A 128,791-nucleotide genomic window follows, 5' to 3' on the forward strand; every position below is an offset into this window, starting at 1 on the left:
CGGGGATTAGAACCAGCGACCTTTCGGTTACTGGCACAACGCTCTTAACCACTAAGCTACCTGCCGCCAGACAGTTACATTGATGGAAGCTACAATCTATCTGCAATATTAAAGCTGGTCTACCCCCTTAAAGAAAAGATAGGGAGGGTGTTGAACCATCTGATTTGTTTAACAGACGTCTGGATACTGTGTATCAGGATTTTGTGGCCATTTACACAGATGGTTCAAAAGATCCAAGGACAGGACGTACTGGGTCAGCATTTGTAGTGCAGGAATGTGGGGTGGAAGTCAGGAAACGTATTACAGATCATCTGGCTGTATATACGGTGGAGCTGATGGCCATACTGTTGGCCTTGCAGTGGGTGGAAGAAGTCAAGCCAAACAGAGTAGTTATTTGCTCCGATTCATGTGCAGTGTTGATGAGTCTACAGTCATTTACCTCACGTAGCAGACAAGACCTGCTTTATGATGTACTACAACCCATGGCAGGATTAGACAGATGGAAATACAGATAAGATTTACTTGGGTCCCAGTCCATGTGGGGGTGGAGGGGAACGAGTCAGTTGATGTACTGGCTAAACAAGCACTTAGTAGTGGGCATGTTCATGTTGTAGTTTCAATGAGCAAGGCAGAGGCAAAAAGCCTGATATGGACAGTGATGGTGCAGCAATGTCAGGAGCAGTGGAATAGAGATACCAAGGGCAGGCATTTATTTCAAGTACAGAGGAAAGTCAGGGAGGGGAGGACGGCAGTAAGGGACAGAAAAGAGGAGGCTATTGTTACAAGATTAAGGGTGGGACACAGCCAGTTCAATAATACTTTAAATGTAATAGGAAAGCATCTGACAGGAAAGTGTGATTTTTGCCAGGAAACAGAGACAGTGGAGCTTGTATTGATACAGTGTGTGCAGTATGAGAGGGAAAGAGACAGGCTGAGATTTAGTATGAGGGAGAATGGGATACAGCAAATTAGTTTAAAGAGTATATTGAGTAGAACGTCATTAGATACAGTCTCAAATATTTTGTTATATTTTTTAAGAGAAACGGGGCTGGCAGTTAGGATTTAGTTATTTTTTTCTCTCTCTGGCCCACACTCCAGTACAGTAGGTGGTAATGTTGGCTGCCATCTGTCGATAAACCCCACCAAAGAAGAAGAAGACAACGAAGAAGAACGTTGTGTGGATTTTAATAATTTGAACCGGACTTTACGGAAACTGGTACATCATTTGAGATAGATTCCTGCCGTTGAGGTTGCATTCCATCGCCTACAATCTCTTATCAAAAAGTTTGCTTAGCAGTATAATTAGTGTTGAGATCCAAACGGATATTTCTTTACACCTCATGATTTTGTAGCCTCTACTTGTGAGAGGGAGTAAAACGTTACTCACGCTGGCATAATTTCCAGAGGGTGGATCGAAGAAGAATAAGAACATTCACCCAGGGTTGGAGAGCCTCGTAAATGGCGTCCATTGAGAAGGCAGGAACGAGATGTATGTTAGAAGTGCAGTATTATAATAAGGAGACGTATACTTGGAATACGGAGGAGGAATGGAGGGAAAGGGAGAGACGGAGGAGGTCTAAGAGAGAGGGCGAGGAAGATTGTGAGCTTGAGTCGGTTAAAAATGGTGGGGAAAAAGAAGAATGTTAGAAAATGTAAGCAGAGTGAGCTGAACACAGGAGGAGAAATGGAAGTGAATGAGGGTGAAGTATCAGAGGTGGTAGGTGTGGTGAAGTACTCGGAGCCCGAGGCTTGCAACGATGGTCAGGAAAAAGATGAGTCTGTGACAGTAGGAGTGAAGTTTTTGGAAAAAGTGGACCCTTGCCTTTTGGCTGATCCTTTGTGGTTTCAGGGTGGGTGAAAAAATAGTTGGGTATAGTGGAATCGGTGAGGGTAACAAGAAGTGGTCTAGTGATAATTGTTTGTGTTTCTGCTGGTCAGAGGGAGAAGGCGCTCGGAGTTAAACAAATGGGGGCAAGAAATGTGAATTGTTTTGCTCTCAAGAAAAGGGCGCCATTGAAAGGAGTGATTACTGGTGTAGCAGTAAATGTAAAAGTTGACCAACTGAAGGGGAAGATTCCCGGTGTTTGAGATGCTCGTGGTTTGGTGAGACGCAAACAGGGTGGCGAGAGTGGGAAACAGAAGAGTCATTGTCTGTTCTTTTGAGTTTTGAAGTTGAGTCTTTGCCCGAAAAAAGTGAAGTTAGGATATATGTTGTCCTGTATGAGTTTATGTGCCGAATACATTACGATGTTACAAGTGTCAAACTTATGGGCATGTGCAGCAGTGTGTAGGAGGAAGGTTCCAAGGTGTGAGAAGTGTGCAGAAGCTCATGAGACAAAGGAATGTGTAGCTTTGGGGAAAGTAGTGGTATGTGCTAATTGTTGGGGTGCACATGGGGCTGGGGATCAGAAATGTCCTGTGCGAGAGAGGCAGGTTGAGGTTTCCAGGGTAAGAGTAGTGAAGAAGTTGCCATACGCTGAGGCAGTGAAGAAAGTAGAGGGAGATGGGTCAAGGGGGAGGAGTGGTGAGAGTAGTAGATATGTAGCAGTACAGAGGGATAGGCCAAGAAGTTATATATGTTTCAGTGGGATTGGATTTTTTTTACATTTATAGCAATGGTTATTAATTGTACTGCAGGGATGGAACGTAAGTCGGAGAAAATTGAGGTTGTGGTGGCAGCTGCAGAGAGGTATTTGGGTGTGCGAGACTTGACATCAGAAGAGTTACAGGGTGTGCTAAGTGGTGATGTCCCATCCTTTCAGGTTGAGGGCATGAGGTAGGAATAAATCGATTTAAATAGTGGAGTGGAGTAGGGTGGTGTTAATATTTTTTATTTTTTATTTTTAATGTAATTGAATTTGTGAGTGTAGTGTTAGATGGTAGGGTATTTCTTTGTTTTATTTTTCAAGTAAAATATAAGGTAGTTGTACTCCAGTCTAGTAGGTGGCGGTAATGCAACATATTGGATGTCAACCGCCGTTGAACCTCATCGAAGAATAATAAATATTTTTGAACCCACTCTAGCCAATCAGAGCGCAACATGTAGAAGCCCTGCTGCGGTTTAAAATATCTGCGGAAAAATATTTCAGGGAAACGTAGTCTGCAAGCAATGTAGCTAGCTAGCTAGCTAAGGCGATTCAGATTTATATAAAAACAAGAGAATAGCCACATCTTTTTCGACATAGCTATGTATTCAGGTAAATGCTAGACTATAGATTTAGGCATACGGTAATATACATTTGTTATGGTTAGCTAGCTAGGATAATTTTTATTTAGGTGACGTTAGATGTTAGCGAACGTGGGCTAGCCACACGAGAATGATTGCGCCTAGCTGGGTCGATTCTGCTGGGACTGGATAATTGGCAGTGACCTAGCGGTTGCTTTTGGTCGACCTAGCTAGTTACAGGTTAAATGTAGAAGGATTTGGTATGTCAAGTTAGATTGTTTTGAATGAGAAGGGCCTACGCAAAGAATTGTTGTCGATTAAAAGGAAGGGGAAGTGCGAACGTGGGCTACGATGGCTACTTTAGCTGTTATGCTGACGCGTTAGATTGAAGAGGGATAATAGTAACTAAGCATAGACCTGCAAGTTGGCTAAGTTGGCACAGTATGTGTTGAAAGTTTAAGGCACAGTGAAAGTCATTTGTAAAGTGAAAGATGAAGATAATGGAAAGAAATGTGATGCGTCTGGCTGTTGTGCAACACCTTCGTACTGCTTATGGTATAAAGACGAAGAATTGGAATAAAAACAAAACACGCACCAGCTTTAAATTGACAGCTAACCACTCGGTAAGTCTATTATTGTTTTAGCTTGCAAGCTAGATAAACACTAAAATGCTTAACGTTACTCTTCGACAGAATTGTCAAACTTTGATTGTAAAACAGTGCCTGAATTAGTCAGTTGGTTGGCTAAGTAGCTAGCATTAGCTAGCTAAAGTTCCTTGTTTGCGAATCGAGAAACAGGGTTACGGAAGTGGGTTTTGTTCGTAACAGATTAGGATAATTTACGCAGCAGGTTAGGAGAATGGTTAGGGTTAGCGAAAATGCTCTTATAACGAAAATCGCTTCGTAACGAAGTGGTGTGAAAAGAGTGTCCCTTTGAGAACCATTCTGTCTGACTAGCTCATTTGCATTCAGTCAGATCACTTTTGTTAGCCTGTCATTGTAATTCACGTTCATTGTTGGATTAGTCTGTCCGCCAGAATTGTGTTGGGGTTAACGCCACAACAACTAGCTAGTTAAGTGAATTGTTTGTTGTTGCGAATGAATCAAATGATTGATAATAGTAGACACATTTGGGACACATTCATAAAAATGCATACATAATGGCGCAGTAGACAGTGTTTAATTGGGCTTGGTGATGAGACAGTAGTACAAGGCACATGCTCGCCTTTGGCAGGTAGCCTAATTTGATTTAAGGCAATTGGTTTGGTCCATTAAGCTCGTACTTTCTTTCCATGGGGCAGGTCAAAGTTACTGGCAGGAAATGTACAAAGTAAAAGGCACAGGGCTGTCATTATACTGTAGTAGGCTATAGGCTGTTGTTTTTCAAAAGCACAGCGAGGCATATTTTTTCCAGTCTCTCCCTCTAAAATACTTAGAGGAATGTTTGGCGCTTGGCAGGCACAACATAGAGCTAGCTTGTATTTGATCAGGTGATGAGTTACAAACTACTGCCTTGGGCAGTGGAATCCCTAACCGTTGTAAAACAGCTGTCAGGGCCTTCTGCTGAATAGGGACAAATCCCATGTAAAGACTTGAGTGCCCTTTCACAGATATTTCTATGGAGGGAAGTTTGATAGGATACCAAGTTGAAGGTTATTAGTGAGCTTAGGCCTATGTAGGATAATTAAACCAGCCACCATGCAAAGCCTTCCTTATTGAAATCAAACATGAACTTGAAGTGGAAATAATGACATTTGTTTTAACATGTTTTCCAGGTGAAAGTGTTTGGTGTACCGCTGGAGAGCCTTCCGCAGTACAATGTGGAGAATGGGAGTATACCATGGTAAGATAAACACCTGTCTTAGCTAGAACTTCTTTCTAACAAAATGTTTTGTCGTCCTTTATTTGTGTGTATTAGGCCTATTCTCTGTCCTTTTTTTAGGTCTAATGTTTCTCCCATCCCCTTGCTCTCCCAGCTTTCTCATGGATGCGTGCGCAAGTCTGCTGGAGCATTTGGATACAGAGGGCTTGTTCAGAAAGTCTGGCTCCATTGTTCGTCTGAAAGCTCTCCAGGTGAGTGATGGCTGGAGGTTGACCTTGCTATGAATAGGGAGGCCCTGGCTGCTGGAATAGTTAAACAGAAGGCCGTGTTTGTTTTGTCTGTGCAGGTGAAGTTGGATAAGGGTGAGGAGTGCCTGTCCACTGCCCTGCCGTGTGATGTGGCTGGCCTGGTCAAGCAGTTCTTTAGGGAGCTGCCGGATCCTGTCATGCCCACAGAGCTGCATGATGCCTTCCTCAAGGCCCAGCAGCTGCACACAAAGGAGGACAGGACCTATGCCACCCTGCTGCTGTCCTGTGTACTGCCTGACAGGAACATGAGCATTCTACGTTACTTTTTTGGCTTCCTCAACAAAGTCTCTCAAAGGTGTAATTTCACAAGTTTGTCTAGTCATTAAATCGTATAATTTCACACTGTACCATTTCGGACTTGGTCAATAATTATTTCTCAACCTGGTTTTTCTTTTTCTCTCAGGAGTGCTGTGAATAAGATGGACAGCAGTAACCTGTCTGTGATCCTGGCTCCCAACCTCCTGCACACTGGAGATGGGGCAGACAAGATAAATGCCAGCACAGAGAAACGCCTCAAGCAACAGGCAGCCGTGGTCCACTGCCTTATAGAACACGCTTCAGACTTCGGTAGCAGTTCAAGCCTTGTTATTGTAGTGTCATCAATCAACTGGTGATTGAAAGTTAAAAGGGAATGTCCATAGCAAACAGTGTCTAAATGCGTCTCTGTGTGGTAGGTGTGGTACCTCAGCTAATCATGGAGAAGATTCCAGCCATGCTGGGCTGTGAGGCTGGTGTTCTGTCCCCTACTCTAGACGGACTAGAGGACTTGGACACAAACTCGGGGGCCAAGAGAAGATGCAGGCGCAGTTTAGGGGGTAAGATACCCTGGAAAAACTGGGCAGAACATTGCCTGCAGGAATTGATGTATTCTTTCCAGCATTGGGTCGTCTTTGAAATGATATTAAACAATCCAATGTTATAGGCCTATTCTTCCTCCTCAGTAAAGCACCATTGAATTTCAAGATATGGAATGGTTTTTGCATTGCAGATATGGTCAATGGAGCTCTGAATAAGTTAAAAACAAATAGAACACCCACAAATACGCCACAGTCAGACAGATATGGTAGGTACCGAGGTTAGGTTTTGCCTCCTGCCGTCGAATGAGAGCATCAATGCCCCGTAGCTCTGACACATTCATTTAATCCGTCTTCTAACAAGGAATCAGCTGCTTGTCTTTCATAGAAATGCAACTCTTAATTTATATTTGATCTCAGATTTTCAATTGTGCTTATGTAGTGAATGAGTAGCAACACTGTCTTGTCATTTTCCCCAGCTATTTATTGAATGATTTGATGCCTGCCCAAATTGTCTTGCCTACTCTTTGACTGTGTGCTTGTCTTTGGCTTTAATCTTCTCAATCAATGCTAATCAAAAATCTTTGAAATATTTCAGCTGTTCAGTTATGAATAATTTTCAGTGGGAGACTTGGACCTAATAGTAAATTCACTCTTGTGATTTTTCCCAGTCTTTTCCTCTGCAACTCATGTGATAATTACTCCCATCTCCAAGAGAGAAATTCCTTTGGAATCTGGTCATAGTTATGGATTCTCCAACAAACGGCGATCCATCAAAAATGACCTTGCTTTAGAGTTACTGCCTAATGCTCTGTTCGGTGGAAGCTCCACTCCTGGATCAGGTAACTCCCACAAGGACTCACCGCCGTATTTAATTAAAACTGTTATTTATTTTTTACTAAAAAGAGTGTTCATGTGCATTTGTGTGTTGCTCCTGTTTTTCAGGATACCTGGATCCCAGTGCCTCAGAATCCCTCGTTTCCTCCCAGAATGCTTTGTCCTCAGTTGGGAGGTCCAGCAGGCAATCTGCCAGCTCTGCAAGGAGAAAGAGCAAACGACTGAGTCACCGGCATTTTGTCAACAGGTACATACAGTGAGGGGAAAAGGGTATTTGATCCGCTGCTGATTTTGTATGTTTGCCCACTGACAAAGACATGATCAGTCTATAATTTTAATGGTATGTTTATTTGAACAGTGAGAGACAGAATAACAACAACAAAAATCCAGAAAAACACATGTCAAATGTTATAAATTGATTTGATTTTAATGAGGGAAATAAGTATTTGACCCCTCTGCAAAACATGATTTAGTACTTGGTGGCAAAACCCTTGTTGGCAATCACAGAGGTCAGACGTTTCTTGTAGTTGGCCACCAGGTTTGCACACATCTCAGGAGGGATTTTGTTCCACTCCTCTTTGCAGATCTTCTCCAAGTCATTAAGGTTTCAAGGCTGACGTTTGGCAACTCGAACCTTCAGCTCCCTCCACAGATTTTCTATGGGATTAAGGTCTGGAGACTGGCTAGGCCACTCCAGGACCTTAATGTGCTTCTTCTTGAGCCACTCCTTTGTTGCCTTGGCTGTGTGTTTTGGGTCATTGTCATGCTGGAATACCCATCCACGACCCATTTTCAATCCCCTGGCTGAGGGAAGAAGGTTCTCACCCAAGATTTGACGGTACATGGCCCTGTCCATCGTCCCTTTGATGCAGTGAAGTTGTCCTGTCCCCTTAGCAGAAAAACACCCCCAAAGCATAATGTTTCCACCTCCATGTTTGACGGTGGGGATGGTGTTCTTGGGGTCATAGGCAGCATTCCTCCTCCAAACACGGCGAGTTGTGTTGATGCCAAAGAGCTCGATTTTGGTCTCATCTGATCACAACACTTTCACCCAGTTCTCTGAATCATTCAGATGTTCATTGGCAAACTTCAGACGGCCCTGTATATGTGCTTTCTTGCTTGCGGGCGCTGCAGGATTTCAGTCCTTCACGGCGTAGTGTGTTACCAATTGTTTTCTTGGCGACTATGGTCCCAGCTGCCTTGACCATTGACAAGATCCTCCCGTGTAGTTCTGGGCTGATTCTTCACCGTTCTCATGATAATTGCAACTCCACGAGGTGAGATCTTGCATGGAGCCCTAGGCTGAGGGAGATTGACAATTATTTTGTGTTTCTTCCATTTGCGAATAATCACACCAACTGTTGTCACCTTTTCACCAAGCTGCTTGGCGACGGTCTTGTAGCCAATTCCAGCCTTGTGTAGGTCTACAATCTTGTCCCTGACATCCTTGGAGAGCTCTTTGGTCTTGGCCATGGTGGAGAGTTTGGAATCTGATTGATTGATTGCTTCTGTGGACAGGTGTCTTTTATACAGGTAACAAGCTGAGATTAGGAGCACTCCCTTTAAGAGTGTGCTCCTAATCTCAGCTCGTTACCTGTATAAAAGACACCTGTGGGCCAGATATCGTTCTGATTGAGAGGGGGTCAAATACTTATTTCCCTCATTAAAATGGAAATCAATTGATAACATTTTTGATTTTTTTGTTATTCTGTCTCACTGTTCAAATAAACCTACCTTTAAAATTATAGACTGATCATTTATTTGTCAGTGGGCAAACGTACAAAATCAGCAGGGGATCAAATACTTTTTTCCCTTACTGTACATCATGTGGTTTATCGACGGCTATTTCCTGATCCTATGTGGTAATGAAAATGCATACTGTTCCTGTATTGCTCAAGCAGATGACAACTATGTTCAAGCTGATAACAGTCTCAAACACACCAACCTTTTCCTGTCACTCTTCTCTCTGTTGCATTGGAGGAGAGGCCTTCTCATTAAATGTTTATATTGTATAATATGTATAACTTGACAATGGTTGAAACGGTAGGTTCTTGTCTGTTTTTCAGAGTAGAGTCGGGGAAGGCTGGTTGCTTCTCTCCCAAGGTCACCAAGAAAGAAAACGTTCGCAAGTCCCTGCGCCTTCGCTTCAGCCTGGGAAAGAGCAGCAGAGACCCTGTAAGTGCAGATACCCATGTATGACCTCACACCGATTATCTGCTCCTCAAATGGGAGGAAAAGACTGTTCTCAATCCCAGCCTTGATGAACCCCCCCTTAGCAAATTGACTAATTGTATTAATCAGAATAAATAATCTACATTTATGCATGGGATGCAATTGTAAGGTCCAATTTTGCACAGTAGCACTTTCTAATCTTGCTGTTGATTTTATGGCAATTTGGGCATATGTTTCCTTTCAATAATGCATGCTCAGTTAATAAATTGACCATTTTAGGTTATTGTGAACTTTTACTTTAAATCAAACATTCTTGTTTTCAAGACGGGAATTCCGTTATTTCTGCATGACTGTTATGTAACATTTGATGGAATGTTTATACTGATAAACTAGTGAACCAAGATGTTTATATTCTAGGATATGAAATATTTAATATATTAACCAAATATTATATTGAACTGAACTGTAACTTGGTTTATGTTTAACATGGTTCACTTTATAATGTGCATACTGATGTATATTTGCAATTTAATAAAACAATGTTGACCAACACTCATTTCTTCTGAGTAACTTTTTACCATACACGAAGACCCTTAAATTACGATCCATCAGATTTTCACATAACTAAACAAGGTTTTAGTGTAAGGCAACATTTTATATGCTTGACAAAAAAGTATATGCCTCCATCCCAACAATGTCATTTCTCATTCCATGCTGGCGATTCAGAGAAAGGGTTCAGAGTCCATTGGTTGGCGACTTGCCACTCAAGAGCGCACCACCAGTTTTTGCTTCACCAAAGAAGCCAAATTTAGCCCTGCTGTTTTGCGAAACAAGAGCGCCTCAAAGGGTGAGTCCCTTTTTTAAAACCTAACGTTTTTCATAATGTACTTTCATAATTTGTGCTAAGAGCTAAAGTAATGCATGAAATGGATCAGTGTTTGTTGTCCCTTGAGGGAAGCGATGTCTGCTACTGCCAACTGTGCTCCACAGGCTCCAAGTTCTACAGTAAGTCAGAGGACAACCTGCTAACCCCCCAGTGTGACGGCAGCGCCCTCCGGACGTCCTGGAGTGGGGAGACCCCTGATGAGGGCCACGTCTTCAGCGGAGGCTACTTCACCGACACCCCTATTAACATGTGTCTGAAGAACAACTACTACTCTGAGCCGGCCATCATGGTGGCCAAGCCCCCCATGGTGGCCAGCTTCCCCAAGAAGCTGTGCTGTGCCTCCAGAGCTGAGAGCCTGGAGAGTGAGGGCTCGTTCAGCCAGACCCTGACCGGGCCCACCCTGCTCAAGATCAAAAGAGCCTTCACTGAGTCCGGCAGCGACCTGCAGGGAGTCCTGAGGGACTACAGCTCCCCCTCTGAAGAGGTAAAGGCAACACAGCCTGAGCACACTCAAACAGATTCAACTCCTTCTGAATATTCTACACTCAAAAGTGTGTCACCAAACAAAGAGAGTTCTGGCATGCCAACACCTTGGAGTCATCTGGCTGATGACCAGAACATCACATTTGGTCAGATCGAGTTTGTTCCTCTGTCTCCCTTGTATATAGACAGTGCCCTGTTTGAAGTGGGAGGGTGTGGCAGTCTGTCAGAGAAGGTCTGTGACTGGTCGCTGTGTGCTGGTGACAGGTCTGTGGAGGGAGAGGCAGAGACTGTGGCTGAGCAGGTGAACTGCAGCAGAGTGATTGATGCCCTGGACATCCAGAGCCCTGCTCACTTCACACGCAAGCTCGCTGCTGGGGTCCAGTCCACTCCATATAGAGTTTCAGGGCTGGAGTACTTTCAGGAGCTCAAGACCCCTCTTCCCCCTGTGGGTGCAGTGCCTGTAATGGTACATGATGATGATGATGATGATGCTGTGGCATCTCCAGATCCCAGTACCCACCCCCAGAGGCAGGAACAGCAGCAGGTGGAGAAGCCTTCCCCAGGCACCCTGGAGACCCGCAGGCTAAGGGTGGTAGACCACATCCAGCGCTTCAACAAGCTCACCTTGTATTCACCCAAATCGCAGGCCAAAGCAGTCAGGTCCCCCCTCAAGTTCCAGCGTACTCCCGTGCGCCAGTCTATCCGCAGGATCAACTCCTTGCTGGGGGACAGGAGGCCTGTACCGACTAGGATCACCTCCTCCAGCCAGGGAACCCCAATCCCTGTGGGGAAGGCTGTCAGCCTGGAGAGTGGCCTGTCTGCTGGGGCTCAGTGCCAGCCTCACCAGGGCGAGGCAGACAACCAGGGAGGCCCCACACTTGACAAGGTCCGCTCCACAAATACCCGCCCTCCTCCAGTCCCACCTAAGAAGCCAGCCAGCATTGCCCGCAAACCCAGAAATTGCGCTCTGGGTGACGTGACCAACAAGGTACAACCGAAGGCCAAAGGTGACACACCTGTTAAGAAAGGCCCAGGAGGTAAAGGTCAGCCGTCTGTGGTGCAGCAGGTGGCTGAGAAGGATGTGTGTCGCTACAGAGGCTCCCGCAGGAACCCCCTCAACGAGGGCAGACTGCTGTCAGCCACCAAGCCCATAGACCTCTAGTCTAGTAGAACTCACCCTTCACTTCCCCCTTTTACTATAAAGGTCTCCCTATCTGGATATATATACTGTCTCACTGTATGACTTCAAAACATTCCCTCTATTTCTATGTCTTTAGTTGTTTTCAGGGGTTTAATTTATTTGACTTCCTAGATGCTGTTCTCTGAGTGCTTGGGGTGACTGATCTGTTGCATTGCCTTAAAGTGGTTTACTCTGTTGGTAAAAGAGGAGTTTTGCACATGCATGTCCGTGTAAAGGAATGAGTGTATTTTTAAAGGTGTTTGTAGTCTGTTAGACTAGTGTGAAAGCCAAATGGAAACTGTTAAGGGCAATTTTTTACTATTTTAATTTGCATTTGATTAAACATGTGAACTGCCCAAGACACCTTTTGCAGGGAATTTGAGTAAAACCTGTTGAGCAGTATTGATTTAAATCACCTCTGCATTGCTGTCTTACCATTTCAAAACTCTTCCGAAATGTGTAATGCATTACCATGTGAATTTTTGTTAAATAGAAACATCCAAACATTCTAAAAAATTATTGTGTCTTTTAACTAGGGAACAATTCATAATACTGTCTGCCCACATGCTGCTAAGGACATGTTGTTGTTATTATATAGGGCAGGGTCCCCCAAGTTTTCTGAGACATAAAAGTATGTTAAAAACCCCAGGACATCCGCTCCTAAGTTATTTTAATTTTGGAAATCTGTTCCAAAGTATTCCCATGCATAATAGAGAGATGTGATCATGTAAATAATGAAAGCAAGGTTTGAAATTATTGTTTTAGTCAAATGTTATACCTGTTTGGGCTTCTTGCGAGCAATTTATTTGTTATTATGTTCAGGCCCCCTGACCATCCTTCAAGAAAAAATAGTCCCGAGGCTGAATCTAGCTAATCACCTCTGGTACTTGCAACTTACTTCCAGAAGGGGGCGTACTAAAATCACTTGTTGGGTTAGCTGCAATGTACACTGAACAAAAATATCAATGCAACATGCAACAATTTTCAAAGATTTTACTGAGTTACATTCATATAAGGAAATCAGTCAATTGAAATAAATGAATATGACCCTAATCTATGGATTTCACAAAACTGGGAATACAGATATGCATCTGTTGGTCACTGATACCTTTAAAAATATGGGCCTCAGGATCTCGTCATGGTATCGCTGTGCATTCAAATTGCTATTTATAAAATGCAATTGTGTTCATTGTCCGTAGCTTATGCCTGCCCATACCATAACCCCATCGCCACCATGGGGCACTCTGTTCACAATGTTGACGTCAGCAAGCCGCTCACCCACACGACTTTATACACGTGGTCTGCAGTTATGAGGCAAGTTGGACGTACTGCTAAATTCTCTTAAACGATGTTGGAGGTGGCTTATGGCAGAGAAATTAACATTAAATTATCTGGCAACAGCTCTGGTGAACATTCCTGCAGTCACCATGCCAATGCATGCTCCCTCAAAACATGACTGTTGTTTTGTGTGACAAAACTGCACATTTTAGAGTGGCCTTTTATTGTCCCCAGCACAAAGTGCACCTGTGTAACGATCATGCTGTTTAATCAGCTTCTTGATATGCCACACCTGTCAGGTGGATGGATTATCTTGGCAAAGGAGAAATGCTCACTAACAGGATGTAAACAAATTTGTGCACAACATTTGAGAGAAATATGATTTTTGTGCGTATGGAACATTTCTGGGATCTTTTATTTCAGCTCATGAAACATGGGACCAACACTTTACATGTTGCGTTTATGTTTTTGTTCAGTGTAGCAGCACTACTGTATTTCATATGGGATTTATCTGTGATTTATGTGACTGCTTAATCCAGCAGATGGTGGCCTGTCTGTCTTTTTGAGAATGTCCGTGCCACAGGCTGACACTACTTTCACCTACAAGGGAAAAAAAGAGGCTCATGAAGGCATATCACTATTGATCCAAAGGAGTGTAACAGAATTTGGATAACAACATTTGATCAACATGATATCAATAATTCCTCTGTTAAATCAACATTTGTCTGATAACCTCAGGCAAATGACCTTACCACTGCACACCTTTAGCACTGGTAATGGAGTATTCATGAGGTCATCAGTCATTAAACTATAGGAGTTGTTATGGAGGTGTTTAGACCTCGAACATTATAGACAGGGGAGGGGATATGTGGATAGGGCTTGAATACTGCACAGTGGTCATTATCTGGAATAAAAATCCTGGATGTAGTGCATATGATGTCCCTAATGACCTACTACACACATCAGCCATGTGGTAATGGAGTATGGATGATTGTTTTAATATTTGATAAATGTATAATATGACTAATTTAGGCTATTTAATTATTGGTTCATATAAAGGGGAGACCATTTTTCACCAGAGCTTAGATAGCAGTAGGCTATCAATCCATGATGGCGTGTTAAATCTGTTGAAAATAATAATTGCACACAATGCATCCTGACGAGGTCTGTCAACTAATTGAATTGATTCAGCAATAGGAATAACATCCCTTTGCTGGCACCTCAATTAATTGCCTTCACACCACACTCCTGTGCACAACCGTAATGTGCGCTGCATGTCTTTTTGTTTGAAAGCCCTTATATTATCATGGCTTTGCATTATGTTGGCGTTGCTCTGAGGATTGGCCGCCAACCATGTGTTGCGCAGATGAGGCCAGTAGGCCTACAAATAATCAGGATTGACGAGCAACAGAGTGGAAACACACAGGATTATAACTGCAAACATGGCCAAGGCAACAAATCCACACCTTTCAGATCTCAACATAGCCTGTGCAGACCTTCAGCATAGGCGCTGTGCCAGTCATTTGGCGCACGGGTGAGGATATGTATACCTCAGGAAAAACGCTTGACTACAAAATATGAAGTAAAGTTGCATAAAATAATCAAAGGTGTAGAATACTGTGACTGGTTTATCCGATAGAAAAACACATTTGTTTAATTTTTTTATATTCTAAGATGCATAGTTAGCAGTTTATTTGCCAAGGTGAAATATGGATCGTTCGTTGTCCTCAAAAACGTGTAGGCTATAACCTATAGGTCTACTGAAGCCTGAACATGACACACATTGACGCATTGTCTTTGGCCCATAATCAAAAAAGTACGATAGGCTACTTGGAACGCTTCAAATGGTTTTAAGATTATATCAAATATAGAACTCCTGTTTATTAAACGGTCTTAAAAGGTGTAAATGGACGGGAATCAACTGAAGTGAGATAGAGGAGTCTATAGAAGGAAATGTCAGGAATAAAATTGGACTTGTTTGTGGGGCTTGTGTTTTCATTTCGAAACAGTCACTTTTTGCGGTGGGGTATGGCGGGCTTTTCTCTAATAGATATTCAAATTACATGCTCATTTCTCAGCATTTCTTCCAAGCACAAATGTGTCCTTAACAGATCCCAACGCACTAAGCAAGAGCTATTTTTATTGTTATTCTTTATTAGAGAATTTCACAACTTTAGCCTATTTTCTATAAGGCTAAACATACGTCTAATTAAAATCAAACATTATTTCTCTATTTGGCGAGACGGGTGACATAAACACTTGGGTCAGAACATATTGTGGCTTAATTTAACCTAATGTTTCATGGCTTATTCGTTTCATGGCTTATCGTAAATATTAGTAGGCCTAATTTCTAACAATTTGTGTCTTTGGCCAAGTAATGCATCCAAATAAAAAAGATCCATTTTTTATTTTGTTGTTTTTCTCCTAATCGAAAACAGGTCACTGAAATTATAATTTCAGGATACAGAACATGATACATTTCGCATTAGCAATACCTAGCCTAAAATGCTGCTATTATGAAGCCTATGGATTGGGGAAGTTTTGAATAATTCAGTAAATACATTTATTCTATTGAAAACTTCATTTAACTGCAATTTCGTTTTGTGGAACAATGCCTATGTTATGAAACGTGATCATTTTAATTTAAGTCTACTATTTACATTTGTGGGCTACTTCTCATAAATACAGTGGGGAGAACAAGTATTTGATACAGTGCCGATTTTGCAGGTGTTCCTACTTACAAAGCATGTAGAGGTCTGTAATTTATCATAGGTACACTTCAACTGTGAGAGATGGAATCTAAAAAAAAAATCCAGAAAATCACATTGTATGATTTTTAAGGTATTCATTTGCATTTTATTGCATGACATAAGTATTTGATACAGCAGAAAAGCAGAACTTAATATTTGGTACAGAAACCTTTGTTTGCAATTACAGAGATCATACGTTTCCTGTAGGTCTTGACCAGGTTTGCACACACTGCAGCAGGGATTTTGGCCCACTCCTCCATACAGACCTTCTCCAGATCCTTCAGGTTTCGGGGCTGTCGCTGGGCAATACGGACTTTCAGCTCCCTCCAAAGATTTTCTATTGGGTTCAGGTCTGGAGACTGGCTAGGCCACTCCAGGACCTTGAGATGCTTCTTACGGAGCCACTCCTTAGTTGCCCTGGCTGTGTGTTTCGGGTCGTTGTCATGCTGGAAGACCCATCCACGACCCATCTTCAATGCTCTTACTGAGGGAAGGAGGTTGTTGGCCAAGATCTCGCGATACATGGCCCCATCCATCCTCCCCTCAATACGGTGCAGTCGTCCTGTCCCCTTTGCAGAAAAGCATCCCCAAAGAATGATGTTTCCACCTCCATGCTTCCCGGCTGGGATGGTGTTCTTGGGGTTGTACTCATCCTTCTTCTTCCTCCAAACACAGCGAGTGGAGTTTAGACCAAAAAGCTATATTTTTGTCTCATCAGACCACATGACCTTCTCCCATTCCTCCTCTGGATAATCCAGATGGTCATTGGCAAACTTCAGACGGGCCTGGACATGCGCTGGCTTGAGCAGGGGGATCTTGCGTGCGCTGCAGGATTTTAATCCATGACGGCGTAGTGTGTTATTAATGGTTTTCTTTGAGACTGTGGTCCCAGCTCTCTTCAGGTCATTGACCAGGTCCTGCCTTGTAGTTCTGGGCTGATCCCTCACCTTCCTCATGATCATTGATGCCCCACGAGGTGAGAACTTGCATGGAGCCCCAGACCGAGGGTGATTGACCGTCATCATGAACTTCTTCCATTTTCTAATAATTGCGCCAACAGTTGTTGCCTTCTCACCAAGCTGCTTGCCTATTGTCCTGTAGCCCATCCCAGCCTTGTGCAGGTCTACAATGTTATCCCTGATGTCCTAACACAGCTCTCTGGTCTTGGCCATTGTGGAGAGGTTGGAGTCTGTTTGATTGAGTGTGTGGACAGTTGTCTTTTATACAGGTAACGAGTTCAAACAGGTGCAGTTAATACAGGTAATGAGTGGAGAACAGGAGGGCTTCTTAAAGAAAAACTAACAGGTCTGTGAGAGCCAGAATTCTTACTGGTTGGTAGGTGATCAAATACTTATGTCATGCAATAAAATGCAAATTAATTACTTAAAAATCATACAATGTGATTTTCTGGATTTTTGTTTTAGATTCCGTCTCTCACAGTTGAAGTGTACCTATGATAAAAATTACAGACCTCTACATGCTTTGTAAGTAGGAAAACCTGCAAAATCGGCAGTGTATCAAATACTTGTTCTCCCCACTGTATATTGCCAAAACTAACTCTGTCCTTATAGATTGAATCAATAAATGGTAGCTTGCAATCCAGTTGGGCCACATGCATTGTTAGCCTATTTGTGGTAACACATTCTTATAGCCTACAGTCCTATCACCTGGCACTGTTCCAATTGGCATCCCCAAAAGTAATTAATCAAATCAAAGTTTATTGGTCTCATATACAGATTTGCAGGTGCAGTGAAATGCTTGTGTTTCTAGCTCTAACATTGCAGTAAAACCTAGAAATACAAAACAATACACACATATTCCAAAAAGTAATAAAGAAAGAAATTAAGAGATATCAGAATGAGCAATGTCAGAGTCCGGAAAATATATATACAGTGCATTCGGAAAGTATTCAGACCCCTAAACTTTTCCCACATTTTGTTACATTACAGCCTTATTCTAAAATTGATTAAATTGTTTTTTCCCCTCATCAATTTACACACAATACCCCATAATCACAAAGCAAAAACAGGTTTTTAGAAAACAGAAATATTACATTTACATAAGTATTCAGACTCTTTACTCAGTACTTTGTTGAAGCACCTTTGGCAGCGATTACAGCCTCGAGTCTTCTTGGGTATGACGCTACAAGCTTGGCACACCTCTATTTGGGGATTTTCTCCCATTCTTCTCTGCAGATCCTCTCAAGCTCTGTCAGGTTGTATGGGGAGCGTCGCTGCACAGCTATTTTCAGGTCTCTCCAGAGATGTTTGATCGGGTTCAAGTCCGGGCTCTGGCTGGGCCACTCAAGGACATTCAGAGACTTGTCCTGAAGCTACTCCTGCGGTGTCTTGGCTGTGTGCTTAGGGTCATTGTCATGTTGGAATGTGAACCTTCGCCCCAGTCTGAGGTCTTGAGCGCTCTGGAGCAGGTTTTCATCAAGGATCTCTCTGTACTTTGCTCCACTCATCTTTCCCTCGATCCTGACAAGTCTCCCAGTCCCTGCCGCTGACAAACATCCCCACAGCATGATGCTGCCACCACCATGCTTCACCGTAGGGATGGTGCAAGGTTTCCTCGAGACGTGACGCTTGGCATTTAGGCCAAAGAGTTTAATCTTGGTTTCATCAGACCAGAGAATCTTGTTTCTCATGGTCTGAGAGTCCTTTAGGTGCCTTTTGGCAAACTCCAAGCATGCTATCATGTGCCTTTTACTGAGGAGTGCCTTCCATCTGGCCACTCTACTATAAAGGCCTGATTGGTGGAGGATGTCCCATCTCAACAGAGGAACTCTGGAGCTCTATCAGAGTGACCATCAGGTTCTTGGTCACCTTCCTGACCAAGGCCCTTCTCCCTTGACTGCTCAGTTTGGCCGGGCGGCCAGCTCTAGGAAGAGTCTTGATGGTTCCAAACTTCTTCCAATTTAAGAATGATGGAGGCCACTTGGGGACCTTCAATGCTGCAGCTATTTTTGGTACCCTTCCCCAGATCTGTGCCTCGACACAATTCTGTCTTGGAGCTCTACGGACAATTCCTTTGACCTCATGGCTTGGTTTTTACTCTGACATGCACTGTCAACTGTGGGACCTTATATAGACAGGTGTGTGCCTTTCCAATTAATGTCCAATCAATTGAATTTACCACAGGTGGACTCCAATCAAGTTGTAGAAACATCTCAAGAATGATAAATTGAAACAGGATGCACCTGAGCTCAATTTCGAGTCTCATAGCAAAGGTTCTGAATACTTATGTAAATTTCTGTTTTTTTTATTTGTAATACATTTGCAAACATTTCTAAAAACCTGTTTTTGCTTTGTCATTATGGGGTACTGTGTGTAGATTTATTTTTATTTTTAAATGTAATCAATTTTAGAATAAGGCTGTATCGTAACAAAATGTGGAAAAAGTAAAGGGGTCCGAATACTTTCCGAATGCACTGTATACACAGTACCAGTATAAAGTTTGGACACACCTACTTATTCCAGGGTTTTTCTTTATTTTCTTTACAATTTTCTACATTGTAGAATAATAGTGAAGACATCAAAACTATGAAGTAATATATGGAATCATGTAGTAACCAAAAAACTGTTAAAATATATTTTGTATTTGAGATTCTTCAAATAGCCACCCTTTGCTTTGATGACAGCTTTGCACACTCTTGGCATTCTCTCAACCAGCTTCATGAGGTAGCCACCTGGAATGCATTTAAATTAACAGGTGTGCCTTCTTAAAAGTTAATTTGTGGAATTTCTTTCCTTCTTAATGCGTTTGAGCCAATCAGTTGTGTTGTGACAAGGTAGGGGGGTATAGAGAAGATAGCCCTATCTGGTAAAAGACCAAGTCCATATTATGGCAAGTACAGCTCAAATAGGCAAAGAGAAACGACAGTCCATCATTATTTAAAGACATGAATGTCAGTCAATACGGAACATTTCAAGAACTTTGAACGTTTCTTCAAGTGCAGTCACAAAAACCATCAAGCACTATGATGAAACTGGCTCTCATGAGGACCGCCACAGGAATGGAAGACCCAGAGTTACCTCTGCTGCAGAGGATAAATTCATTAGAGTTATCAGCCTCAGAATTTGCAGTCCAAACAAATCCTTCACAGAGTTCAAGTCACAGACACATCTCAACATCAACTGTTCAGAGGGGACTGTGTGAATCAGGCCTTCATGGTCGAATTGCTGCAAAGAAACCACTACTAAAGGACACCAATAATAAGAAGAGACCTGCTTGGGCCAATAAACACGAGCAATTGACATTAGACCTGTGGTAATTTGTCCTTTGGTCTGGAGTCCAAATTGGAGATTTTTGGTTCCAACCTCCGTGTCTTTGTGAGACGTGGTGTGGGTGAACGGATGAGCTCCGCATGTGTAGTTCCCACTGTAATGCATGGAGGAGGAGGTGTTATGGTGTGAGGGTGCTTTGCTGGTGACACTGTCTGTGATTTATTTAGAATTCAAGGCACACTTAACCAGCATGGCTACCACAGCATTCTGCAGCGATACGCCATCCCATCTGGTTTGGGCTTAGCGGGACTATCATTTGTTTTTCAACAGGACAATGACCCAACACACCTCCAGGCTGTGTAAGGGCTATTTTACCAAGAAGCAGAGTGATGGAGTGCTGCATCAGATGACCTGGCCTCCACAATCCCCCGACCTCAACCCAATTGAGATGGTTTGGGATGAGTCGGACGGCAGAGTGAAGTAAAAGCAGCCAACAAGTGCTCAGCATATGTGGCAACTCCTTCAAGACTGTTGGAAAAGCATTCCAGGTGAAGCTGGTTGAGAGAATGCCAAGAGTGTGCAAAGCTGTCATCAAGGCAAAGGGTGGCTACAGTTGAAGTCAAAAGTTTACATACACCTTAGCCAAATACATTTAAACTCAGTTTTTCACAATTCCTGACATTTAATCCTATTAAAAATTCTCTGTTTTAGGTCAGTTAGGATCACCACTTTATTTTAAGAATGTGAAATGTCAGAATAATAGTAGAGAGAATTATTTATTTAAGCTTTTATTTCTTTCATCACATTCCCAGTGGGTCAGAAGTTTGCATACACTCAATTAGTATTTGATAGCATTGCCTTTAAATTGTTTAACTTTGGTCAAACGTTTCAGGTAGCTTTCCACAAGCTTCCCACAATAAGTTGGGTGAATTTTGGCCCATTCCTCCTGACAGAGCTGGTGTAACTGAGTCAGGTTTGTAGGCCTCCTTGCTCGCACACGCTTTTTCGGTTCTGCCCACACATTTTTTATAGGATTGAGGTCAGGGCTTTGTGATGGCCATACCAATACCTTGACTTTGTTGTCCTTAAGCCATTTTGCCACAACTTTGGAAGTATGCTTGGGGTCATTGTCCATTTGGAAGACCCATTTGCGACCAAGCTTTAACTTCCTTACTGATGTCTTGAGATGTTGCTTCAATATATCCACATAATTTTCCGTCCTCATGATGCCATCTATTTTGTGAAGTGCACCAGTCCCTCCTGCAGCAAAGCACCCCCACAGCATGGTGCTGCCATCCCCGTTCTTCACGGTTGGGATACAGTTAGGTTGACATAACCTGAAAAGCCGCTCAGCAAGGAAGAAGCCACTGCTCCAAAACCGCCATAAAAAAGCCAGACTACGGTTTGCAACTGAACATGGGGACAAAGATCGTACTTTTTGGAGAAATGTCCTCTGGTCTGATGAAACAAAAATAGAACTGTTTGGCCATATTGACCATCGTTAAGTTTGGAGGAAAAAGGGGGTTGCTTGCAAGCCGAAGAACACCATCCAAACGTGAAGCACGGGGTGGCAGCATCATGCTGTTGGGGTGCTTTGCTGCAGGACGGACTGTTGCACTTCACAAAATAGATGGCATCATGAGGACGGAATATTATGTGGATATATTGAAGCAACATCTCAAGACATCAGTCAGGAAGTTAAAGCTTGGTCGCAAATGGGTCTTCCAAATGGACAACTACCCCAAGCATACTTCCAAAGTTGTGGCAAAATGGCTTAAGGACAACAAAGTCAAGGTATTGGAGTGGCGGCCATCACAAAACCCTGACTTCAAACCTATAGAAAATGTGTGGGCAGAACTGAAAAAGTGTGTGCGAGCAAGGAGGCCTACAAACTTGGCTCAGTTAAACCAGCTCTGTCAGGAGGAATGGGACAAAATTCACTCAACTTATTGTGGGAAGCTTGTGGAAGGCTACCCGAAACGTTTGACCCAAGTTAAACAATTTAAAGGCAATGCTACCGAATACTTATTGAGTGTATGTAAACCTCTGACCCACTGGGAATGTGATGAAAGAAATAAAAGCTGAAATAAATAATTCTCTCTACTATTATTCTGACATTTCACATTTTTATCATAAAGTGGTGATCCTAACTGACCTAAAACAGGGAATTTGTACTAGGATTAAATGTCAGGAATTGTGAAAAACTGAATATAAATGTATTTGGCTAAGGTGTATGTAAACTTCAGACTTCAACTGTATATAATTGTATGTATAGACAGTATGGACAGTATGTATACATTAAGCTTGATTTGATTTGAATAAATGAATATAAATGGTGTGTAGAGCAGTAGTTATATAGGATGAGCCATGACTAGAATACAGTATGTACATATAAAGTGGGTAAAACAGTGTGTAAACATTATTAAAGTGACCAGTGTTCAGTGACTCTATGTACATAGGGCAGCAGTCTCTAAGGTGCAGGGTAAGAGTACCGGGTGGTAGCCGGCTAGTAACAATGACTAAGGTTCAGAGGCCGGCTAGTGGTGACTGTTTAACAGTCTGATGGCCTGGAGATAGAAGCTGTTTATCTCTCGGTCCCAGCTTTGATGCACCTGTACTGTCTTCGCCTTCTAGATGGTAGCGGGGTGAACATGCCATGGCTCAGGTGGCTGAGGCCTTTGTTGTTCTTGGCCTTCCTGTGACACTGGGTACTGTAGATGTCCTGGAAGGCAGGCAGTGTGCCCCCAGTGATACGTTAGGCTGGTTGGGCTGGAGAGCCCTAAAGTTGCGGACAGTGCAGTTGCCATACCAGGCGGTGATACAGCCCAACAGAATGCTCTCGATGGTGCATCTGTAGAGGCTTGTGAGGGTCTTAGGGGCCAAGCCGAATTTCATTAGCCTCTTGAGGTTGAAGAGGCGCACCATTCTGTTGGTGTGGAGGTACCATTTCAGGTCCTCCATGTGCACGCCGAGGAACTTGCAGCTTTTGACCCTCTCGACTGCAGCCCTGTCGATGTGGATGGGGGCGTGCTCTCTCTGCTGTCTCCTGTAGTTCACGATCAGCTCCTTCATTTTGTTGACGTTGAGGGAGTTTATTTTCCTGGCACCACTCCGCCATGGCTTTCACCTCCTCCCTGTAGGCTGTCTCGTCGTTGTTAGTAATCAGGCCTACCACTGTTGTGTCATCAGAAAACTTGATGATTGAGTTGGAGACGTGCGTGACCACGCAGTTATGGGTGAACAGGGAGTACAGGAGGGGGCTGAGCATGCACCCCTGTGGGGCCCCTGTATTGAGGATCAGCGTGGCAGAGGTGTTGTTGTCTACCTTCACCACCTGGGGTCGGCCTGTCAGGAAGTCTAGGACCCAGTTGCACAGGGCAGTGTTCAGACACAGGGCCCTGTGCTTAGTGATGAGCTTGGACTAATATGTAATTATCATTATCATGTAATTTCTATCATGTAAAAAGCAGAATGTAAAATAAACCATAACTGCCCCCTCTCCCCCTCTGTAAACATAGCCTAGAGAAAATTAGAGATATTAGAGATAACATGCAGTTGAGTAAAATAGGCTAGACTTACTTATTATTTATGACATGCATAACATTCCCAAATTTGTGCCCAGTTCAGTACTGAAGTCTGCATGGTTTCCATGAAATTCGTGCCAAAGTTCTCCTACACCCCCTCCCCCCTGGTATTCCTTGGTTGTCTGTTTTCTTAAAGTGGATTCGGGTAAGTGTTGAGGGGGCGGATAGTTTTGATTTCCCTTGCATCGTGCTTAGCCAATAATGTGGAGGGAGCTGTTGTGCACATCTCAGCTGGCAGACATTTAAAAAGGAGACAGTCCGGCGCTGCTGCAATTTGTATTGAAACTCCAGCCGCTTTCTATGGAATCGTTAACGACTCCAGACTCCCACCAACGAGCGCCCCTTCTGCAGTACTACAGTCTCCACCATTAGCTGCCTCTTGCCTCAAGAGATTTGATAAAGAACACCCACTACAGATAATTTCATTTGTGGCTACTTGGAGCTTTTGACAGGTGAGTTAAGTGAAGTTCAACGCTTAACATCTGAGAAAGTATGTGCGTTAAACATGGGCATGCTATTAAATTCGGTTCCTTATCATGTCGCAGGTGGTCTTTACGCGTAATCTCCGCTTGAATGTATACATATTCTGTAGTTAGAATACATGTCTCAATGATTATTGTAGACTATAGTAAATATACATTTGAAATTAAATGATTACTCTCATGCATAAAGATTGTTTTACTCAATGGCTTTCGCCCTATACCGCAATATCCATAAAATATACATTCTGATAGCTTTTATCTTCTTTCTGCATTGACGATTGAGTTGGGTAATGTGGAATATATTGTAAATATAAAAACAAGAAAATCGATATGGTCATTAAAGGCCATGTTTAATGTTTCTATTCCTCTTAAATCGTAAGTTGTGTGTAATGTTTCGTGAGGACAAAAAAACAAGCGAGAAAGCCCATGCGTTAATTACGCAGCGTAGATCTGGGTTGTCGTTTACAAGAAGTGTAAAATGATAGGCTATGGATGATGATTCAACCTTCACGTATCTTTCCTCTTCAAGCATGGCCAGATCGGTGCGTATCCTCTGTGGCATGGTTTTCATCCTGGGGCTGCTGTCATCTCCAGTGGATTCCAAAAGGAACAGGGGCTCCCAAGGCGCCATCCCTCATCCTGACAAAAACAACCCAAACGAATCGGAGCAGCAACCACAGACACCGCAGGCGGGCTCTGGTTCCCGAGGGCGGGGAAAGAGCTCTGCTGCACCAGCTGAGGAGGTGCTGGAGTCCAGCCAAGAAGCGTTGCATGTCACGGAGCGCCGCTATCTGAAACGCGACTGGTGCAAGACCCAGCCACTCAAACAGACCATCCACGAGGAGGGCTGCATCAGCCGCACCATCATTAACAGGTTCTGCTACGGACAGTGTAATTCTTTTTACATCCCCAGACATGTCCGCAGGGAAGAGGGAGCCTTCCAGTCTTGTTCATTCTGCAAGCCGAAACGATTTACAACCATGACCTACACTTTGAACTGTCCGGACCAGCAGCCGCCCACCAAGAAGAAGCGCATCCAGCGCGTAAAGCAGTGCCGCTGCATCTCCATAGAATTGGACTAGCCCTGGGATGCAGCCAATTAGTCTCCTCATCAAACAGCAATTGGATTGCTCACATGAAGGAAAAAAACCTTATGACTGACTGGGAGCATATTTCCCTCTTCCAAATATGGGAAAATGTTCAATCTGCAAGGAACGTAATATATTACAAACATGTGCATCCTACATTATAGGCTTCTGTAGATAGGCCTATTGGACATACTATTTTGTAAACAAAGCCTGCTGTACCATATACTTTTATGTGTCACATTTTTTATTAATCAAATTGCAATAGCAGCCTGTGGCAAGCAACGTTACATGGCATAATAACATGGAATGAACACAACAAGCTGCCGAGTGACTTGTAACCAAGCGCACGGCTTTTCCAACCTCCGCAAATAGGACTGCAGAACATTTTCACAGAGGATGTTTACACTCTTTTGGACAGCAACAGCATTAGGCAATCACAACAAATTTCAATGGAGGGGAATATGATGGACAATGCATTTAAATAATGGTTGAAGACTAGATAGTTTCCACTATGTGGAATTTGAAGATAAGTGACGACTATTTAATGTGGCAAGAATGCTCCACTGATTTATGTGACTCCAATGTTCAGTATAGCCTAGTGGAGAAAATAGAGCTTTTGTAAAGTATGCTAGGCCTATACCTATGTTCGATGCTATAAATCGAAACAAACACAATGTTTGTATTAGTTTGACATTGAAATAAAAATGTTCGATTATGAACACCTGCTCTTTCCATGACATAGACTGACCAGGTGAATCAGGTGAAAGCTATGATCCCTTATTGATGTCAATTGTTAAATCCACTTCAATCAGTGTAGATGAAGGGGAGGAGACAGGTTAAAGAATGATTTTTAAGCCTTGAGACAATTGTGTATGTGTGCCATTCAGAGGGTGAATGGATAAGACAAACAATTTAGGTGCCTTTGAACGGGGTGTGGTAGTAGGTGCCAGGTGCACCGGTTTGTGTCAAGAACTGCAAAGCTGCTGGGTTTTTCACGCTCAACAGTTTCCCGTGTGTATCAAGAATGGTCCACCACCCAAAGCACATCCAGCCAACTTGACACAACTGTGGGAAGAATTGGAGGGGGGGTGCAACTCAATATTAGGAAGGTGTTCTTAATGTTTTATACACTCAGTGTACATAATTGTTTATAATGCTATAGATGGAAGCGTTTTTTTCAGTTTTAAAATGTTATTCATACACCAATTGTATATGCAACCGGTTTGATAATTCTATCAAACCGGTTGCAAGTGATCCACAAAACAAAATAAACAGTTATTGACATTGATGCAGTGTTCACTGAACGTTCTTGTTTTTTGCTCACGTTCTTTGTCTGAAAGTTGCAGGGCGCACAGCAGATAGTAAATTAACCCACACCCAAACTGCAAAGACTCTGATTTCATGCAGAACATTTTATGCATCAGGTTAACCCGAAACACAAAATCAAAGCATTTTCTCCAGCGATGGGGTTATTTTCTTCTTGCTTGGAGCCAACCTCTTGCTGGGACTTTTATACGTTCCTTAGACTCTTGGATAGCCTACATTTCGTCGTAAAACGAAGATAATTTATGAGGAAAGACCACAAGAAACGCAATTACATGTCAGGCATAACAACCTTTTCAAGAACTCCATTGAAACGATGTTATCAGTCTACAATAGGCTCTACCTCAGCTCGTAAATCTGTCAAAGCCACAGGCCCATGTCTTTCTGGGGACAATCTGATGCTAACCCGGGATATGACGCATTTGTAAAACCATTGCTGCATTACTGTTTTTTGTTCAGACAGTGTAGATGGCTCTCTACACGGTTCTCTAAAAATAGATACATCAATCAATCAATAGCCCTTCCCCAAAAATGTAATATCGAGCAGTTTTCTTTATCAAATCTTTATCGTCCAATTGTTTAAGCCTCGTGAGCATTTGGCAAATTGCAATTTGCTGCCCCATGCTTAAAAAATACATCCACATGGAAATGCAAGGTTTTAGGCTAAGAACATGTCAGTTGCCTCGCTTTTCTTCGATTTAGTCTTACCGTGCCTTCACTGTACTTACTGTAGTGTGGACATGATCAAGTTTGCGGCCAATTGTAGACTAATACACAAGTCATGATTTTAGGGAAATTGCTTGTTTCTATCCATTTATATCCAATTAACTTATGTCTACTTTCTCCTATTATTATCATGCTTTCTAACATGTTTCAATTATTCATTCATAATGAAAAGGTGCATTTTGAGAGGAATAGGTGCAATTTAATAAATATTGCGCAAAAATTAATAATATGTATTAATGAAACAATTTGGCTACTTGAGTCATTGTAATGCACATATTTTCAACTTTATTTGGCTCCTGCATCATTACTGAGCCTGAATGTTAGGCCTATTAGGGTGTGCTGAAAGGAGAGAAACAATTGAAAAGGAAGGTTAAACGTCCGTTTCCATAGTTGCAAGGCTTCCTCATCTATAGACTCCAGTTAAGACTTTGGTGACTGAATTGTTGTGATGTTTACAATCTATTACTTTGACCTCGCGCAAATTAATTTAACGATAAAACACCTAAAACATGTGGAAACATATAGCGGCCTGTAACTAAATGAACCAATTATAAATAGGCCTTCATCAAATTCAACTTCTAGCCTACTAATTTGGTTTTGAAAAACGTTAAAGTAAACAGAAAATGTGCACTTGTAAGATTATGAAATATCTTCATACAAAAGAATGGCACATTCAATGATTATGAAACAACGATGTTATTTGGACACTCAATGGGTTCTGACAGGGGTAAAGTATACACATGGCTTGATATGAGTAATCGTTTCTATTTTTAAACAAAGTAAAAATTTTCTTGATTTAAATAAATAAAAAGTCAATATATTTAGCCAAATTATACTCTCCCTATCAGTTTAGGTCAGGTATGAAACAAGACCATTTGGGGTAAATGAATAAGGCTCCACATAATATAGGTCATATCCATATGAAACTAAACACATCTTTCGCCTGACTACTGAGCCATTCATGTACCCCCTAAAGCTAAAGGCAGGAATCAAATAATATACGAAATACAGCCTCAAAGAGAAAACAATTAATGTTTTGCCATAAAATAAATATTTCATATCATTTATAGTTTTCCCTATCATGTATAGTTTTCCAAGACAACGTTTAAATCTTCCAGAATTAAAATACAAATTTGTTGTTAAATAAATATAATATAGCTACTAAATACAGCTGATGCAAGCAGGAAAGTGCTTAGAATTGTGACATACATATGTCATGAACAACTAACCATTCTATCATATACACTTCAAAAATGTGTCAGGGCAGCCATACTCAGAATACCTGTTGCTTTCCTCAGCATAGCTTATAGCAGGGTTGTTTGTTCATCTCAGAGCGTGATGTATGACTCAGGGGAAGAGAGCAAGGAATTGCTGCCAAGGTCTGGCATTCTCTGGCTATCACCCAGGAGGGGTCAGTCTGGTGCAGTGAGAAAGTTAACATCGTTACAACATCCAGTTTCCACCTTCTGACCAGGACCCATATCGCTATGCCTTCAACAGGACTCTCAGTCCAATAAAGGCTACTGATTCTCTTCATAATACAACATCAGGTCAAACGTTTCAGTCCCTGCTCATTTGAAAACAAACACCATATGCAATCATTTACAATACACACTTAAAAAATGGGCCACAGCAAATTAATAGCTATTCTTTACTTTAAAGTATTGTATTTTGCTTTCATATTCTAAATCATTGTTAGAATAACAACTCCTCTGAGTGAACATCACCTGGTAGCCATATCTGTTAACATAGCCCAACAACAATGAGGCCTCATCTTAATTTTTATTGTATTTACTGTATTTGCATAACCTAGCTTCAATGCATTTTATTATGTCATCAGGATGTGTGATGCTGTCATGAAAGAAACCCAGACTGAGGAATGAATGCAGGTCCTCAGCTCCAGCAGGCCTAGGAAGCCTAGAGGTCAGGGGTCATCAGTGTAGATATGTCAGCTGGAGTGCTCATTATCCTGATCCCCAGCACCCCTCAGAGCAGGCTCTACAGGCTGGCCATTCAGAGGTCACACCAGTCTGGATGAATGAGGTTGACCTTTGGCCCCTGTGATTCTCATCACGTAAGCTGTTTAGTCAGCCAACGACCCTCTTTGTAGACTTAGCAGCCTGCATAGACTTAGCAGCCGGCAAATCTACAGCAGGGTGTCAGGCAAACAGGTTCCTCTTTCCCACGGTGTAAGTGTTGGTCTGGATGGTGGTCCTAGGGATACACAGTGATAGAAGCCACACAAGGTACCTCTCATCTGGGGACGAGGTTGAGGTGAAAGAGGGGTGCCCCATGGAGAGTAGTGGAGATGGTCCAGTCAGTAGGGACGGTAGAATGGTGCCGTAATAGAGAGGTCCACAGCGTGGGAGCACGGAGGGCTATATGAGGTATGATGTTGGGTAAGAGGCAGGTGGTGAAGGCTAGAAGTGGTGAAGCCAGCAGACTTTCCCATCGGCCATCTCTCTCCACTTCCTCTCTCTCTACTCTGTTCTTCATTGATCATCCTCTTCAGCTGGAGGACACGCTGGCTTCCTTCTGACGCAGTCTCTCTTTCTATTGACAGAGGAGAAAAAGGGATAGCTGAGATTTATAGCATTGTGTTATATGCTATGACCCACCATGATCAACTGTGTTAGTAGCCAAGGTAATAGCAACCATGTTACTGATCAAAATATTTGAGGGGGGTTGAAGGGAGTCCAGTTCTTACCAGACTGTTGGCATTGACCTTCTTGGTTTCCACCCTGTTCTCAGCAGTGATCTTTTTCATGTTCTCCTGCGCTTCCTTCAGCCTGGAAGAAAGGGGAAACAATCATACCAGGACACCACAAACATGTCTCTATCTATCCAGGTTAAAATAACCTTTGATATTAGTACATAAACCCTAACAGCTCTCTCATATTTGTACATTGTGTCACATATCTGACCATGTGGCACAACTCTGTCATGTCTAAGACAGAAAACCTCTTGATGTCTGTTAGTAACATTGGCGCACATGAGTTAGTTAGCTAACAGGGGCCTCAGTCCCTCCAGAAGCTGTTTGTACTGTAATAGCAGCATGTACACACCACAGTATGTATCCCCCACTGGGCACTATTGCATATGGCACAGCCAAGCACCGCCGCAACGTGTTATATTTTACCGCGAACACTGCACGTAAGGATGGCACAGAGTCCTCATCCTCCCTCACAGCCCCACTCTGTTCTGCTGAGCCTTCTGGAGTTCGCAGGTAGTGAAGCCCACCGCTTAAAGCAGGGAGAATGACAGTGGGCCAATGAGATAATGAGCTAGTCTTAAAAACACTTGAGTTTTATGGGTGTGCAAACAGTATTTAAAATAAAGTTAATTGTACATAAGCACAATCAGCTGTGGGTAATACGGGACATGATTGCCTAGTAAACAATTAAGAGAGAGCACATGGATCCATGGAATGGTTAGGAGCGCATTAACTCTGTCCATAACTCACCAGTTCAAAGATAGCTGCCCTGCTGTACTGTATGTATGGTGCGTATGGAGCAAACACACCCAACAACAGCCCAGGGTTCTGTAGAACCTCATCAGTATCAACATTACAGTTACCATTGTCTCTCCCATATTCAATAAGAGCATAGTACAAGGATGCCAAAATACTCTAACGCTCGTTTGGACCGTTACTGTCCCTTCGAAGCAGCCCTGACACCAGACACTCAGCACAGGGTAGGCCAGTGCTGCATGTCTCCATGTGCTGTAAGCCTGAAGCCCTGTGGACTGGTCAGATCATGACAATATTTAACAATCCTCCCAGAACACACAGTCTTTAACGGGCCTCTGTCCCATGCCAGTAAAGCCAGGAGGACTCCAGGAGAGCTGCTGTGCCGCAGTTGGACTCCCCTCCGACACCACGCCTCAGGTCAGCTGAAACACCGTAAATCCAGCCCCAGGCTTTGACTCTGTACCAGGCCCTGGTCCCGGTCTGCCTACCTTCTCTTTGATGCCCCTGAGCTTTAATAATAACTGGTAAAAGCAGCTCCACTCCACACTGTCTACAGAATGTATAATGCCCCGTTTGGGGTGTTTTGTACCACACATAAATGTGAGGGACACCAACAATCTGGTACGTGTTAATAAAGAGGGGTAAGAAAAGAGCGACTAAAGGTGCTGTTCAACATATTTAAAGTGTGAAGGCTGAACTTTGACCCAGTCACAAAAAATCCCCCTTTTATGCCATCAAAAAAAGAACACTCAGGGTTCTAGAAATAGATACAGTTGGAAAAGAGCTGTAGAACTGTCCCCTTCATCACAAGCTGTGTGATTTAATATGAGCTCTGATGCAGGCCTGGCTTCTTCCACTCACCTCTCCTTGGAGATGTTCTTACTCTCCCGCTTCCACGTGTTCTTGAAGTCGCTGCAGAACTCATACCAGAGCATGAAGACGTAACCGGGGGCCACCTCCTTCTCCCCAGACTTTGGCTTGAGCCCAAAGTAGCCCACCATGTCCAGGAAGCTGTGTGGGAGAAACAGAGGGAAGAAGGAAAGAGTGAATTGAGAGATGGGCAGTGAGAGGACATCCTGCTGGGTCACAGGGGAGAGCCGGTAGCGGAGGCTCCATTATCACATTGACCTCTACTACAGCCTGAAGGGGAACAGTGCCAGGGGATCCATTATCACATTGACCTCTACTACAGCCTGAAGGGGAACAGTGCCAGGGGATCCATTATCACATTGACCTCTACTACAGCCTGAAGGGGAACAGTGCCAGGGGATCCATTATCACATTGACCTCTTCTACAGCCTGAAGGGGAACAGTGCCAGGGGATCCATTATCACATTGACCTCTACTACAGCCTGAAGGGGAACAGTCCCAGGGGATCCATTATCACATTGACCTCTACTACAGCCTGAAGGGGAACAGTGCCAGGGGATCCATTATCACATTGACCTCTACTACAGCCTGAAGGGGAACAGTGCCAGGGGATCCATTATCACATTGACCTCTACTACAGCCTGAAGGGGAACAGTGCCAGGGGATCCATTATCACATTGACCTCTACTACAGCCTGAAGGGGAACAGTGCCAGGGGATCCAGCCAAGAGCTGGCAGACACACACACACACACACACACACACACACACACACACACACACACACACACACACACACACACACACACACACACACACACACACACACACACACACACACACACACACACACACACACGTTGTTTCGATCCAGGAACAATGGTTATTGGCAGACAATATGCAAGATGATCACAGGAATGTGTAAATGTTACATCAAAACACAGCATGGTGCTGGCTGAGATCGAACATGCACGCACACACACACACACACACACAAACACACACACACACACACACACACACACACACACACGTTTGTAACGTTCATCCGTCCTGCTCTCTGAGACATGTTTGACTCAAACATGTTGTGGATTAGGTCTTCAAATCCATGAATAGAAGGGACTACTACTTGAAGAGATTCAAGATTCATGAGAAGAGAATCCACAGCCCTGTGCATGGCAGATCCTCAGACTAATTCAATTGTAACCAAATCTAAATTCTTCACAAGTCTTTCAGCAGTGCTCACAGGGCTTGAAAAGCAGCCTGCTGCTCCAGGGTTTTCTCTAACCCAAACATTAAAGGCATTTGCTAGGCCTGTCTGTCACACACTTGATATAGAGGAGTCATGATTCAGGAGATGCTCCCAGATTGACACAGAGGTTTTGACCTCCAGATGGTAGGTGGCTGTTGCGACGCTAATGTAAGACATGTTGGGCGGGGAGTGTTGGGGGACGGGGCAATGTGCGCGGCAGACGGCTACTCCCACAGACTAGCCGATTCCCATTCCTCAGATATCTGTCATGTGCTCCTCCTCCGATAGTGCAGTAGTTCATCCTCGCCTTGCCTCGTTCCACAACCAGACCAGACCAGACCAGACCAGACCAGACCAGACCAGCGGAACCCAGGAGGAACAGAACAGAGAGAGGACAGCCGGGCATCAATTCTGGAAGCCTTTGTAGACCTGACCAGCACGGTCCAGCGTGATTAACTAGGCCGCTTTTGTATTGGCTCCTTCCCTGACCCTGGGTCAGGTGTCAGAGCTCACACAAATCACACACAATCTGTAGTGTGGTGAGCTCTTTCCCTTGCCTTTTCTTACTCTTACTCTTTCTCACACACACACACACACACACACACACACACACACACACACACACACACACACACACACACACACACACACACACACACACACACACACACACACACACACACACACACACACACACACACACGCCCACTCCGAGTCCTACAAACACATACCACGCACTTCTGGAGGGCTATGACGCAACTGCCGTGAGATGGTTTATTACTGTACCTATGTTCAGCATTCCTCACTTATGGCTGTAAAACAGGCCAGTTAAAAAAGCCTGGGCAGCCGGGTATATCAGGAGGATATTTGGACCGCTAAGACATTCCATACAAAACCAGATTAGAACAGTAAACACACTTTTGTGATCAGCTGTTGTTTCTTTAACGGAGATGAGACATCTTCAATATACTATGGATAGTGGATAACGGAAGTTGGGACAGTTCTAATATCCCTCCAGCAAATCACCCTGTAACCACATACGTATGTAAGCAGCACACACGGTGCAGTTGAGCATTGATGAGGGAGGGGAAACTTAATGGTCCATTAACTGTGGACGTATCAGGAAACCTCAGGGAAACTGAAACATAAAAGGAACAAATTAGGATTGCGTGTTCTGGAGAGGACCTCATTACTCACTGCATAGGATACCCAGGAAAACTAAAACAAACCCCCAAAACTGATGTCATAAACTGTGTATGATATCAGCTTCCCATAAAGTAATTTTACCAACCAAGTATCCAAATTTGTGCAAATTTACTACAACCCAAATCAGTCCTATTATGGTGGTTGGCTTGAGGCCACATGGACCATAACAAACAACCACAATCCCACTCGTTGAGGGGTTGGCCCAGTGTTTCAGTAGCTAGCAGTGGTAATGTGATGTCTATGAGTCTTATTAACACGGGGCCCTAATGCGTGGCTGTGTTGGACAGTGTGAATGCCTCTTCCAGGACAGATGTGAGGGTCGGGGCCCACCCAGGGCCCACAGAACACACAGCACACACACACAATATAGCACACACACACCACAGCACACACACACCACGGCCCACCGCCCATATTCATCACCAGCGTGTCACTTTTACGAGGTGCGTCCCTGGGAACCTGAGAGCCACCCCCGCCCCCCAGCGCCAGGCAGCCCCCGGCCCCGTTTAGGTGAAGTTAAAGGCAAACTTCATTAAAGGCTGGGGGCTGTCAGCCGCGGGACCCTTTTGATCAATATCCCCAAGTTCAACATCTTCATTACACTGGTGTCAGTCACACAGCCACGGACAGAGATATCACAATACCACCAGGAGAGCGAAAGGGAGAGAGAGAGGGACAGGGATAGAGTGGAAAGAGAGAGACAGAGAGAGAGGGGAGAGAGCAAGTGAGAAGAGTGAGGGAGACACAGAGAGAGATGGAGAGACCCATGCATGCCCAAGCTGAGTGCTTCTCTTGGCTTGAAATGGAAACATGAAACAGGGACGTTTGGAAACTTTTCCCTTTATGTGCTTTTCATGATTTATTTTGGAATTGGGAGAGCTATGATTTAAAGCAAACAATTCTGGTCTCTATCTAAACAAGGAAAAATAATATTTTGTTTGTTCTTTCTAGTGTGTTTTTCCAATATGACATTTTCCAGATATGGTTTCGCTCGGACACTTGTTACATTTCTGCCAGTTGACCATATCTCCATAAATCAGATGGGCCGCTTCTTACAGTGACTCTTGAAGTTTGCAGTACCACACACGAAAGATAAGGCCTGATAATCACTGGAGTGGAGTGAGCACAGTGTGTGTATGCAAACATGTATCGGTGCTGGAGCAGTGTGTGAATAGGAAGGTAATATGTGTATGTGAGTTTGGTGGGTGTGTGTGAACATGTAAGCGTAGTGTGTGTGTGTGTGTTTGTGTCTCCATAGGCAGCCCTCCCTGTCTCGGGGCTAGTCTACAGTGAGCCAGGTTATGACCTGAGGATCTGCTACATGACTGAAGAGCCTGGATACCGCAAGGTCCCAGGACTTTAGCCTCAGATAAGGATCGTGATAAGACAAATTACTACAGACAGCTTTACAAATGACCAGCATTACTTTTATCTGATGTGAGCCATGTTATGTAAGTGAAACATGCTAAATAACCGTCATGCCCTTATGACATCCACCATCCATTATACTTGGCTGGGTTCCCTTCTGAATGTCGAAAGGTCTTATAAAAGCCAACATTAGAGTATTCCAGAGGTATGCAAACAGCCAGGTCAGCAAATACAGAGCTCTTCTGTTAAACAGATTACATGTTGTTTGGTCTAAGACCTCTAGGTTAATCGTGTTGTGTTATCATATTAGAATGGATAGAGATGATTCATACCTTTTCTGTGCTGCATTGAGCCGGTCATCCTCAGCAGTGTGGTCCTTTTGAGCTGAAAAAGACAAACAACAACATGGATTAGATGAATACACATGGAGTAAACAAACCTATGTGTGAGGCAGTATTCGTAGAGGCATTGAGGTCACAGTACATACAATAGTGGGAATAGATATTTCCAATTGGAGGTAAGCTGAGGTAAAACAATGAGACTCCATACAGTCCCGCTGGTACAGGGTCATACTGTGTGGAGCCCAGGTGGGGGCACTGTGGGCACAGACATATCCTTTCCCAGGGGGAGTGATGAGCATGTGATGGAGGTGTCTGTGGATTTCACTGTGGTGGATTGTAAGAGGTGACATGTTTGTGTATCAGTTGGTAGAGCATGGCGTTTGCAACGGCAGGATAGAAAGTGGGTTCGATTCCCAGGACCACCCATACATAAAATGCATGCAGTATATATATATATATACACAGTGCATTCAGAAAGTATTCAGACCTCTTCCCTTTTTCAACATTTTGCCTTATTCTAAAATGTATTAAATTATTATTTTTCTTCATCAATCTACACACAGTACCTCATAATGACAAAGCTAAAACAGTTTTTTTTAGAGATTTTTGCAAATGTATAAAACATTTAAAACAGAAATATCTTATTTACATAAGAATTCAGACCCTTTGCTATGAGACTCGAAATTGAGCTCAGGTGCATCCTGTTTCCAGTGATCATCCTTGAGATGTTTCTACAACTTGATTGGAGTCCATCTGTTGTAAATTCAATTGGTTAGACATGATTTGGAAAGGCACACACCTATCTATATAAGGTCCCACAGTTGACAGTGCATGTCAGAGCAAAAACCAAGCCATGAGGTCGAAGGAATTGTCCGTAGAGCTCCGAGACAGGATTGTGTCAAGGCACAGATCTGGGGAAGGGTACCAAAACATTTCTCCAGCATTGAAGGTCCCCAAGAACACAGTGGCGTCCATCATTCTTAAATGGAAGAAGTTTGGAACCATCAAGACTCTTCCTAGAGCTGGCTGCCCGTCCAAACTGAGCAATCAGGGGAGAAAGGCCTTGGTCAGGGAGGTGACCATGAACCCGATGGTGACTCTGACAGAGCTCCAGAGTTCCTCTGTGGAGATGGGAGAACCTTCCAGAAGGACAACCATCTCTGCAGCACTACACCAATCAGGCCTTTATGGCAGAGTGGCCAGGCTGAAGCCCCTCCTCAGTAAAAGGCACATGACAGCCCGCTTGGAGTTTGCCAAAAGGCACCTAAAGGACTCTCAGACCATGAGAACCAAGATTCTCTGGTCTGATGAAATCAAGATTGAACTCTTTGGCCTGAATGCCAAGTGTCACGTCTCGAGGAAACCTTGCACCATCCCTACAGTGAAGCATGGTGGTGGCAGCATCATCCTGTGGGGATGTTTTTCAGCGGCAGGGACAGTCCCGAAGCAGGAGTGGCTTTGGGACAAGTCTCTGAATGTCCTTGAGTGGCCCAGCCAGAGCCCGGACTTGAACCCGATCGAACATCTCTGGTGAGACCTGAAAATAGCTGTGCAGCGACGCTCCCCATCCAACCTGACAGAGCTTGAGAGGATCTGCAGAGAAGAATGGGAGAAACTCCCCAAATACAGGTGTGCCAAGCTTGTAGCATCAAGACTCGATGCTGTAATCGCTGCCAAAGGTGCTTCAACAAAGTACTGAGTAAAGGATCTGAATACTTACGTAAATGTGATATTTCCGTTTTTTTTTTTTTTATACATTAGCAAACATTTCTACAAACCTGTTTTTGCTTTGTCATTATGGGGTATTGTGTGTAGATTGATGAGGGAAAAAACTATTTAATCCATTTTAGAATAAGGCTGTAACGTAACAAAATGTGGAAAAAGTAAAGGGGTCTGAATACTTTCCGAATTTTAGACATTTTAGTCATTTAGCAGACGCTCTTATCCAGAGCGACTTACAGGAGCAATTAGGGTTAAGTGCCTTGCTCAAGGGCATATCGACAGATTTTTCACCTAGTCGGCTCGGGGATTAGAACCAGCGACCTTTCGGTTACTGGCACAATGCTCTTAACCACTAAGCTACCTGCCGCTCTAATGCACTGTATAGCTATGCACTACCAGTTAAAAGTTTTAGAACACCTACTCATTCAAGGATTTTTCTTTATTTTTACTATTTTCTACATTGTAGAAAGACATCAAAACTATGAAATAACACATATGGAATCATGTAGTAACCAAAAAAGTGTTAAACAAATCAAAATATATTTTATATTTGAGATTCTTCAAATAACCACCCTTTGCCTTGATGACAGCTATACAGTGTGTTGATGAGGAGTGTGAGTTGGTGATGTCTGGGGTGGGGTTGTAGTAGAAGAGGTCTCAGTGGACTGTGTTGAGGAGGGGATAGGAGCAGAGGCGTGGAGCAGGGGCACAGGCAGCACAGCGCAGGGTTGAGGAGTGAGTGTATGAGGCTCGGGAACTGGAGGCTCCTGTGGACTCCTGCCATGTAAAAGTGTCTAAATGCAAGGCAGATGTGTTTGGCCGGCTAGGGCGAGGTGCAATAATTTATCTAGTGCCTGTGATCTCAGATTTATTGCATTTTTCCAGATTCATCCTTTTTACAATGATGGGGGGACCTTTCCCACTTGAAGATTTAAGAGGGGGAAGTCTCCCCAAAATTGTTCAAAGGCAGGTTTGGGGGTATTTTGGGAGAGGGTGAGCTTAAGCTGCTACCACCCCTTTTTTTTTTTTTACGTAAGCAGGCTGATTGTCTGAGATAAACCTAATGAAGGAAAGGGGTGGCCATGGCTGGGATTGGGGAGGAGGGGGGAGAGCCATGACCAATGGCGTTAGTCCCAGCGGGGGGTCGAGCTGGCGCCTGAGGTCCTCTCTGGTGCGGTTCTGTGTAGAGGTGGCACCAGGCTGGCCGGCGCTCTGAGAGAGAGTGGTCCACAGAGCGAGAGAGAGAGAGAGAGAGAAAGAAAGAGTGAGAGAGAGCGAGAGAGCGAGAGAGAGAGAGAGAGAGAGAGAGAGAGAGAGAGAGAGAGAGAGAGAGAGAGAGAGAGAGAGAGAGAGAGAGAGAGAGAGAGATAGAGAGAGCGAGAGAGAGAGAGAGAGAGAGAGAGAGAGAGAGAGAGAGAGAGAGAGAGAGAGAGAGAGAGAGAGAGAGAAAGAGGATGTGTGAAGTTTCTCTTCCTCCACTACCTGTGTAAACATGAAACCAGTAGTGGCTAACTAGAAAGTTATGAGACGTGCATGCTGAGAGGGACAATAAATTAAGCCTTTAAAACTCTGACACACTTTTCCAAACCACTGGTTTACCAAGCAGTCAGATAACGAAGGGCTAGGGAACTACATATATAAGCTGTGTTAAGGACCTGGACGCTTTCTGTGAAAAAACATTACACAATCTTTACTGCATCGGCGACTACAGCTCCATGCTATAAAAATGTTTTGATGTATGTATGCCATTTCCATACATACTCAATCAAACATCAAAAGGAGCTGTAATGTGTATGTGTGAACGTTAGCGTGTGTGTGTATCTGTGTCGATAAATCTCTCGTTCTCGGAAACGATAAATATACCTTTTTTCGTTGCCAGCCCCAATCTTTGAACTCTGTTAACCTGTGCTGGTTTTCATATTGTTGTCCTATCAAGAGGGAGCCTACAGCCTTCTATTACCATGGCACAAAAAAACACAAAGGTTTTCAAAGCCTCTGCCCAAAACAACATACAAATAATTGACAACATACAAATAATTGATTGCCAACACAGTGAAGACTTCAGGATTGTGGAAATATGACCAACTAGATGATTATGGCCATGATAGTCTGGTGGGGAAAGGTTGGGAACCTAGCCTGGTGGAAACCAGTGTACAATGGGATCTTTAGTGAATGACTGACTGTACCCTTTGCAGGGCAGTGTCTGATATTGACCAATAATACAGATAGAGGTTTGAAACACTGGAATGTTAAAAAGAGTAAACGTTCTAGAATACATTTCCGTTTGCAATGTGTATCTAGGAGACAAACATACTAAGGCAGACTTTGTTTGCAACACATACAGTACAGCCCTGGGGCATTGGGACCAGAGGGAGGACCATCTCCCTGGGCCAGACACCTCTCAGGGGTAAACATAAAGGAAAACACCTCACATCAAATGAGAATGGAGTCAGTCCAACCCATGAACATAACTCAACCTTACTCAGGGTAACTCAGCTGTTAAAGGACTACATGGTATGCCATGTTAAACAGACACTTTCAACTCAACACATAGTTATCTGGAAGAGTGGAACATTAGTACCTCGGTTTTGATTTATATTTGAACAAGACATAAAAGCCCATAGAACATTATACAAAAATAACATTACAGAACTAAAGATTAAAGTGGGAACATTTGTTATAAATTAGTCATGGTGTGTATTCACTACTCAAAATGTTTCTGAAAATGTCCCTGGAGGATTCAAAGAGTTTCTGATAAAGTGAAAACAGAAAGGTGGGTTGGTTCATTGTTTTTGTAGAAACGAACCAACATTCTTTCAACGCTAATAAACAGTTCTGAAGGAGAGGGAAAAATTATTGCTCACAAACTTCTGAAGCATCAAATCAAATCAAACCAAATGTTTGTGTCACATGCTTCGCCACAAACAGGTGTAGACTAACAAGGAAATGCTTACTTACGGGCCCTTCCGAACAATGCAGAGAGAAAGAAAATAGAGAAATAATAGAAAAGTAATAACACGTAATAATAAAAGTAATAATAAATACACAATGAGTAACGATAACTACCGAGTTGACGTGCAGGGGTACGAGGTAATTAAGGTAGATATGGACATATAACTACGAATAAAGTGATTAGGCAACAGGAAAGATAATAAACAGTATCAGCAGCGTCTGTGATGAGTCAAAAAAGTTAGAGCAAAAAGGGTCAATGCAGATAGTCTGGGTAGCTATATGGTTAACTATTTAACTATTTAGCAGTCGTATGGCTTGGGGGAAGAAGCTGTTCAGGGTGCTGTTGGTTCCAGACTTGGTGCATCGGTACCGCTTGCCGTGTGGTAGCAGAGAGAACAGTCTATGACTTGGGTGGCTGGACTCTTTGACAATTTTTAGGGCCTTCCTCTGGCACCGCCTGGTATAGAGGTCCTGGATGGCAAGGAGCTCGGCCTCAGTGATGTGCTGGGCCATACGCACTACCCTCTGTAGCGCCTTGCGGTCAGATGACAAGCAGTTGCCATACCAAGTGGTGATGCAGCCAGTCAAGATGCTCTCAATGGTGCAGCTGTAGAACTTTTTGAGGATCTGAGGGCCCATGCCGAACATTTTCAGCCTCCTGAGGGGGAAGAAGCGTTGTCGTGCCCTCTTCACTACCAATGGTGTAAAGTACTTAAGTAAAAATACTTTAAAGTACTACTTAAGTAGTTTTGGGGGGTATCTATACTTTACTATTTACAGCATACTGAACAAAATATGAACGCAACATGCAACAAATTCAAAGATTTTACTGAGTTACAGTTCATATAAGAAAATTAGTCAATTGAAATAAATTCATTAGGCCCTCATTTATGGATTTCACAAGACTGGGAATACAGATATGCATCTGTTGGTCACAGATACCTTTTTAAAAAGGTAGGGGCGTGAATCATAAAACCAGTCAGTATCTGGTGTGACCACCATTTGCCTCATGCAGCGTGCACATCTCCGTCGCATAGAGTTGATCAGGCTGTTGATTGTGGCCTGTGGAATGTTGTCCCACTCCTCTTCAATGGCTGTGCAAAGTTGCTGGATATTAGCGGGAACTGGAACACTCTGTCGTACACGTCGATCCAGAGCATCCCAAACATGCTCAATGGGTGACATGTTTGGTGAGTATGCAGGCCATGGAAGAACTGGGACATTTTCAGCTTCCAGGATTTCCAGATCCTTGCAACATGGGGCCGTACATTATCATGCTGAAACATGAGGTGATAGCGGCGGATGAATGGCACGAAAATGGGCCTCAGGATCTCATTATGGTATCTCTGTGCATACAAATTGCCATAGATAAAATGCAATTGTTTACGTTGTCTGTAGCTTATGTCTGCCCATACAATAACCCCATCGCCACGATGGGGCATTCTGTTCACAACGTTGACATCAGCAAACCGCTAACCCACATGACGCCATACACATGGTCTGCAGTTGTGAGGCCAGTTGGACGTACTGCCAAATTCTCTGAAACAACGTTGCAGGCGGCTTATGGTAAAGAAATGAGCATTCAATTATCTGGCAACAGCTCTGGTAGATATTCCTGGAGTCAGCATGCCAATTGCGCACTCTCTCAAAACTTGAGACATCTGTGGCATTGTGTTGTGTGACAAAACTGCACATTTTAGAGTGGCCTTTTATAGCTCAAGGTGCACCTGTGTAATGAACATGCTGTTTAATCAGTTTGTTGATATGCCAAACCTGTCAGGTAGATGGATTATCTTGGCAAAGGAGAAAGGCTCACTAACAAGGATGTGAACAAATTTATACACAAAATCTGAGAGAAATAAGCTTTTTGTGCGTATGGAAAATGTCTGGGATCTTTTATTTCAGATCATGAAACATTGGACCAAGACTTTACATGTTGCATTATATTTTTGTTCAGTGTATATTTTTGACAACTTGTACTTTTAACTCACTACATTCCTAAAGAAAATGATGTACTTTTTACTCCATACATTTTCCCTGACACCCAATAGTACTCGTTACATTTTGAATGCTTAGCAGGACAGGAAAATCAAATTCATGCACTTATCAAGAGAACATCGCTGGTCATCCCTACTGCCTCTGATCTGGCGGACTCACTAAACACACATGCTTCATTTGTAAATTATGTCTGAGTGATGGAGTGTGCCCCTGGCAGTGGTGGAAAAAGTAATACATTGTCATACTTGAGTAAAAGTAAAGATACCTTAATAGGAAATGACTAAAGTAAAAGTGAAAGTCACACATTAAAATACTATAGCTGCCACTGATCTACGTTTGTTTTTCCATTTGTTTTGTCTCGATTGTACACACCTGGTTCCCATTACATTATATTATTTCCCTAGTTAACCCTCTGGTTCCCACATGGTTTTGTGCGTGTTTGTTCTTTGTTTTGTGTGTAAGACTTATGTGAGCTGGTGTGTTTTCCCTGCGTGGAAATTAGAGTTGTTTATTTTTCGAGTAAAGTACGTCGTTTACTCAGTTCTGTGTCCTGTGCCTGACTCCGTCCTACCACTGCACATTGACACTTGACAGAAACACGCACCACATATGGAGTCAGCAGGTGCAGCCAGTCCTCCGGTACCAGTGGAGGAGCGCGTCCAGCAGCACGCAACGATGCTCCAGAATCTTGGCACAGCCATGGATTGCGTGTTGCAGACCTCCGTCACCTGGACCCAGTGGGATTCGGCTCTTGCTCCCGAGGGCATATGATGGGACGGCTGCCGGGTGCCAGGGGTTCCTGCTCCAGGTGGAGCTCTACCTGGCGACCATCCACCCGGCTCCCTCGGGATACGAGAGCGTGTCCGCCCTCAGCTCCTGTCTGTCGGGGAGAGCGCTTGAGTGGGCCAACGCCGAATGGGGAGGAATAGACGCAGCGTTGGTTCACTATGAGGATTTCACCCGCCGCTTCCGGGCGGTCTTCGATCATCCACCTGAAGGGAGAGCGGCGGGGGAACGCTTGTTCCACCTCTGACAGGGGAAGAGGAGTGCACAGGACTTCGCACTGGACTTCAGGAGCTTGGCGGCCAGCGCGGGATGGAATGAGAGGGCCCTGATCGACCATAACCGGTGTAGTCTACGTGAGGACGTTCGTCGGGAGCTGGCATGCAGGGACACCATCCTTACCCTCGACCAGCTGGTGGATTTATCTATACGGCTGGATAACCTGTTGGCCACCCGCGGACGTCTCGGTCAGGGTCCGTCCATTCCATCCCCCAGCACCTCCGACCCTACCCCTATGGAGCTCGGAGGTGCTGCTCTAAGGGTGACCGGAGGGGGGGCCGTTTCCTGCACCAACTATGGCCGCAGAGGGCACACTGCTGGTCGGTGCTGGGGAGGTTCCCCAGGGAGTCGAGGTAGCAGGCAGGGCACTGGTGGATCATCCCAGGTGAGTAGGCACCCGACTCACCCAGAGATCCCTGTTGTGCACATGTGTGTATGCTTAGAATTTCCTGAGTTTTCCCCGCATTCCCAGCATAAGGCACTAGTAGATTCAGGCGCAGCTGGGAACTTTATTGACCGTTCATTTGCACGTAGATTAGGGATCCCTATTGTTTCTGTTGATGTGCCCTTCCCTGTACATGCCTTAGATAGTCGTCCTTTAGGGTCGGGCCTGATTAGGGAGGTCACAGCTCCACTATGTATGAAAACGCAGGAGGGTCATGAGGAGAGAATTAGTCTCTTCCTGATCAATTCTCCTGCGTTTCCTGTGGTGTTGGGGCTTCCCTGGTTGGCCTCTCATGACCCCACTATATCATGGCAACAGAGGGCTCTCAAGGGATGGTCACGTCAGTGCTGAGGGAGGTGTGTAGGTGTTTCCATAGGTGCAACTACGGTGGAGAGTCCAAACCAGGTCTCCACTATGCACATTCCCCCCGAATATGCCGATTTGGCTCTCGCCTTCTGTAAAAAGAAGGCGACTCAACTACCACCCCATCGACAGGGGGATTGTGCGATAAATCTCCAGGTAGGTGAAGCACTTCCCAGGAGTCACGTGTATCCTCTGTCTCAGGAGGAGATGGCGGCTATGGAAACATATGTCTCCGAATCTCTGGGACAGGGATACATTTGGCCTTCCACTTCACCTGCCTCCTCGAGTTTCTTTTTTGTGAAGAAGAAGGATGGAGATTTACGCCCATGTGTAGCCAGTGTGACAGCATCATTGCACGGGGCAAATTGGATCTCAGGAGCGCTTACAACCTGGTGCGTATCCGGGAGGGGGATGAGTGGAAGACAGCATTTAGTACCACCTCTGGGCACTATGAGTACCTCGTCATGCCGTACAGGTTGATGAATGCTCCATCAGTCTTCCAATCCTTCGTAGACGAGATTTTCAGGGACCTGCACGGGCAGGGTGTAGTGGTGTATATAGATGACATTCTAATATTCTCCGCTACACGCGGCGAGCATGTGTCCCTGGTGCGCAAGGTGCTTGGTCGACTGTTGGAGAATGACCTGTACGTCAAGGCTGAGAAATGTAATTTCTTCCAACAGTCCGTCTCCTTCCTAGGGTACCGCCTGTCCACGTCAGGGGTAGAGATGGAGAATGACCGCATTTCAGCCGTGCGTAATTGGCCGACTCCAACCACGGTAAAGGAGGTGCAGCGGTTCTTAGGTTTTGCCAACTACTACCGGAGGTTTATCCGGGGCTTTGGTCAGGTAGTGGCTCCCATTACCTCCTTGCTGAAGGGGGGACCGGTGCGACTGCAGTGGTCAGCTAGGGCGGACAGGGCTTTTGGTCACCTGAAGGCTCTCTTTACCTCGGCTCCTGTGCTGGCTCATCCTGATCCCTCCTTGGCATTCATAGTAGAGCTGGACGCGTCCGAGGCTGGGATAGGAGCTGTGCTGTCTCAGCGCTCGGGTACGCCACCAAAGCTCCGCCCCTGTGCTTTCTTTTTGAAGAAGCTCAGCCCGGCGGAGCGAAACTATGATGTGGGGGACCAGGAGCTGTTAGCTGTTGTCAGGGCTCTGGAGGCATTGGCTTGAGGGGGCTAAACACCCTTTCCTCATTTGGACTGACCACCGCAATCTGGAGTACATCCGGGCGGCGAGGCGACTGAACCCTCGCCAGGCAAAGTGGGCCATGTTTTTCACCCGTTTTGTTTTCACCCTATCCTACAGACCAGGTTCCCAGAATGCTAGGGCACACACACTCTCCCGGATGTATGACACAGAGGAGCGGTCCACGGATCCCACTCCCATACTTCCGGCTTCATGCCTGGTGGCACCGGTGGTATGGGAGGTTGACGCGGACATCGAGCAGGCATTACGTACGGAGCCCACTCCCACCCAGTGTCCAGTTGGGCGTCTGTACGTTCCATCTGATGTCCGCGATCGATTGATCTGTTGGGCCCACACGTCACCCTCCTCTGGTCATCCTGGCATCGATCGGACAGTGCGGTGCCTTAGTGGGAAGTACTGGTGGCCCACTTTAGCTAAGGACGTGAGGGTTTATGTTTCCTCCTGCTCGGTGTGCGCCCAGTGCAAGGCACCTAGACACCTGCCCAAAGGGAAATTATAACCCCTACCCGTTCCACAACGGCCGTGGTCACACCTATCGGTGGACTTCGTGACGGCTCTTCCTCCGTCACAAGGTAACACCACGATCCTGGTCGTTGTGGATCGGTTTTCTAAGTCCTGCCGTCTCCTTCCTTTGCCCGGTCTCCCTACGGCCCTACAGACTGCGGAGGCCCTGTTTACCCACGTCTTCCGGCACTACGGGGTGCCTGAGAATATAGTGTCTGATCGGGGTTCCCAGTTCACATTGAGGGTCTGGAGGGCATTCATGGAACGTCTGGGGGTCTCGGTCAGCCTGACCTCAGGTTTTCACCCCGAGAGTAATGGGCAGGTGGAGAGAGTTAACCAGGATGTGGGTAGGTTTCTGCAGTCCTATTGTCAGGACCGGACGGGGAAGTGGGCGGCTTTCATCCCCTGGGCAGAGATGGCCCAAAACTCCCTCCGCCACTCCTCCACTAACATGTCTCCATTTCAGTGTGTACTAGGTTATCAGCTGGTCCTGGCACCGTTGCATCAGAGCCAGATCGAGGCACCTGCGGTGGATGAATGGTTTCGGCGCTCGGAGGAGACATGGGACGCTGCCCATGTGCGCCTGCAATGGGAAATCAGGCGACAGAAGGCGAGCGCCGACCGCCACCGCAGTGAGGCCCCGGTGTATGCACCGGGGGACCGGGTCTCTCTCTCGACCCGAAACCTGCCCCTTCGCCTGCCCTGCCGGAAGCTGGGTCTGCGGTTTGTGGAGCCATTTAAAGTCCTGAGGAGACTGAACGAGGTATGCTATAGGTTACAGCTCCCCCCTGATTACCGTATTAAACCCTCGTTCAATGTGTCTCTCCTCAGGCCGGTGGTGGCAGGTCCGCTCCAGTAGTCTGAGGTGCGGGAGGTTCCTCCGCCCCCTCTGGACATCGAGGGGGTCCCGGCGTATACTGTACGAGCCATCATGGACTCAAGGCGTAGGGCGAGGGGCCTTCAGTACCTCGTGGAGTGGGAGGGGTACGGTCCGGAGGAGAGATGCTGGGTGCCGGTGGAGGACATCCTGGACCCTTCTTTACTGTAGGAATTTCACCGTCTCCACCCGGATCGTCCTGAGCCTCGTCCTCCGGGTCGTCCCTGAGGCCGGTGTCGGCGCGCAGCTGGAGCCGCGCGTCAAGGGGGGGGGGGGGGGGGGGGGGGGGTACTGTCACGACTTCCGCCGAAGTTGGTACTTCTCCTTGTTCGGGCGGCGTTTGGCGGTCGTCGTCACTGGCTTTCTAGCTGCCACCGATCTACGTTTCTTTTTCCATTTGTTTTGTCTTGATTGTACACACCTGGTTCCCATTACATTATATTATTTCCCTATTTAACCCTCTGGTTCCCACATGGTTTTGTGCGTGTTTGTTCTTTGTTTTGTGTCTAAGACTTATGTGAGCTGGTGTGTTTTCCCTGCGTGGAAATTAGAGTTGTTTATTTTCGAGTAAAGTACGTTGTTTACTCAGTTCTGTGTCCTGCGCCTGACTCCGTCCTACCGCTGCACATTGACACTTGACAGCGTTATGTTGATAGGTGCGTGAATTGGACCATATTGCTGTCCTGCCTGAGCATTCAAAATGTAATGAGTACTTTTGGGTGTCAGGGAAAATTTCTGGGAGTAAAAAGTACATACAGTGGGGAAAAAAAGTATTTAGTCAGCCACCAATTGTACAAGTTCTCCCACTTAAAAAGATGAGAGAGGCCTGTAATTTTCATCATAGGTACACGTCAACTATGACAGACAAAATTAGAATTTTTTTCTCCAGAAAATCACATTGTAGGATTTTTAATGCATTTATTTGCAAATTATGGTGGAAAATAAGTATTTGGTCAATAACAAAAGTTTCTCAATACTTTGTTATATACCCTTTGTTGGCAATGACACAGGACAAACGTTTTCTGTAAGTCTTCACAAGGTTTTCACACACTGTTGCTGGTATTTTGGCCCATTCCTCCATGCAGATCTCCTCTAGAGCAGTGATGTTTTGGGGCTGTCGCTGGGCAACATAGACTTTCAACTCCCTCCAAAGATTTTCTATGGGGTTGAGATCTGGAGACTGGCTAGGCCACTCCAGGACCTTGAAAAGCTTCTTACGAAGCCACTCCTTCATTGCCCGGGCGGTGTGTTTGGGATCATTGTCATGCTGAAAGACCCAGCCACGTTTCATCTTCAATGCCCTTGCTGATGGAAGGAGGCTTTCACTCAAAATCTCACGATACATGGCCCCATTCATTCTTTCCTTTACACGGATCAGTCGTCCTGGTCCCTTTGCAGAAAAACTGCCCCAAAGCATGATGTTTCCACCCCCATGCTTCACAGTAGGTATGGTGTTCTTTGGATGCAACTCAGCATTCTTTGTCCTCCAAACATGACGAGTTGAGTTTTTACCAAAAAGTTCTATTTTGGTTTCATCTGACCATATGACATTCTCCCAATCCTCTTCTGGATCATCCAAATGCACTCTAGCAAACTTCAGACGGGCCTGGACATGTACTGGCTTAAGCAGGGGGACACGTCTGGCACTGCAGGATTTGAGTCCCTGGCGGCTTAGTGTGTTACTGATGGTAGGCTTTGTTACTTTGGTCCCAGCTCTCTGCAGGTCATTCACTAGGTCCCCCCGTGTGGTTCTGGGATTTTTGCTCACCGTTCTTGTGATCATTTTGACCCCACAGGGTGAGATCTTGCGTGGAGCCCCAGATCGAGGGAGATTATCAGTGGTCTTGTATGTCTTCCATTTCCTAATAATTGCTCCCACAGTTGATTTCTTCAAACCAAGCTGCTTACCTATTGCAGATTCAGTATTCCCAGCCTGGTGCAGGTCTACAATTTTGTTTCTGGTGTCCTTTGACAGCTCTTTGGTCTTGGCCATAGTGGAGTTTGGAATGTGACTGTTTGAGGTTGTGGACAGGTGTCTTTTATACTGATAACAAGTTCAAACAGGTGCCATTAATACAGGTAATGAGTGGAGGACAGAGGAGCCTCTTAAAGAAGAAGTTACAGGTCTGTGAGAGCCAGATATCTTGCTTGTTTGTAGGTGACCAAATACTTATTTCCACCATAATTTGCAAATAAAATCATAAAAAATCCTACAATGTGATTTTCTGGATTTCTTTTTCTCAATTTGTCTGTCATAGTTGACGTGTACCTATGATGAAAATTACAGGCCTCTCTCATCTTTTTAAGTGGGAGAACTTGCACAATTGGTGGCTGACTAAATACATTTTTTCCCCACTCTATTGTCCTCAGGAATGTAGTGGAGCAAAAGTAAAAGTTGTCAAATATATACATAGTAAAGCCTTGGTTTCTCAAATGACTGCCTCGCCTGGTTCACCAACTACTTCTCAGATAGAGTTCAGTGTGTCAAATCGGAGGGCCTGTTGTCTGGACCTATGGCAGTCTCTATGGGGGTGCCACAGGGTTCAATTCTTGGGCCGACACTTTTCTCTGTGTATATCAATGATGTCGCTCTTGCTGCTGGTGACTCTCAGATCCACCTCTACGCAGACGACACCATTTTGTATACATCTGGCCCTTCATTGGACACTGTGTTAACAAACCTCCAAACGAGCTTCAATGCCATACAACAATCCTTCAGTAGCCTTCAACTGCTCTTAAACACTAGTAAAACTAAATGCATGCTTTTCAATCGAACGCTGCTAGCACCCGCCCACCCGACTAGAATCACCACTCTCGACGGGTCTGACCTAGAGTATGTGGACAACTACAAATATCTAGGTGTCTGGTTAGACTGTAAACTCAACTTCCAGACTCACATAAAGAATCTCCAATCCAAAGTTAAATCTAGAATCGGCTTCCTATTTCGCAACAAAGCCTCCTTCACTCATGCTGCCAAACATGCCCTCGTAAAACTGACTATCCTACCGATCCTTGACTTCGGCGATGTCATTTACAAAATAGCCTCCAACACTCTACTCAGCAAATTGGATGTAGTCTATCACAGTGCCATCCGTTTTGTCTCCAAAGCCCCATACACTACCCACCACTGTGACCTGTACGCTCTTGTTGGCTGGTCCTCACTACATGTTCGTCGTCAAACCCACTGGCTCCAGGCCATCTATAAATCACTGCTAGGCAAATCCCCGCCTTATCTTAGCTCATTGGTCACCATAGCAGCACCCACCCGTAGTCTGCGCTCCAGCAGGTATATCTCTCTGGTCATTCCCAAAGCCAACACCTCCTTTGGCCGCCATTCCTTCCAGTTCTCTGCTGCCAATGACTGGAACGAATTGCAAAAATCTCTGAAGCTGGAGACTCTTATCTCCCTCAATAACTTTATGCATCAGTTGTCAGAGCACCTTACCGATCACTGCACCTGTACACAGCCCATCTGAAATTAGCCCACCCAACTACCTCATCCCTATATTGTTATTTATTTTGCTCTTTTGCACCCCAGTATCTCTATTTGCACATAATCTCTTGCACATCTAGCATTCCAGTGTTAATACTATTGTAATTATTCTGCACTATAGCCTATTTATTGCCTTACCTCCATAACTTGCTACATTTGCACACACTGTATATATATTTTCTGTTGTATTTCTGACTTTATGTTTTTTTTTACCCCATATGTAACTCTGTGTTGTTTTTATTGCACTACTTTGCTTTATCTTGGCCAGGTCGCAGTTGTAAATGAGAACCTGTTCTCAACTGGCTTACCTGGTTAAATAAAGGTGAAATAAAAAAAATTAAAATAAAAAACAGATACCCCAAAAACTACATAAGGAGTACTTATAGGGTGGCAGGTAGCTTAGTGGGTAAGAGCGTTGTGCCAGTAACCGAAAGGTCGCTGGTTCTAATCCCCGAGCCGACTAGGTGAAAAATCTGTCGATGTGCCCTTAAGCAAGGCACTTAACCCTAATTGCTCATGTATGTCGCTCTGGATAAGAGCGTCTGCTAAAATGTACAATTACTTTAAAATATTTTTACTTAAGTATTTTACACCACTGGCCCCTGGTATCCATAAAAAGGAATTTGAAATGATTTATACTTTTACTTTGATACTTAAGTATATTTTAGCAATTACATTTACTTTTAATACTGAAGTATATTTATAACCAAATACTTTTAGACTTTTACTCAAGTAGTATTTTACTGGGAGACTTTCACTTTTACTTGAGTAATTTTTTATTAAGGTATCTTTACTTTTACTCAAGTATGACAATTGGGTACTTTTTCCACCACTGTTGATAGATACTTAGTGATGTGGACACCGATGAACTTGAAGGTCTCGACCCGCTCCTCTTGTCCTCTCGACCCGCTCCTCTTGTGTTCCTCTTGTCTAGGTGGGAGAGGGCAGTGTGGAGTGGAATAGAGATTGCCTCATCTGTGCATCTGTTGGGGCGGTATGCGAATTGGAGAGGATCCAGGGTGTCTGGGATGATGGTTTGATGTGAATAATGACCAGCCTTTGCATTTCATGGCTACAGATGTGAGTGCTACTGGGAAATAGTCATTTATATAGGTTACCATAGCATCCTTGACACAGGGACTATGATGGTCTGCTTGAAACATGTAGGTATTCCAGACTGGGTCAGGGAGAGAATGAAAATGTCAGTTAAGACACTTGCAAGCTTGTCAGCGCTTTCTCTGAGTAAAAGTCCTGGTAATCCGTATGGCCATGCGGCCTTGTGAATGTTAACTTTAAAGGTCTTACTCACATCGGCTACGGAGAACGTGATCACACAGTCATCCGGAACAGCTGGTTCTCTAATGCATGCACAAACCCCCTTGGTTTGTGCTGTGGTGGAGACCTCTGTGGGCTATACTCGGCCTTGTCTCAGGATTGTAAGTTGGTGGTTGGGGATATCCCTCTAGTGGTGCGGGGGCTGTGCTTTGGCGGAGTGGGTGGGGTTATATCCTTCCTGTTTGGCCCTGTCCGGGGGTTTCTTCGGATGGGGCCACAGTGTCTCCGGACCGCTCCTGTCTCAGCCTCCAGTATTTATGCTGCAGTAGTTTATGTGTCGGGGGGCTGGGGTTAGTTGGTTATACCTGGAGTACTTCTCCTGTCTTATCCAGTGTCCTGTGTGAATTTAAGTATGCTCTCTCTAATTCTCTCGTTCTCTCTTTCTCTCTGAGAACCTGAGCCCTAGGACCATACGTCAGGACTACCGGGCATGATGACACCCTGCTGCCCCCAGTCCGCCTGGCCTTGCTGCTATTCCAGTTTCAACTGTTCTGCCTGCGGCTACGAAACCCCTACCTGTCCCAGACCTGCTGTTTTCAACTCTAAATGATCGGCTATGAAAAGCCAACTGAGAGACCTGAGCCCTAGGACCATACGTCGGGACTACCGGCCGTGGTGACTCCTTGCTATCCCCAGTCCGCCTGGCCTTGCTGCTATTCCAGTTTAAACTGTTCTGCCTGCGGTTATGGAACCCCTACCTGTCCCAGACCTGCTGTTTTAAACTCTAATGATCGGCTATGAAAAGCCAACTGAGATTTATTCCTGATTATTATTTGACCATGCTTGTCACTTATGAACATTTTTGAACATCTTGGCATGGTTCTGTTATAATCTCCACCCGGCACAGCCAGAAGAGGACTGGCCACCCCTCATAGCCTGGTTCCTCTCTAGGTTTCTTCCTAGGTTTTGCCTTTCTAGGGAGTTTTTCCTAGCCACCGTGCTTCTACACCTGCATTACTAGCTGTTTGGGGTTTTAGGCTGGGTTTCTGTACAGCACTTCGAGATATTAGCTGATGTAAGAAGGGCTATATAAAATAAAATTGATTGATTGATTGATAGAGCACAGCGCTTGTTACGTCAAGGTAGTGGGTTCGATCCCCGGGACCATCCATACACAAAAATGTATGCACGCATGACTGTAAGTCACTTTAATAAAAGCGTCTGCTAAATGGCTTATTATTATTATTATTATTATTAATGTTGCTTGCCTCAAAGCGAGCATAGAAGGCATTTAGCTCACTGGGCAGCTCGAGTTGGGTTTCCCTTTGTAATCCGTGATAGTTTGCGAGCCCTGACACATCCGACGAGTGTCAGAGCCGGCGTAGTAGGATTCGATCTTAGTCCTGTATTGATGCTTTGCATGTTTGATGGCTCGTTGGAGGTCATATCAGGATTTCTTATTAGCATCCAGATTAGTGTCAGTGCGAATTATACCTGTAATCCATGGCTTCTGGTTGGGATATGTATAGTACATACAGTTGGGAAAAAAAGTATTTAGTCAGCCACCAATTGTGCAAGTTCTCCCACTTAAAAAGATGAGAGAGGCCTGTAATTTTCATCATAGGTACACGTCAACTATGACAGACAAATTGAGGAAAAAAAATCCAGAAAATCACATTGTAGGATTTTTTATGAATTTATTTGCAAATTATGGTGGAAAATAAATATTTGGTCACCTACAAACAAGCAAGATTTCTGGCTCTCACAGACCTGTAACTTCTTCTTTAAGAGGCTCCTCTGTCCTCCACTCGTTACCTGTATTAATGGCACCTGTTTGAACTTGTTATCAGTATAAAGACACCTGTCCACAACCTCAAACAGTCACACTCCAAACTCCACTATGGCCAAGATCAAAGAGCTGTCAAAGGACACCAGAAACAAAATTGTAGACCTGCACCAGGCTGGGAAGACTGAATCTGCAATAGGTAAGCAGCTTGGTTTGAAGAAATCAACTGTGGGAGCAATTATTAGGAAATGGAAGACATACAAGACCACTGATAATCTCCCTCGATCTGGGGCTCCACGCAAGATCTCACCCCGTGGGGTCAAAATGATCACAAGAACGGTGAGCAAAAATCCCAGAACCACACGGGGGGAACTAGTGAATGACCTGCAGAGAGCTGGGACCAAAGTAACAAAGCCTACCATCAGTAACACACTACGCCACCAGGGACCTCAATCCTGCAGTGCCAGACTTGTCCCCCTGCTTAAGCCAGTACATGTCCAGGCCCGTCTGAAGTTTGCTAGAGTGCATTTGGATGATCCAGAAGAGGATTGGGAGAATGTCATATGGTCAGATAAAACCAAAATAGAACTTTTTGGTAAAAACTCAACTCGTCGTGTTTGGAGGACAAAGAATGCTGAGTTGCATCCAAAGAACACCATACCTACTGTGAAGCATGGGGGTGGAAACATCATGCTTTGGGGCTGTTTTTCTGCAAAGGGACCAGGACGACTGATCTGTGTAAAGGAAAGAATTAAGATTTTGAGTGAAAACCTCCTTCCATCAGCAAGGGCATTGAAGATGAAACGTGGCTGGGTCTTTCAGCATGACAATGATCCCAAACACACCGCCCGGGCAACGAAGGAGTGGCTTCGTAAGAAGCATTTCAAGGTCCTGGAGTGGCCTAGCCAGTCTCCAGATCTCAACCCCATAGAAAATCTTTGGAGGGAGTTGAAAGTCCGTGTTGCCCAGCTACAGCCCCAAAACATCACTGCTCTAGAGGAGATCTGCATGGAGGAATGGGCCAAAATACCAGCAACAGTGTGTGAAAACCTTGTGAAGACTTACAGAAAACGTTTGACCTGTGTCATTGCCAACAAAGGGTATATAACAAAGTATTGAGAAACTTTTGTTATTGACCAAATACTTATTTTTCCACCATAATTTGCAAATAAATTCATTAAAAATCCTACAATGTGATTTTCTGGATTTTCTTTTCTCATTTTGTCTGTCATAGTTGACGTGTACCTATGATGAAAATTACAGGCCTCTCTCATCTTTTTAAGTGGGAGAACTTGCACAATTGGTGGCTGACTAAATACTTTTTTTCTCCACTGTACAGTCACTGTGGAGACGACGTTGTCGATGCACTTATTAATAAAGCCAGTGACTGATGTGGTAAACTCCTCAATGCAATCGGATGAATCCCGGAACATATTCCAGTCGGTGCTAGCAAAACAGCATTTTCTTGTTTGCTTATGGCCCTATACAGCTCGTTGAGTGCTGTCTTAGTGCCAGCATCGGTTTGTAGTGGTAAATAGACAGCTAAGATAAATATAGATGAAAACTCTCTTCTTAAATAGTATGGTCTACAGCTTATCATGAGCTGTTCTCGAGCAGAACCTCGAGACTTCCTTAATATTAGAGATTGCGCACCAGCTGTTGTTAACAAAGAGACACACACCTCCCCCTTGACCTTACCTGCGGCTGCCATTCGATCCTGCCAATTCATAGAAAAACCAACTAGATGTACACTACCATTCAAAACTTTGGGGTCACTTAGAAATGTCCTTGTTTTTGAAAGAAAAGCAATTTTTTGGTCCATTAAAATAACATCAAATTGATCAGAAATACAGTGTAGACATTGTTAATGTTGTTAATGGCTATTGTAGCTGGAAACGGCTGATTTTTTATGGAATATCTACATAGGCGTACAGAGGCCCATTATCAGCAACCATCAGTCCTGTGTTCTAATGGCACGTTGTGTTTGCTTATCCAAGTTTATAATTTTAAAAGGCTAATTGATCATTAGAAAACCCTTTTGCAATTATGTTAGCACAGCTGAAAACTGTTGTGCTGATTAAAGAAGCAATAAAACTGTCCTTCTTGAGACTAGTTGAGTATCTGGAGCATCAGCAATTGTGGGTTCAATTACAGGCTCAAAATGGCCAGAAACAAATAACTTTCTTCTGAAACTCATCAGTCTATTCTTGTTCTGAGAAATGAAGGCTATTCCATGTATGAAACTGCCAAGAAACTGAAGATTACATTTTTAGTCATTTAGCAGACTCTCTTATCAGAGCAACTTACAGTGAGTGAGTGCATAATTTTTTTATACAGAACTCGTACAGTGCTGTGTACTACTCCCTTCACAGAACAGCGCAAACTGGCTCTAATCAGAATAGAAAGAGGAGTGGGAGGCCCCGGTGCACAACTGAGCAAGAGGACAAATACATTAGAATGTCTATTTTGAGAAACAGACGCCTCACAGGTCCTCAACTGGCATCTTCATTAAATAGTACCCGCAAAACACCAGTCTCAACATCAACATTGAAGAGGCGACTCCAGGATACTGACCTAGGCAGAGTTGCAAAGAAAAAGTTCAGTGTCTGTGTTCTTTTTCTTTTCTTTTTATTGGCCAGTCTGAGATATGGCTTTTTCTTTGCAACTATTTAATGAAGCTGCCAATTGGCACTCTAATGTATTTGTCCTCTTGCTCAGTTGTGCACCGGGGCCTCCCATTCCTCTTTCTATTCTGATTAGAGCCAGTTTGCGCTGTTCTGTGACGGGAGTAGTACACAGCGTTGTACGAGATCTTCAGTTTCTTGGCAGTTTCTCGCATGGAATAGCCTTCATTTCTCAGAACAAGAATAGACTGACGAGTTTCAGAAGAAAGTTATTTGTTTCTCGCCATTTTGAGCCTGTAATCGAACCCACAATTGCTGATGCTCCAGATACTCAACGTCTCAAGAAGGCCAGTTTTATTGCTTCTTTAATCAACACAATATAAGGGATCGGGGTTTGGCTGGATCTAGACAGAGTCTGACACTTCCCCGATCTACTGAGAGGGGGAGTCATCAGACTCGATCTGTTTCACCTGAGTTCTGAGCACACCTGTCAGTAATTAGAGTAGGATATAAGGTGTGCTCAGAAGTTCAGTCGGTGCGAGGTATTGTTCCTTTGTGACTTGCTAAGCGTTTTGTTCAGAGAGAGAGAGAGAGAGAGAGTTTGTTTTTGATTACCAGTGTACCAGACCTGTGCTTCGTTGTTTGACTCCCCGAATTGCTTAATCTTCTGCTTGTCTATCCCAGTGATTACCGTATTCTGAACCTGTGCCCGTGCCCTCGACTACGACTACGCCCGCTCCCTTGGTACCTCTGCCTGTCTCTGCCTTGCCCGGTTTTGACCACAGCTCGCCAGACCACGATTAAGCTATTCCCTTGTCTGTACTCTAATAAAGCATCGCAATTCTGCGATTGGATCTTACCACTCTGTCCGAGTATTCATTACAGAATACCTCGCCTCAACCATGGATCCAGCGGAATTACAGAGGCGATGGGAGATACAGGAGAAACGGATGGATGAACTCCTGCAACTACTCAACGCTGGTGCGGCTGAAGGCACCACCCCGAGCACGGTCAGTCCTCGTCATGCACCTCCGATTTCTCTACCGACTAAGTACGATGGGGAACCTGGCAAATGTCATTGGTTTCTACTTCAGACGTCCCTGTATATGTCCTACAATCGTACTATGTTTTCCGCTGACCGTAGCAGGGTGGATTTCATGATTTCTCTGCTAACGGGAAGAGCACTGGATTGGGCTACTGCGCTATGGGCAGCTGAGGTCCCCGAGTTGAATGTGGAAGTTCAGTTTAAGAGACTGTTCCGAGAGGTGTTCGACCACCCAGTATCTGGGCGTAGCGTGGGAGACCAACTATGCGAACTTCAGCAGGGCCGTCGCACAGTAGCCTTAGAGTTTCGGACTATAGCAGCTGGTAGCGGCTGGACGAGACTGCTTTGCTCACCGTTTTCCGAAGAGGGCTGCGCAAAGAAGTACAGACTGAGTTGGCCTGTCGGGGAGATATCACTGCGCTACATGAATTTATCAACATAGCCATCTCTATTGATAATTTGATAGTGCAACACAGGGTATCCGCAGTCCGGGAGCCCTCGGTCACAGGTCCTAAGCAATCGACAGAGCGGAGGAGAGAATCTGAGGAGGAACCCATGCAACTGGGACGGTCGCCCTTACAGAGTTTGGTGAGACAACAACGTCGGCAAGACGGACTATGCCTGTATTGTGGTCAGTCGGGTCCTTTCATTCGTCAATGTCCGGTACGACCCAACCGTACCCCAGAATATCGCCTCGGAACTGCCAAACTGGTGAGTGAGACTCAAGTTTTCAACATTACATCTAAACAAATGTATGTGCCAGTTACCTTATCTGTCGGAGAGAAAGTGCGCAGGTTGGAAGGTCTTATTGATTCCGGAGCGGCTGCCAGTTTTATGGATATGGGTCTCGCTGAGGAATTGGGAGTTCAACTTATCCCAATTCAACCTCCCCTGCGAGTCAACGCGCTAGACGGTGAGCCCATGGGCACTGGGTTCATTACGCACCATACAGAGGTAATAAAGTTACAAGTGGGCTCCATACACCATGAGAACATCATTCTGTTCATCATCTCCGCCCCACGGGAGCTGCTAGTTCTCGGCCACCCCTGGCTCGTCACCCATGATCTGGTCATCTCCTGGAAATCTGGCGATATCACTGCTTGGAGTGAGGTATGTAGGACAGAGTGCCTCAATTTACCGTGCAAAACGTCTACTGTGGAGGATGCGCAGGGTGCGGTGTCTACTGTTGTTCGAACAGAATACCAGGATTACGCGCAGGTGTTCTCCAAGGAGAGGGCTACCGTGTTACCACCTCATCGGGCCTGGGACTGCGCGATTGATCTGCTATCCGGGGCTACACCTCCTCGTGGAAGAATCTACCCTTTGTCACAGCCGGAACGAGAATTGATGAGCAAGTATATTGATGAGGCGCTACAGCAAGGGGCCATTCGCCCATCTACGTCTCCCGCCGCATCCAGTTTTTTCTTCGTTAAGAAAAAGATTGGCGGACTGCGTCCTTGTATAGACTATCGAGGTTTGAACGATATTACCATCAAAAATCGTTACCCCCTGCCTTTGATTCCAGCAGCCCTCGAGCAGGTGGGGCAGGCCTCAATCTACAGTAAACTGGACCTCAGGAGTGCGTACAATCTGGTGCGCATTAGAGAAGGGGATGAATGGAAGACCGCCTTCATCACACATTGAGGACACTATGAATATTGTGTCATGCCCTATGGACTTACCAACGCGCCCTCAGTATTCCAGGCGTTCATGAATGACATTTTCAGGGACTTGATTGATCGCTTTGTTATAGTGTACATTGATGACATCCTAATCTATTCAAACTCTCTGAGTGAACATGTGTCCCATGTACGACAGGTTCTGGACCGACTCCTACAACATTCCCTGTTCGTGAAGGCAGAAAAGAGTGAATTCCATGTCACTACGATTTCCTTCCTTGGGGCCATACTCACTCCCGACGGGGTTAAACTGGATGAATCCAAGGTGCAAGCGGTACGAGACTGGCCTCAACCCCAGACGGTGAAAGAGCTCCAGAGATTCTTAGGGTTTGCCAATTACTATAGACGGTTCGTGCGTAATTTCAGCACAACCGCAGCTCCCCTGTCGGCGATGACCAGCTACAAGGGTCGCGGTCTGAACTGGACGGAGGAGGCAGTGCGTGCCTTTGAGACGTTGAAACAACGCTTTACCACCGCTCCTATTTTATGTCAGCCGGACCCTACCTTGCCGTTTATCGTGGAGGTGGACGCCTCGGAGGTTGGAGTTGGAGCCATGTTATCCCAGCGCCAAGGTGAGCCGCCTAAATCACGACCCTGTGCTTTCTTTTCAAGGAAACTGAATTTGGCCGAGCAGAACTACGACGTGGGTAATCGTGAATTACTGGCGGTGAAGTTAGCACTGGAGGAGTGGAGACATTGGCTGGAGGGAGCAGAGCATCCGTTCCAAGTGCTCACGGACCACCGCAACCTGGAGTATCTTCACAGTGCTAAACGACTGAACTCCCGACAGGCTAGGTGGTCTTTATTCTTCAACCGTTTCCGATTCACTGTCTCTTATATCCCCGGGTCCAAGAATGGAAAGGCGGACGCGCTTTCCCGACGGTTCGAGCGCGCGGAAAGACCCGTGGAACCAGAACCTATCCTCCCCATGAGTTGCCGTGCTGGTCCTGTGAGGTGGGCTATTGATGACACCATTCAGGAGAGCCTACAAGCGGAACCAGCCCCTCCAGAAACCCCGGTGTCTAAGGTGTTTGTACCAGCTCCGCTTCGACCGCAACTGTTGGAATGGTGCCACACGTCGCTGGGATCTGGTCATCCCGGAATTACTCGAACTACACGACTCATCAGCCGAAAATACTGGTGGGATTCCCTTACAGATGACGTCCGAGACTATGTCTTATCCTGCCCAGTATGCGCGCAATCCAAGGCGCCTCGTGCACTACCGGAGGGTAAGCTGATGCCATTGCCAACTCCTCAACGACCCTGGTCGCACATTGCTATGGACTTTGTTACAGATCTCCCAGAATCAGAGGGCCATACTGTAATTCTCGTGGTCATCGATCGATTCTCCAAGATGTGCCGGTTAGTACCCATGACCCGTTTGCCTAACGCCACTCAGATGGCTGAGACTATGTTTAACCAGGTGTTCCGGCAGTTTGGTGTTCCGGAGGATATTGTGTCCGACCAGGGACCCCAGTTTGTTTCCCGGGTATGGAAGGCCTTCTGCGAACGCTTGGGCATCTCGGTGAGCCTAACCTCCGGATATCATCCCCATTCACACCTCCCTACGTCTAACGCCCTTCCAGTGTGTTCTAGGGTATCAACCACCTCTGTTCCCGTGGGATACTGCACCAGGGATGGTACCGGCTGTCGACGAGTGGTTCCGTCGGAATGCGCAGGTCTGGGAGACGGCCCATCAACATCTCAGTCAGGCCTCACAACAGCAAAAGACCTACGCCGACCGACGCCGGAGACCTACTCCCACTTATCAACCCGGGCAACGAGTGTGGCTGTCTACCCGGGACCTGCGGTTCCGACGGAGCTGTAAGAAGCTCCAACCCAGGTACATCGGGCCTTTCAAGATACTGAGACGTATTAACCCTGTCACCTACCGTCTGTTACTTCCTCGACACTACAGGATAACCCCTACGTTCCACGTCTCGCTGTTGAAACCTGTCCACTATAGCCCGATGTACCCCCCAATCGCTCAACAACCTACTACACCACCTCTGGAGGATGAACAGGACACCACCTATACAGTCCACGAGATACTGGAGTCAAGACGGAGACGAGGGAGCATCGAATATCTCGTGGACTGGGAGGGATATGGACCTGAGGAACGGTCCTGGATCCCTGCGAAGGACATACTGGATCCCGCTCTCAAGGCCACTTTCCACGCTGAACACCCAGATCATCCAGGACCCCGACCCAGAGGAAGACCACCCGGTAGAGGTAGAAGGCCGTCAGGAGCTGGCCCTGGGGAGGGGGATACTATAAGGGATCGGGGTTTGGCTGGATCTAGACAGAGTCTGACACTTCCCCGATCTACTGAGAGGGGGAGTCATCAGACTCGATCTGTTTCACCTGAGTTCTGAGCACACCTGTCAGTAATTAGAGTAGGATATAAGGTGTGCTCAGAAGTTCAGTCGGTGCGAGGTATTGTTCCTTTGTGACTTGCTAAGCGTTTTGTTCAGAGAGAGAGAGAGAGAGAGTTTGTTTTTGATTACCAGTGTACCAGACCTGTGCTTCGTTGTTTGACTCCCCGAATTGCTTAATCTTCTGCTTGTCTATCCCAGTGATTACCGTATTCTGAACCTGTGCCCGTGCCCTCAACTACGACTACGCCCGCTCCCTTGGTACCTCTGCCTGTCTCTGCCTTGCCCGGTTTTGACCACAGCTCGCCAGACCACGATTAAGCTATTCCCTTGTCTGTACTCTAATAAAGCATCGCAATTCTGCGATTGGATCTTACCACTCTGTCCGAGTATTCATTACACACAACAGTTTTCAGCTGTGCTAACATAATTGCAAAAGTGTTTTCTAATGATCAATTAGCCTTTTAAAATGATAAACTTGGACTAGCAAACACAACGTGCCATTGGAACACAGGACTGATGGTTGCTGATAATGGGCCTCTGTACGCCTATGTAGATATTCCATTAAAAATCAGCCGTTTCCAGCTACAATAGCCATTAACAACATTAACAATGTCTACACTGTATTTCTGATCAATTTGATGTTATTTTAATGGACCAAAATATTGCTTTTCTTTCGAAAACAAGGACATTTCTAAGTGACCCCAAACTTTTGAATGGTAGTGTATATTATCCATATCCTTGTTCAGCCATGACTCTGTGAAACATGTTGATAGGATAGTCTTGAACGGAGCTCGTCCAGTTTGTTCTCCAGTGATTGTACGTTCGCCAATAGAACAGAGGGCAGAGGTGGATTATTTACTTGCCGACGTGGTTTCGTCAGGGTGCCGCCCGTAGGCCTCTCTTACGCCGTCTTTTCCTTTTCAAAGTCTCTGGGATTAGGGCCTGGTCCAGGGTGAGCAGTATGTCCTGCGACGCAAACTTGTTGAAGTACATTTCTTCTGTTCTGATGTCCAGAAGCTATTTTTGGTCATAGGAAACGATGGTGGAAACATTATGTACAAAAAAGTTCAGATCAGCGCAAAAACAACACACAAAATAGCAGAATTGGTCAGGAGCCCGTAAAACGGCAGCTATCTATTGCAGCGCCATTCTCATCTCATAAATAGGCTGAGAGCTGCTGTGAGTTAGGGACTCAACATTTCAGCATTCTATCAAAAATGTCCAAAATCTGAGTAGATCAAATAAGAGGAGGAGCAGTACTGTATGTACGGAAGGGAAGCAGGGGTGGGTCATAGCCCCCACAGCTTCCTCACAGCTTCCTGAAAGCCTCCCAGGCAGTTCTGGGTCAGCGCTCCACAGACACGGTCACATGAGTTGCTCTGCTCCCCTGCCTCGCAAGCATGGAGTGCACTATGACCAACAGACTCTCCCTCCTCCATAAAAAGCATACAGTGTGTATGAGATAATACTGGCTCCCTTCCTACACATGCTTGCTTATGGTTATAGCTGTCCATTAATACCGATGACGATTGCTACAACAAGCACACCGGCACGCATGCACGCCTGGACAACACTGATACTGTTTCCAGTCAATTAAATATTTAGAGCCTTCACAACCCTTGTGTGTGAGAACTATTGCTTTGTTCTGTGTATTGAAGTCATGGAACCATCCTCAGGAGGTGAACAATGGAATGGACCTGTCTTCAGCACTAAACCGCACTGCTTCACATATTAAGGGCAACTGCTGGAGGAGCTTTGTTTATTAAGAATGGTTTATACGTTTCCCACTGGAAAGTTTATGTTCAAGATGTGGTTTTGTTAACCAATAACATTTTGTAGCCAGTGGCAACCATCATGGTTTAAAGACCTTTCAAATATTATGTGATATTGACCAAGAATACAGATAGAGGTTTGACCACTGGAATGTTAAAAAGAGTAAACATTCTAGAATACATTTCCGTTTGCAATGTGTAACTAGGAGACAAACATATCAAGGCAGACTTTGTTTGCAACACATACAGTACATTAATAATTTATATGCTGAAAACACTGCCCTGCCTCCAGTTCTCACTCTGTACCTCCAACAACATATGGATGCAATCTCTCTGTGAGATACCTAATTTGCATAATTTATAGAAAGAGCCTATTGTTTCACAATATTCTCTGTCCGCCGCAAGTAATGTGTGCAATTTGCCCTTTAATGTAGTAAAATGTAGATCGCCTTGCGTGACGCTGACGCTTTTGTCTGTCACTAGTACTTTGTAAAGATAAAAGAGGTTGTTGAGGATGTTGGCCCCAGAGAGAGAGGTGGCTCCACTTTAAGCCAACTCTGATGCTCTGTCAGACCTATAGAGGTCTATAGACCTGCGGCAGTGTGTTTTGTTAATAGCCCGCTCTTTGTTGCTCTTTGTGGCATGGTGAAATGTGTGAAGGCCCTCACCTCGCCTGTGGCAGCTATGTAAAATTGGTGAAGGTGGTGAGATTGCATGCAGGTGGTTGTTGGCTTGCCAAGTTGCTTTGAGTTGGATTCTGTTTGGTTGCACTTATGATGTTTACCCACTGCGAGACTGATGAGAGCTTGATCGTTTAAAACCAGTGAACTGTGTCCAATGTTGTGAGAACATTGGCAGAAGCACACCTACGTACTGTATGGGAGTCCTAGTTGGCAGTCATTCAAATGGGGAAGAGCTTCTGTATGTATTATGGTGCTTTAGCGACACGAGCCTCTGTCTGCAAGCCACATTGTAATGCATGTTAGGAGCAGATGTGTCTCTGCTATGTGAACAATAACTCCTGGGAATATTTACACAGTCATTTCCAGTAAATCAGGGATCACACCGCGTTTCTGTGAACTCCTTCCCTCTGCCTTTCACATCCCTATGATCAATAGTAATCACAGTTGAACATGTTGGTCCTTTGGGTCGTTGGAGGAACGCTCCGAGATGGATGTCCACTTTCTCTCTAGGAACACTATGACCTCTGTGTTTCCTCATGTTGCATACCACAGAAACCTTACAGGAGCCCATGTCTGCATGATGGAAGTGGATAAGCTTTATGTTTTCAATGGAAGCAGCTCTACTGGCTGACTGGCTGACTTTGCAAGGCACTGGAGGGGGCTGTGGGGAGGGGAGGGTCTTGGATGAAGATGTCTAGTGGAGGGGGGAGAGGTGGAAGGGATCAGAGCGTCTCTGTCTCGGTGCAGTGTGTCTCTGGCTGCCACGGTGGTCCCCAAGCTGTCCCACTGAGTCCAGCCAGCCTTTACGAGCCCTCAGCCAGGGATGTCCTGCCAGCTTTATAGCAGCCATGAGTACAGGCAGCATGTTAAGGGCAATGTGATCCTCTCTACAGGGTTAAGCTTTAGACTCCTGTCCCTGTGCTGTCTGACAGGCAGCCCCCTCTCTAACTAACGCTTGGCCTGGGCTCCACCAGCACCCAACTAACGGCCTGACAGGGCAAAAAAATATATTGAAGAGCTAAATTACAGCTTTGGGCTTTAATGGTTCCTCTCTGTGTTTTTGAGAAAGGAAAACTGGACCTCTCTAGTTTATCTCTGAGTTTGGTTTCTTTACATGACATTCTCCTCAGCAGTAAATAATCTATGTGGAGAATATTTCAACTCTGAAGACAGATTTGGAGAACAGTGGATTCATTCTCCATTCAGAGAGATGACAGGCTAGCACAGAGATATTTTTACATTTTACATTTTTAGTCATTTAGCAGACGCTCTTATCCAGAGCGACTTACAGTTAGTGAATACATATATATATATTTTTATACTTGCCCCCCGTGGGAATCGAACCCACAACCCTGGCGTTGCAAACGCCATGCTCTATCAACTGAGCTACATCCCTGCCGGCCATTCCCACCCCTACCCTGGACGACGCTGGGCCAATTGTGCGCCGCCCCATGGGTCTCCCGGTCGCGGCCGGCTGCGACAGAGCCTGGATTCGAACCAGGATCTCTAGTGGCACAGTTTGCACTGCTATGCAGTGCCTTAGACCACTGCGCCACTCAGGATATGACAGAGGGGGTGAATATACATCATAACTATCTACTGGTAGAACTAGGGAGTGTGTCACAGAGCATGATTGAAGGTAATCTCATCACTCAGTCCAGTGGATGGGCTCTGACACAGGCCTCTGCTTGCCTCAGGTGCAGTGAGTGATATCAAACAATCGAGGATCCTCATTTCCAAGAGCTGTCATTACAATCAGTAGAGAATAAGTGGCCTGTGGAGAACAAGGGGAGTGTAAACACATCTAAACACCCAATCAGGCCGGACCCAGTGCAGCCACTCTGGCCCCTGGCTTTATTAGCTCTCACTGGGGATCAAACAGCCTGCGCTGCCCTGCCCTGCCCAGCCTGGCTGCCTGGGTTAGGTGACATGCAATGAGTCTGCTGGAGCAGTATCTACTAAAACAACACATAAAACAACCCATAGCACCCCCTATCAGTCAACACATGGGGTCATGTCTAGGGTTGCAAAGCTACCAGTAATTTACCAAAGTTACCAGAATCTTCAGTAATTTAGGTAATTAACAGAAAATATATGGCAATCTATCGTCATTTATACTTGAATAACTTTTTAAATTTTTTATTCATATATAGTAATAATTTTTCATATCTGTGTCCATATTGTCCATGAGTTTCTAGTAGATGGACCATATGGTTGAAGAGAAAATAGCCTAATTAATGGAAAATGCATCTAATCAACAATGGCATTATTTTCAATTAACTCTAAAACTCAATTGACTTTTCTTCACAACTGCCACCAGTTTTACGCATATAACATTGACAACTAATACATATTGACATAGTACTACATGATTCCATATGTGTTATTTCATAGTTTTTATGTCTTCACTATTATTCTACAATGTAGACAATAGTAAAAATAAAGAAAAACCCTGGAATGAGTAGGTGTGTCCAAACTACTGTATACACTGTATATGATAGATTACATAAAATCCTTGAAAGGTACCAATATTCTGGTAATTTAGTGGTAAACTTTGAAAGTTTCCAGTAATATATTCTCCCTTTCGAACCCAAGTCCAGTGCCGTGTATTCATGGATGCCAAGGGAAGCCAGGCTTCCCCAAAAAATTTACTAATTAAAAAAACAATGTCAAATAATGTATCTTTCATCTCTCATAATTTTCTTTCAATTCGCAAGAGGCTGAATGTATGAGAAAGCATCCGAGAGAGAAACAGCACCCCTCTGTCTGTGTATGTGTAGCCCATATCTCTGATGCTGTCTGGTCAAAAAGAGTATGACATTGTTGCCGCCCATAACATTGAATGCAAGGGAAGCCAGTGAGCATTTGGCCTCCGTTGATTAAAAAAAGTAGAAAATAATAGCAAATCAGCGTTGCGGTAAACTGAGTGCGCTCAACTGTGAATGGTCCTGGCGTACCAAAGAAAAATGTCAAGGGAAGCCAGTTTGGATTTGGCTTCACACCAATCACATTACATCAAAAGCAAAATGTAATTGACAGAAAAAACTTGAATTATTGCATCTCATTGTGTTGTTGTCCTCTGGTGGCTAGCTAGCTCGCTAAAATTGTCCCTTTCCCTAATTAGCCATGGATGGAGATAGGGATTTGGACTTGTGGTTTTACTTAATTCTCCATACTGGCCAATGATTTAACAACGATTCTGATCCAAACATAAATTCATACATTGTGCCCCTGGGCTGAGAGGATGGAAGCTCAATATGTAGCTAGATTTACATTTTTAGTCATTTAGCAGACACTCTTATCCAGAGCGACTTACAGTTAGTGAATACATATTTTTTTATACTGGCCCCCCGTGGGAATTGAACCCACAACCCTGGCGTTGCAAACGCCATGCTCTATCAACTGAGCTACATCCCTGCCGGCCATTCCCTCCCCTACCCTGGACAAAGCTGGGCCAATTGTGCGCCGCCCATGAGTCTCCCGGTCGCGGCCGGCTGCAACAGAGCCTGGATTCGAACCAGGATCTCTAGTGGCACAGTTAGCACTGCGATGCAGTGCCTTAGACCACTGCGCCACTCAGGAGCCCGGTAGTAGTCTAATGTTAACTAGCTGGCTCATCGTTGCCCAAGAAAGGAAGTTAGGCTAGCGAGCAAGCATTTTAGCCAAGTAGTCTAGGACAACAAAAAATAAAAGCATGTACTGTATGACAGAGTCATAGACCATTTCGTCAACATGAAAGAGAGGTGGATGGCATTGGCGTTTCTCTACAGATAGGGTGAGTCAACATATTTTTTCTACTTGTACAAACGCACACACGCATGCAGGCGCGCACACACACACACACACACACACACACACACACACACACACACACACACACACACACACACACACACACACACACACACACACACACACACACACACACACACACACACACACACACACACACACACACACACACACACACACACACACACAGAAATCAGAACCATGGACAGCCACATCATATTTAGCTTACGTTGACTGGACTAAATTGTTTTTGCTATCTTCTAGTTGTCACTGTACTAGACTAGGCATAGGTGATTTAATGATGCTGAAGTTGAAATGGTGCTGGAATAGTGGAGGCAGCTTCTGTTTTCTTTGCGCCTTTCGGTAACTCTCCGTGGTTCTAAATCAATAGTTGTTTAGTAGTCCGAAAATGTCGGAAACATTAACTTGCTTGACCATGCTGTAGGTAATGTAACTTCTATATGCAATATGCTTTGTGGACTTCACCGGACAGAGGTTGCTCTCCGGTTTTGTGATGAAACAAAGGTGTGGTTGAATTTATTCTGCCACTGTGTCTTCTTATTGTCTCGGCCTTAGGCCTATATATCACGGTGGCAAGGCATATGAACTAACAGGTTATAGAGCAAGTAAATGTCCTAGTCATGTCTCCTCTCCTCCCCTCTCTCTGGTTCTGGTTTGTTTTACTCACCGGTCGAGACGAAGGCCTCCATTTTCTCCTTGAAGGGCTGAAGGTTCTTCTCTGAGGAGTTAGCACACACCTTCTGAACAGCCTTTTCACACGCTGGGGGAGAGCGAGAGAGCGGGAAATGTTAAATATCGGAAATTTCTCAGCAGGAATGGATTAAAAAAGCTCTGGCCTGGGGTGGGTGGGGGAGAGAAAGTGTGAGCGAGAGTAGACTGTATACTGCGGTGTACTGTGTGAATTTGGCATTTATTATTGGGCTAAGCTGTAAAACAATAACAAGCGTGCCCAAACAGCAAATGTAGCACATTTCCAGCACTTTCATAAGTGAGTTAACTAATGCCTGCCGAAGGAAAACATTTGAGGGAAAATGTGTGTGAATCTCCTCCAAAACATCCCAAACAGATGGCTATTGAAAAGACCTTGCAATCACTTAAATGAGCTTGGTCTGCATTCAAAATGAGAAATTGATTATAAATCTTCATAAACACATTCAATAGACAGCTGATGGAAATACAGTTCTACTTACATTGTCCAAATACTTTTCTTTGAATGGGAGTAGGGTGTTCAATCTGTTACTCTCAAACAATTTGACGAGATAAAACATGTTGAAGCCACAGATACTGGGCTATGACAGTCATCCAACCAACACCTTGAGTGTTTGGCCCACTAGCTAGATAGGACATGGTGGCAGTAGATGGGCCTGTCCTGTTCTGGCTCTCCCCAGTGGAACTGTACATGTGGGTGACGGCTGAATGTGGAAGCCTTGTTTGTTGTGGATGGGTCTTTGTTGCCCTGCCAAACCACCTAGCTCACACAGGCTCAAAGGAAACAACGATGACTTGGGCAAACATGAGCCAAACTATTTCATTTCCTCCTAAAAATCAGCGTGGGATGCTATATACAGAGCCGCCTGCCAGAATAACTTTTGCAACTTTACACAAACCTGCAAGTCATTAATGAGTGCAGTAAATACCTTGTGTTGGTTATTACTGCATAGCTAAATGTCTTAACAACACAACAGGAACACTTGGCTGGTTAGAGTGTGAGACTGGTTCACTGGTTTCCAGAATAATCCAGAGGGATGTATTAAGAACAGGTGAATTATCCCAGTTACCCACTATCCTTTTCCAGGGTCTCAGGAATAGTTGCTCTTGAAAGGTGCACACTACTTGAGTAAGAAAAGACACTGTTCCAACAACATCATCCACAGCTGAGAGACAACCATGAAACAAACCTGATCAGGTGAGCCAGCTCAAACATGACTGAAAATATCCTACTTTAAAAAAGTATTTGATCCCTCGCTCCTTAAAATCCCCCCGTCTCAAACAGGCACATTAAAGGGTGTTCAAAACAGCAAGACTACAATTAAGAGGCGGATCTCCTCTAAATGTGGTCCAGACAGTGTAGACCACAAGAAGGAAACCCCCAAAACATCAGCAGCTGGATGAAATAAAAACCTAGTGGGCTCTGGTTTAGGACATTGTCTTACAGTGACAATACTTAGGCATGGAGGAGGGGTAGGGGTAGGGGTAGGGGGAGGGGGAGGCAGAGGAGGAGAAGTAGGATCAAGGAAGCCCTTTCTAAAGCAGCTATCTCCTGGGGATATGCAGGCTACAGTATAAAAGTACTACTACAGTGTAAAAGTATTACTACAGTCTAAAAGTATTGTTACAGTGTAAAAGTTTTGCTACAGTGTAAAATTATTACTACAGTGTAAAAGTATTGCTACAGTGTAAAAGTATTACTACTGTGTAAAACTATTGCTACAGTGTAAAAGTATTACTACAGTGTAAAAGTATTACTACAGTGAAACAGTATTACTACAGTGAACCAGGCCAACTGAAGGTTCGCTATGCTCCCAGGGGCCTGCTCCCCTCACAGCCACCTAATCCCATTACTGTAAATATGTCCATGCTGTTCTCTAATTGGCTAGTGAGTGTTAATCTGGGTCCTCTGTGCCCAAACAGCTGTGTCAGTTTCCCTGGGGTAGAGAGAGAGAGGGAGGAAGGGAGACAGAGACTGCAGTTGAGGCTCTTCCTTCACAGAGGAAAAAACTCTGTTGCAAATGACCACCACAAGGGGATTGCTTTCCTATCAATGATCAGTATTAACCAGTTAACTGCTAAGGCACACCAGGAGCTTGGTCCACTCCACACACACCCACACAGTCATCAAGAGGGCACGACAGCGCCTCTTCCTGCTCAGGAGGCTGAAAAGATTTGGCTTGGGCCCTCGGATACTGAATAAGTTCCACAGCTGCACCAACTCTGCATCGTTGGGAAGGGCTCGTAATCAAGCATTTCAAGCAAGTTACACCAGTTGTATTTGACACCCTGTGTTAAGGCGGTTAGACAGAAGCAGGTCATACTGCTACTGTCAGTGCTGTTTTTCCTGTCTGGCTTCCTGTTCAGTCACCAGGTCACAAGGGACCTGTCTCCCCTCCCACCACCACATTCAGGCAGGGCCAGCCTTCATACAGACAGTGGATTCAGCATTATTGTGGAAGGTGACTGATATCTTTGTGTAAATCAAGATAGAAGTAGTGTTATTTCACTGAAGAAGACTGATTTCTAGATGTTACTCATCATAAACTGTAAGCAACACATGAAATGTCCACACAAATTCTGTATCCAAATACATGTAGAGGAATCTATTTAAAAACCTCTACATTTGTGATATCCATGCAGGTTTATTTGGGTTTAGAGTGGAGATATAAGACAAATATGATGGCAGGATGATTTGATGCCCATATTCTCAAGGGTTGCCCAAACAGTATGTGGTTAATACTGTAGTAAGGCATGGATACATGTATACAGGAAGCTCGCCCACTACATGCTGTCTGTAGGGACACTGGGCTAGCTGGTATGCCAGAGGATTGCATCATATAAGGTATGTTACTGTACTGTAACATGGGGAGTGGGCTAACATGAAAAGACAGAGTCTGACTTCTGCTCCGAGACATGGCAAACGCAGTTAGTCAAGCTCACTTTGATGTAATGAATGAACCATGAATTCCCCACAAAGCTACAGGGAAACGTTAGGCCATTGAACAGCGCCGGAAGAAGATGGCTGCCGTTTTACAGCCCTCTAACCAATTGTACTATTATGTGTGTTTTTCCGCGTTATTTGTAATTTATTTTGTACATAATGTTTATGCCATCGTCTCTTATAACCAAAGAGAGCTTCTGGATATCAGGACAGCGATTACTCACCTCGCGTTGGACGAACACTTTTTTTTCAACGAGGCGTTCGCGAAGGATATTCTACAGACTCCAGACAAGGCCCAGATCCCCGTCATTCGCGTGAGGAAGAGACGGAGATACCGTGGACGTAGGTCGGGGTGCCTTGTAAAGATCCGACGGCGAACGAGTAAACTGCCTCTCCCATCAATCCTATTAGCCAACGTTCAAGCTTTGGATAATAAAATGGACGATTTAAGATTACGGTTATCCTACCAACGGGACATTAAAAACTGTAATATCTTATGTTTCACGGAGTCGTGGCTGAATGACAACAATGACAACATTCAGCTAGCAGGCTATACGCTACATCGGCAGGACAGAACGGCAGACTCGGGTAAGACGAGGGGTGGCGGTCTCTGTATTTTTGTAAACAACAGCTGGTGCACAAAATCAAATACTAAGGAAGTCTCAAGGTTTTGCTCGCCTGAGGTAGAGTATCTTATGATAAGCTGTAGACCACACTATTTACCAAGAGAGTTTTCATCTATACTTTTCATAGCTGTCTATTTACCACCACAAACCAATGCTGGCATTAAGATTGCACTGAATGAGTTGTACAAGGCCATTAATCAACAGGAAAACGCTCATCCAGATGCAGCGCTCCTAGTAGCAGGGGACTTTAATGCAGGGAAACTTAAATCCGTTCTACCTCATTTCTACCAGCATGTTAAATGTGCAACCAGAGGGGAAAAAACTCTAGACCACCTTTACTCCACACACAGAGACGCATACAAAGCTCTCCCTCGCCCTCCATTTGGCAAATCTGACCATAACTCTATCCTCCTGATTCCTGCTTATAAGCAAAAACTGAAGCAGGAAGCACCAGTGACTCGGCTAATAAAAAAGTGGTCAGATGACGCAGATGCTAAGCTACAGGACTGTTTTGCTAGCACAGACTGGAACATGTTCAGGGATTCTTCAGACAGCATTGAGGAGTACACCACATCAGTCACTGGCTTCATCAATAAGTGCATCGATGATGTCGTCCCCACAGTGACCGTACGTACATACCCCAACCAGAAGCCATGGATTACAGGAAACATCCGCACTGAGCTAAAGGGTAGAGCTGCCGCTTTCAAGGAACGGGACTCTAACCCGGACGCTTATAAGAAATCCCGCTATGACCTCCGACGAACCATCAAACAGGCAAAGAGTCAATACAGGTCTAAGATTGAATCATACTACACTGGCTCTGACGCTCGTCGGATGTGGCAGGGCTTGAAAACTATTACAGACTACAAAGGGAAGCACAGCCGCGAGCTGCCCAGTGACACAAGCCTACCAGACGAGCTAAACCACTTCTATGCTCGCTTCGAGGCAAGCAACACTGAAGCATGCATGAGAGCACCAGCTGTTCCGGACGACTATGTGATCACGCTCTCCGTAGCCGATGTGAGTAAGACTTTTAAGCAGGTCAACATTCACAAGGCCGCAGGGCCAGACGGATTACCAGGACGTGTACTCCGAGCATGTGCTGACCAACTGGCAAGTGTCTTCACTGACATTTTCAACATGTCCCTGACTGAGTCTGTAATACCAACATGTTTCAAGCAGACCACCATAGTCCCCGTGCCCAAGAACTCTAAGATAACCTGCCTAAATGACTACCGACCCGTGGCACTGACGTCTGTAGCTATGAAGTGCTTTGAAAGACTGGTCATGGCTCACATCAACAGCATAATCCCAGAAACCCTAGACCCACTCCAATTTGCATACCGCCCCAACAGATCCACAGATGATGCAATCTCTATCGCACTCCACACTGCCCTTTCCCACCTGGACAAGAGGAACACCTACGTGAGAATGCTATTCATTGACTACAGCTCAGCATTCAACACCATAGTGCCCTCAAAGCTCATCACTAAGCTAAGGATCCTGGGACTAAACACCTCCCTCTGCAACTGGATCCTGGACTTCCTGACGGGCCGCCCCCAGGTGGTAAGGGTAGGTAACAACACATCTGCCACACTGATCCTCAACACGGGGGCCCCTCAGGGGTGCGTGCTCAGTCCCCTCCTGTACTCTCTGTTCACCCATGACTGCATGGCCAGGCACGACTCCAACACCATCATTAAGTTTGCCGACGACACAACAGTGGTAGGCCTGATCACCGACAACGATGAGACAGCCTATAGGGAGGAGGTCAGAGATCTGGCCGTATGGTGCCAGGACAACAACCTCTCCCTCAACGTGACCAAGACAAAGGAGATGATTGTGGACTACAGGAAAAAAAAGAGGACTGAGCACGCCCCCATTCTCATCGACGGGGCTGTAGTGGAACAGGTTGAGAGCTTCAAGTTCCTTGGTGTCCACATCACCAACGAACTATCATGGTCCAAACACACCAAGACAGTCGTGAAGAGGGCACGACAAAGCCTATTCCCCCTCAGGAGACTAAAAAGATTTGGCATGGGTCCTCAGATCCTCAAAAAATTCTACAGCTGCACCATCGAGAGCATCCTGACTGGTTGCATCACCGCCTGGTATGGCAACTGCTTGGCCTCTGACCGCAAGGCACTACAGAGGGTAGTGCGTACGGCCCAGTACATCACTGGGGCAAAGCTCCCTGCCATCCAGGACCTCTATACCAGGCGGTGTCAGAGGAAGGCCCTCAAAATTGTCAAAGACTCCAGTCACCCTAGTCATAGACTGTTCTCTCTGCTACCGCACGGCAAGCGGTACCGGAGTGCCAAGTCTAGGTCCAAAAGACTTCTCAACAGCTTCTACCCCCAAGCCATAAGACTCCTGAACAGCTAATCATGGCTACCCGGACTATTTGCACTGCCCCCCCACCCCATCCTTTTTACGCTGCTGCTACTCTGTTAAGTATTTATGCATAGTCACTTTAACTCTACCCACATGTACATATTACCTCAACTAGCCGGTGCCCCCGCACATTGACTATGCAACGGTACCCCCCTGTATATATAGCCTCCCTACTGTCACTTTATTCTATTGTATATATAGCCTCCCTACTGTCACTTTATTTTTTACTTCTGCTCTTTTTTTTCTCAACACTTTTTTGTTGTTGTTTTATTCTTACTTTTTTGTTTAAAATAAATGCACTGTTGGTTAAGGGCTGTAAGTAAGCATTTCACTGTAATGTCTGCACCTGTTGTATTCGGCGCATGTGACCAATAAAATTTGATTTGATTTGATTTGATTTGATCAAGACAATGGCACATTATTCTGTAGACCCTGAGATGTTTAGAAAACAAAACATTGTACACTTGGATAATCATTGAGCGCTACATATTTGACTGCCATATAGAGTAGGTTTCTGTTCTCAAAGTTCTACTGCTATAACTCATTAAAGATTCATGTTGATTCTGTTATGCACTCCTTTTTTTTAGTCTTTTTTTTTTTTAGGGGGTAGATCAGCTTTAATATTGCAGATAGATTGTAACTTCCATCAATGTAATTGTCTGCATAACTTCCAATCCCCCATATGTTTTTTATTTTCTTGCAAATATATATATATATATATATACATATACATACATACACATACACATACATACATATAAATACATATACATACATATATATATATATACATATCCTTTAAAAAAAAACTTTCCAACCCCACGCCCCCTTCCCTAATTGGAGTAAACTAGTGAACAACAATGCTTAGGCCTCTACTTCCAGCTAATACATATTATATACATTTTATGGACACAGTCAATTTTACAATAATTATATTTTGTTTGTTTTTACTCCTGAACTTCCTCTACCCTCAACCTCTCCGATCATTTTCATGATGTCCATCCGGTTTGCGTCTATATGCCATATCTTTCTAACTGTGCTCTTTCACAAAAGCTCTCAACCTATAACCTATATACTTATTATGGACACAGTATGCTTTACATTAGTTATCTTGTTGTTATTAGTTGTTGTTAGTTGTTATTAATCCCATCATTCAACTTCATTCAACACCACCCATCTATCTCTTAACACCATCCATATTGGATTTCTATTTGCCATATATTTTTCAACTGTACTGTGATGTTTAAAAAAAGTTCTGAACTCTTCTATTCTCATTGTTTCTACAGATTGTAAATTGAAAATAAACATTTTTGCTAAAAGTATTATAATATTATTGATCGATTGACTATGACTTTTCAGATCACCCAGTAGTGCTATCTGCAGGGTTAGCTCCAGGTAAATATTGCAATCCTTTAGCCATTCCTGGACCTGTATCCAAAAACAGGCTACTAATGGACAGTACCAAAACAAATGATCTAATGATTCTGTCTCTTCGCAGCAAAATCTGCAGAGCTGGGAAGATTGTATCCCCCATATAAATAACATTATATTGGTAGCAAGAATTTTGTATAATAATTTAAATTGAAAAATTCTAAGTTTTGAATCTGGTGTCGTTTTGCGTATCAGTTCATAAACACTATGCCATGGAATCGGTACATCAAAAATTTCTTCCCAACTATTTTGCAATCTATATGGGACAGCTGTCAATCCTTTGGTCCTTAAATGAAACTGGTATACTTTTTTATTTATCACAATTTTCTTTAACCAATTATGTTCTTTAATGCAGGGCCGACAGATAAGTTCCTTACTTTTTCCCCCTTCCAATTATTTGGTTGTAATTTTGGGTTGAGCAGATATCTCTATATGTTTTTGTTAGCTGCATGTGTGACATAACTCCACCAGTCCTACCTATGATATCATTTACAAAGATTATACCTTTTTATTTTATTTTATTCAACAAATAATGTTTTTTTAATCAATTAGTATATTTGAGTTTAACCACAATATTTGTTGCATTATTTGTTCTGTCGTTTCTGGAGGATTAAATTGAAATTGCAACCAACTTTCTATGGCTTGTTTTAGAAATAGTGATATTTGGGAGATTATTTCCTTTTCAAATAACTGAAAGTGAGAGGTTGTAATCTGAATAAAGGGAAAAAGGCCATTCTTGAACATTGGGTGAGACAATCTTACTAATTTGCTAGAGAACCAGTTCGGATTTAAGTATAACTTTTGTATGACTGAAGCTTTTAGTGATAGGTCTAATGCTTTAATATTTAATAATTTCTGTCCTCCGAATTCATATTCATTATATAAATAGGCCAGTTTAATTTTGTCTGGCTTGAAGTTCCAAATACAATTGAATATTTTTTTCTCATATAATTTCAAAAACTGTTCGCTAGGCGTAGGCAAGACCATAAGCAAATAGGTAAACTGGGATAATACTAAAGAGTTAATCAGGGTGATTTTTCTACAAATTGACAGGTATTTACCTTTCCATGGTAGCAAGATCTTATCTATTTTTGCTAACTTTCTATTACATTTATTGGAGTGAGATCATTTATTTCATTTGGGATATGTATTCCGAGTATATCCACATCACCATCAGATCATTTTATTGGTAAACTACATGGTAATGTACATTTAAATTTTTTTAGTGATCCAATACGTAATATAGTACATTTATCATAATTTGGTTGTAATCCAGAGAGGTTAGAAAATGTATCTAGATCCTCTATGAGGCTGTGGAGGGATTCAAGTTGTGGATATAAAAGAAAACATGAATCATCAGCGTACAATGACACCTTTGTTTTTAAGTCCCGGATTTCTAATCCCTTGATATTATTGTTGGATCTGATTTTAATAGCTAACATTTCGATGGCCATAATAAATAGATATGCCGATAGTGTTATGCACTCCTTTACTTCTAACCATCACTGACAATAAAAAACTCACACAGATATACTGACACTACGTATGTTTTCGCCCTTCAAGCATGAATGTTTTCAAAACTCTTTTCTCATCAGAGAGAGAGAGAGAGAGAGAGAGAGAGAGAGAGAGGTTAGTCTTGTCCGTGGTCTGGCCTGGCAGATCAGTGTTATTTACGCCAGGCACTGGATCATTTTCCATCAGCTCTAAAGCACAAGGAATTCTCTCACTAATCCACAATTATATACAACCCACCCCAGTGCACTGTCAGGCTCCCAGCTTCCCCCTCCCTCCCCTCCAGGCTAAAGCCCTGCTATAACCCAGGCTACATTGGGCCAGCCAGGAGGTAACGGTAAGACACCCACACCTCCCTCTTAGATAAATCTATCTCTATCAGCCGGGACCTATCCAGCATTTAACCCTGGCCCACGTCCTACATAGAGCCTGTCTGAGAACACAGTGCCTACATCCTCTGTACGCACAGCTCTGGAAACGATGAATTGCTGTAAGACATGGTACTCCAATGTTCAGGGTTTCAGCTAGAGTGCACCACTAGGCTCTGTTCTGCTGTAAGGGAATGCTTGGGAGATCTTAGTTTGAGGAAATCATAAAATAAATGATATAGATGATAGATTTTGTTTCAATTGGCTCCATATCTAAGAGGAAAACAAGGCACTCATCTTAGGTTGAGGAAATGTATGGACACATCTGTTGAAAAGGCAGTGTCATCATTTAATATATGGCCTGCTACCATGACAAAATAATATAAATAATTGAACATGGTTTAAAATTCCTATGTGAGGGTCTTGAGTTTACAAAGACTATATTATCTACACTGCATGTTCCCTGCATCTTGTGCCTGAAGTTGAGCAAAATGAGTAGCAGCCTATATTTAACAGTTATGTGTGGAGGAGAGGTGGTGGTACTCTACCCTAACGACTCCACACATGGAATTCCAAACTGGAGCCTCTGTCGTAAAACTGGCTTCAGGGTAAAGGCCTTGCCTCGACCTGACATTAAGGGGCATTTATAATAAAGACACTGTCTGATTTGCCATGGTGATGAATGCCGAACCCTGCACAGACCTTCTGTGAAACACTAAACTCCCCTGGGCAGCAAATGAGCTCTGACTGTTCTTTTTTATTTGACACTATTTCATTCAGTAGCGTCCCTGTCTCGCTGTCCGCCCAATTACCCAGCAGTTAAAGAGAGCTTTACGTGGCCGTGGCCTCCGCTGGCCCTGATTGGATGAAAGGTCCTCTCTGTGCCCACATGAGCCCTGGGACTGGGTGAACCAAGGATACTCTCCAGGAACATCTACATGTACCGTAGCCCCCAAAGGGACAGACACCCCTCCTGACACATAGAACTGAAAGCCTCAGAAGACACTAGGGAAAACACAGTGGAATATCCAGGTCTTACTCTATAGTTGCCAGGCTCCTTGGGCAGGAGAGAAGGGATGGATCTTACCCACCCCCATCCCCAGAGAGAGACCCAGAGAGAGGTCATCACCTCCTGCCCAAACAGGAAGGCAGATCAAATGAGGATCATGTTTCTGCACGGCAGAGTGGAGAGAGGGCAGCCGACAGGCCAGGGAGTCTGACCTACTCCTGTGCATCGTCTCAGACCAGACACACACATACATCTGCCTGGCTACTTACTGGAGCCTCACTCTGGGGAAGAGGGATATGGAGGAAGAAATCTATAGCCTGAACACCACTGTACCATAGCAAAGAATCAAAAAGTGGGGCAAAACAGGACTCATGAGGCTCCTGCATGGATAAGGAGAGCTGCTTTCATATTGTTAGCCTCCTTTCAGTTGAGAGTCCTTGTAGCTAAGATCCTGTGTTAGCACCAGCCACACCGAGTTAGACATAATTCAGATGTAAATGGAAGTGATCTGATATAATTAAGATCAGTTGGTTTCTTTAGGGTGCTTTAAATAAATAAATATTTATTCCTGGCGGCTGGCGGGGAGGATAGAAATGGGTGTCATAGGTGGACCTCACCAAACACTGAGAACACTCACCGCTCCCTGCCAATACCTAGAGGACTCCGGGCGAGACTGCTATTTATTTTTCCTGCAGTCGAGATCAAATATGTGGGTCCTTATGTTACATTTATTGTCTTTAAGTGTTCAATTTTCCTAATAAATGACTGACAGCTTGAGGTGGGTCTGGGGCTCTTTTGTAGACTCTTTGTATTTTCCCCCAGGTCAGAGAGGATCAGGGTTTAACAGCAATCTGCACTAGGAGGGGAGAGTGGAGAGCATATCTAATTGCTTTCATATGCTGTATTATTGGTTGATTGAAATAATCACAGACACCAGGGTGCTGGGGGGCAAAACCTTTAACCCCCGGATGGCCCAGCGGACCACTGACTGGCTAGCTGACTGACTAACTGACTGGCTTGGGGGTAACACCTTTAACCCCCGGACGGCCCAGCGGACCACTGACTGGCTAGATGACTGACTCACTGACTAACTGACTGGCTGGGGGGCAACGCCTATAACCCTTGGACGGCCCAGCGGACCACTGTCTGACTTACTGACTAACTGACGTGCTGGCTGACTGACTCACTTACTGACTAACTGACTAACTGACGTGCTGGCTGACTGACTCACTGACTAACTAATTGACTGGCTGGCTGGCTGGCTGGCTGGCTGGCTGGCTGGCTGACTGACTCACTGACCAACTGACTAGCTAGCTGACTGACTCACTGGCTAACTGACTGGCTGGCTGGGTGACAGTCTCACTGGCTAACTCACTGGCTGGCTAGCTGGCTGGCTAGCTGACTGGCTGACTGGCAAACTGGCTGACTGACACACTGGCTAACTGGATGACTGACTGGCTGGCTGACTGACTCACTGGCTAACTGACTGGCTGGCTGGCTGGCTGACTGACTGACTGGCTGGCTAACTGGCGGACCATGCCAGTAAGCACCGAGCTCCTGATACCAGCCATATGGTAACGTTTCTCCTGTGAGTGTTGCTCCTTTATTGCATTTCCATCCAGCTTTCATATCATCTGTAAATGTTTCAGACAGATAGACTTGCTTTGGCTAAAATGAAGACACTGACACTTCTGACATAGGATACTGTAAGTAGAGCATGATTAGGGCAGGGGGAAATGGGGGAGTGATGACATGCCTGTTAAGGCATGACACGATGCCTGGGAACAAGAAAAATGTGCTTCAGAGCGTCTGAGATCCTGAATCTATCCGGAAACACCTCTGACCAGTGGAGGCTCCTCAGAGGAGGAAGGGGAGGACCATCCTCCTCAGTGAATTTCATAAAACTAAAAATTCTAAAACATTAAAAAGTTATCCTTATTAGATAAAACTATACTAAATATAATCATGTCACCAAATAATTGATTAAAACACACTATTTTTCAACAGCACTCTGTAGGGTAGCACCATGGTGTAGCCGGAGGACAGCTAGCTTCCGTCTTCCTCTGGGTACATTGACTTCAATACAAAACCTAGGAGGCTCATGGTTCTCACCCCCTTCCATATACTTACACAGTAATTATGACAACCTCCAGAGGACGTCCTCCAGCCTATCAGAGCTCTTGTAGCATGAACTGACATGTTGTCCACCCAATCAAAGGATCAGATAATGAATCTAGTACTGAAAGCATAAGCTACAGCTAGCTAGCACTGCAGTGTATAACATGTGGTGAGTAGTTGACTCAAAGAGAGAGAAAGACAATAGTTGAACAGTTTTGAACAAATTAATTTCTTCCAAAATGAAGAAGAAGCAAAATAGAAATAGAGAGATAGAGAGATTTCGGCATTTCTTTCCACTTTCAGTTTCACTTACTTAGCTAACAAATGCAGCTAGCTAGTTTAGCCTACTGAAACACCCTGCTCAAACAGAGGGATGCTATGTTAGCTAGCTGGCTATGACTTTCCAAAACTACACTGGAACTCAAGTCAAGGTAAGCTTTTGATATTACTAATTTATTGCCACAGGGGTGTTTTCATTCTGCCGATTCTGTTGAAAAAAAATTATTAAACGGAAGCAAACGGAACAAAACGGGGATAAACATACCTGAATTTGTCCAATAGAAACTCTTGTTTGCAACTGTTGGTCTAATGATTACACCCTACATCAGTTAGATGCAGGGAAGAGTGTGCAAGGCGGTATTGAATGTCACTGTCTGTCCATGTGTCACTGTCTGTCACCTCAAATTTGTCTCTCGAACTGTGTGCACCTACGTTGTAAACTTTCATTCATAGACTAGGTTGTAGCAACCTCATGATGGGTATAGGGAAAATGTGAGTATCATGTAGTAACCTAAACCTATCGCTGTTACATTGAACTGGGTGAATGGAATGTGAATGAAAGTCATCCAATATGCTGTAATAGAAATAAGGCCATGCTCATGAAAAAATAAATAATCCTCCCTAATCTTAAACGGCACTGACCGCCACTGCCTCTGACGGATGACGGAGGAAAGTGTTCTTACAGGATAAGACAGAATGTATAATGTGTATCATACTACATATAGAGCAGTACGCCTCTATGTATGCCTGATGTTATGTGAGTTGCTTAGAAAAGAGTGAAATAAACTGTGTCTCACCAGTCAGGTCTCTCCTCAGCTTCCTCATGTCATTTGTGAGGTCTTCCAACTTGACCTGAGCGGCCAAGAATAAATCCTGTGGCTCAGGCAGTGGGAATATACTCTTGTCTGTTCCTGCGTGCTGCAAACCAACAGACAATCCATCAATGACAAAACATCAGGAAACAACAGAAGAATTGAGCTTTTAGTCCATCGTAGGAAATGTGTTAATTTAATCTGAAATACTGTACCTTGTCAAAATTGCGCAGATAGTATGCAACTACGTAATCGACCAGACTGATACGATTGTCCTAAAAGATACAAAGGGTCAGACAGAAGAAGCCAGTACAACTTCTCGGTAATATACTGTAGATTAATATAACGTAATATGGCTGTGTGTGTGGTGAATGTACCCTGCTCTTGACATCCTTCAGTTTGGGCAGGATCTCCAGGCCAAAGCCATCAGCCTGACCCCGCGTCCTGTTGCCTCCATTCATGTAGTTCCCAAAGGCTAGGACCAGCCCCATCACATCCTTCACACTTCTACAGTCCAGCAGATCCTGACAGACAGACAGACAGACAGACAGACAGACAGACAGACAGACAGACAGACAGACAGACAGACAGACACACACACACAGGGTCAGCATGATAAAAGCTCATACACTGACAAATCAATAAGATTGTAGTCATGTCATGTCTTACTTTGCTCACGGTGGAGACTATTTCTACTTTGCGGTGGATGGAAGATATGCAGTCGAGGAAGACAGACTGGAATATGATGCAGTGGGACCGGCCAGAGAAGTCTGGAATCTGGGAGAGTTCATACAAGAACCTGCACAAGGGGAAATAATGTGTTATGACAAAATTAAACAAAATGTCCAACAGGAAGAACTATTTTTAATCCTTGGCTGCGCTGCTTCCACACACACATGGCTGAGTCAGTATGGCTTTTAACTAGCAGCTGATAGTCATGAGTTGTCCTGCTCTAATAGTTTGATAGGTCCAGGGTCAACTAAAGGAGGGCTGGAGCACTGATTGATCAAAGGTAGCGTCAGGCCGACTCATGTAAACAGGGACATATCCGAGGAGAGCGGTAATATCCTGTGTCATTAGGCTGCTGATGGAGGCAGACACTGAGTGGGTATGAACATGGCCCTCAGCCCCACAGTGACAAGTCATTAACAGGCCAGCTACGTTTAACCCCCATGGGAGGGACTCCTCTCTGAGAGCCAGCAGCCGTCCATCTCTGCCATTCACTCTGAGACACACACACACGCACGTGTATGTCCACCCACACACACGCACACATTCACACATGCACACACACAAGCCCATTCCCTAAGTATGGAAGACATGAAGGTTGCAAAACAGACCAGGAACAAATATTTACTGTCTGAGGAAGACTAAGGAGCTTGGTTTTTTACTTCTTGAAATGATATATAAACACAAAAGTGATGCCACCTTTTCTAAGTGATGTTTATATAAAATATCTCCCTATACTGGTTTGGCTGTAAAGAACCATCAACGTGATGAGTGAGCCTCAGGCTGTCAAAGACCAAAGTGTTTCAAAATCAAACTGTTTGTCTCCGTCTGTACACATTAAAAACCACATGATGTGTTTCTAAAGTACCCTTTGAAATTGACATCTTGAATTCAATGGAGGTGATGGTTTTCTGTGTGTATGAGCTTCTAGTTCTCTGACTCCAGTAGAAGTCAGGGTCCAGTGTCCTACTGCCCTCTCCCTGAACCCTTGGGTGCTGGAGAAACACTCTTACTGTTCAGGCTTGTCCAGTAGCTTCACCTCGTCCTCCTTGGACGTCTCATAGTGTTTTTTAATCTTCTCCAGCTCGTCACTCGTGGCCCTCTGTGATCACACACAAACAAAACAGGTTAGTAGACAACAATAAAGCTGTAGCAATGAACGATATAGACATAGTAATTACAAAACAAGAGGTAGAATAGCAATAGATAAATGTTGAATGTGACATCCTTGAGAAATTAGCTGTAGACTAGCAGATGTTATGGAGCCCTGATGTAGTGTCAGTGGTGTAAAGTACTTACGTAAAAATACTTGAAAGTACTCCTTAAGTAGTTTTTTGGGGTATCTGTACTTTTCAATTTCTATTTGTTACTATTTTTACTCCACTATATTCCTAAAGAAAATAATGTACTTTTTACTCCATACATTTTCCCTGACACCCAAAGTACTCATTACATTTTGCTTAGCAGGACAGGAAAATGGTCAAATTCATGCATTTATCAAGAAAACATCGCTGCTCATCCCTACTGCCTCTGATTTGGCGGACTCACTAAATACACATGCTCTCGTTTGTAAATTATGTCTGAGTGTTGGAGTATGCCCCTGGCTATCCGGAAATTACGAAAACAAGAAAGTCGTGCCGTCTGGTTTGCCTAATATTAGAAATTTGAAATGATTTACTTGAGTCATTTTCTATTTAGGTATCTTTACTTTTGCTCAAGTATGGCAATTGGGTCCTTTTTCCACCACTGTGTAGTGTTAACAAAAGCATACTGAGTGAGAAAAACACTTAAAAAGGAGTTTAGATTCTCACATTTCTCTCATGCTATCGGATGACTTTATAGCACACTTCTGAATACTCACATTTTCATATAAAGCCTCGATGGTCTCCAAGTCCACCACAGAGTTATCCACACTCAAAACAGCTGGAAAAGTAAATTAATGTATTATAAAGATGGAATATGTTGGGTAAGCATGCTGTTTAAATTACCTGCTGCCTGGGTTTGGAGCCTAGGCCTGTTTTCCTGTGAGGGAGATTAAATTCATATAGGCATGCTATGTACAAAAAGAATGGATAGCAGCTAAACACTAGCATCGTTCAGATATTATCATAAACATCATGGAGGCTAATCTAAACTATAATTTACTGAAATAATACCCATGTCTATTATTTTGTCAACTCATTTCAACATTAAACATCTTTTGAGGTCTGAAATGTCTGACAAACTTAGATTTTGTAGTGAACTATCACTTTAAAGTGACTGAATGAGAGTATTAGGGAGTGGTGGGTATCGGGGCGTGTGGTCAGGCAGGCCAGGACAGCCATTGTGTCAGATCAGAGCAGAGCCAAGGGCTCACCTCACACGGGAGCTCTCCTCTCAGGCCGACATGCAGAAGACTAAGTCTATCAGCCCGGGTCACAGGAGAGAGCCTGTAACTGCTTAACCCCAGGACCTGCAGCCAGAACCACCACAGTCTCCAGTAATGATCTCTAAAGTGGGGCCACAGAGAGAGAGGAGGGGAGAGAGAGAGCGAGAGAGCGAGAGCGAGAGAGAGGAGGCTCCACTCATAGAAAAAAAGGTGCTATCTAGAACCCAAATGGGTTCTTCGGCTATCCCCATAGGAGAACCCTTTGAAGAACCCTTAATGGTTCCAGGTAGAACCATTTTGGTTCCAGGTAGAACCCTTTTGAGTTCCATCTAAAACCCTTTGCACAGAGGGTTCTACCTTGAACCAAAAAATAGTTATCCTATGGGGACAGCCAAATAACTTATTTGGAACCCTTTTTCTCAGAGTGTAGAGGAGAGAGAGAGATAGACAGAGCAATAGACTCTTATCAGCAGGGGTGAAAGTAAGCTTGAACGGTCCAGTACGGATAACCGGCAAAATAAATAGTGGGGGTACTCCGTACCGGTAAAATAAGAGCCTATCACAACAATTAAAACATAGATTCCAAGAAAACTATTACACTATTTATCATTACTGCATGTCAGTCGCATGAAAAATGAGCGAATAGACACTGAAATCTTGCTAAGGCAGAGATGAGTGGCCGATAACGAGATGCGTGGGGACAGCAGTGTATGCATACATTGAGGTTACAAGACTTGTTTAGGCCGAATGATGACAATCACTGAATGTCATTCATAATACTTTTGGTGTTTTGTATGTGATGTCTCTTTGCATTTATCAAATGGCACCGTATGGATGCCGGAATTATTTTAGACTGGAGTAGCCTAATACTTGGAATAGTAACTGGAGTCTAGACACTGAATGTAGGCCTCACATATAGCCTAGCCTATTATAATATGAACTCCTGCAGAATTAAGTGTTCCTCATAGTAAAATGATAGGCCAAATGTTCATTTTGTCTCGGGAACAGGAATGGAGAAATATGAATGATTTATTTCAGCATCTTGAGAGAATGCAAATACACAGTTAGGGACCTGTTGTGTAGCCTAAATGTGCAATTTATTTCAGCGACATAAAAGCATTAAAAAAACATAAAATATGCATCCAAGACTAACTTAAATACTATCAGAAACATGTTGGATCTTTTCCCCAGCTTTTCATTTCCTTAAAACCAACCAAACTGATGTCATTTGGAAACCTCTCTGGTCCCTAAATGTTGTCATTCCGTGAAAGAAACAGACAAATTAAAGAGAAAACTTTACAGACGTCAACTAGATTGTTGATGATGCATTGATCATTCTATCGATTTATGACATTATTCTGGTGATCAACGCTTTATTTAGTATTCTAGACGAGCATCAAGTAATGACAGAAGAGAAGCGGCATGTATCGAATTATAGACAAGTTGACCAACAAGTAGCCTACCAAATTAAAATAAAAAACTTTGTGCACCGCCTGTCTTTCCGCCATCCTTGAGTAACGTGCGCAGGTAGCCTACATGAGCCTTTTGAAGTAATTGTTTGACAATCAGATACAAACATCATGACTGGTTGTGTTTATGCCACATTAAAACCTCTAAAAGTCTAAGCCTGGGGTGGAGTTCTACTAAGCTAACATATGGAATTGTTTTAAGATGGTCATACCATGGATCATTAAGCTATTTGATTTATAATTTTTGTATATAAAGAAATTAAATAAACATTATTTGATAAACTATTGAATTTGGCCTTTACTACAATAGCCCATAGAAACTAATTAAATAACACATTCATAAATGGCAAAAAAAGACAGTCACAAAATGTATGAAATGCCTGTTTTTGTTGGCACAAAACTACCTCCATACTTCCATTCATTTGTATGGGTTACTGTCAGACAAATCTTGTGACACTTGTGGGGGACATAGAACAAAACGGAGAGCACCATTGTGTTCGTAAGAGTTTCATCTTTCCATAGTTAGTAGGTCAAACTGTTCGGACGCTCCAGACATTTTCGTGAGAATACCGATTTTCGGGATGTGTCCTGGTCTGACAAACAACGCTGTACCTCAGTCACAGATGCGGAAAGCCCACATAGACGGACGCGGTGGATTGAGATGCAGCCCATGCAAAAAAACAGATATCTCTAGCTTAAACTGACGGAATTTGAGGAGATTCTTTTATCACGTTAATTAGAGTAAAAGTAAATTAGAGTAAAAGTAAATGTAAAACGACAAATCTTTCCTATTAGGCCCATAGAGATCCTATTAAATTAAAAATGATTCTATATGTAATTCTATGATTAGGCCCATAAAAATTACAAAGTGCGTTCACACAATGTTGAGAAGTAAAAGGCCTTGAAATATACCTGTGCATCAGATTGTTTATGTCCTTATTTTGTCTCTCTAAAACTAGATTGCACACAGGAAGACATTTTATCTACTTTCACCCCTGCTTATCAGCAAAAGGAAAAGAGAGAGTGAGAAAGAAAGTGCGAGAGAGAAAGTAAGAGAGGGAGAGCTCTGCTCAGTGTCTCAGAAAGAGGAGTCACAGCTTTATGGCTGGGTGCAGGTCAGGGAGGAGAGAGGAGAGGAGGGGGCAGACTGGGAGGAATGGCTCCTGGTCTCAATGACAATATGGATCTGTGTGCTGTCAGCTGCAGACTAAAGTGCGACGCCTGCTCTCAGAGTGGAAACAAGCCCCTCTCTACACCACTGTGGCTGCGTCAACTCTCAGAGTCGCATGGCTTGCAAAGAACCACCAGTGAAGTCGAGCCAAAAGCACATGACTGTACTGTATACAGCAACACCCCTGGAGTCAATAAGACATGTCACCTTCTATCTCCAAGCAGTGCCTCCAAATAAGAAGAAACAGTTCTGCATCCCAGAATCCAAGCATTCTTCCACTGACGTCCACAGCTTCCCCAAGCCCCTACGACCAGCTGAGGCAGCAGGGCAGCCCTAGAGGATGGATCAAAGTGGAGAGCATGCTGGACGCAGGCTGGAGGTGGAGGGCCATTTCCTACTTCTTATTAGAGTGGATTACTCAAGGCCTCAGCGCGCCCGCCATGCACCCGTCAATCACACACCAAAGGGGGGCCGCAGCGCAGTGCAGCACAGTGCTCTGAGCCAAAGGAGGCCTGGCCCGGATATCTCTCCACACCGGGAGATCAAAGAAACCCTGTCGCCGCCTCACTCCCTCTCCCTACACTTCTCACCCATCGCTCAGGGTGTGTGTGGTGTGTGTGGTGAGGTGTGGGGGAGCCTCCCCTCTGCCTTGAACTGCGGTGGCCCAGGAGGTCCCCCAGCCAGGCTCAGGCCCTCCGTTGGCCCCCGCTCTTCCCTCTCCCTGCCCTGGGCCACCAGAGCCCTGCCTCCCCTCACTCCCCCCTCCCTAGTGGCTTTAATTACATTACATGTCCCATGTCCTTTTAATTTGCCAACAAAGGGCAGGCAAGCAGGCGAGGCCAGGGACCAGGGCCGTTAGAAGTGCTTATTAAGACGCTTTGCTGCATTGTCAGATTCAAATTGTCCATTTCACCTACACCTCCCATTAAGGCTGTAGGAAGCAGGCTCACGCTGAGAGAGAGCAGGCTCTTTTATTGGGGGTTATTTACCTCGACACCGACAGAGGGAGAAGGAGAGAGAAAAAAATATCAAAACCAAAAACGGCAGATTGGCCCAATGTGTTGTTTGGCTTGCATTGGGTAAGCGTTTTTATGTGGCGGTGCGGTGTCTGCTGACTGTGAAGGTGGATTTATACACACTCAGATCATTAGCAGGGTGTCGCTCCCATTAGGCGGTGGAAACCGTCACTGGCAACAATAAACAGATCTGCCGGGTCGGCCGCATGCTCAGACTGCCAGGCGCTCCACTCCCAGTCTCAGTCCCTGTCCCAGTATCAACCCAGTGCACCCTGGCTGTCACCAACGGCCCCAACCCATGTACGCCTAACCGTTGCCTCAGACATCCCCCGCCCCATTCACATACATAAACATGTACAGTCAAATACAGATACAGAACCAAATACTCCATTCCTCTTTAGTTCAAGAAGGAAAATATTGATGTGATTTTGACCAGTGCAGGAACGATTGAATCTGGCGAGACAAAAATTGCTAATTTTATTCCAATGCTGTTGACTCACAACATTATGTACTAGTCTGGGAAACTGGGAGCACTAGTCTGGAAAACTTGGAAATCTTCCACATTCGACATGAATCACAACTTCATCTATAAAAGTGGAACTATTCACACATTAGGGTCTGTCAAGAGGCAGGAAACAATTTGCACCGGGCTTCAACATTTCTACTTTCTAAAAAGTAACTATTTTCATCATTTGTTATGCCATTTAAGCATATTTTCTAATCTAGTGAAAATAGGATTGTAACTCAAGTTTATCACTGTTTAATTGGAAAAATTACTGTTCGACGGAGAGGAAATTACAGGTTGTCAGAAATATAGACAATATCCTCCAGTAATAATCTGCCAAACAGCTTGGTTTTAACACAGTTAAGGAGTTCATATTTCTATGCTCTCACCTTTCTGAATGTCCTTCATTTCAAGGTGCAGACTTGAGATGAGGATGCCTACTGCTTGGGAACGTTTCCCATCCAGCAGTTTGATAATCTGCAGAAAAGACATAAACATCATAATTGAATCACAGGGATTACATCAGAGAGCGAGAATAACACTGGATTATACATCCTCTATTTGATCACCATCTCCATGTGATTGAAGTGGCACAGTTTATACAGTTGGTAAAATGCAGACCAACAGTTAATCTTAAATTCAACTAATAAGATGTATTTTACTAGAATACTAGAATATGATATAATATGATATATTCAGATGAAACAGGGACACAGGTTACCATCATCCACAGTCTTTTTCCCAGAGGCCAGAGGAAAGTATCACTTAGTCACTTCCCAGAGAAAGACCACTTGATGATATATTGACTCTGGGAGAGGACAGAAGAAGTGCTCTAAAGGAGAGTCATTCTAACATCTCTGTGGGGCGTCTGGATTGACCCTAAAGCCACACTAATCTACACAGTGTCATGATAACAGGAAGTGAGAGATGATAGAAACCCACACGCCACAGACAGAGGCCTTATCAAATGACATCACTAAGAATGCAGAGCACAGAGTATAGAGAAAAAGTCCCCCTTTAAAAGTGCATGATATAGTCGAAAACATAAAGCCACAGGAAAGTAAAAAGTAAAAAATGAAACCATAAAAGGACATATATTCAGTCTGGAAGAGCAGGCAAGAGTTTTTTACAACAAACTATAAATTAACAGGATTTTTATTTGTGCCTACACATGGTCACAATTACTTATGACTGAATTACCCATTAAGCTAGAAACAGTTTTGGCAAGGTAAAGCCCAGCTCTAAAATGTAATGTCTCAGCCTTCTTCATTACTGCATCTCAGGTACTGGGCCATCCAGTGGGAACCAAGGAGCAGAAGCCTTAGAAGTGAGTATTGCGTTACATAAGGTAAGAGTACATACTGCTTCCACGTCCATTACTAATATAACTGGGGATCTTCCTATATGGGGACATGAGAAGGGAAGCAGGCAGAGTGAGAGGCTTTCCCAACACCTTTAATGAACTGCGCTGGTCAGGCCACACTAAAAGCCTCCCAGGAACCCTGGCCACTGATCTGGAGGAACAAGCCTGGATGCTTACTCTCAGGCATGCAAGGAAGGAACCTTCCGATGCTGATGCTGAGAGCTCTGTTAGAAACCCATGACGAGTATAACAGCTACCTCCAGTGGACACTGGGAGAACTGCCCACCAGTCCAAGTCAAGGTGAGGTCCTTCCAGCAGACCAAAAAAACACTTGAAATAGAGAGGAGACATTGGTTTGACACTGAAATGAATATTAAAATATCAAAAGAGGAAGTGCTTTGAGTGGGGGGCTCACTGGGTTTCCTCATCTCCTCAACGCAGCGCAGCACCCGGCTCCTGTAGCTCATTATCCTCACTCCCAATATGCAGCGACACGTGCATCCTCTCCTTTCCACTTCAAATGCCCCCACAGGTGTCATCTCCTCTCCTCCAGCCCCACTGTGGAGCCGAGTGGAGCCACATGGCTACAATTACCCCCAGTCTGGTCTGGTGTGTCCTGGGCGGCCATGGACTGTGGAGGCTGACAGAGAGCACATTCCCCTGCATGTCATCTCTGCTGCTTTGATATGATAATCAGTGGTGGGAAAGAAAAGGCCTCCAGAGTAAACAGCAGCTTTCAGTTGTATTGGACACATGATACAGATTAGCACTCCCATGTACAGACTCACCCCTCTAACCCTCCCCTACTGCCCCAACTTCCACTTAGGGTCCTGTATGTAGAGTTGTGCATTAGGAGGGATGTGAGAAAAACGGCTAATCTCCATAATGCCCATACACATTCCATTCATTTTCTCCCCATCACACCCCCGACTAGGCCCACAGGTGTTATCTGATCTGGCAATACTTTCTGAACAAGTAACAAGTGCGTCAGGCATGTATAGGTATTCTGCCATCACACACAACACTGTGTGCTCTACGGCTAACATGCTTAGTACAGTGAAAACCATCATGTGTGAAGAGTATAGCTGCTCTTCATAAAGTTGATGGAGACGACTACAGGGCAGAGATTGAATGACTTGTCTCTGTGTCGTGTCGAACTTTATCGGTGTGGTGGCGAGGCCAGGACAGGACTATTGGCTTGTCAAATCTCTTCGGGGGAAGATATTGCAGAGTAAGGCAAGACAGCGCTCTTGATTGACCCTGTGTCTCCACAGGCCCAGTCTGGCTCTGTCTGTTAGCTAGTTGGATGACAGTCTGCTCCCCCCGCCTGTCTCCATCTCCCCTCTCTCCAGCCCCCCTCTCCTCCTCCCTTCCCTCCCCCTCTTTATCTTCATCTCCTCTACCTTTCCACCCTCATCTACACTCTCCTCTCTTCCCCCCTCTCCATCCCCCTCTCCTCCCCCCTCCTTTGTCCAGTCAGAGCCAGTAGTTCTGGGAACCTATCAACAGAAGATGATTCAGAGAGTTTGAACGTTGGAAGATAAACTTTTAGGGATAAAATATGAAGCAGTAAACAAGTTACTTTTGTTTAGCTGACCCTTCTAAATGTGTTGGAGTGCCAAGGGGCTGTAGCCAACCCTTTCCACAGTTGTGGTAGCGTCTCCAAGTAATCATAGCTGAACACAGGCTGCTGTCTCTGGCCTGAGTATAGTACAGCCCCTAGTACAGCTCACTGCTCATGGACATCTGTACCACATACTGTATCTACCATCTCAAATAAGAACTACCAAGAAAAGTATCCCAATTTCTAGTCGGTTATGTGCATTTGTGTCCGCACAGCTCAGGCCAATGCTCAGGCCCCATGTTGTTGTCAAGTCCAATGCTGCAACTCTGCACTTCTGCAGCCATATGTGTCAGCGCTCCCACTGCCCCCATGGCACTGAGTGTGGCGTCCAGGCTGTTAAAAATCGGCCACTAGCCCAAACTGTCCCCTTCCCAATCCATACACATTGTCATCAATCTGTCAAGGCTCCAGTCTACTGTACAGGCCTCAGTGTGTGTGTATCCATCCAGTCTGGTCATTCTGAACCCACAAACTGGCCCAACATTTGATCCAACTCAGACAGCCACAGAGAGACACCAGGTTGGCAGGTAGCCTTAATGTAGCGGTTAAGAGCATCGGGCCAGTAAACTAAAGGTCGCTGGTTCAAATCCACAAGCCGACTAGGTGAAAAATCTGCCGATGTGCCCTTGAGCAAGGCAGTCGTATGGCTTGGGAGTAGAAGCTGTTAAGGAGCCTTTTGGTCCTAGACTTGGCGCTCCGGTACCGCTTGCTGAGCAGTAGCAGAGAGAACAGTCTATGACTTGGGCGACTGGAGACTTTGACAATTTATTTGGCCTTTCTCTGGCACCGCCTAGTATATAGGTCCTGGATGTCAGGAAGCTTGGCCCCAGTGATGTACTGGGCCGTACGCACTACCCTCTGTAGCACCTTACGGTCAGATGCTGAGCAGTTGCCATACCAGGCAGTGATGCAACCGGTCAGGATGCTCTCGATGGTGCAGCTGTAAAACGTTTTGAGGATCTGGGCATCCATGCCAAATCTTTTCAGTCTCCTGAGGAGGAAAAGGTGTTGTCATGCCCTCTTCACAACTGTCTTGGTGTGTTTGGATCATGATAGTTCGTTGGTGATGTGGACACTAAGGAACTTGAAACTCTCGACCCGCTCCACTTCAGCCCCGTCGATATTAATGGGGGCCTGTTCGGCACTCCTTTTCCTATAGTCCACGATCAGCTCCTTTGTCTTGCTCACATTGAGGGAGAGGTTGTTGTCCTGGCACCACACTGCCAGGTCTCTGATCTCCTCCCTATAGGCTGTCTCATCGTTGTTGGTGATCAGGCCTACCACTGTTGTGTCGTCAGTAAATGTAATGATGGTGTTGGAGTCGTGCTTGGCCACGCAGTCGTGGGTGAACAGGGAGTACAGGAGGGGACTAAGCACGCACCCCTGAGGGGCCCCAGTGTTGAGGATCAGCGTGGCAGATGTGTTGTTGCCTAACCTTACTACCTGGGGGCGGCCCGTCAGGAAGTCCAGGATCCAGTTGCAGAGGGAGGTGTTTAGTCCCAGGGTCCTTAGCTTAGTGATGAGATTTGTTGGCACTATGGTGTTGAACGCTGAGCTGTAGTCAATGAACAGCATTCTCACATTGGTGTTCCTTTTGTCCAGGTGGGAAAGGGCAGTGTGGAGTGCGATTGAGATTGCATTATTTGTGGATCTGTTGGGGCAGTATGCGAATTGGAGTGGGTCTAGGGTCAGCCTCCTAGCTCACGTTGATATCTGATCTAGCTGCATTAGCCCAGGAAAACATTAGTCATTGTGCATGTTCTATAATTTCTCTCAAACGATAACTACGACCAGGTTCTGTAGGAAAATAACTATCAAACTAAGTTGGAAGTACAATCCAAAGAACATTCCAAGCCATGGCATAGAACAGTTTAATCTGCAGCTGATTGTGAAGTGTAAGCAGCAGGTCTTCGAAAGTTGGATTCTACTCAGCTCTGCTTCCATACACAGGGCCAGGAGAAGAGAACTGAACCTGATAGCCTGCTTTGACCTAGTCCAAGAGCTGGCTACACCAATCACCAGGAATTGGACAGTTGGGAGTAAGAGGAGAAAAGGGAGGGGAGTGATTTACTCCTTGCACACTTTGTGTTCTTTCTAGATTAGACTCCATGTAAGGCTGGGATCCTTACTTGGACTAACTCAGCAGAGCTCCTAAAGGAATGTTCCAGAGGTAAGTGGTCTAGGGTTGGAGAATACGGGATAATCTGCTGACACCATTGTACTCATTTAGCAGATGCTCTTACTGGAGTAAAAGTAATAACGTCCTCAAAAATGTGTTTATGTCAATATTTTCTTTCTGACTACCTAATCTCAATCATTCCTGATATTGACGAGGAAACTCTAGTAAAGGAAATATGAATTCAAATGTGCCACTAACGCCCTCGTGTGGTAACAATTAAACACATTATGATGACAAAGCATTTTCTTTAGAGAAGACAGGTGTCTGAGAAATACAACGTGCCATGCCAAATGGAGTGTGTCATCGTTACTGATGACAGCTTTAGAGTTACAGCATATGGGTCCCTGCATGGAAAGTCCAATAGCAGTCATCACTTTCCAAACCCAAGATATTTAAGATGCTCCTCCTGAGAGAGGAAAAACAGCAGTAGCCAACACAATATAACAGCAGCAGCACAGGGGAGAGAAGAGAATGGATGAGTTAAACCAACCTTCTTAGTCTTGGCCTTCTTCTCAAAGGTGTCTGAGAGGGGCTTCTTCTTTGGCTGCAGAGTGGCCTTGGAGAAAAGGTCCTCAAACTCCTTGGTGTCTACGATGTCTGGTTCCTCCAGAGAACCCCACAGTGTATTATTACTGGAAACAAGAGACAGGCTTTTAGTCTGGGGCTGGCGGAGAGATACACTTCCATACGCTGAGGAGCACCACAATTCAACATAAAACCCTCTTTAATGACAGTGTTACTGTGATGACAGAAGAGTGTGTTACAGAGCTGACTTCTTGGGAAAAGTAGAATAGCTAGTGGACTGCTCAGTACAAATTGTCCTGTGCTAGAGATAAACAGATATGAAGCAGTTTATTTGATGTTTACTTGGGCTGTCCAGTGTTTACTTCCATCTTTTGATTTATAGCAGACGTTTGCTGGAGTGAGAATTTGCAGAATGCAGAGAAAACCGATATGAATTTACACTTTTTAATAATGTGACATTTATGACTGAGGCTTCCGAAAATCATGTGACTTAAGTGTCCCTGAGTTTGAGATGTGAGATTTCAGCACGAAAGGAGCATTTCAAATAAACTACCAGGAAGATAGGAGGTATTCTGTTTCCTCTGTTGCTGGGTAACACTGAAAGCAAACAGAGAGGGAGTCTGAAGATGTCTCTGTACAGGAGTCTCCCAGAGTTCAGCCCTGCTCTGCTACCTTTACTTTCCATTCCTCTTTTAACTCACAGAAGACAACTATCCCCTGTGTCAGACAGTGTGGTAGCCTTAGACTCTGCATGATAAGTGATCCAGCCTCCTAGTCTCTGATAACGCAGGGAGAGGAAGATGAAGTCAGCCATAACTCAGCCTGTATATAGGCCAGGTCAGGCAGCTTCACAGGCTGCAGGTTTACTGAGAGGTTCATCAGGACCCACCCATGTGAGGCAGACTTACTGTATGTACACTGAGTATACCAAACATTAGGAACACCTTCCTAATATTGAGTTACACCCCCCCTTTTGCCCTCAGAACAGCCTCAATTCGTCGGGGCATGGACTTTACAACGTGTCGAAAGCGTTCCACAGGGATGCTGGCCCATGTTGACTCCAATGCTTCACACAGTTGTGTCAAGTTGGCTGGATGTCCTTTGGGTGGTGGACCGTTCTTGATACACACGGGAAACTGTTGAGCGTGAAAAACCCAGCAGCGTTGCAGTTCTTGACACAAACCGGTGCGCCTGGCACCTACTACCACACCCCGTTCAAAGGCACTTACATATTTTGTCTTGCCCATTCACCCTCTGAATGGCACACATACACAATCCATATCTCAATTGTCTCAAGGCTTAAAAATCTATCTTTAACCTGTCCCCTCCCCTTCATCTACACTGATTTAAGTGACATGAATAAGGGATCATAGCTTTCACCTGGATTCACCTGGTCAGTCTATGTCATGGAAAGAGCAGGTGTTATTAATGTTTGTATACTCAGTGTATAACACATGTCATGTTGACTTTCAAATTAGAGTTTATCTACTGATACTACTGTGTAATGTTGCATGATTTAGCAACTTTCTATACAGGATCCCTTTGTAAAATGTAAAAGGCCTACTGTTTGACACTTTTTTACACTGCTTCTGTAGATGTACAGTTGAAGTCGGAAGTTTACATACACCTTAGCCAAATACATTTAAACTCAGTTTTTCACAATTCCTGACTTTTAATCCTAGTAAAAATTCCCTGTCTTAGGTCAGTTAGGATCACCACTTCATTTTAAGAATGTGAAATGTCAGAATAATAGTGCTGAGAATAATTTATTTCAGGTTTTATTTATTACATCACATTCCCAGTGGGTCAGAAGTTTACATACACTCAATTAGTATTTGGTAGCATTGCCTTTAAATTGTTTAACTTGGGTCAAATGTTTCGGGTAGCCTTCCACAAGCTTCCCACAATAAGTTGGGTGAATTTTGTCCCATTCCTCCCAACAGAACTGGTGTAACTGAGTCACGTTTGTAGGCCTCCTTGCTCTCACACGCTTTTTCAGTTCTGCCCACAAATGTTCTATAGGATTGAGGTCAGGGCTTTGTAATGGCCACTCCAATACCTTGACTTTGTTGTCCTTAAGCCATTTTGCTACAACTTTGGAAGTATGCTTGGGGTCATTGTTCATTTGGAAGACCCATTTGCGATCAAGCTTTAACTTCCTTACTGATGTCTATAGATGTTGCTTCAATATATCCACATAATTTTCCTTCCTCATGATGCCATCTATTTTGTGAAGTGCACCAGTCCCTCCTGCAGCAAAGCACCCCCACAGCATGATGCTGCCACCCCCGTGCTTCACGATTGGGATGGTGTTCTTCGGCTTGCAAGCACCCCCCTTTTTCCTCCAAACATAACGATGGTCATTATGGCCAAACTGTTCTATTTTTGTTTCATCAGACCAGAGGACATTTCTCCAAAAAGTTCGATCTTTGTCCCCATGTGCAGTTGCAAACCGTAGTCTGGCTTTTTTATGGCGGTTTTGGAGCAGTGGCTTCTTCCTTGCTCAGCGGCCTTTCAGGTTATGTCGATATAGGACTAGTTTTACTGTGGATATAGATACTTTTGTACCTGTTTCCTCCAGCATCTTCACAAGGTCCATTGCTGTTGTTCTGGGATTGATTTACACTTTTCGCACCAAAGTACGTTCATCTCTAGGAGACAGAACGCGTCTCCTTCCTGAGCCGTATGATGGCTGCGTGGTCCCATGGCGTTTATACTTGTGTACTATTGTTTGTACAGATGAACGTGGTACCTTCAGGCGTTTGGAAATTGCTCGCAAGGATGAACCAGACTTGTGGAGGTCTACAATAATTTTTCTGAGGTCTTGGCTGATTTCTTTTGATTTTCCCATGATGTCAAGCAAAGAGGCACTGAGTTTGAAGGTAGGCCTTGAAATACATCCACAGGTACACCTCCAATTGACTCAAATGATGTCAATTAGCCTATCAGAAGCTTCTAAAGCCATGACATAATTTTCTGTAATTTCCCAAGCTGTTTAAAGGCACAGTCAACTTAGTGCATGTAAACTTCTGACCCACTGGAATTGTGATACAGTGAATTATAAGTGAAATAATCTGTCTGTAAACAATTGTTGGAAAAATTACTTGTGTCATGCACAAAGTAGATGTCCTAACCGACTTGCCAAAACTATAGTTTGTTAACAAGAAATATGTGGAGTGGTTGAAAAACTAGTTTTAATGACTCCAACCTAAGTTTATGTAAACTTCCCACTTCAACTGTAGGTTAAAGCACTGTATCCATACTGTATATACTTTAGATATGCCTTAAATGTGTTTGGGTTCATGAGTTTCTTTCTACTGTCCAGTCATTACGTCAGGGTTTGGCCGGCCCGGGCTGTTCCTCCAGAGAGGAGACATTTTATAACTGTGGAGATGAAGTGAACTCAACAAACATTCTAAAAGGTTGGCTGGCTAGTCATGGCTGAAATACCACAGCAATCAACCACATAGCCAGAGACTCAATTAGGGTGACGTGAGTGCAATTGGGTCCTATTTGCTATTGGCTTCCCACAGCAATAGTGAAAGTATCTGTCTGGGACAGCCCAGAAGAGGCTTTAACCAAGAACATAATGATACTCCTGAAAATCCACCCTTTCATTTCATACTGCCTTCATAGGGACTAACTCAAATAACTCCACGCAATGGGCTCTGACTGAGTCCAGCATGCTGCAGTGGAGGAAACATTGTTGGAAAATGTTGGGAAAGTAAATCTACAGAAACTTCACAAAGCCTTTGTAATTCCAAGGTAGACAACATTTATAAATGACCGGACCATGCCTGTATTGTCATTTATGCATTTCCCCTATATGTCATGTATGCAATTCCTCTATATGTCATGTATGCATTTCCCCTATATGTCATGTATGCATTTCCCCTATATGTCATGTATGCAATTCTCCTATGTCATGTATGCAATTCCCCTATATGTCATGTATGCATTTCCCCTATATGCATTTTAGCAGCGGCAAACCGTAGATGTATAGATGCATGCCCCAGGAAGATGTAACCCTGTAGCTCAGTTGGTAGAGCATGGCGCTTGCAACGCCAGGGTTGTGGGTTCGTTTCCCACGGGGGGCCAGTATGAAAAATGTATGCACTCACTAACTGTAAGTCACTCTGGATAAGAGCGTCTGCTAAATGACTAAAATGTAAATGTAAATGTCACCCCCCCTGCAGGAAGACTCCATTAATCCCCTGCTAAATCTGCCACATCTGCTGAAAGAAATCCTAGGGGAAACACTAGTGTTAACTATTCCTTCCCTATTACAGGTTCCTCATAAAGCCTGCTCTGTATACACAGTAAAATTGTGTGTATCTTGACATTTGTTCGTTGACCTGGCATTATTTCAAAGTGTACTGTATTTCCCCTCATAATGTCCATTAGCCCAAAAAGTTGTTACAGTTAAGAGTCCTGTTTAATTCCGTTCTCCTGTAAACTTTATAGCAGACATGAAACCGCTGTGGCCCACTCGACCCTCCACCATTGGCCAGGACCAGAGAGTGTGAACCACAAGTCAACTTCCTCTACTAATCCAGCCTTAGAAATACAAGGCCATAAAGCTGGGAGCCTGGTATCCAGCAGTACAAACCACAGCCACTGGAAATGAGCTGAATAATCTACTGCATCTCACTGGGGCACCTGTCCTCATCCAGAGTACTGGTGCAGGGGAGGTCAACCCAGCCTGATGCTTTACTGAATGAGAGTGTCTCTGTACCTGATGGAAGTGACACACTGGGGAGACAGGGATAATGATAAAGCTTGTGAATGGGCTATAGAAGGAGTACATACTTATTGTCCTGGATCTGTATCCTGGTCCAGTATAGAGGCTTCATGGGAGTAGCAGGTTCCAACGCAGGTTTCCTTGGGGCCTTCTCCGCTGCCTGGCCGAACCCAAACCCAAATCCACCCCCAGGAGGAGGGGGTGGGCCGCACCCAGGTGGAGGGGGAGGAAGGGGAGGGCCAGCTCCAGGTAACCCCGGAGGGGGGGGAGGGGGACTAAAACCTGGGAGGGGGGGTGGAGGCGGTGGCCCCATGTTGCCAGGTAACGGGGGAGGGGGAGGCGGAGGAGGAGGTGGAGGCGGTCCTGATTGGCCAGGGAGGGGAGGAAGGGGAGGAGGGGGAGGGGGTGGGGGAGGTTGGCCGGGGAGTCCTGAGGCTCCTCCATGCAGACTCAGGTTGATGGAGTCCAGATTGAGTTTCTTAGGCATGTTCTGACTGGGGCCGAGACCGGGCCGGCTGGCCTCACCCTCGGGCGTCCTGAGGAAGGTCTCCCTGTCTGTCTGGATGCAGACATTACGAAATGTTTTGGGAGGCAGGTCGTCCTCGGTGGACACGCAGGCCTCACGGAGCTCGCCCCTCTCGTGTCCCAGGCTGAAGGCCTGGTGACAGTCTGTCTGCATCTTGCCGATGACTCCCTCCAGATGGGACATGGAGACAGCATGCTCCATACGCACCTGGAAGATCTGGAGCTCAAACTCTGCCTGTGTTGAGCAGGAGCACATAGATCAGTCAGAAACATCCCACTCAGCCATATGAAACAGAATCACATACTGTGGGGCTCCAAAAAGACCACTGGGTGACTCAATGAGAGCATGTGAGGAAAATGTTCATCATGACCTTCATGAGATGAAATGTAGTAATTTCTAACATCATGCCCACTCATTTTCATTCCAATCTTTCATCCCCAACAGAAAAGTACAATAACTGACAACATAATGAAGAGCAGATAATAATGAAGAAAATGTATTAGGCACGTTTCTATCGTCTCTCATGGTTTAACTACATGTTTATGAGTGTCAATATCATGGCCTAATGCAAGGGATCAGGGACAAATGACAGGGTAACACACAGAGGAAGACAGAGTAACCTATATGTGCTGAATCAGCACTGCTGTAATAATAGTAATTTTCAGACACACTTTCCAGAGACACTTTGCTCCAATAAGCTTGTTCTTCAAAGAAATCGTTCCATAAATAAGGTTAACAGTCTGCTCTATTATCTGGCATGTTTTGACTTGTACTCTTATTAATCTCAGGCTGTTCATGGAAGACAGAGAAATCATAACCAATACATTTGACTACTCCTCTGAGATCTGTGAGAAACTATTTGAAATACTGCTTTCAATTGCACCACCTTGGCACTGGTGGCTCAGTTGAACAAACAATGCATTATAGTGCTTCAGCAACAAAGTGGAACTCAGAACTAGATCTTACAAGAAATAATGGAGACATTTCCAGTTGGAGAGAGACAGTTCAGTAAATTAGATCTCTGGGTGCATCCAGCATCCAGGTTGTAAATGGTGATCTTCTTTCATATGAGGAACTAGCAGGACATCACCGCTTCCCCAATCAATGCTGACCTCACATCAAATGTGAATGTGGTCTGTCCTACTGGAGGTGAGCACTATCATTCAAACAGAGTCAAACACATTTGATCATTTCTGTGCTGACAAAACCTTGGGACTGACAACAGTGCTATGCCATAGAGGTGTGTCAATTACTGAGATGCTTTGGTTGAAATTACCATTTGAAGGAGTCAAAAGACGACACCAGACCCCCTTTGACATAAAGTTTTAACTAAGCCCAACAGATGAGGCCAATAACATTTAGATAGAAACTAAAGGCTGTTCTATGGTGATGAAGAGATGTGTCTAACTACACTATGGGACATCGAGACAAGCTCAGACATCAAGCGTGGAAAGTCCAGTTACTAAAGACACAGGTTGGCTTTGCTTCTGTGGTTGATTGGTGACATCTAGTGCCTCTGAAGAAAACTGCAGTTCCCTGGGTTCACTAACTATCAGTTACTTTGTTATTACATTCCAGGAGGACATGGTGAGGTGACTGCATTTGCGGACCTCTCTCTCTTGATTGAAACAAACCCCAGCGCTGAAACCAGTAGGAATGATATGTAGTGAACTGTTTCAAACAAGGAGGTTAACTTACATGTACTTTCTCCACCTCCTCTTTGCATTCTCTCTTCAGCTGTAAGAGGGCAGCCTGGTGCTCTGGAAGGGAAAAGAGACAGACACTTACTGTAGGACATCATCATGTCATTCATATTTCTACATACAATTACACAGCATAAGACCATCTCAAATGTCACATTAGTTTGAAGGATTGTTTCAATGTCCACTAGAGATGATACTTTCAATAGCAACCAACTTTACTGGCCATTCATGAGATACTTTACTCTGTGATCATACATTAACTAGTACAATAGTGAAATGCTCACAAGATTAACCTGTGATTGCAGGGATAAATAATATGGCAGTGAAACATGATCCTCTCCGCTTCCATATTTTATTAGGCTGATGTGGAGGAACAAAAGAGACATCTGACAACAGTTACTGTAGGGTTGATCAGTTACAGCTATGCCAGTAAAAGAGCCTATTTAGGAAACTAAACCAACATGTTTTTAATGTCCTTGCTCGTACTGTGAAATAATTTGAATACGTTGCCTCATCATCCCACAGTAAACTATAGTATTATATATTCTATAAGGCCAACATACACTGAGTGTACAAAACATTAAGAACATCTTCCTAATATTGAGTTGCACCCCCCTTTTTGCCCTGAGAACAGACTCAATTCATCGGGGCATGGACTTTACAAGATGTCGAAACTGTTACACAGGGATGCTGGCCCATGTTGACCCCTGTGCTTCCCACAGTTGTGTCAAGTTGGCTGGATGTCTTTTGGGTGATGGACCATTCTTGATACACATGGGAAACTGTTGAGCGTGAAAACCCAGCAGCATTGCAGTTCTTGACACAAACCGGTGCACCTGGCACCTACTACCATCCCCCGTTCAAAGGCACTTGAATGTATTCTCTCTTAATGTTTTGTACACTCACGTGTATGTGAGAATAAGAATGTCTTCGATAACCACATCACTTTCTTTTCTTTTTTTTTCAGGTAATTGTGCAATGAACTATATAAAGAGCTTCTGGCAGTATGAACAAGTTAGCAAACTCAGCAGTAAAGCTATTTGAGCTAAGCAATCTGTTTTAGAGGGGATATCACAGTATGCTTGTCTGGTGGTTTAAAGTATGCAAGTGCAGCCATGGCTTTGGAATAAGAAATATATATTTGATACTAAAAAAAAACTTAAATGCAACATGTAAAGTGTTGGTCCCATGTTTCATGAAATTAAATAAAAGATCCCAGAAACTTTCCACATGCACAAAAATATTATTTATTTCACATTTCTTACACAAATCTGTTTAGATCCATGTTAGTGAGCATTTCTCCTTTGCCAAGATAATACATTGACCTGACAGGTGTGGCATATCAAGATGCTGATTACACAGCATGATCATTACACAGGTGCACCTTCTGCTGGGGACAATAAAGGGCCACTCTAAAATGTGCAGTTTTGTCACACAACACAATGCCACAGATGTCTGAAGTTTTGAGGGAGCGTGCAAAATTGGAATGCTGACTGCAGGAATGTCCACCAGAGCTGTTGCCAGAGAATGTAATGTTTATTTCTCTACCAACGTCGTTTTAGAGAATTTGGCAGTACGTCCAACCGGCCTCACAAGCGCAGACCACGTGTAACAACACCAGCCCAGGACCTCCACATCCGGCTTCTTCGCCTGCGGGATCGTCTGAGACCAGCCACCCGGACAGCTGATGAAACTGTGGGTTTGCACAACCGAAGAATTTCTGCACAAACTGTCAGCCACCGTCTCAGGGCAGCTCATCTGAGAGCTCGTCGTTCTCACCAGGGCTTCGTAACTGACTTCAGTGGGCAAATGCTCACCTTCGATGGCCACTGGCACGCTGGAGAAGTGTGCTCTTCATGGATGAATCCCGGTTTCAACTATATCGGGCAGATGGCGTCGTGTGGGCGAGTGGTTTGCTGATGTCAACATTGTGAACAGAGTGCCCCATGGTGGCTGTGGGGCTATGGTACGGACTGGCATAAGCTACGGACAACGAACACAATTGCATTTTATCGATAGCAATTTAAATGCACAGAGATACTGTGATGAGATCCTGAGGCCCATTGTCATGCCATTCATCCGCTGCCATCACCTCATGTTTCAGCATGATAATGCACGGCCCCATGTTGCAAGGATCTGTACACAATTCCTGGAAGCTGAAATGTCCCAGTTCTTCCATGGCCTGCATATTCACCAGACATGTCATCCATTGTGCATGTTAGGGATGCTTTGGGTCGACGTGTACGACAGCGTGTTCCAGTTCCCGTGAACATTCAGCAACTTCGCACAGCCATTGAAGAGGAGTGGAACAACATTCCACAGGCCACAATCAACAGCCTGATGAACTCTATGAGAAGGAGATGTGTCGCGCTGCATGAGGCAAATGGTGGTCACACTAGATACTGAACGGTTTTCTGATCCAAGCCCCTACTTAAAAATATATACAGTGGGAAGAACATGTATTTGATACACTGCCGATTTTGCAGGTTTTCCTACTTACAAAGCATGTAGAGGTCTGTAATTTTTATCATAGGTACACTTCAACTGTGAGAGACGGAATCTAAAACAGAAATCCAGAAAATCACATTGTATGATTTTTAAGTAATTAATTTGCATTCTATTGCATGACATAAGTATTTGATACATCAGAAAAGCAGAACTTAATATTTGGTACAGAAACCTTTGTTTGCATTTACAGAGATCATACGTTTCCTGTAGGTCTTGACCAGGTTTGCACACACTGCAGCAGGGATTTTGGCCCACTCCTCCATACAGACCTTCTCCAGATCCTTCAGGTTTCGGGGCTGTCGCTGGGCAATATGGACTTTCAGCTCCCTCCAAAGATTTTCTATTGGGTTCAGGTCTGGAGACTGGCTAGGCCACTCCAGGACCTTGAGATGCTTCTTACGGAGCCACTCCTTCGTTGCCCTAGCTGTGTGTTTCGGGTCATTGTCATGCTGGAAGACCCAGCCACGACCCATCTTCAATGCTCTTACTGAGGGAAGGAGGTTGTTGGCCAAGATCTCGCGATACATGGCCCCATCCATCCTCCCCTCAATACGGAGCAGTCGTCTTGTCCCCTTTGCAGAAAAGCATCCCCAAAGAATGATGTTTCCATCTCCATGCTTCACGGTTGGGATGGTGTTCTTGGGGTTGTACTCATCCTTCTTCTTCTTCCAAACACGGCGAGTGGAGTTTAGACCAAAAAGCTCTATTTTTGTCTCATCAGACCACATGACCTTCTCCCATTCCTCCTCTGGATCATCCAGATGGTCATTGGCAAACTTCAGATGGGCCTGGACATGCGCTGGCTTGAGCAGGGGGACCTTGCGTGCGCTGCAGGATTTTAATCCATGACGGCGTAGTGTGTTACTAATGGTTTTCTTTGAGACTGTGGTCCCAGCTCTCTTCAGGTCATTGACCAGGTCCTGCCGTGTAGTTCTGGGCTGATCCCTCACCTTCCTCATGAACATTGATGCCCCACGAGGTGAGAACTTGCATGGAGCCCCAGACCGAGGGTGATTGACCGTCATCTTGAACTTCTTCCATTTTCTAATAATTGCGCCAACAGTTGTTGCCTTCTCACCAGGCTGCTTGCCTATTGTCCTGTAGCCCATCCCAGCCTTGTGCAGGTCTACAATTTTATCCCTGATGTCCTTACACAGCTCTCTGGTCTTGGCCATTGTGGAGAGGTTGGAGTCTGTTTGATTGAGTGTGTGGACAGGTGTCTTTTATACAGGTAACGAGTTCAAACAGGTGCAGTTAATACAGGTAATGAGTGGAGAACAGGAGGGCTTCTTAATGAAAAACTAACAGGTCTGTGAGAGCCGGAATTCTTACTGGTTGGTAGGTGATCAAATACTTATGTCATGCAATAAAATGCAAATTAATTACTTAAAAATCATACAATGTGATTTTCTGGATTTCTGTTTTAGATTCCGTCTCTCACAGTTGAAGTGTACCTATGATCAAAATTACAGACCTCTACATGCTTTGTAAGTAGGAAAACCTGCAAAATCGGCAGTGTATCAAATACTTGTTCTCCCCACTGTATATGTCTGTACTCCCAGTCATGTGAAATCCATAAATTAGGGCTTAATGAATTTATTTCAATTGACAGATGTCCTTATATGAACTGTAACTCAGTAAAATCTTTGAAATTGTTGCATGTTGCATTTATATTTTTGTTCAGTATATAATCAGAAATATGTAATGTGTATCTGAGACTTTTATTATGGCATTGCCATACATTTTTATGTTGGGACTCTTATTCTGAAAATATTCTTCCCAGACTCACCTGCATGTGAGGAGGAATTCCCATGAGAGATGTTGTGTGACAGATAAGTGAAGATGTAACCTGTTGTGCCACGAAAGTTTGTGTTGCTGCTACTTGGAAGGATTAAACTATAGAAAATAACTTGATTGTAACCAGACTCTTTATCATCGAGCACTTCGGGGTAAACGATAAATAAATAAGTTAAATAATTAGGGTTACACAAGCAATTTGAACAAACCACCAATGCTGTTCCAAGGCTAATATTCTGAGAGAGTGAAAGCATGAGAGCTAATGGTTAATGGTAATGGTGTGTGTGTTGTTGTGTGTGTGTGTGCTGTGTGAAACAGCATGGGTGTGTTTCACACATAAATGAACTTCGCCCTGTAATGTAATTAGATCAGCCTATTTAGAGTCCTGTGTGCCTTTACCCTATTTGTGTTAGTATTCTTCTTCAAAGGGAGACAGAGAAAGGACAGCCAGGCTGAGAGAATGGCAGGCTGCCCAGCTACAGCCTATCCCCAAACTACCTCCCAAAGCTCCACTATACTGTGTGATTCTACCAGACATCTCAACAGACAGCAGCATTACTGTGGGGGGAAGGTTTCAGTGCATTCCTGCTTTAAATGGATTTAAGAGACATGTTACACCCTGTCTCTGGGATTAGCTGGCTCTGTAGATACCAGCAGGGCTGCACTACATGTTTGTGTCACCTCTCAATTAGACTAACTAGACCGATTAAGTAAGGAGAGCGCCTGCCCTGGATAAAACAGGGTGGAGGTACTCAGTTTCTTTTTGTTAAGCCTATCTTGTCTTGTGAGAATTAGTATAGGCATACAACAGCATACAGGCATTTATTAACAGGACATTGTATGATACTGTAGATGTGGTGTAGAGTAAGTGGAGAGCTCCAGGATGGTGCCAGCCCTTACCTGCCTCGGTGTATCTGAGCCCCACCTTCTCCTCCTCATCCTTGAGCTTGGGCGGGGGCCAGATGGCCTGGAGCCGCCTGGGGGTCCGGTCTTCACTGTCTGTAGGGGAGGTGACCTCAGACTGGGAGGAAAGACAGCAGATCATACCTCAATTAACACAGAACATACAGACTTACAACACAGTTGGTGCCCAAGATAATAGTATCTGCAATCTAACTGAAAAGTCAACAGGTGATAAGACATAAGACCATCTCAAATCAAGATCATGACCAAATCTAATACCCTACTGTCCTGTCTGCCTTGCAGGTGCACAACAAAATACAGCATATACTTAAAATGGCTCTACATTCATACATTTGAAAACCTTGATGATCTGAGAAAAAACGAACAATAAATAGGGTTCTATAAAATACAGAAGGAATAAACCTTTGCGTTAGACACACACAGTACATACTTTAGACTCCGCTGGACCTTTTTGCTCACTGCTGGGAGACTTGGAGGTTCTCTCAAAGATGGATTTCAGCAGGTCCTTCTCACTTTTGTTTTTTTTCTTGACAGCCTCTAAATCCACAGGATCCGCTGTATCCCTTTTAGCAGGTTTGGAGCTGAAGAGACTCTTAAAGGTGTCGAATGTTGTGTCTGAGGCATTCCTGCTGTCTGCTGGTGGGTTGGTGGGGATGGGCTCTGGAACCTTATCTGTCGCCCCCTCCTCCCCCCTCTCAGGCTCCCTGTCTCTGAGCTCTAGCAGTGGGTCCGGCTTGTCCTCTGCCTTGGTCCCGTCTAGGTTGAGCAGCTGGCTGAGCTGCCCCAGGAGATTACTCTTGGTCTCAGACACAGGTTTGGGCTCGGGCCATTTCTTGGGGGTGCTGCTACTGGAGGTGATCTGCTCAGGGAAGTTATTGGCTTTGTTGACGGTCTTCTTCAGTCTCAGTAGGGCCAGATCAGCGTCTCTCTGTTTGATCTCAGACACTGTCTCCCTCTCCTCCCCCACAGCCCCTTTCTTCAGAACCCGCAGTCCACTGAACAGGGCAGGCAGCTGGAAGGAGGGGGCCTGGGAGGAGGCTGTGCCCCTGGAGGGTGAGGAGGAGGGCAAGTCTGTGTCGGGCCTCCTTGTGGCAGGCATGTCACCTTGGCCCCTGGGCGAGACAGAGACAGGAGTGGCACTTGGCTGGCTGTCAGTTGGGGACTCTCCAGGAACACGCGACACGGCCAGACCAGTCCCTAAAATACCTTTTGTCACTTCAGTGTCAGGCTGCTTCTCCAGGCTAGGGGAAGATGTTTCTACTGCTTCAGGTGGCCTTGACTCAGAGAGGGCGGAGGGGGATTCCTGGCAGGGGACATGCTCTGTATGCTCCTCAGTTCCAGTGTTTTCCCCCAACATCTCCTTCCTCTGTCCAGAATCTTGGTCCTCTGGCTGTCCTGACTGCAAGGCAGTGTCATCTGCTGCTGCCTCTGATGTCTGGGGTTCAGAGGTGAGAGACAAGTTAAGAGGTGAAGCCACTGCAGCGTTGTCTCCAGCACACATGTCAGTAAGGCCCAATACCTCCTGGCTGATGCTGACGCCTTTGGCTACTTTGTGGTGATGATGGCTGAACCCCTTGGCACCCATGGCTGCTGCATCCACACCCACCTCCACAGGCCTGGGATCAGTGTCTGTGCCATCTCTAGGCACTTCTGGTTTGGAGACAGAGGAGAGCGGTCCAAGATCCGTCCCACTGTTAGATCTGCCCATAAACCTCGCAGAGTATAGAACAGAGGTGTCTTTGAGGGATCTTTCCACAAGACTGTGTGGCTTAAACACAGGCAGCTTTATGTCTGTCTCAATGGCACCTCTCACTGGGCCAGCGGGTGGCAGCTGACCCTTGTTATCATCGCCCACTGCCACTGTCCACTGGTCATCGTCAGGTGGGAAGGACATTACAGGGGCGGCATGCTTGTCCGATTGGCTGAGGCTGCTGATCCCCTCCTCATCTTCCATCTCTGTGTCGCTACAGATCTCCACCATAGTGACCTGGACCAGACCTGGGTCGGCCGTGGACACAGACACCTGGCCTGGGTTAGGAGGAGAGGTCACAACGCTACTGGACTCATTCTCCCATGATTCAATCCTGTCCTCAGTATAAAGTAAGGTGGCCTCTGAAAGTAAGGTGGCCACACTCATACCCCTCACATCATTGATAACATCCAGGGCATTTTGATCACTGACCCCTGTGAGATAGTGCTCTTCATCAGACAGGGTCCTGAAAGCCGTCAGCACCGCAGTCTCTCCCGCCAGCCTCTGAGGCTCAGTCTTGTCTCCACGAGTAAACATAGTGGAGATCTTATTGCGGAACAAATTGGATTGCTACTTCCCCTCACCCTCAGAGCTATTACTTACACATCTCTCTGGATAAGAGTGTCTGCTAAATGACTAAAATGTAACTACTAGCCAGCCAGGTAGAGAGGCTACCCCAGCACAGTGTGTCCATTCAGAGTGTCACAAAAGGCTCATCTCTACACCTCCAGCACTCCAACCTACCCAGCTGTGTTCCACTTCTACTGGTTCCAGTGAACAAAAGGCCTTTGTGAGGACAAATCCCCTAGCTCTTATTACCCTCTCCAGGAGGGCTCCAGCTATAGCCCCTGCTATCCTGTAATCCTGTTTGGCAACACAAAGCCCTGCTGTGAATAGAAAACTTTCTTAAATCCCAAACAGCCTCTACTGTACGTTAAATGTCACAGACACATTTTCCAGTGTTCCAGAACTTCCAGTGTTGTAGAGCAGAATTCCAATGACGTGCCCGGTCAAGTCAAACTGTTCAGAGGCAGGAAGCATGTCCCGGAATAATCTCCCTGGGAATCCAGGAGGAACAAATGCTCAGTTTCTCAGGAAAACAACGGAACAAAGTTTTAAAATTCAAAGTTATTTGAATTTGGTCCGGAATGTTCCACTTCTCCTCTCCTACCGTATGTGTAGGTACAGAGACCTGAATCAGAGCTACAGTCTGAGTTGCCCTCCTGGCATGGTTATTTCCCCTCTCTCCCTGTGTGTGTATGTGTACAGAATATCTCAGTGTTCCTGAGAAAAGCCTCCAGGTTGGAAAAGAATGCGGCACACTGGTCTATCCGGTCTGGCCCCGCCTCCCCCCGCCTTCCCCTGTGCTGCCTGGGAGGGAACTGTGGCGGAAGGCAGCACAGGTGTCCGGTTACTCCTTCTTACTTCCTCAAAATGGCAGCCATGGGTAGTTGGAGCTCTCTGTGGCTTAGCACTGTGCTCTCTGAGTGCAGTGTAAGAGTAGGGCTGCTAGCTCCTGATGGTCAGGTGGACCGCTGTGGAGATCCAGCCCAGTGTTACTCTGCTTTTTGCTCTCTGTACTATTACAGCATAGGGCTTAAGCTGTAGTGATTAGTCAGTCTGCTGCTGCCCAGCCCTGACCAGAACACCAACACTGCAATATTGTGTCGTAAGTAGCTCCGCTAACGTCAAGGGGCTAACACTGTTACAGTTTGGTGAGATAACCTCTCACTCAACGTCAACAAAACAAAGGAGATGATCGTGGACTTCAGGAAACAGCAGAGGGAGCACCCCCCTATCCACATCAACGGGACTGCAGTGGAGAAGGTGGAAAGTTTCAAGTTCCTCGGCGTACACATCACTGACAAACTTAAATGGTCCACCCACACAAACAGTGTGGTGAAGAAGGCGCAACAGCGCCTCTTCAACCTCAGGAGGCTGAAGAAATTTGGCTTGGCACCTAAAACCCTCACAAACTTTTACAGATGCACAATTGAGAGCATCCTGTCGGGCTGTATCACTGCCTGGTACGGCAACTGCACCGCCCGCAACCGCAGGGCTCTCCAGAGGGTGGTGCGGTCTGCCCAACGCATCACCGGGGGCAAACTACCAGCCCTCCAGGACACCTACAGCACCTGATGTCACAGGAAGGCCAAAAAGATAATCAAGGACAACAACCACCCGAGCCACTGCCTGTTCACCCCGCTATCATCCAGAAGGCGAGGTCAGTACAGGTGCATCAAAGCTGGGACCGAGAGACTGAAAAACAGCTTCTATCTCAAGGCCATCAGACTGTTAAATAGCCTTCACTAGCACATTAGAGGCTGCTGTCTATATACATAGATTAGAAATCACTGGCCACTTTAATACATGGAACACTAGTCACTTTAATAACGTTTACATATCTTTCATTACTCATCTCATATGTATATACTGTATTATATACTATTCTACTGTATCTTAGTCTATGCCGCTCTGACATTGCTAGTCCATATATTTATTTATATATTCTTAATTCCATTGCTTTATTTAGATTTGTGTGTATTGGGTATATGTTGTGAAATTGTTAGATATTACTTGTTAGATATTACTGCACTTTTGGAGCTAGAAACACAAGCATTTCACTACACCCGCAATAACATCTGCTAAACACTTGTATGTGACAAATACATTTGATTTGATTTGAGAGGAAAATAGGTATCGATTCCCTCATCTCAGAGTGTGAATATCGTTAGATAAGATTTGTCTTGGCACTAAATCATAAACTGCAAACATACATATCATCACACAAGTTTTCTAGTACAGTGAGTTTACACAGACAAGTAACATTACAATATGTATAGCCTACAAAACCTTCTGCTTCAAAGAGATACGATGGGTTCAACAATCTATCTAGCACCATGCACCTTTTATTTGAACAATATGTGCACTACCACTTGACAGATTTTTTGCCCAGAACACAGCACAGAGGCCTGAAAAGTACTTGGTGAAATTAGGGCTACTTGTTCATTTAACTTTCAGAGGGTACTCAAAGCCCTACTAAGCCCATAGTTGGCCTTAGCAGCCAATGTTCACTCCTCAATGGTTGTCATTGTGATTTAGAGCCCCATACCAAACCAGACATGCAGTTTGTGTTCAAAGACAAAAACATGACATTAATAACACAGCTCTGTAAACATTAATAATATATTAGATAATAATCTTTATAATGATTTAGAAAATACTATTATTGTACTTAAACATTATTTCTGTAACACTGTTTGTAGGGGTTAATCCCTGATCTTCTGGGGTTTAAAACAAATCCACAGATAGTCAGTCAGGGGATGTCAAGCCTGGAGAGAGGCCCATTATGTAATAGCATTGGTGTTTAATTTCCTCAGTGTAAATCCATCAGCTAGCCACATAGCTAGGCCTCAGCATGACTTACCCTGTACTGAAGGGCTGAGAGGTCACAGTGACCGTAAGACAGTAAGGAGGTTCTTCTTTAAATCTCACACTGACTACAATTAGTGTTTTTAGCAGTATCGAATCACAATCCATATAGAATCGTGAGAATAACAATACATATCGTATCAGGACCTAAGTATGGTGAAAATATTGTATCATGAGGTCGCTGGCAATTCCCATCCCTAACCACAACTACTGTACAATGTTTGAAAAGCAGTCTGTCAATTAAGTAACATGTGACTTGAAAAACAAGTCACCACAATGGATGCCATGGCATTGAAGTCACCACAATGAATGCCATGACTACAATGCCAGCGTAGGCCACACCACAGATGAGTATGTGGGTATCTTTATGTTGAGACAGTTTACCACTAGTCTAGAGGAAAAACCAGAGACCGATTACTTTTGTTATGATATGCTACAACAAAGATCAGGGAGTGTCTGTTGATTACACTATGCTATGCTACTCTGTCTGACACACAACCACACCCGAGGCACACAATCATCTACTCTTTAAATCTAGTCAAATGGCATGATGGAATCTTGACAGACAGACACAGTAATTGTTTAGTTGTTACAACTTATATGACCTTCTCTTGACACTTTACCCAAAAATAATAGATTTGCTAGGCAAGTGTGATGTGTTGTTTAGTACATTTAGTGTAATTTGATGACAGTGTGATACTGGGTCACCATGGTAATAGTAGATGTACCATCCTAGGTAAAACATTGAAACTTGAGAACACTAGTACACTCTTAGAAAAAAAGGTTGCTAAGCAGAACCATATAGGGTTCTTCGGTTTGTCCCCATAGGAGAACCCTTTTTGGTGCTGGGTAGAACCCTTTGCAAAGGGTTCTACCTAGAACCCTCTATGAAAGGTTGTGCCTAGAACACTCTATGAAGGGTTCTACCAAGAACCATCTTATCATCTAAAGGATCTTCCTAGAACCCTCTATGAAGGGTTCTACCGAGAACCATTTTATCACATCAACATTTACATTTTAGTCATTTAGCAGACGCTCTTATCCAGAGCGACTTACAGATAGTCTTTGTAAGGTTCTTCCTAGAACTGTCTCTGAACAGTTCCACCAGCCTTATTAGCCTTTAAAATTGTTATTTCTGGACAATATTTACATATATCATAAGGCCTTTATTTGAGGGCGTAGTTATACTTTAACACAGTGGTGCTAGGAAACTCCTGTTTTATAGGCCACATCAGGCCTGCAAGTCACATTATGCTGACTTGCAAAGTGATATGTAATTCCTATTGGAATCCAGCCAAAGTTAGGATGTCCAAAAAAATGTATCACCCGCAACCTGCATTCAACTATCCCAGTAACCGGTGCAAGTCCAACTTCTAACAGATTGGATTAGTTTAGAAAAATGTATGCTATTTATCTTTGTGTAGCATTAAATTAATCAACCAATCAATATACATGCAAAAACACAGATATTAAAACAAACAATTCTGAAAATCACCCCCGCAATAGAGCATGCTGGGAAATGTGATATATGGCTCTATGTGGAACACTTCTTGCCTTCCAAATAACCCTTCTTGCCTTACAAAGAATCCTTCTTGGCTTCCAAAGAATCATCAAAGAACCCTTTCTTCCAAAAATGGTTCTTAGGATGTTAAAGGTTCTAGGTAGAACCCTTTGCCTTACAAAGAACCCTTGTGGAACCCTTTTTCTAAGAGTGTAGTAGTAGTATTTATTGGGATCCCCAATTAGCCGCTGCCAAGGCCGAGGCTACTCTTCCTGGGGTCCAAACAGGAAACAGAACACATCAAATATGAAAATGTATGCATTCACTAACTGTAAGTCGCTCTGGATAAGAACGTCTGATAAATGACTAAAAAGAAAAAAGAAAAGAAAAGAAAAATGAAAGAAAAAACAGATAAACATTTTTTAAAAATACAATACATAATATACATAATATAATAAGATAATATACATAATATACATAACAATACGTAGTACTACATAATCTCCTGCCGCTGCCTCACGTTTCAGAAACAGGAGATGGCTCCTGCCATATGAGCTGCTCCGGCTCGTGCAAGGCCACCCACCTACAGGGCGTAGGCTGTCCTGTAGCTCAGTTGGTAGAGCATTGCGCTTGCAATGCCAGGGTTGTGGATTCGTTTCCCTCGGGGGGCCAGTATGAAAAATGTATGCACTAACTGTAAGTCGCTCTGGATAAGAGCATCTGCTAAATGACAAAAATGTAAATAATACAATACATAATACAGTGAAAAATACAATACAAAATATATAAACATTTCTGTGCCTCTTCACAGTCCCCGTTGTACCGTAAGGTTTTCTTTTATCTGTTTTTTTTTAAAATCTGGTTTTATTGCTAGCTTGAGTTACCTGGGGTGACAGAGAGTTCCATGTAGTCATGGCTCTATTTAATACGGTGTGTTTCCCAGCCTCTGTTCTGGAACTGGGGACTGTGAAGAGACCTCCAACTGCATGTCTTACAGTATGTTGTACTGATGAGTGTCCAACTGTGTGCCAACTGCTTGAACAGCCAGTCGGTATCTGCAACACATCAAGGCCTCGCTCAAAGACCAATAGTGATGCAGTCAATCGCTCCTCAACTTTGAGCCAGGAGAGACTGACATTCATGTTACTGACATTTGCCCTCCATGTACATCTAAGTGCAATACGTGCCGCTCTGTTCTGGACCAACTGCAATTAACCTATGTCCTTCTGCCACACATGACCACACAACTGGGCAGTAGTCCAGGTGAGACAAAACTAGGGTCTGTATGACCTGTCTGGTTGACTGAGATATCAAGAAAGCAGAGAAACGCCTTATCATGGACAGACCTCCATTTCAGCAACCATTGAGTCTACATAGCATTCGGAAAGTATTCAGACCCCTTGACTTTTTCCACATTTTGTTACGTTACAGCCTTAATCTAAAATTGATTAAATTGTTTTTTTCCCTCATCAATCTACATACAATACCCCATAATGACGAAGCAAAAACCGTATTTTAGACATTTTTGCAAATGTATTAAAAATAAAAAACTGAAATATTACATTTACATAAGTATTCTGACCCTCTACTCAGTACTTTGTTGAAGCACCTTTGGCAGGGATTACAGCCTTGAGTCTTCTTGGGTATGACGCTACAAGCTTGGCACCTGTATTTGGGGAGTTTCTCCCATTCTTCTCTGCAGATCCTCTCAAGCTCTGTCAGGTTGGATGGGGAGCGTCGCTGCACAGCTATTTTCAGGTCTCTCCAGAGAGAGACTGGGCCACTCAAGGATATTCAGAGACTTGTCCTGAAGCCACTCCTGCGTTGTCTTGGCTGTGTGCTTAGGGTCATTGTCCTATTCGAAGGTGAACCTAAGAGTGTACTAGTGTTCTGGAGCAGGTTTTCATCAAGGATCTCTCTGTACTTTGCTCCGTTCATCTTTTCCTCAATCCTGACTAATCTCCCAGTCCCTGACGCTGAAAAACATCCCCACAGCATGATGCTGCCACCACCATGCTTCACCGTAGGGATGGTGCCAGGTTTCCTCCAGACATGACGCTTGGCATTCAGGCCAAAGAGTTCAATCTTGGTTTCATCAGACCAGAGAATCTTGTTTCTCATGGTCTGAGAGTCCTTTAGGTGCCTTTTGGCAAACTCCAAGTGGCTGTCATGTGTCTTCTACTAAGGAGTGGCTTCCGTCTGGCCTCTCTACCATAAAGGCCTGATTGGTGGAGTGCTGCAGAGATGGTTGTCCTTCTGGAAGGTTCTCCCATCTCCACAGAGAAACTCTGGACCTCTGTCAGAGTGAGCATCGGGTTCTTGGTCACCTCCCTGACCAAGGCCCTTCTCCCCCGATTGCTCAGTTTGGCCAGGCGGCCAGCTCTAGGAAGAGTCTTGGTGGTTCCAAACTTCTTCCATTTAAGAATGATGTAGGTCACTGTGTTCTTGGGGACCTTCAATGCTGCAGACATTTTTTGGTACCCTTCCCCAGTCTGTGCCTCGACACAATCCTGTCTCCAAGCTCTACGGACAATTCCTTTGACCTCATGGCTTGGTTTTTGCTCTGGCATGCACAGGTGTGTGCCTTTCCAAATTATGTCCAATCAATTGAATTTACCACAGGTGTACTCCAATCAAGTTGTAGAAACATCTCAGGGATGATCAGTGGAAAAAGGATGCACCTGAGCTCAATTTCAAGTCTCATAGCAAAGGGTCTGAATACTTATGTAAATCGGGTAATTTCAAAAAACCTGTTTTCGCTTTGTCATTATGGGGTATTGTGTGTAGATTGATGAGTAACATTTTTATTTAATCCATTTTAGAATAAGGCTGTAACGTAACAAAATGTGGAAAACGTCAACGGGTCTGAATACTTTCCGAATACACTGTATATGTTTTGACCATGACAGCTTGCTATCTAGGGTTACACCCAGCAGTTTAGACTCCTCAACTTGCTCAATCGCCACATTATGAAATAATAGATCTAGATGAGGTTTAGGGTTGAGCGAGTTACTTGTCCCAAAAAACGATGCTTTTAGTTGTTGAGATATTTAGCACCAGCCTATTGCTAGTTACCCATTCTAAAATTGACTGGAGCTCTATGTTAAGGATGTCAGTTATTAGTTTTGTTGTTGTAGCCGACGTACAGTGAGCTCCAAAAGTATTGGGACAGTGACAATTCTGTTGTTGTTTTGGCTCTGTACTCCACTTTGGATTTGAAATGATACAACGACTATGAAATTAAAGTGCAGACTGTCAGCTTTAATTTTAGGGTATTTTCATCCACGTCAGGTGAACCGTTTAGAAATTACAGTACTTTTTGTATATAGTCCCACCATTTTAGGGACCAAATTTATTGGGACAAATTCACTTATATGTGTAATAAAGTAGTCAAAAGTTTAGTATTTGGTCCCATATTCTTCGCACGCAATGACTACATCAAGCTTGTGACTCTACAAACTCGTTGGATCCATTTGCTGTTTGTTTTAGTTGTGTTTCAGATAATTTTGTGCCCAATAGAAAATAATGGTAAAAAATATATTGTGTAATTTTTATTGTAAATAAGAATAGTATATGTTTGTAAACACTTCTACATTAATGTGGATGCTACCATGATTACGGATAGTCCTGAATTAATCATGAATAATGATGAGTGAGAAAGTTGCAGACGCACAAATATCATACCCCCCCAAAAATGCTAACGTCCCCTGTTATTGTAATGGTGAGAGGTTAGCATGTCTTGTGGGTATGATATTTGTGTGTATGTAACTTTCTCACAATTCATTATTCATGATTCATTGCAGACATCGGTTACAGCTTGAAGCTTCTTTTTGAGTTGACAGCTTGATGACAACCAGTCAATATTTAGGTCACCCATACAATATACTTAGGTATCTGTTGATATCACATATATTATCAAGCATTTCACACAGATAGTCCAAATACATACTTTTAGCACTCGGTGGTCTATAGCAACTTCCTACGAGAATAGACTTTAGGTGAGGCTGGTGAACCTGTAGCCATATTACTTCAACATCATCTGACACTACCCTGCCTGTGACAAACAGCCGGTGTTTGGATGGATGATATAGACTGTTTATTTGTGGGAATTCATCTCAGCTGTAGGGATATTTGGCAAGCTCTGAAGAGTTTGTTTGTTTGGCTTCAGTAGTGAAAACACCTAGTAACACACTGCACCTAGGTGAAGGTGGTAGTAGAGTAGCTAGAGTCAGTCCTGGGCTCTGAACCACCACGGTCCACAGCACCACATCCCAGATCTCTTATAATAATAAAATGCCATTTAGCAGACGCTTTTATCCAAAGCGACTTACAGTCATGCGTGCATACATTTTTGTGTATGGGTGGTCCCGGGGATCGAACCCACTACCCTGGCGTTACAAGCGCCGTGCTCTACCAGCTGAGCTACAGAGGACCAGATCTCTTAATGTTAATGCAACTGGAGGAATTCATGATCAGGTTTAGCGCTTCAGTAGAGTAGAGTACTCGCTGGCCTGGAGCCCTGAGGGAACAGCACTGTCATGCTACACTGCTCTGAAAGTGGTAATGGAGGATGACTAATGCTATTGAGTAGTAGCCTTTATACAGTATCAATTAGTTCCCAGAGGTGTTCCTAACCACGTGACCCACCTGACCAGGGAAAACTCTAAGTCAGGTCACATAACCCTAAGTATGATGTATTGCTGTTATCTCACTGTGTGGGTGCAGCAGCTCTCACCGTGCACTCCAGTTGAGGGTAGTAGGGGGTATCTCCGATGATGTCATCCTCTGGGGGTGTGATCCTGAGGAAGTCCAGGTGGTTGGGACGGGAGACACGGTTCAGGGAGTCCTGGGTCTGGGAAATGGCATCATCACCGTCCAGCATCCAGATGTCGACCTCCTCTACACACACAAACACACACACATGTGCACACACGTACACACACAATAATGAATTGTTATGAATTGTAACATGAGTAATAACAGGTGTATTAGGATAGACTGAAACACACCATCTGTTAGGGAGGGATTTTACAGAGCAACAGAGCCAGCATGTATCCTGAATGGATCAAGTGGGTGGAGGGAGAAAGCAGGCATCGGTACCTTTTAAAAATCAAAGACACAGAGCAAGCACATCTCTGCTACAGGGTACAGATGGTTTTTTATATACTGCCCTTAGCTAGCCTTGTTTCAGCCTGAGGACCGTCAACCATCTTCTGATCTGATAAAGAACAGTGGCCTCTAAAACAAATGCCACTATAAACAATATGGATTTCTGTGTATGAGTCAATGCATTGGCCATCGCAGGACTGTAACAGAGTACATTACCTAGGGAATGGTACTACTCTCTTCTCTAAAACAATTGGCTAAAGAAACCAGACCGACAGCGTCTGTGTTTATGGTTGTGTTCACTCACTGTAATACATCTATTCTGTTGTCATGAATTGGAGAGCAGAGGAGCCGACATCTAGCCCCCTCAGACAGAGACTAAACCTGACTAAATCTGACTGGATAAGGCTATGATCTGCCCAAGCTATGGTGGAACAGAGCTGCTAGAACAGGGCTAATGTGAGTAGTCTCTCATCCATACCCTATTCCTATTCAGAGAACATCCTCAAACACATCCACTCCCTTCAGCCTACAGGGCAGGATGGATTCAGTTTGTTCACTTTCATATGGGCTTTGTGAGTCATAGCTCAGAGACAACCTCATTCATAGTCCATCACCCCTCCAGCCTCTGAGCACAAATAATGTCAAGTGTAGGCTAGAATTGTGCGCTCCCCAAAAACATAACACAACAGTGCATCTCACAAAAAATCCTGTCACATCCACATTGACACGTTCGCTTGTGCACACGTGGTACTCTCACATACAGCAAAAATACTTATTGCATTCTTCCCCTTGGGAATAAACATTTCACTGTTAGTCTACACCTGTTGTTTACCAATCATGTGATGAATACAATTTCATTTGAGAAGCACTGAAGTACGATAAAGACAGAGAGGTGGGGGAGAAAGAGAAACAGAGAAACAGTAAAGCAGCTCACACTGAACACATTGATGCTCAGCGACCTCAATTCAGGGTTTTTTCATGCTGTAATACAACACCTCCCCAGGAGGGTCACACTGCTATCACCTCAACCTGTTGTTTGGATAAAAAATGAAGTTAAACTGAGAGGTATCTCACCTCATGCTACATAAGATGCTCAAGTCTCACAGACTATTATGGTTTTTCGAGTCCTGTGTAGAGCAGAATTAGATCCCTTCTCTTTTGGTGTTTCCTCTCTCTAAAGCTCCTAAACACTATGATGGTGTTTAAAATCCTAACACTGTAAATGGGAGTCCCTCCTCTTATTGTATATTCCCAGATCTTATATGTTGTTAATAAACTGTCATCATTAATCTCTTGTGGACAGACTACGTAAACATAGATGGTACCGTAGATCTGTCATGATACAATGGGATGCGTGAGATAATAAGCAACATTAGTTTCGGTGCTTTGGACAAATCACGATTTCGCAGGTGTTAGCATCTTTCACATTTCGGAACAGGAGGAGACATTTGGCCTATAGACTTGCCCGTAACTTGCAAAGAGAGAGGTTCGAGCTCTTTGTTCCGGTTCTGATCCTCATTCTATCTCTTCTCCTAACGAGTATGAACCCAAAACTTTATCCCGGTTAACCCAGAACTAAAGTATTGTGTAATTGGTGAGATGCTCGATTATGTCATCACACCTTTGAGCCTGGCACACTATAACCTCCTAAACTGCAGCATCCACACTGTTAAGATTAAGCGCTTTGTAACACTTAAACTAGTGGCAACTGAGCTACCTTAAATCAGCAATCAGCAGTTGAAATAATAACTAAGCCAACTCCCCGCCCCTGTTTTGGTCAAAAGCTGAGGGATGGGGCTGGAGAAATGTAACCACTCTCAAATTCATAGACAGAGCTATGGATGCAAGGACTGACCATCCATGATATCAACATTATAGTTTAAAACCATGTTTTGAGGCTATATAGTGTTTGTTTACATTTACTTTGTTTACAAACGTTAGAGTTAAACATGCTTATATTTTGTGTTAGGATGGGGTATGACAGTTGAACTAAGCTCATGAGGCATTTATATTCTTCAAGAATCAATTGGTACATACCATTAAGTCCAACAATGGATTTAGCCACTGCAGATTAGCCCTTTAAAGGAGATTAAACTTTAGCTTTGCTGGAGTATTGAAACACATGGATGTGAGGGTATTGGGACAGATTTAAGGTGTACTGAAACATTCGTCCTGAGGTGTTCTGACACATGATATGGTGTGTTTTAACACCACATAATAAAGAGTTGTGCAACAACTTGCCAGAGACTGGGAGCACTAACCCGGAAAAGGATGAACACACTATTATGGTGTTTCGAGTCCTGTGTAGTGCAGAATTAGATCCCTTCTGTTTTGGAGTTGTTTCCTCTCTCTAAAGCTCCTAAACACTACGATGGTGTTTCGAATCCTAATACTGCAAATCAAATCAAATCAAATCAAATTGTATTTGCCACATGCGCCGAATACAACAGGTGTAGACATTACCTTGAAATGCTTACTTACAGTACAGCCCTTAACCAACAATGCATTAATTTTTTTATAAGAAAGTAAAATAAAACAACAACAACAAAAAAGTGTTGATAAAAAAAGAGCAGAAGTAAAATAAAATCACAGTAGGGAGGCTATATATACAGGGGGGTACCGTTGCAGAGTCAATGTGCGGGGGCACCGGCTAGTTGAAGTAGTTGAGGTAATATGTACATGTGGGTAGAGTTAAAGTGACTATGCATAAATAATTAACAGAGTAGCAGCAGCGTAAAAAGATGGGGTGGGGTTGTCCGGGTAGCCATGATTAGCTGTTCAGGAGTCTTATGGCTTGGGGGTAGAAGCTGTTGAGAAGCCTTTTGGACCTAGACTTGGCGATCCGGTACCGCTTGCCGTGCGGTAGCAGAGAGAACAGTCTATGACTAGGGTGGCTGGAGTCTTTGACAATTTTGAGGGCCTTCCTCTGACACCGCCTGGTACAGTGAGGGAAAAAAGTATTTGATCCCCTGCTGATTTTGTACGTTTGCCCACTGACAAAGACATGATCAGTCTATAATTTTAATGGTAGGTTTATTTGAACAGTGAGAGACAGAATAACAACAAAAAAATCCAGAAAAACGCATGTCAAAAATGTTATAAATTGATTAGCATTTTAATGAGGGAAATAAGTATTTAGTACTTGGTGGCAAAACCCTTGTTGGCAATCACAGAGGTCAGACCTTTCTTGTAGTTGGCCACCAGGTTTGCACACATCTCAGGAGCGATTTTGTCCCACTCCTCTTTGCAGATCTTCTCCAAGTCATTAAGGTTTTGAGCCTGACGTTTGGCAACGCGAACCTTCAGCTCCCTCCACAGATTTTTTATGGGATTAAGGTCTGGAGACTGGCTAGGCCACTCCAGGACCTTAATGTGCTTCTTCTTGAGCCACTCCTTTGTTGCCTTGGCCGTGTGTTTTGGGTCATTGTCATGCTGGAATACCCATCCACGACCCATTTTCAATGCCCTGGCTGAGGGAAGGAGGATCTCACCCAAGATTTGACGGTACATGGCCCCGTCCATCGTCCCTTTGATGCGGTGAAGTTGTCCTGTCCCCTTAGCAGAAAAACACCCCCAAAGCATAATGTTTCCACCTCCATGTTTGATGGTGGGGATGGTGTTCTTGGGGTCATAGGCAGCATTCCTCCTCCTCCAAACATGGTCAGTTGAGTTGATATCAAAGAGCTCGATTTTGGTCTCATCTGACCACAACACTTTCACCCAGTTCTCCTCTGAATCATTCAGATGTTCATTGGCAAACTTCAGACAGGCCTGTATATGTGCTTTCTTGAGCAGGGGGACCTTGCGGGCGCTGCAGGATTTCAGTCCTTCACGGCGTAGAGTGTTACCAATTGTTTTCTTGGTGACTATGGTCCCAGCTGCCTTGAGATCATTGACAAGATCCTCCCGTGTAGTTCTGGGCTGATTCCTCACTGTTCCCACAATCATTGCAACTCCACGATGTGAGATCTTGCATGGAGCCCCAGGCCGAGGGAGATTGTCAGTCTTTTGTGTTTCTTCCATTTGCGAATAATCGCACCAACTGTTGTCACCTTCTCACCAAGCTGTCCCTGACATCCTTGGAGAGCTCTTTGGTCTTGGCCATGGCGGAGAGTTTGGAATCTGATTGATTGATTGCTTCTGTGGACAGGTGTCTTTTATACAGGTAACAAGCTGAGATTATGAGCACTCCCTTTAAGAGTGTGCTCCTAATCTCAGCTCGTTACCTGTATAAAAGACACCTGGGAGCCAGAAATCTTTCTGATTGAGAGGGGGTCAAATACTTATTTCCCTCATTTAAATGCAAATCAATTTATAACATTTTTGACATGAGTTTTTCTGGATTTTGTTGTTGTTATTCTGTCTCTCACTGTTCAAATAAACCTACCATTAAAATTATAGACTGATCATTTCTTTGTCAGTGGGCAAACTTACAAATTCAGCAGGGGATCAAATACTTTTTCCCTCACTGTAATTGTTGTGTTTCAAAGCTGCCTTTTACATGCACTGAAACACCAAAAAGTGTTTTCACAACATTCTCTTATAAAGAACCACTTTGGGTGTTTCAGAGTACTTCCATTCTGTTTTGAAATACATTCAGTGTATCATAACACTTACATTGGGTTTAAAGACCAGATCTCATCTTAGGTGCACTATTTTTCATGATTTTATTACACAATTAGTTTTTTCTATTTTAACAGCGCAGCAACCCAGTAAAATATCTCAAATACTGTCTATCATAGAATGACCTCAATCCACTACCAGTTTGGGTCTGAGACAAATAGGCCCCGTGTAGCTCAGTTGGTAGAGCATGGCGTTTGCAACGCTAGGGTTGTGGGTTCGATTCCCACGGGGGGCCAGTATGAAAAATGTATGCACTCACTAACTGTAAGTCACTCTGGATAAGAGCGTCTGCTAAATGACTAATATAATGTAAATGTAATGTAAATGGTTCGATACAGTTATGAGAACACACACAGACATAATTAATCTGAGACAGACATCACTGCAGCTCCACATGACAGAGATGAAACGTCTCTGGCTGGGACAGATTGATTAGATAAATAACTTTTCATTATGATAATGCAGCATCACACTCCAGAGCTCAACACCAGCCCGGTCTGGTAATGCTGAGTGCCGTTTGGGATGGGCCCAAATGCACATTCAAGCCCACTTAAGGCCCAGCTGCAGCAAAGGCTGTATTCTCCCCTACACCAGCTGTATTCCTGTGTGATTATCCAACCTGGCCTCAAAGACAAGACGTAACTTAGTAGTAAATGTAAATCTGTGACACTTAAATTATTATGATATCTCACATTTGGTATCACATAAGACAGAATAAGGTTACTTAAGCCAAAAATGAAAGGAGGTTGGTCGGGGAGGATGGATGGATGGGTGTATAACACAAACGTCTAGCAAGCCAAAGGTTGCGTGTTCGAATCACATCACAGACAACAAAGGCTACTTTGCAACTACTGAGCATGTTAGTTAACCCTAACTCCCAACCCTAACCTTAACCCCAAAGCCTAGCTAACGTTAGCCACCTAGCTAACGTTAGCCACAACAAATTGGAATTTGTAACATATCATACGTATTGCAAATTCGTAACATATTGTACAAATTGCAATTCGTAACATATTAGCGATGTCACTGATACGCATCAGTCCCCAGTTCAAATGTTTAAGATATGAATGCATCGGTCCTTGGGACCCCAAACCAATGTAAATGTAGCATGCATCGGTCAGAAAATCGATTCAAACTGAACGCAGGTTCACTAAAATGTTTTGCTCAAATTACATTCTTTCTACGTTCCGAAAATGCCTCTCATCTTTTGTGACAACTGCATCCTCTTCTTCAGTGTCGAATTAAACATGTAATTATGTTGACAGTCATTGATCTACAAGTCATTTTGCATGCCAAACAACCCCAGGCAATATCAGTGCTGACCAACGAGAGGTAGGCCTATTCCTGATCTGGCACATCTGGGTGTCACCTTCAGCAGTCAAATGTTTGTAAAATGGCTTGCACAATATAAGGCTTTATTAGTTGAGTGACAACCAATGTAATTTGCTAGGTAATTTTTAGCAAATGTGCTGTTGAAAATTGTGTTTTACCTGGATAAAAGTAGCCTAAGCTACCAAGGAGACACAACTCTCATCTGGCTATAGGTAGGCTACATGCTGATCGGGGCTTACATTAGATTTTATTTAGATGGTTCAGGTTCACCATCAGCAATAGTTTTGGTAGTTTTGCTTGAAACAATCAGTATATATGGACATTTTTAGATATACATGGTAAAATGGATCATTTCATAACAAGGACAGCAATCACTTTTGCTATTCGCACTGCATGGTCCAAGCAGGAGAAGAAGAGAAGGGAGAAGTCCATCAAAACTTCCAAATGGTGACTGGTCGATCTCCAAGGCATTTTGCTAGTAGATCACCAAACATTTCTGTAAAAAACCCAATGATAAAGCCTTGCGTTACAATTTTTTTTATTTGATTCCCGCTGTTGGCAGTAAGTGCACTTGATTCAGCAGCCCTGGCGCCGGGAACGCAAAGTGTTCCCATTTTTAACCATTTCATGTGTCTGAAGGTAGAACTCCTCCTACTCGGCCGGCCCAGAGAGCAAATCAAGTGCACTTATAGGCCTACCGCTGAAAAATCAGATAGCTCAGATCACTGTGTCTGCACAGTTTCCTCACGCCATAGACTTTAAAAAGAAGCCTCGAACATACAGGAAAGTTGATCATGTAAGATTTCAAACCATGACTAGAGAGACTCAACGAATACAGCAAAGAGCTGCTGTTTTTATGAGTAAGTTCATGTTTAAGTTGTTATTCAGCACTGTCAACACCTTGTCAACACTTCTTTATAATCCATAAAATGTGCGTTCTCCCTCCACTCACGCTACAACCAGCACTGCAGCTGCATTGAATGAGTATAGGAAAGTGTTTCAATAAGCTTGCCTTGTTATTATATACGGCTTGTGTTTTTTTAGTATGTCGAGGAATATTTCACTTTCTCTGGTCATAGGAGTAACAACACGAATTGGTGCACGAGGCAGAAATTAGGCAGAAATAATGCAGTGTGACTTAAAGTTTCGCCATCAGCTGGAAGACTGTGTCCCTTTTTCTCAGGCTCCACCTGCTCCCTCCATCCCCTCAGACTGACCATCAGATACAGTCCCAGTGGCGACCCATCATTCAGGGCAGGTGGAGCCCCACCTGTTCAGCAAAAAAAGGTTTTCTTTTTTTTGTTGCCTGTTTTGCATGTTATTTTGGCAATAATATGTGTCACATATCAGTTTGCAAACATTGTAAAAAAAAACTAACAAAAAACGTATACAAACATGGTCTCTTTTTTGCTTTCTTGAGTAAGGCAGCTCCAAAATGCAGATGTTTCAGCCTAGCTCAGTGCTTTCTGTGGTGGTGGGGCAGCCAGCGGAAAATACGGAGCGTAGGGGTTGGTAATGTTCTCTAGTTGTGCTGTGATTGGCTCAGTGTTCTGTCATTCATGGGGACACTACGTCACCGCAAAATCTATGGGGAAAGCTAGAAAATTCAAGCCCTTAGGTGCTGCCATAGTTACATTAGAAGTGCCTAAAATTTGGTCCCTTTTCCCCTCATCATTTAGCCTACTGTTCTGACTGTTTTAGAGAAATGCCATCATCGAATATTGTAAGAGCTTTCATTGTCTGCTTATATGCCCCCTTTATTTATCCTATGGTTCTGACTTGGTGTACAGGGAGAATACTGTAAGAACAGCCCATGTTCTGAATTCTATCACTGTACATTTAAAAAGTGCTGTACAAATAGTTATATTGACTACGTCCAGTGGTGTAAAGTACTTAAGTAAAAATACTTGAAAGTCCTACTTTTATGGTATCTGTACTTTAATTTACTATTCATATTTTTGACAACTTTTACTTTTACTTCACTACATTCTTAAAGATTCCTAACTTTTAACTCCATACATTTTCCCTGACACTCAAAAGTATTCGTTACATTTTGAATGCTTAGCAGGACAGGAAAATTGTCAAATTCACGCCCTTATCAAGAGAACATCCCTGGTCATCCCTAATGCCTCTAATCTGGCGGACTCACTAAACATACATGCTTCATTTGTAAATGATGTCTGAGTGTTGGAGTGTGCCCCTGGCTATCCGTAAATTAAAAAACAAGAAAATGGTGCCGTCTGGCCTGCTTAATATAAGGAATTTTGAGTCAGAGAGTGATCTTGACTCAGAAAAGGTTGGTGACCACTGGTCTAAACTATTCAATTATGAGACAGGGGTCAAATCCAAAGTTGTGCTATATATTCATGGACATGTCATAGCAAATTTTTTAAGATAAATATTGACACATTAACATTTCTCTAACACTATTAATCTGCAAAAATGACAAATGAATTAGTGGGTGATGGTGATTTCGGGGTGTGCAAGCATTGCCCCTCCTAACTGATAGTAGGGTGGTAGATGCCCAGTTTCCCTTATGCATACGTAAACCATAGACATATACATAATTTACACACACACACACACACACACACACACACACACACACACACACACACAGCTCAGACAGATCCAGCTCAGAGATGCCCAGAGATGCTCATGAGCTCCATCAGCAGCAGATTTGAATTTAGAATGGAAAATGAGTTTATTCAATATCAAACTGAATCACGCCGATTCGTTCCTCTAATCAAACCGAATCGCACCGAAACGTATCGAGTACAGAATAGCACTCTTCCTTCTTTTCATCCCTGAAATATTAAACATTTACTGACAATTGAGCTTTGAGACTAGTTCGTCCACATCTATAGCTGTGACGACAAAGCATATTCTGAGCTGAGGACAGGCAGCAGTGTTAAAAATGCATTAAGAGGGCCACGATGCCACCATCTGGACAGGAATAGGTAGAGAGGCTCTGTGCAGCTCTGACTCGCTCTCTGGCTCTGAGCAGAAAGACCACACCAAGTACAAAGGTACACAATGAATGAACGGCATACTCAGAGGATCTTGTGTCTTTTTCTGAAATGATATAAATTATAGACTTGAATCTATTAAACTTTTGTGTATTACACAGATGAAAAACACAATACTAGTGCACTTAAAAATAATAAATTCAAACAATTCAGCAAAGGCTTTCAATATCAACATCGAGAGAATACTTTAGACTAGTTTAATGTACTGTAAATATTGCAGACATAGTACATTCACAAGTTCCTCATTAAGAATGAGCCTCCATTCCACTATAATAATATCAAGTTAAACTCATAAAGTGATGGCTAGAATCTGATTTAGAAAGAATTCGGTAATAAATCCACTTTATTAGCGTGTGCGCTGAGAACACTTGGCAGTTACTTCATTACACACCCACACACACACAGTGTCACGCTGACTCCCGCTCTCCCACTCCGGCGCACGACGTCGTCGGTCTACATTCCACCGGTCCTGGCAACTCACATTATGCACACCTGGCAACCATTATTGCGCACACCTGCTCCCCATCGTTACGCACACCTGGACCTGGACACCCTGATCACTCTCCTTTTATTTAGCTCTCAGTAGCCTCAGTCTTCAGGCAGTATTGGTTTTGTTTACGTTCAGTACACTACTCCTGTTTTGATTATCTTCATGTTTCTTATTATTAAACTCTCCTTCTGCACCTGCGTCCTGACTCCCTGCGTATACATTACACATACACACACAGTTTTGCTGGGTGAAGCAGAGTTCACTGGCACTGGGGAAAACTCTGCTCTAATTGCTATTTAATCTCCAACTGCTCTTAAACAGAAGCCAAGGGAGGCTGAATCGATGCCTGTAGTTCACTGAACACAGAACCAGATACACATCACACTGCTCTTTCTCACTGACGACATGGGATCTGATAGCAGCACCCTTTTCCAGGCTATAGTGGACTGAACCTAAGACAACATCAGCACCTTGCCAGACTCATTCCTACTGGATAGTGCTACTGTTCTGCTACTGTACTAGTTGCTATTCTGACTTATAAGACTTATAATAACTGTGTTTTCAAACCTCCTCCCTCTCAGTCAAGGCCAGGCAGGCATGCAGGCAGACAGGGAATGCTGTGGTCCTACAGCTGTTGATTGACAGGGCTGTGATGTGACAGTGTATAAATCAGAGCTTGTGAACTGAGCAGCTGTTAGACAGACACTGAGAATGTATATAGTATGGTATTTTATTATATATTATGTATATAGTGCTATTTCTCTTTAGATTGTTTTTATTACCATTTTCATTTTATTTCACTAGCATGTTGGCGCTCAAAGCCTAAGATTTTCACTGTACCCTGCAATCACACCTGCAACCCTGTACATGTGACTATTAAACA

General features: G+C 44.3%; 3 protein-coding genes across 4 annotated transcripts; 2 read left to right on the plus strand and 1 right to left on the minus strand.

Moving 5' to 3' along the window:
- Nucleotides 1–3,089: 3,089 nt before the first annotated feature.
- Nucleotides 3,090–12,692, plus strand: LOC311145891 (rho GTPase-activating protein 11A-like). Of its 2 annotated transcripts, XM_084182249.1 has the most exons (12): nucleotides 3,090–3,789; nucleotides 4,941–5,008; nucleotides 5,142–5,238; nucleotides 5,334–5,590; nucleotides 5,699–5,862; nucleotides 5,970–6,110; nucleotides 6,284–6,358; nucleotides 6,761–6,931; nucleotides 7,035–7,173; nucleotides 8,993–9,101; nucleotides 9,825–9,945; nucleotides 10,089–12,692. In XM_084182249.1, the coding sequence occupies exons 1-12, from the start codon at nucleotides 3,658–3,660 to the stop codon at nucleotides 11,627–11,629; spliced, it is 3,015 nt and encodes a 1,004-aa protein (XP_084038375.1). In that variant the 5' UTR covers nucleotides 3,090–3,657; the 3' UTR covers nucleotides 11,630–12,692. The 2 variants fall into 2 exon arrangements, with proteins under 2 accessions (XP_084038375.1, XP_084038376.1); XM_084182250.1 differs by lacking the exons at nucleotides 6,284–6,358; nucleotides 6,761–6,931.
- An 11,179-nt stretch (nucleotides 12,693–23,871) lies between these two features.
- Nucleotides 23,872–26,345, plus strand: LOC311146063 (gremlin-1-like). The gene is made up of 2 exons (XM_084182526.1): nucleotides 23,872–23,940; nucleotides 24,500–26,345. The coding sequence occupies exon 2, from the start codon at nucleotides 24,501–24,503 to the stop codon at nucleotides 25,050–25,052; it is 552 nt and encodes a 183-aa protein (XP_084038652.1). The 5' UTR covers nucleotides 23,872–23,940; nucleotide 24,500; the 3' UTR covers nucleotides 25,053–26,345.
- A 1,444-nt stretch (nucleotides 26,346–27,789) lies between these two features.
- LOC311146062 (formin-like) lies at nucleotides 27,790–109,484 on the minus strand. The gene is made up of 17 exons (XM_084182525.1): nucleotides 107,073–109,484; nucleotides 106,619–106,733; nucleotides 101,409–101,470; nucleotides 99,253–99,944; nucleotides 94,409–94,550; nucleotides 89,142–89,229; nucleotides 84,085–84,146; nucleotides 83,237–83,325; nucleotides 82,164–82,293; nucleotides 81,872–82,018; nucleotides 81,710–81,769; nucleotides 81,480–81,600; nucleotides 67,961–68,053; nucleotides 35,603–35,654; nucleotides 31,438–31,587; nucleotides 29,815–29,896; nucleotides 27,790–29,660 (listed from the first exon to the last, which is right to left on the minus strand). Exons 1-17 carry the CDS (start codon nucleotides 108,927–108,929, stop codon nucleotides 29,616–29,618), a joined length of 3,987 nt encoding a protein of 1,328 aa, XP_084038651.1. The 5' UTR covers nucleotides 108,930–109,484; the 3' UTR covers nucleotides 27,790–29,615.
- Between the last annotated feature and the right edge of the window lie 19,307 nt (nucleotides 109,485–128,791).

Source organism: Coregonus lavaretus (genome assembly GCF_964263955.1).
Source record: "Coregonus lavaretus genome assembly, chromosome: 18".
Classification (NCBI taxonomy): Eukaryota; Metazoa; Chordata; class Actinopteri; order Salmoniformes; family Salmonidae; genus Coregonus; species Coregonus lavaretus.

Coding starts and splice junctions, on each gene's coding strand:
- LOC311145891 (XM_084182249.1), top strand. CDS start 3,658: ATGAAGATAATGGAAAGAAATGTGATGCGTCTGGCTGTTGTGCAACAC. Junction 5,009..5,141: donor GAGAATGGGAGTATACCATG/GTAAGATAAACA, acceptor TTGCTCTCCCAG/CTTTCTCATGGATGCGTGCG. Junction 5,863..5,969: donor AGAACACGCTTCAGACTTCG/GTAGCAGTTCAA, acceptor TCTGTGTGGTAG/GTGTGGTACCTCAGCTAATC.
- LOC311146063 (XM_084182526.1), top strand. CDS start 24,501: ATGGCCAGATCGGTGCGTATCCTCTGTGGCATGGTTTTCATCCTGGGG.
- LOC311146062 (XM_084182525.1), bottom strand. CDS start 108,929: ATGTTTACTCGTGGAGACAAGACTGAGCCTCAGAGGCTGGCGGGAGAG. Junction 68,054..81,479: donor GCTGAGGAGAGACCTGACTG/GTGAGACACAGT, acceptor GCTCTCCCCCAG/CGTGTGAAAAGGCTGTTCAG. Junction 29,661..29,814: donor AGGTCAATGCCAACAGTCTG/GTAAGAACTGGA, acceptor CTCTGTCAATAG/AAAGAGAGACTGCGTCAGAA.